Source organism: Strigops habroptila, chromosome Z, assembly GCF_004027225.2.
Source record: "Strigops habroptila isolate Jane chromosome Z, bStrHab1.2.pri, whole genome shotgun sequence".
In the NCBI taxonomy this organism is placed as follows: domain Eukaryota; kingdom Metazoa; phylum Chordata; class Aves; order Psittaciformes; family Psittacidae; genus Strigops; species Strigops habroptila.
The window spans coordinates 19,493,827-19,600,547 of record NC_044302.2 but is presented as its reverse complement, the minus strand read 5'-3'; the positions used below and the strand labels follow the sequence as shown (position 1 = coordinate 19,600,547).

At 38.2% G+C, this 106,721-nt stretch overlaps 4 protein-coding genes across 7 annotated transcripts; 3 read left to right on the top strand and 1 right to left on the bottom strand.

The window, feature by feature from the left end:
* The first annotated feature begins 23,994 nt into the window (after positions 1-23,994).
* LOC115619627 (receptor-interacting serine/threonine-protein kinase 2-like) lies at positions 23,995-40,236 on the top strand. 2 transcript variants are annotated; one of them, XM_030512212.1, is made up of 12 exons: positions 23,995-24,085; positions 26,534-26,699; positions 29,529-29,682; positions 29,881-30,036; positions 30,177-30,325; positions 32,163-32,212; positions 33,368-33,529; positions 34,262-34,347; positions 36,442-36,510; positions 37,270-37,438; positions 37,767-37,919; positions 39,223-40,236. In XM_030512212.1, the coding sequence occupies exons 2-12, from the start codon at positions 26,548-26,550 to the stop codon at positions 39,543-39,545; spliced, it is 1,623 nt and encodes a 540-aa protein (XP_030368072.1). In that variant the 5' UTR covers positions 23,995-24,085; positions 26,534-26,547; the 3' UTR covers positions 39,546-40,236. The 2 variants fall into 2 exon arrangements, with proteins under 2 accessions (XP_030368072.1, XP_030368070.1); XM_030512210.1 differs by having other exon boundaries at positions 37,270-37,462.
* Positions 40,237-50,514: 10,278 nt separating this feature from the next.
* On the top strand, positions 50,515-78,553 carry SLC7A6 (solute carrier family 7 member 6). The gene is made up of 10 exons (XM_030512207.1): positions 50,515-50,591; positions 56,820-57,392; positions 60,335-60,460; positions 62,281-62,425; positions 64,136-64,259; positions 74,158-74,261; positions 75,010-75,106; positions 75,347-75,496; positions 76,228-76,411; positions 77,680-78,553. The coding sequence occupies exons 2-10, from the start codon at positions 56,861-56,863 to the stop codon at positions 77,757-77,759; spliced, it is 1,542 nt and encodes a 513-aa protein (XP_030368067.1). The 5' UTR covers positions 50,515-50,591; positions 56,820-56,860; the 3' UTR covers positions 77,760-78,553.
* A 1,185-nt stretch (positions 78,554-79,738) lies between these two features.
* On the bottom strand, positions 79,739-85,881 carry SLC7A6OS (solute carrier family 7 member 6 opposite strand). Of its 2 annotated transcripts, none has more exons than XM_030512208.1 (5): positions 85,636-85,881; positions 84,169-84,546; positions 82,132-82,329; positions 81,155-81,284; positions 79,739-80,687 (listed from the first exon to the last, which is right to left on the bottom strand). In XM_030512208.1, exons 1-5 carry the CDS (start codon positions 85,870-85,872, stop codon positions 80,569-80,571), a joined length of 1,062 nt encoding a protein of 353 aa, XP_030368068.1. In that variant the 5' UTR covers positions 85,873-85,881; the 3' UTR covers positions 79,739-80,568. The 2 variants fall into 2 exon arrangements, with proteins under 2 accessions (XP_030368068.1, XP_030368069.1); XM_030512209.1 differs by having other exon boundaries at positions 82,132-82,326; positions 85,636-85,874.
* Positions 85,748-104,245, top strand: PRMT7 (protein arginine methyltransferase 7). Of its 2 annotated transcripts, none has more exons than XM_030512206.1 (18): positions 85,748-85,914; positions 86,724-86,897; positions 87,743-87,779; positions 88,468-88,617; positions 89,513-89,621; positions 89,981-90,093; positions 91,298-91,539; positions 91,681-91,858; positions 92,667-92,794; positions 93,566-93,707; positions 94,201-94,284; positions 95,520-95,567; positions 96,698-96,787; positions 97,438-97,599; positions 99,634-99,708; positions 100,498-100,658; positions 101,737-101,833; positions 102,384-104,245. In XM_030512206.1, exons 2-18 carry the CDS (start codon positions 86,803-86,805, stop codon positions 102,540-102,542), a joined length of 2,070 nt encoding a protein of 689 aa, XP_030368066.1. In that variant the 5' UTR covers positions 85,748-85,914; positions 86,724-86,802; the 3' UTR covers positions 102,543-104,245. The 2 variants fall into 2 exon arrangements, with proteins under 2 accessions (XP_030368066.1, XP_030368065.1); XM_030512205.1 differs by having other exon boundaries at positions 85,901-86,165.
* The last annotated feature ends 2,476 nt before the right edge of the window (positions 104,246-106,721 follow it).

The following is a 106,721-nucleotide window of genomic DNA, read 5'->3' as shown; positions in this document are numbered from 1 at the left end:
GTATTTAATAGAAAAATTTGTTTACAACAGTAACCATAAAGATCAGTTTATCCCATGTTCAAACCATGTCACTCAAACATCAATTTTCTTCTGCATGAAATAGGATCTCTATTTGGTTCTTTCTGCTCTCCTGACAGTGCTCTGACCAATGTAATCTTTGTTATTTTGAGTTTAAAAAACTTAAAACATAAACTTGACACTGGCAGTTCTGAAATCTGGATTATGGGGACAGGTAAGACAGTTACCTGAATCACAGGAGCAGGCTTTCATCCATTACCTCATCACATCACTCTCCTAACAGAAAATCAGAAAACTAATCTGTTTGGCCTGGCAGAACGTTTTACCATTCTCTGGGCAAGAGGAGACTGAATGTAGCTGTACAGCTTCCTCTAATAAAACAAAATTAAATTCCCATGAGTTTCTCACTGATATGTCCTCTAGGCAAAGCCGTTGCAGAGACCACATGACAAGGCTGTGAAAGCCTAAGAAGATCTCAATTATTCTCACAAGAGAGAAAATGCCTCAAGTCTCATGTGAGGATAAGCTGTTCCCTGTCACCTTGTCTGACCCTCTGTACCTCTTCTGGCACCATGAATTCTTAAGGCTGCTTCACCCCACTGGCACCTCTTATAATCCCCTTTCTTCCTGATGATAAATAAGCAAATAAAAATAGGTAAAAAAAACAGAGTGCAAAAATTAGGGGTGGCAGCTGCAGTGGATACTGCCCAGGTGCCACAGGAAGCAACCTGGACAGCAGCTTGCACAGCCTGGAATGCCAGGCAAGTCTAACAGGCATTGACTCTCAAAACCAAATGTTTCAAAATGCCCCAGATAAATTTCTGCTCCTTCTGGGAATTTTCTGCCCATTTAAACCATCTTTTGCTCTTCTGAAGCTTCAAATAGGCTACAAATCGTTACATGCTTCCTTCAGTTTGGTGTGAGGCTGTCTCCTTCCAAACTCATCATTTACTTCCATACCTAACAGCAAGGTGTATGCAATTACTTGTGGTATTATTTGCCTTTAATTTGATTAATTTGGAAAAATAAAGCAAAACCTTTCTATCTTCCTGAGCAAAAGACCTTTCAACATACATGAACTTTACCCAACCTTACCTAGCTTCTACTTCAGTAATTGGTTTAGATCCTGATTCTGTCAGCTGCCAGAGTGAAAACTTTGACTATTTGTGAAGACATGCTCTATAATACTGGTTCAAAATTCTCTGCTGTCAGCTGCGCAATGCACCCACAAGGAGAATACTCCACCAGGTCCACCAGAACATCCTCAGAGAACTAAAGTCTATGCCTACCTTCAAAAAGGAAATGGAAGACAGTAAGAAAGTCCATATTCCTAGAGACTCCAAAGACTTTATTAATAGATAGGTTTGATAGTCAGGATTTATACATCCACTTTCTCTCATTAGAGAGAAAAAAAAATTTCACACTATCATTTATACCCCAATGCCAGAGTTACAGGCAGAAAGGGGCTTCAAGTAGATAACTTCTTTCCATTGGATTTTTCATCCATGATTCACAGGACAGTACTGCTGCCAGACACATGTTTTAATAGAAATGGAAAACAAGTTAGCCTGGGAATGGCTGCATCTGTTCTGGGTTCGGATGAGTTTAAGTCACTTTTCTTCACAGATCAGTTTTAAAATTATGTCTACCTTTTGTTTTGGAGAAATTGGTAGCCAGTTTCTTTAACTTCTAGTCTACTAACTTGAGCACAGTAGTAATGGAGATGTATTTGTACTTTCCAGTAGTGGTGAAATAATGGATTTTCTATATAGAAGAATTTTTATATTAATTCTAAATGAGATAGGAGCTTGCAAAGATATTTTGAGAAATAAAATCCATTAGATGAAGGAGCTCTTTTCCCCTAGCACGCAAACAATTAAATAACTAACTGACATTCTCATCTGAGCTCAGATTGGATCCCTTCTCCTTCTCTATTCCCCTTGTTTCAAGGATTCATTTATTTAGGAATTTTATTTACTGTCTAATAAATATTTACCATACTGGAAGCTAAAATACACCCAGATTAGTGTGCTGTGCTGAATAATGGTCAATGCCCTTGTTTTCAAAGGCCAGTGTCCAAATAAAAAGTACTGCAGAGTTAAGTTGAAGACATACTTAAAACAATGTAGTTATGTGGAAGAAGGAAATGTAGAGAAAAAACCTTTCTGGGAAATTTAGACAGTGAAAAAGATAATTTAAGTCTGCCTACCCAAGACCAAGTTAGATAACTGCAGGCAAGGAAAAAAAATCCACCCAGAAAAATATCTTGGTTTTCTTGTTCCAAGGCATTCCAAAACTATGTGTCCTTGGAACAGTCTGAATACAAAAATCCCCCTTGTACAAAGCTTTTCTGGCACCCTGCTCTCTCGGTTAATGCTGCATTCACATTCTTCTAGCCCCTCACATTGCTAAATATATGACTTCCATTTACAAAAGGACAATCTTGTTTGTGCAAGTGTTTTCTACCTCCTGGAATGTGTCAGGGCCCTGAGAGCACCAGCAGATCCTAGTTGCCCTCATCAACATCATCTGGGACCTCCATCCATGCATGGTTGTCCTCCTGGCCCAGGAATTGCATTTAAGCTCCAGGCCTTGCTCTGAGCCCTTATGCAAGCTGTATACAGCTTGGTGCCTTATTGCTCCTGTTTTCCTCTCAGACCTATCTTACTACTTGGGACTCATGCAATGACAACCAGACCTGCCCTCCTCCTTGTTCAGGAGGAACTGGAGGACTGCAGCCTTTGCTGGGAAGGACACTGGTCGTGGCCACTCACCTTCCCTTGCACAGCATCCCTTTCTTGCTTCTCCCTGACAGCCTTTTTAGTGAGTAATGCATAAGAAAAGCAAATTGCTGTAAAGGGATCAAGCTGAAAAACAATAAAACCCTCCCAAAGGGGAAGGGAGCTGAAGAAATATGTAACCACAAATCTCTCCAGGTAACCTGAGCAGTCAGAGAATGAAGCATCTAGTCAGGGTTGCCAATTTGCTCATTGCTGGATCTAAAGTTACAGCTGGAATCCTTCAGAGGGCTCTGCTCTATGTAATGACATTTTCAGCTACCCAAGGTGCATGCCTGCTGATGGCTCACAAGACAAAGCCATTGCTTAATAAACAAGCTGGATCTAAACAGTAGATGGAATTTCTAAATCCCTTATTTTGCGAAGGGTCTATGTTGCTCACTTTGGCCCTTTTCCATTCATATACAATGTAAGTTTTAAGTGTTATTGCATTTACTTGTTTGTAATATGTACAGAACTAATAGTTGGTGTCACAAACCATGTATAAAATGTCACTTACAAATATGAAAGATGTGATCTTTCATTGCATACATTGTTCTTAACTCTCACCCTTGCAAGCATTCTAAAAAATTTCCAGCATTTGTAGGTTTATCAGAATTCAATTGCTTTCTTAAGTCAGAACATAAAGGATACAAAGGGATAGTGTTCTGTAATCCAAATAACTCCTAGATTCTGATCTTTGGCCCAGAAACAGATTAGGGATATATATTCTAGCTGCCATAGATCCATTTCCTGGGCTTAAAAAAAATCTTTCTAGTTGCATTTTAAGCATGTAGCACCTTGCAGGCAACAGGCAAACTAAAAGTAAACCTGTCCAAAGAAGCTTAAATAAGCCTGCCCACAGATGTACTTTGTTACTAGTGCTTATAGTTCATGCCATGAATTTAGTGTGTTAAATACACAAGTGATTATAGTCACATGGCAGTGCAGGCTTTTTCCATCCCTATGATACGCACAGGATACCACAAAGACTTAAGTATGTGCTGATTTCAAAGTAAAACACCACAAACTCCCAATAAGAATGAAAAAGTCCGTTCTGCTGTAGATAACATCAGTGGTAACTTAGGACAGTCACAGTATGCTTACTGCAGATTGAAAAATAATGTAATGCTGTATCAAGCTTCACCCCAAGAACTTCCGTAACATAATTTTTTATGGTTTCTGAAATTTGCCTTGAGACCATGTCAGAGTCTACCCAGAAACCAGAATAGGAATCAGTGAATCATCCCTAGTTCCAAGAACCAAGCCACATACGGTTTCTAGGTGATGAATATACAGAAAATATACTCCTTAGAACAGAGAAACTGAGAACACTGTGACATTCACAATAACTGAGTTAGGATTGCTTATTCCAGAGAGGAAGGGGCTGATGCATTGTCCTGCAATAAAGGGCTGCTGCAGAGCTCTGGGCATACCAGATGGGGCAGGAAGCAGTGCTGTAAAATTACAGCAAAGATCTAAGTGGGGCATTTGGGAAAACCTTCTCAGAAAGCAAACTGATTCATGTAATGGATGGCCTGGAACAAGCTGCCTGAGGAGGCCTTGGGGTCTCTATCACAAAGGATTTCTGACAACAGGTTGAATAAACATCTTCAGTGGAAGAGAGATCTATTCATCTTTCTTGGACTATGTGGATGAACCTTCAGATTGCTGCTCTAAAGCCTACTTTGAGGGGATGAAGAGAGCAGAAAATATGACGTACCAAGACCAAATAGTGAAGAACAAATATATTCTGATTTTGCTCTTTGACTGTAGTGCTACTTTTAACAGCAGATGTGCACCTCTGAACTTGTCAGACTTGCAGTCAAGGTACTGTCCTTTACACTGGTGACACTGGCATCAACATCCTGGTAGCTCTCTACGAAGTAGCCATCACCACATTTTGTGTGGACTAATAGCAGTGTCTTGGTAACCAAGTGACAGGAACTTTCAAAATTCCAGATAGGTACAGAAGTCTCACAGAGACTTCAGTAAACTTCCATGATTTTGCATTAATTGTGAATATTGGTTACAGAACACAAGAAAATCCTTTACCATCACTTTCAACTTCAGTTGCATTTGCTGAATCTCAGGCTATCAGATTTGAGCACTAACAGAATGAAGTCACATTGTTTTGTGTGCTTTTGGTGTTTAGTTTTTTTTTAGGTTAACAGTAAGGCACATTCCCAGTACACATACAATGTTTTAGAAGTCATTGTTCACAAGTGTGGAGTACAGCTTAAGAGAGAAATAAGAGTATTTGTTTAACGGCTTTCAAGAGTATCCAACAAGAGGTCATGCAGAGATGCGTCTGCAAATGTAGGAAAGCAGTTCTTCTGACATTCACATAGACAACGCTGGCTCAAGAAAATTGGGAAGGTGCCTTATTGGGGGCACCTCTATATCAGTCCAAGACAACTACAGTGGGAGAAACAGTACTGTCAGTATATGTCAGTCTACTAGAGCTTCTTGGTTTGGTTCTACTCCTGCTCTTTCCACTTCACTGAAGCACATGTTGATCTGACAGAAAAGAATAAGGAGCTAGGAGAGACAACCATAAAAAGTACAAACCATCAGCAGTGTGAGAGGACTTTCAAGGAAAGACACTTCCATAAAAGTTTGGATTGCCAAGACTACTGATATCAGAGAAAAGGAAGAAAATATCAGGCTGAGAATTCAATTGCAGGATGAGTCTTGGTAAAAGCTTAGCTATTGTATTTGTTCTGAAGCAAGAATAAATGAGAACCTAGAGAGAAATCAAAACCCAAGTGAGCTCTTTGACAAGTAGGACAATGATCTCCATAGGAACTTAGACAAAATGACTTGCAGAAGGAGGGAGTGTTCAGCCACCTGCTTTTACTGTACAGGTGGCTGAACACTGGAACAGGTTGTGCAGACAAGCTGTGGAGCCTCCATTCTTGGATATATTTAAATCCTAACTGGCCCTGGGCAACCTGCTCTAGTTGACCCTGCTTTCCGCAGGAGGGCTAGACTAGAAGGCTTCCAGAGGTCACTTTCACCCTCAACTATTCTGCTCAGCTACAATGAATTTAACACAATGTTAGATTATAAATTTTAGCCAAGGTTTTCTTCTTGATAGAAGACAGAAATAAAAAGGTAGATTTCTTAGTCATCAATAAGTGACAGTGGATAAATTTGTATATGGATCATAGCAAAAAATGTGGCCGAAAAGAGGCATTTTGGCCTCCCACATGCAGGAAACATACAGAGAGAATTTAGAAGATCTTCTGATGATACACCAAGGGGAATGATCAGAGGGAGGGTGGACAACTAGGAAATCACTGGAGTCAAGGGAGCAAGAGGTTTCAAAACTGTGTTTCAGTATGGTTGGGGATCATGAGGATGAAGTCCCATTCTTGACTGAGTGTTCATTGTAGACTTTGGCAAGAACAACTATCGACTCAGGAAATAGCTCACATTTTTTGCTTTACTTAAGTGCTAACTAAAATATTAAAGCAATGCTTTGTTTTGGTTTTGGCTTTACTTTTTTAAACCACTAATCATCTTTTATAGTTCAAGTTATTCCTAAACACAGAAGTTTCTGGGTAAAGTTTCTGAGAGCACGTAAGTGCCTTGGATGCTTTTAAAAAAGCTCATCTCTTGCTTTGCATTGTCAGTATTGCAGACAGCTGAATACTTAATTTGGTCCAGACATTCCTGGGTAACTGGAAGCATGATTGCAGCACATCTCTGGTGCAACTCTCTTGAAAACACCGATAGGATTTTGTACTCATTCCCATTCTTGACTAAATCTTACTCTGTTACTGCTGCTCTCTAGCCTGTGCTGCTAATGGTTTGCTGTCTTTCACAACTGAAGGACAGTTACATAAAGGTCTCCACAGCTCTTGCCTTGTAGTATCAGGTGGGAATTTATCCAAGGTGCTTAGTTTCTCAAATAATTAAGAACAGAGCAGACTATCATCGAACAATATAAAAGGACTTCTAATGCCAGGGACAAGTGCCAAAATAATTCTGGAAAACAGTGCTTATGTTAAGATTTCCTGAGACAGTTTGGTTTTATTTATTAACTGTAGGAATCTTTTCCCTCATGCCAACACTGATGTGTGATCATAATATGTAAAAATCTACTTTCTAAAATCTGGTGAAGTTCCAGGAAAGAGTTATACAAGCTCCATGTATAAACTTATGATGGAATCCATGTTCAGTCCTGCTTTAAGAATGTTCTGCTAGTGCTGAATTCAGTGGGATCCATAATAAGTGGAGGTTTACCCTCTTTATCCACTGCAGAAATGCAACTGGTGTGGGCAGATCCACATTTGTTAGAGGTCTATGTTTATACTTTTTGCTATTTGTGCTGATTGTTCATTTGATAAACAGCTTGGACTGGCTTTTCAGAGAGCCTGAGAACTTAAAATACCAAACAGAGCTGCAATCTGTTAGCTACGAAGAGAAAAAAGAGCTCGTGACTTCTCTTGAAAAGAAGAGCTAAGGATCCAATAATACAGAAGTTCCTGTTGAAAAATGTGGCCCAAAGATGTGAAGCGCTGGTTAATATAATCAGTCACATGAAAGAAGTCTTGCTTGGTGTACTGAGCATGGGGCGCAGAAAGGCCCAGAGTAGCTTTGGTCTTGACTAGTCTAGGGAGCTCAGCTCTTGATTTTACAAGGCACCTACTGACTTCTACAGCCCTCCATAGGCAGATTAGGGACACATTTAAATAATTTACTAGATTGGAGCCAGAATGTACAGTACTGTGTAATCAAGCCCAGAAATTTACTGTAATACTAACCTGGCTCAGTTGTGATTGGAAATAATCTCTGTGCAAATACTGCTCAGAAATGGTTTGGATACTGACCCTGCTAGCTGTTTGGCAGAAGTGAAGCCGTTTTTCCTACACAACCTCTTTCATTTCAGTGAGGCTTTGCCACTAATGTCTCCCATAACCCCAATTCTGGTTTTAAATCCTTTTTGCATTGCTCTCTGGGGACAAAGGAGGGTAACAAAACTCTTCTTCCTTGCACCTGCAATATGTTTTTGGCAGGCTTCTTCAGAACAGCTTGGTCTTGCACTGCCCCCTCCTCTCTGTCTTTCCTAGGTCTGCGCATCCTGACTGACCTCTATGAAGTCTTTAACACTTTGAAAATCATAATTGCTGGGTCCTTGTTCTTTTTCTTACCTTGTCCTTTGATCATTGTTCTTACCAGATTATGCCTGGGAACAGAGAGAGCTGGCGCTGTACTTATTTATTGTTCCATTTGGATGGAACAATATGAATGGACAAATGCCATTCACTACACTTTTCTACTGAGGAAGTTCACCACATTTCCAAACACTCTCTAAAACTCTCCAAATTGATACATAACCCCTGATAACACTCCAGAAATTACTGAAGTGCAGCAGGCTCACCTTTTTTTAGGATTGCATACAAATGCTGATTTACAGATTTGAATTTAAAGTTACTAATGAATTTTTCTCCTTAAATAAGGAAAACCAAAGTCCTGGTAGAATACCGCATTTCTCCATCTTTCTTCCAGGCTCAGTAGTCTGCACAGGGTAAAACATTAGGTGGAATTACTTCTCATCTACTTTCAGATGCCTGATGCTATTGAGTCAACATCACCAGATCTGTCACCACATCTTAGACTCTCCTATGTCGCTCCAGAATGGTGCTGAAATGTTGCAGGGATTTCTAAGGTGATCAATGGTGTGAAATGGGTAAGAACTCTTAAGTGAGTGAGTATTATTAAGGCATAAGGCATAATGACCAACTGAATTGCAAATTTATGCCACATGAGCTGTTTGTTATTAACACATTATTTGACACTTTATGTGTACATTGAGAAAGAGGTCTTTTTGTAGTATTTATAAGTAATTTTTCACATTCAGAATTGTTTGATTTGAAAGGCAAAATCTTGTGTGGACAGTTTTTCTTTAGTACTTTTTTACATTACTCAGTTTGTCCTGAACTGCTTTAATTGTCCTATTTTCTGCTGCTGTGCATTTATAAATAGGGTAGTATAAATAATTTGTATGTGGAAAGGACCTACTCATGACATTTGCTTGAAACACTGGAAAATAAGAATGAAGGTCTTCCAGGTTACATTTGCTATTTTGCACAACTACTTTAGGCCTAGTGTTTTTCTCTGCAGAAAATGTAGTTTTCTATGTAGCAGATGTAGTCTGGCTACATCTGAAAATGCTAATAGATTAAACTTAAAATGTTTTAAGCACCTGAAGTATGATGGATTTCCATCAAATCCAAGACAGGCCTACCTGAATTCCTGCCTACAGTCCTGGTCCAGTACTCTAGGATTGGGTCTCTTTCCCAGCCTTTCCCCTCCTAACTGTTCACCTCTGTGGTAGGCTTCTAGATGTGCTCCAAATCTTTGTCTCTAAAACAGACCTGCCAACTGGACTTGCCCCAACATTGTGACCTGAACTGCTCCACGATCAGGCACCGGGTACGTGCATGACTCACCTGGTTCCTTAGCAAGCCAAGCAGTCTAGATTTTGCCCTGTGCAGCATGGCCAGACCAGTCATGGACACACCACTAGCCCCACAGGACATGTGCCTGAGGATCTCCACTATGGAACTAAGAGCCCTGTTTCCAAGGAGACACAAATCTGGGCTGACTTGTCTGTAAAACTGATTCTTGTCCATTCTGTGGGTGTAAACACTAGAAGACATGACATGAAAATAGCTGTCTGTGTTATATCTGCCTGTGAGAGCTTCCTATCAGCCTGTGAAACTGTCAAGACCACGTTTTTAAGATAGCTGCAGAATCCCAGGAGTACAAGTTCTGTATATGAGGCTCATCAGGTGCTTCTTCTCTGTTTCTAAGAAACAAAAAATTCAGGTAAATACTTATTTCCGTGAAATACCAATATTGTGAATTAGAAATCCTTTGGGGCAGGCCTATCAACCACATAGCAACGTTTATCTAAATAATTCAGCAGTGACCTCTGCTGCACAGCTGATGCTATTTCATACTCGTTCTGCTAAATTAAGCCTACTGTTAATACTCTTTCAGACAAGTTAAAATATCCCAATTTTTTCAAAAACAAGTATACCTGCCATAAAGTAAGAGCATTTCTCTTTTTACTCATAAAGAGGAGGGCTTCAAACCACAGAAGATTATTTTACAAGTTACTGGCATAAAGATACCACAACTTATTTTGAATGCTTTCACTCTTTATCAAGAAAAGTATTAGCATTAAATGAACCTCGAACCCTCATAAAAATATTCCTGTTTACTGGAAGGAACCTAAGGCATAAGCCATGGGGTGATGTGCCCACAGTCATACCCAAAGTCAATGGCAGAAGCATCAATTTCAGGGGAAATAATGATTTCCAGCCCTACTCTTTAATCACAAGATGATCTTTCCCTGTTCTGCGCTGGATCAGAAGAATGTCAACAAACTGTAAATGGCATGTGTCATGCCTGTGCATTATGCTCCACATCATCCATGTGATAAAGAAAAGCAATATAAACTGGAAAAAATATAGGATGGTTGTTTTCAGCTCTTGACTCTACTTGATCACATGAGAACCCAAATGCCATAAAGCAATCATAAGCCTCTTCATTTGATCTTAACGAAGTACTGAGCAACACAAAGTCTGCTAGGTCAGCAGGAGCAACACTGCCTTTCCCCTTTCTTCCCATCACTAAATTTTCTCTTTCCACTCAGTCCTCCAAAGGGCCAGGACCTGTCCCTATATTGCTTGCATGAGGAATTTGAGCCTGGCCCCTGCAACAGTCCAATATTACTGCACACTGCCCAGTCCAAAAAAGTTAAGGCTGGCACAAAACAAAGCTGTGTGATTCCATGCTGCCCCTGTGTGGTGAAGCAGGGCTGGAGCAAGCAGCAAATTCTCAAACCCTCCAGCCATAAGCAGAAAGCTTTCTCGCAGTGTTGAGAAGTTATTACTCATTTACTGCTGCCAGTGACATCCAATTTAGGCTATAACAGGAGTAGCAAGAGTTTTCAAAACTTGAATTGCAGATGTGCAAAGGCAAAGGACAGTGAGCAAGTGCAGCTTGCTTGGGTGAAACACTGGTGCCACCTATGGATTAAGATTGCACCTATGGATTTCCTAAGGAGAGTACTGGAGGGTAGGATTTATGAAGTATGAGGGCTCTGACTTCTCGACTTAGACTACTGAGCATTCAGGACTGCCATAAAAATCCCTATTTATACATCAGTATCAGGGAATTATGGAAAAAATACAATGTTTTTAAAAAAAATAAAGTGAAAGCTAGTGCAATATACTGTACTGCTGACCAATGCAGCTGTTCTCAAAATACTTAATACAAATTCCAGAAGTTCTGCTGAGAAAAGCATGGCAAACTGTGCTGCCCTCAAATCAGGCTTTGCTGAAAGAAGAAAAACTGCAGACCTTTAACAGCATATAGCGAGTGACATGCTACAAGAGCCCAGTCTTCCTGCCCAGAGGCAAAAGGTATGTAGATGTGTTCAATCATATGGCCTCGATTATGGGCAACAGCCACAGTGATGACAATTTAAAAGCAGATGAGCCCTGATGTAGCCCAGTAACTTGGTTTTGAGTAATCTGGATATATTTTTGTTAGCACTATGCATACACACATCCACACTGTTTCAGGTTCTAAGATCTCTCTATGTCATTCAGCTTAATCCCCTAGTTCCTATATTGCAGGTAAAAACTTTACCCGAGTAACATACCTCTTCTGAAAGGTATCTAGTTATTGTCTGAGTAAATCAAATGGCAGACACTATACTCCTGTGCCTGCTAGGTTTTACTCCCCTGGTCGATCACACCCAGTGTTAGAAAGGGACGCCTCTATTTCACACTGCCTGTTTGTGTCTCCAGCAATTTGTTCATTACTGTGCCCTTCCTTTTTCTCTAAACGTTTATCTGTCCCATCTTGCTTCCTCATGGAAGAACTTAAAACCAGTAAACAAATAAATAAATTAAAGATACATCATTCTCTAGTGTCTTCCTGTGAGGTGTTTTTGTTGACCCTCAAGTTTTCTACAAATCATTCATTGCTCTTTCCAGTTTTTCAACATTCTTTTCAGAGACATGGCTGGAGTCATGTATGGATTTCCACCTTGCTGGTGCTCTCTATACAAACATCACCACCATGTTTCCATCACCCTTGCCCTCATTTCAGTTTTGGAGGTACTGCTTTCCAGGGTAAATCTTACTGTCTAGGCTAACTAGCTTTTTTTTGCTCGATGATATATTCGCTTCAGCCCTACCTTTATGAAAATTTCATTTTGCTGGAACAAACCCAGCAAGCAAACAATATAGTTATCTTCTGTTCCTTTTTAATATTCTATCATTTTAATGATATTTCACATTTAGTCTCAGATTAGATGACAAGGGTATTAGGTCCTCTACAAACCACTGTGAAGCCCAACTAGTGATAAATCTAATAAATGGCAGTTCCCTCCAACATCTACTGTGTTAGATTTTTCTGCAAATCAGCACATCATCGAATTCATGTCTGCCCAACATTTGCAAAATGCCTGTTTACTTTTGTAAAACTTATTTGAAACATCATGGCATACTAAAGCTTTTAACAAAACTGTTTGTTGTATCTATGCAGCTATCCTCTGAACTTGCAATCTCAAAGAATATAGTTTTCTCAGAAGTATTTCCTATCAAATATGTTAGCTGACATTCTATTCTGATTACTTCTCAGCTAAATCTTTTCCTTGCTTTCTGTGATTTTGCTCAAGACTTATATCAAGCAGATGTGTCTGGAGTTACTGTTTCCTCCCTGAATCCTGGAAACCGGGATTCATCTTTTATAATCCTGGCACCAACACTCTTCTGGTTTCACAAAATTCTGCAGGTTTTACAAAACATTTAATCCCTGCAACATATTTCATGTATGAGCCAAATAATAATCTGTATTTATACATTTAGAATGCTTTGTACTTCTGCCATATTGGCACTACATTTATAACATTTCTTGGAGCTAAGTGTAAAAATATCCCGGGAGGCTGGAATAAATAAATTATCTTAAGGATACTAAGCAAATACATTCTCTGTACCAGTAAGTACGTATATTCACTTAGCATTCCTGAATGTTGCCCTCTAAATGAGACTCATATGTGCCTGCAGAGCTTGCTAGATCCATAGAATGATCTATCATGACTCTCTATCATTTCATCTTATACCTATTTGTTCAGCACTGCTACAGCAACTCTCTGACCTATGATCAGAACTTTTTGCGGTAAGCACTATAAATGCACATCAGCCTTGCTTCAGCCATAGCTTACAATCCTCCCAAGCAATGAGGTAAAATAAGGAGAGAGAAAGCAAACTCGTGGAAAAGAAAATAACAGCTACACAATACAGCCCAGCAAGGGAAACAATATTCCAACATATGAACTGCCTGTTTCAGGGCCAGAAACAGACCAACAGTTTTCCACCCTATATTTTTGATACTGTAACATTTCTTATTTTTTGCCTTATGTATGCAACACTGCTAACTAAGCATCTTGAGACTAAAGTTGCAAGCAGAATATATAAAAAGGAAATGAGATTATGTTACTCTATGCTGAAAGGGACAGTTTTCCCTGTAAGGAGAATCTAAAAATAGCTCCCAGAGTCTCCCAGAATGAAAGTGGATGTTTTGCAAGTAAGGCTACAAAAATTTACCAGAAAACTCCTCTGATGAAATAGCAGGGGAAAAAAAAACCAACCCAAAAAACCCCCAAACAAACCAGAAAACAAAAAATATGTTTTTCCCAATACTAAAAGGGTAAGAGAGAGAGAGAAATTATGGTAATGTGGTAGCTGGAGAAAATTAAATTGTGTAAAGGTGCAAGAAAGTGAAATTAAAATAGAATTTCTTTAATAGCTTTTTATTCTTGTGGATATAGTGTTGTGAACTCAGTGTCTTTAAAAATAAGCTAAGTTTTTCAATTCTCATACTTGAATGCTCAAACTAGCACAAGTGACCTCATGAAACCAAAGCATTGTTGTCTTTGTGACTCAGCATATACACTGATTTTTTTAAGTATGACCAATATTGGAAGACAGAACAGCAACCTTTCAAATGGTATGTAATGTGTCACAAAATCAATCTAGCCTCTTCACATGACAAGGATGATTTAATTTTTAACATCTTTATTCACCTTTAAGTATGTCTTTAAGATTTTGTTTCATCATACCTTTGTTGTACATGGAGTTCTTAACTTCTACCGCCACGAGACTGCCACAAGACCAGTGATAGCCAGAAGACATTTGTGTACAGTCACTATATGACTGCATAGAAAGCTTTATAAACAACGTAATCCCTTTCTGTCGGCCAACCAGCACTGGGGCCTGAAGACAGCTTTTATCACATGCAGTGTTTTCTGAACACCATTCTCAGTCAAACCTGATTCTTAGTCATGACCTTCGTGATTTTACATACTAATCAGACCTACTACCATGCACCAGAAAAAAGTCTTCATCTTCTGAAATCTTTATCAGATTGCAATGCATTAACTCCTAGTTTAGAGAGAAGCTAGCTCATACGAAGCCTATTAGAAACTATTTAGAGAAACTTACTATCTTTAAGGTCCCTTCCAACCCAAACCACACTGTGACACTTCCTTCATGGCTTTCCAGCTTCTGATGAAGTTCCTCTAAATAAACCATGACTGTTTTCTCTAGAAAGATACATGAAACTTGCAATGCTTGTGAAAGAGTCCCTGTGCTAAAGGAAACAGAATGTATTAACCGGTCTGTCAAATCACGCTTTTTGGGGAGTATCACTAGAAAGAGAAGGGAGAAGAGACTTGAGCTCTAAAATTAGAGACTTTTTCAGAAGAGATAACAATATTAAATTCTGTAGCTTTGGCCAATAGCTAATCGCAACTGCATGAAAGTAGCATTATAGCATACAATACTAGTAAAATTATTCTTTTTAAGATTAGTGTTAACATTCAGAAACAGATTCTAACAAAGCCTACTGAACTATCATAATTTAAAAATCCATTATGGCCTTTAAATTCACCATTAAAGCCTTTAATACAAACTCAATGCTTTCAAAGGGCTTACCTATAAGGGAAAATAGGCAATGACTACAGGAATTTATTTTCTGTCAAGGGCCCTGACATCACTAACAGCCCTTAATTGCCCTTCCTCATCAGCAATATCTGGGACCTCCACTGGCTGCCCATTGGTCCAGGAACTACACTTAAGTTCTGGCCATCACTAGTATTTCTTCTCCAAACTGCTTTGTTGGTGTGGTTGGATTTAGCCTGGTGTTTTGCAGACTGGGAGTAGGCCTTGGTTCTGCCTCTTTGCTTGGAACTTGTATGTTGGCTACCAGGTCTTCTCTGTTCTGTGCCGCTTGCTTGGGTATTTGTGGTCCTTGCTGGGAAGGACATGGTCTCTGCTTATACTCTGTCTGCTGTGGCTCCGGCTCACCTTCCCTTGCAGAGCAGCACACTCTTGCAGCACTCTGATGGCAATAATCATGAACATTGACTAAAAGGACCAACATAGTAACTTTCTTTTGATTAAACAAACATTGTAATGGATATAGAATAATCTCAATATAGCATAAATCATGATGGTGGCCTTTCTTTTACAGTTTGTTTTTGTTTCCCTGTGAACAAAAGTAGCAGAATCAAGCCCACATGAAGCTAGGTGAGACAAAGAACAGCTGGAATGGAGAGAATTAAAAACTTATTTGAATTGTAAGCAGATGCATTGATGTAGAAACTAATATACATTGAAACTAATATAGTATGTAATAATAACTAATACAGTAACTACTCTATATGTATAGAAACTAATATAAATATATGTTGAAACTAATATAGCATTTTTTTTGAAGACTTGCATCTTGTGGTTAGTAACTTTTTTAATCCAGGTATATTAGAGCTGTGGTATGAACCTACGACAAGTAGAGTCTTTACAGTCTCATAAGAATTTACCTTTTGCTGTAGCACTGCTGATTCATCTTCATGCTTGTTCTCTCTTTCTCTCTTTTACCAACCTCCTTATTTTCGAACAACTTTGAGAAGGCAGTATCTTTGGGAATCTTCTTCCTGCATAAAACGTAGATTAGACTTTTTCAATTATTACAACACTGAAGAAAGGGTACAGATTGAGATGTGCTATAATGGCTTTAATGTTGTGTTCCTTGTAGACCAAGCTTTAGGAAGCTCATAAACTCTTACTTGTGATTTCTGAGAATTCAAATCTACTTAGAATTGCTATTAATAAGCTGTGACATATAATAGTAGGACTTAATATTTCTGTCTGTCATTGTTGTTAACCTCTGATTGCTTTATTCACTTTTAATTCCACCTATGGTATGCTTATAACACATGTATTACAACATGACACTGCAGAGAGACTCTACTGCACTTTTTGAAAGTACCAGGAACTGAACTTTTACAGTTACAGGAGCAGTGAAGTTGCTTGTTGTGCCTATACCTGATCTGACTTAACAATGCAGCTTGAATGACTTTTTACTCTATTAAAGGTGCAGGACAGGAAAGTTAAGCAACTGCTCTCTGCAGACAAGTAAGAAAAAGCAGTGATGAAACTCACATGGGCCCCTGACTGTGACATCTCATGATGTTGCAGGGAGGGAAAAAACCTATGGGGAAAACCTTTAGATAACTTTAATTTTAGTTATCAGATGAAGCCACGTGTTACAACTCAACTCAAACTGGGTTGACACGCCCAGCGGAGATTTTTCCTAATCTTTCAACAGTTCAAAGCTAGTAACAATGTCAAGCAGTGGAAAATGTTTTATATCACATCCTTTCTTACAACTACATTTCACAGTTATTTTACAACAAGGTTTGGTTGGGTTTGGTTGGGGTTTTGGTTTTTTGTTGGTTTTTTTGGGGTTTTTTTTTTTCAGAAAGACAGAAGACCTGTAATCAAACTGTGCTTATAAGACCATGTCCAGCTAGGTTTTACACATCTGTAAGGATGGACACTTCAGCCTCTGTGGGAAAGCCGTTCCAGTGTTCAATCACCTTTACAGTGTTTTTCTATGTTTAAACAGTTTCCTGTATCTTAATTTCAGCCCATCACCTTTTGCCTGCTCACTGGACAACATTAAAGAGTTACTCCATCTTCTTTAATCCCTCCCATCAGGTGTTTATATACACACATGACATCCCTCTGAGCCTTATCTTAAAGCTAAGCAATCTTCATTCTCCCAGCCTCTCCTCCTATGTCAGATACTTTAACTGCTTAATTATCTGATCATCTTTCTGACCTTTTGCTAGACTCACTCCAGTATGTCCATGTCTGTCTTGTACTGGGAAGCCCAGAACTGTGGATGCAACTCCAGATGTGGTTTCACCAGTGCTAAGCAAGATCTCTTTTGACCTACTGTCAACATTCTTCCTAATGTTGAATGGTGCTTGTTGTCTTCCTTTGCCACAAAGGCACATGCTGGCTGGCATTCAGCTGCTTATCTGCTACGGACTCCAAAGTTCTCTTCTGCAGAGCTGCTTTACAGCTGATTGGCCCAGCATGTACTGGTGCCTGGGGTCATTCCTCCTGGGTGTGTAATCTGGCATTTCCCTTTGACTTCACGGGACTCTTGTTTTCTCATTCCTTCACCCTACTGAGTTGCTTCTGAGTGGCAGCACAACCATTGCCTGTTAATCAGAGAGTCACTAAATTTGGTGTACACACTGTCAAATGTCTGCTGTTGTATTTTGCTTTAAAGGGGAAAACATATTCTGAAGGCGTGCATGCCATTGAGCAAATATATAAAAAATATGTGAGCTGCTCCTCACAATCATGAACCTGAGCCTACATCTGACATCCACCTAAGCTGGAAAGACCACAGCTTTCCCCTAACCCTGCCAGTGTTAGTGGTCATCAGCTTCTCTTGCGCAATTTCTGAATGTTTCCTTTTCAGTATTTTCCATACAGCTGTCTGTTTTGCTACCTGCTTTCCTGTACTACAGAAACTAAGCAGAAGTGGGTGTATTTATCACCTCAGGACATAGATAAGCCTTGGTGGGTTTTCTTCTCTCTCACAGTACAATGGGGGAATTTGCAAAAGGTCATTTATTTCTGTTGCTACTTCCTGGAAAGAACATAATAGAACAAAGTCCATCCCACACAGCCTGTTTTCACTCATGCCACACTGCTATTTTCAGCTTTAATAACCAAAAAGCAAAAAAGTACTTAAGGTGATATTATTAGAACAGTTTACTTTTCAGTGAAGTTCAGTTGCCTGTATTAAAATGGATAGTTAGGTAATTGAGAAGCGAAGAAGTCAAAATATCAGTCCCAAGAGAACATTATGGTGCACTATTGCAACATTTTCTTAAACCGTGTGACTATTAAGTATTCTATTTTTGGCTCAAGTGTCTTTGCTACAGATGAAATGCTGGCTTCCAAAGAAAGCTAGCAAGATAGCAAAACAGGCAACACGCTACAGAGGACAGACAGCACTTGGGTTCCTTAGGCTGTTTGGGTGCTGCCAACGTGTCCCTCTCGCTGCCTGTCCCTGTTCTCTCACCACTTTCACAGGAGAAATGATAGAGATTTCAATCACTAAGCTAATTAAAAATTTACTGAAAGAAAGGGCTAAGCAAAAGCTAAAGACTGCAATGCTTAGCCTCCTTTGAGGCATTTGTATGCAATGTTGCTGTCTCAAGCATTCAAAAATTCAGCCTCTCAAACTACTATGTTTTTGATGAAACTATGTGTAATAAAAAACAATGTCTTGTGTTCTTTTTAGTTGTCTTCCAAACTTTTGGGTCTGTAATGAATAGAGTGTCAAAGGGTTTTGATTTGGCAGCCTCCAAATGAAAGCTAAAGCTTGTACTTAGCCCCTTGACAACTGCAGTATCTCTTAAAACTATTTTATTAATAAATTTGTAGTAGGGCTGAAGTTCCATTTTTTTTTTTTTTTTTTTTTTTGTATAAAAAGACCTGCTTTCTTGTTTTTTTAAGGTGTTATCACTTTGCATCATTCATTGAGTTAATGCATTCTAGCCCAGCTAAAATTTCTCAGGTTGACAAAGCCTTCTTTGATCTGCAAAGGGTAATGATCCTTGTGGTTTGAAAGACTATTGTGAAACCAAGGTAAATTCTCCTTTTTTCACACCCTCTGTGTTAGTTGGCTGCATTCCACACAAAAGAAGGAAGTACTCATCTCTAGCAGTGGTGGACTTCATTCCAGTTTAATGCGTTAATGATCAAATTCAAAGAATACAAAAGCAATAGAAGTCAATTTTAGTTGAGCACAGTTTCACCATAAGCAGAATGTTTCCCTAGATAACTGAAAGTCCACTGATGTTTACTGCAACAATTCACAATTCTTTCTCCATGTCACTAAATGCAAGTGGCCTACAAGCAGAATTGATTATACTGACACTAAAAAGGAAGTTGGTAGCAATCTGTTTATTTCAGATGCCTTTAATATACATACTGTTGCAACTTTGGAAAAAAAAAAAAACAAACCAAAAAAATCCCAAACCAAACCAACCCAAACTGCCCCACAATGGAAAAACCACATTTAGTTTAGATTTGATTAATAAAAATAATAATTTCTTGTTGATCATTTGTGCTCAGTTGCATACTTTCTTATTTCAGAACTGTCACATTCAGAAAACTGGACACTTAAGATCAAACCAATTAAAAATTTGCCCACTTTCCAGTGGAAAATTCAGGAGGCAAGCATGGTGGTGTTAGAGATGTTAGTGCTGTGCTCCTCTATAGGATAGGCTTCTTTTTTGGGGTTTAATGAATATGGCTGTACTTCCTTTCTCCTGAGAACAGGTATCCTCAGGAAGGAAGGAAGTGCTTACTGTGTTCCTTTGCCTAGAAGACCTTGAGTTTTGCTTGGTATGTGTAAAGGCTTTGAAAGCCTGCTTATATTCTCCTACATATCTATGCTATATGTTCACAGCAAGGTCATACAATCTAGGCCTCTGTTATTTCACCATTAGTTTACTGGAACTACTTATCTGCAGGTACATAATTGATGGACCTGGAGGTTTAGCATTTCTCCACCCTATCTTACTACTGTTTAGTACATCTTGTTCCAAAACTCTTGGGATTTTGGACTAGGGCACTTTTACACACCATTTAACAAGCTGAGGTATAATAAGCTAAGGTCTCTGCAGTGTAGGAGTTCTTCATCTTGTTTTTCACATTTACATGAATTACGAACTGTGATACTTGTTTAAGATTCCACTATTTAAAACAGTTGGGTAAAGAATCAATGAATTTCCGTGGTACCATTTTATTAGCAGAGGTGCTTGACACTGCTCATTTTAGAGAAACTGCCCAAGGGCAACAGCTGTGATACTCTTGTTTAGTCATCTCATTAATGATAAGGTGAATGTTAAAATTATTTTCCAAAATAGTGAGGCATGAGTGTTTGAGGAACCAATTCTCTTCAACAAAAAAGAAGCCTTAGTTTAACTGCAAATCCATGAAATGAACACCATAACTTTGTATCTTGAAGTATTCCACTCCAGTAGGCAAGTATTGTGCCTGTCCGAAATCCTATCTTCTAAAGCAGCATGATTATACCACTGGCTGTACTCAAGCACTCTAGCTTAGGTCTTATAAAGGTGAGGTAGAGAGCATTTGAATCCCACAAATTTGAATCCTAACAGCATTTTAATATTCATATCCTGAAAAACACAAGGTGCCAAAGAAACTGCACCTTAGAACCTACCTACCTCTTTGCCAAAAGTTATCCTGCACAGAAGCTGAACTGGAATAACCAGATTGAGAAATGATGATGGGAACTCTTCTGAAATTATCACAGTGTAGTATTTACTGAACATGCATCAGAGGCTTTGGTATTTGGGTCATCTTAATTCTTCAATCTTCTGGTACTGCATCATTCTTTTATTGTGCATACTTGTTCTATTAATGCTTTATTTTATGCTGTGGTCCTTTAATGCTGCTTTTTGTAAAGCTCCCGTTTTGTTTTAAATTTCATTGTAACTGGGTTCAGTCTCTGTGACTATTATGAGGGAGAGATTTATAAACTACTCATGTCTTAAACCATGTTATCCTTCAGGCATCACTATTATTCCTACTTTCAGGATGTTAAGATATTAAGAACATGTTTGTGTTCCCTCTATGCTCTCTTAGCTTTTGAGTGAGCCACAAAACCAAGGTTGAATTAAAAATGCATATGTTTTAGTTCTTGCATTGTTACGGTTAGGTTTTAAAAGACCTTCTTCGGACACTTTGAGATGTTTAAATGTGGTGGGGTTTTACTGTTCGTTCTTTGTCATATCAGAAGCTCAGAGTTTTGTCTTCTGAATGAAATAAAAAATTGTCTTTGGGGTTTTTGAGATCAGTGGCTCTTCTGTGAAAGACTTGGGCTCTCATTTAGTATGAACAAATGTACACATGAGAAATAACATACTGCCTCTGAGTTCTTCCTGCAGTTATAGTCGGAGGCTGTCTGCTATGTGCAATTCCGATCCTGCTGTGATGTCTGGATTCACTCCCTAAATAAGGAACACTCATACAATGGTCATCTTAAGTGGTCTTCAGATTACCTTCCTATTCATTTTTGCTTCCCCTTGCATATGGTCACAAGTGCACTTAGTAGTGTTTCTGTTAAGACCTCAGTCTATCCCTGTGTGTGATGACAGAACACAGTCTATAGGCATCAAGCAGCTACTGGTTTTGGCAAGACCTGTCTTGCCAAAACCTGTCTTCTCCAGTATCTGCGTATTTAGGTATCTGTGTGGCAATGAATGAATCCTATGCTTAGGATATTAGAAAGATTCAATGTCTGTCTTTCTTACCCATTATTCCTGCTGGAAGATTGTAGTCCAAGAATTTTCTATAACAAAACAAAACAAACAAAAATAAAACCAAAGAAAAAAAACCACCAAACAAAAAAACCAACAACTTTCTGACAGTCAAACTAAACTTTAGTTTTCTTAGTTTTGACTAATTACTGCACAAGAGAGCCCCTGTGTGAGCTTACAGCATTTTTTTCCTTGTCCATTATCTATAAGCTTTCATATTATTTGAGAGGCTTTAAATTTCTCTGGATAAATTATGTGTAGGTAAAATACTAACTGATTCTTTTCAATTAATATGTTCAGTAATAATGACGTTTAATTAGTCCAGACCTGCACTGCAAATTGGCCTGTATGTTTCTGGTTTCTCCAAATTTGGATTAAAATCAAGCTTTATAGTTTATACTGAGATATTTTTTTAAGCTGAAAATAAAAGTCAAAGCGAGTAAACAAATGCAGGATTGTTCTAGTACTCTGCTTCCTCAGCAAGTGATATCTAAAAATACAGAAGTACCTAAGAGTACTTTAAGTGACAAAGAATTTCTGCAAAATTAAGTCCTTCAAACCGTCTACAAAGCTCCCCCTAAGAAGTTTCTTTAATTAGTTGTAAGGATCTTGAACAGCTGTGATTCTACTGCAGTGCAATCTAAGCCTGACAGGCTAATACCTTAAGCAGAACAAAACGTTTTTAATGTACTTTTTACAGAAGTGTACACTATGGACACAAATGAACGAGCTGCTGACAAATCAAAGCTGAAGGGAGGAGGATCCTGTGGCCACAGCAACTTAACATGCCTTTACCCTTCTCCAGGACTGTTACAGCCCACTTGTTTTACCTTTGCTACTTTAGCTCCCTCATGCTAATTTCACTTTTGGAGGGGTGCGTTGGTCAGGGAAAGCTGATGCTGGTCACACAGCTACAGCTGCCAGGACGCAACACATTGTATAGGAAGGCATACTCCACACTTCCTACGTGTGATGTGCTTCCCCTCAGGCCACAGAGCCGTAGCCACATGACTTCTAGATATAAGGGACTTTCCCATGATCATAGGAAGATTAGGTAACTGCCCTACTGCTTGTTCCCTCCCTGTTGGGGGGTTAGGACTTGATCCAAAACTAACAGAGTTCTGCCGACAATCTCACTGACTTACATGGGCTTTTGAAGTCAGACTCTATAAATAAAGAGAGTCTTCATGGAGTGGAAAGTTTGAATAAATGTGATTGACTGAAATGACTGCTTTCTCTTAAAGTCTCCAACCTGCATCCAGCAGCCCCATCAAGCTTCAGTGTGAATGTATATGTTGGAGGCCCAGCAGGAACACATTTAAGCCTTGCAGAGCTTTCACAAAATTAAAGATATCCTGGACTTTTGGTATTTTCTAGCCCAGCCTCCTGGCAGGACTACCAGCAGCGCTGGATTGGGTAAGCCATGGCTTTGCCTTGCTGAGTCTACAAAACCTTAAATGATAGACTCTGCAACCAGTACTGCATTACTCACCTGGTAAATTTTTTTCCAAGTATATGGCTGGAACCTCTGAAATAGAGTCATCTGCCTATGCCACTGGTTGTTATCTGCCACTATTTAGAAGTTGGCTTTTTATAACTGACCTTCAAGTAGCTATAGGCTTCTAGCAGACACCCCCACAGCCTCCTTTTCCTGACTAACCAAGACTGGCTCCCTCAACCTCTCCTTGTAAGGTATATGCTCTAGGGCCCCATCTTGGTAGCTGTCTACTCCATCCTCTCCAGTTTCTCAACATTTTCTTTGAACTGAGGGCCCCAAACTTGACTACAGTATTTCAGATGAAGCCACACCATTTCTGAGTACTCATGCATAACGGCTTCTCTCACTCTGCTGTCTGCATTTCTAATGTAGCCCAGTACACAGTTTTCCCCACTTGTGATGAGAGCACACTGTTGGCTCATGATCAACTTCCACCATAATCCCTACATCCTTTGCAGCAGGGCTACTTGACAGCCAACTGATACTTACTTCTTCGCAGCCTTATATTACCCCTGTGCTTACTATCCTCTAACAAGAAAAACAGCCTTTTTTTTTTTTTTTCCCTGTTCTAAGATCAACTTGCCTTAAAAACTTGTGCCGTTGGCTTGATCTACTGCAGAGATAAGCATCAGCTGCACAATCTGCTTGCAGCTCTCCACACTTCCGTGTTCAGGCTGTATCCAATGTGGTGGTTTTCACTGTTGCATAGCTTTCCCCCTTGGCATTCCTCATTGTGGAAAAAGTAGCTATCCAACATATTTTTCTGTAATCTCATCCATTCATTACAGGCAGCTAACAAATCAGCTTTAATTTGTTAGCTGAGAAAACTCATCTGCAGTCACGAAAGAGTTACAGTTTCTATGTCCGACCAGGAAATTTTAGATGTGCGCAGGCAGCCAATAAAAGGAGAGATCAACAGTGCAGCTGACTCACGGATAGGAAAGCTCCAGTTGTGTTTGAATGCAGTTCACAGCCAACTCAAACTTGGTATCTCCAACAGTTTCACCCTATTGTTCCATAGTTTTTATGCCCATGTTTCCAGAGGTAAGTTGATTTTTGTTTCCGATTTCTTTTCCTGAGACATCTGTATATTAACATAATGTAGAGTTTCTCTTAAGGGAAACATCTTTGCTATGAATTACTTTTTAAAAAATTACTTTTAAAATTAGAAACTTGAAATAAATAGCATTATAGCAGTCTCCCTCCTGCCCCCGCCTGCCCACCTACGGCAGAAGGACAAAGCTGTCTTGAGACTTTTAGTGTCTTACTAAAAAATAATACAAACCCCTTCATTGCAAAGGTCACCTAAGAAGTACTGGGGTTGTGGTTTGACAGGGACTTTCTAAAAGGGTCTAGGAGAAAAAACATTTGGAAGAGTAGGACTACTGGAAAAAATGGCTTTGGTACCAAACTTTCACTTTGGGAGGTAGAGACAGACTTTGTTAACTGTAATTCCATGATAGTCCCATATTCCATGATTACTCCTTCCTACTGTTTCAGGTAGCACCCCGGATAAACAAAAGATTTCTCATTTTAGGGTTAAACTTTTTTGGAGATTATCAGAAAAGTTGAGGTGTGGAAACAGATGTACAAACTCAGACACAGAGACAGTGGTACTTGGCATGTCATGATTTGTAACAGAGAAAGATCGAAATGGTTTTCCTTTTGTTTTTAGAAAATCTCTAGTTAAATTAGGTTTTTCAAATCCAAACCAGCAGCTGATGGCTAGCTCTTTTATCTAAGTAGCCACTTAGCAAGAATTTAAAAAACTGTTATAGCTTTACTTGATTCAGTTTTAATTAAAACCAGATATTTCAGGAATGGTTTAGATCCTAAATTTATTTCTTGATCTTCTTTGTACTATGTTTGGAGTTGAGTAAATTCTTTTGGCTATTTAAATGATTATTTATCATAGCATGTAATAAAAATGAGACATAATTCTGCTCCTGCCAGCTATTTGATTACTTCCTTTATATTTAGGATTAGTAGATCTGTGTGGTCTGTCTTTGAAACTTTGAAGGATAAATAGCTCATTTGGAAATTTATCTTCATTCAGAGAAATCTTTTAAATTTTATGAAACTCTTAACCTGTCCGTCATCCTTCTACCATATTGGATTTATTCTTTAAGGAATTCTTTAAGTGAAGCACCTAAAGCAGCTATTGCTTTCAAACTACAATAATCTAACAAAAAGCAAAAAGTTCAACTGTGCTTTCCTATCAGAATCAAATATTGCTAGAGCTGAACTGGTAAATCAGCTGGTGAATTTTTATCTGTATTTTGATTGTGGTTAGATGCAAAACTGAACTTAGTATCCCTCTGATTGTGAATATGCCTGCATGGCACAGCTGAGATACTGAGATTAACTGAAAATAAGTTGGTTGTGAGCTAGAAACAGTTCAGCCATGAGCACAGGCTAATTTATCTTCAGGTTTTTCTTTCTATTATACCCATGGAGAACAAGTGGTGTGCTCAAAGTCAGAAGACTTTCAGGCCCTCTGTATTGCAGGAGCTCTTTTTATAGAGTCCGTCTTTCAGAAGGACACAATTCACGCTCAACAGCCCTTACTGGTTACTTCAAATTTTTGGCCCTGTTACTTCAGTTCTCTCATATGTTTCCTTTTCTAGTTCTAGTCTACATGATCCTGAAGGGAGTATTCCAGTTCTTCTGACTCACTGACCACTGATCTTGCTGTAATCCTTACCAATGGTTTTATCTCATCTGTTTTCTTAGCTTGCTTGTTTTCCTCTTTCACCACTGACTTTTGGTTACCTCTTGTCCAATGAAGCTACACAGATGTAATAAAAAATGTTACTAAAAAATGTTACTCATGTAGTAACACAGTGGTGCTTTGCAGAGGTTATCTCTAATCCAGCAGTATTGACATGCAATGTATCTGAGACATTCAGATGGCCCTAGAGAGGTACTTTACAGAGAGAGTATGGGCCCAATTATCGGCTGCTATAAAGACAAAACTCCATTTAGTAGAAATCCACAAGCTTATAACAGCAGGAAATTTGCCTTTTACCTTGCTTTTGTGTTCATATATGATGTTGTAATAAAGAAGATATGCAAGAATGATGTAGAACACACTGACATGAGTTACTGAATAATTGCCTTTTTTATGAGAAGCAGGGAAACTATATTTGTCCACGTGTAACTAAGATACTAGTTTATTGTCTACATAATTCAGTATCACTTTAAAGTCACACTTTCTATTACAAATATCTCAAAGTCATCAGATGGAAACAATAATGAGCAATTAACTAGCACCTTGCAGCCTCAGATGGCAAGTTATGGTCCAGATACTCCTTTGCAATTAGTGTGTTTTTCCTGTCTTTACAAGGAAAGTCTGGCACAGATCACTCTGTTGGATTAGGGTGATAGTTATTTGGGAAGTAAGGGGTGGTGCAACTTCACTGTGCTGTGGTGATAGTGACAAAATGTAGTTCTTTTAAAACTTTTTTCTTCTCTGCCACTTTTTCCCTGAAGCCAGACATCAAGAAATGGCTAAATCATTACCTGTGGTAGCCCAGGAAGATTTGGATAGCTTTACCTTGACCAGGACAGACTCAGGCTTTGCACTCAAAGCTTTTCATATTTCTTGGAACACTCACATCTCTGTGAAGCTGCTGACCAGCCAGGACTCTACAGAGAGGTATGTGTCTTATTTGGCCAACTAACTACAGATGGGCAGCCCAGACCTGCAGTGATGGCACCAGAATGAACCATGGATGCCCAGGATCATCAATCCCTAAACACACCTCCATTCCTAGAAATCACAGAATCATAGAATGGTTTGGGTTGGAAAGGCCTTCAAGATCATTTAGTTCAAACCCCCCTGCCATCGGCAGGGACACCTCACACTAGACCATGTTGCCCAAGGCTCTGTCCAGCCTGGCCTTGAACACTGCTGGGGATGGAGCATTCACAACTTCCTTGGGCAACCTGTTCCAGGGCCTCATCACCCTCACTGTAAAGACCTTCTTCCTTATATCTAACCTAAACTTCCCCTGTTTAAGTTTAAACCCATTACCCCTTGTCCTATCACTATAGTCCCTGATGAAAAGTCCCTCTCTAGCATCCTTGTAGGCCCCCTTCAGGTACTGGAAGGCTGCTATGAGGTCTCCATGCAGCTTCTCTTTTCCACCTTTCTGAGCCTGTCTTCATATGGGAGGTGTTCCAGTCCCTTCTCATCCTCGTGGCCTCCTCTGGAGTTGCTCCAACAGCTCCATGTCCTTCGTATGTTGAGGACACCAGAACTGCACACAGTGCTCCAAGTGGGGTCCCACAAGAGCAAAAGTAGAGGGGCAGGATCACCTTCTTCACCATGCTAGTCATGCTCCTTTTGATGCAGCTCAGGACATAGCTGGCTCTCTGACCAAATCCTGACTAGCCAAGAGGCAGTTATAGTGAGAAACAAGCTCTTTGGTTTTTTACAAATATTTATAAAAGTAGACCTTAATCCTGAATTCATTAATTATCTTTACTATAATAATGTCTACAAACCTTGATAAGTAACACTCAGCATGCTATGGTATTACATCTTTCTGGTGGTTCTTGAAGAGATCTCAGTTGAAATTAATCTAAAACAGCATGTACAGGTGAGAGAGTAGAGAAATGGGAGGAGAGAGGGATAATGGTTGGGGTTAGAGGGCAGTGAGATGTGTACATGTCCTAATTATGAAAATAAGTGACGGGCATCAGCCTACTGAACACAAAATTCCAGTCTGCAGAAAGTTTCCAAGAATAACCACTAGCTACTTTTGATGAAGCAAGACCAAAGCATTTTAGGTAATGGGCTGACTGGACTGTTTATCAAAAAAGAAATGTCTGATGTGCATCTACGGACTAGTTACTGTTGTTAACCGAGAGCACTGCCATTCAGGTGGCTTTCGTTACAAGCAAAATACAAATGTGTCCTACTCAAATACATGGTTTTTCATTTTTTCTATTATAAAGGCAGGGGAAGAAAAAATGGTATTTCATATAAACATTTTTAAATTAACAGTTTATATTGTCAGTGAGACTTCAAAAACCAAATGCTGCCAGATTTTTGGGAATACAAATATTAAGGTGGTTTTTTTTGTGATTGGGGGGAGGATTGCTTTTTTTTTAGATGATAGATGTCCAGCAATTTTGTAATCTGAAACAAAAGTTATTTGTTTGGTAGCTTGTTTGAAGAAAAAAGTTTCCTCCATCCCCTATTCACATTTTCTTTAAATCAAACAAACAAACCCCAATATAAAATAGTTAAAATCACAGTTAAAATTTCCTTTGCTTTGAATTTCATATGCTATCCTGATTGGGCAACTTTTCACTCAGACTTGCTCCCTTAAACTAAAGCCACTGTTTTGCTTTTCTCTCACTTCCTATCATAATGATCTCTTGTTTAGACCACACAGTGTTTAGGAAAGCTGGGACAATAAATTATGTTTCAATTTGGCTGAAAAATGCTTAACTGTGTGCCCTTGATAAATATTTAGGTTTGTGGAAATAAGTGTCAAAACAGGTGGGGCTGTGAATTACTTCCAGTGATTAGTTTACAGGTTTGTGAATCAGCACAGTAAGTATGAGAAACTGAGCCTGAAGTCTCAATGTAAAGGCTGGTTAGAATAATGAGAATGAGCTCCAGGTCTGCTGAAATCAACTGTATTTTTAATTTATTTCAATGAATTTTTAGCTTACAAGTACCACCAAGTAGAGATAATCAGATCCTTAAAATCAAGCATACGATTAACAAAAATTGGACCTGTAGCAGAAGTTATTTCCATGAAAGTGCACAATTGAATTGATTGTTCAGCGTTTCCTGTGCATGCGGAAGTACCTGTTTGAGGTCTTTAGATAACAAAACTTTATTCTTCTCATGATGAGCAAAGCAAATCTTTGCTGTTCTCAAAGTAAATAAACTCTGTTTGAATTCAGGTCTACAATCCAACCACAGCTGAGCTTGAATCAAATTTGGCAAAGTCACTAGAGTGGTACTACTTACACCAGATCCGAATTGGCTTGCCTTTTACATCAAGCTATGACATGCTATATCATGTATCATTTATAGAACATGGTCCCATTACATAAGCATGGAAGATCATAATTTCCTTGTAAATGTGGATCTTGCTGATAGCAAAAGGATACAATTTCTTGGGAACAGTCAGGGGAAAAAAAACCTTGATTTTTCTTAATCTAGCATTTAATTTACTTCAGCTTTCTCCTGCCTTTGCTCTTCAATCCTGCTTTAAATGGCGCTCTGATGTTCATATTAAGCATCCAGAGGTCTTTCACATTATATTAGAAAATTTCACTACACAAGGGATTGCTTCATTTTCTTAGAATTGTTTGGAAGATGATATAATAATGTTTTATTGGTAGAATTTGTGTTCAACCATATGGTTGTCTCTCATTTCCATACCCTACACTCCCTCATTTGTAGCTGAAATTCCCTTCAGTCTAACCTGCCTCTACTCCTTCTTCTTTTGCTTTTTTACAGGGAGTGGAAGTTGCTACTTCAGGATATAGCAAGTGTCAGATGCTATGAGTCTGAACATCTTCTGCCTCCTCTTGGGATTTACCAGTACCATGGACTCGTGGGGATAGTGACTGAATGGATGAACAATGGATCCCTCCACTCGCTCATCAATGAGGTAATAAAAGAAGGCATCTTTTATGTGACAAAATTAATGACAAGCTCAGCCAACAGAGATCAATCAGCATGTAACTTATGGACAGTAGTCATAGCCAATCTGTCTTTACCTCATGTACTGTACTTTTGTTTATTGTCAAATGAATATGTGATTAGTAACAATTTCACACTACCAAACCCTGTATTTTGTGTTACTTAGCACCAACTGTACCCAGAACTTCCGTTACCCTTACTCATAAGGATCCTGTCGGATGTGGCTGAAGGGCTGCATCACCTTCACAGTCTTGGACCTGCTTTCTGCCACTGCAGCCTGAAACCTTCCAATGTGCTTTTGGATACACAGTACAGAGCCAAGGTAGGGGCTTCTACTTTTAGCCTATTCATGTCGAATCCAGGGATTGTCCTATTGTTGAATATATTTATCCCACTAGTCAACATTTAATACCAAGGCTTGAGGTATTGTTACTAAATTTACTTTTTCTTCCATCTCTCTAGATATCAGATTATGGTCTAATCAACTGGAGGAAACAGCAACTGAGGTCAGACCTGCAGAACTGCAATCAGAGAACCTGCCAGGATTTAGTGTACTTCCCTCCTGAAATCCTTGAAGGAGGCCTTCCTTCCCAGGAAGGTGATATTTACAGGTGAATGACATTTCTAGGTCATACCTAGTCCTTGCTATCCTACAATGTTGCTGAAATACTTATTTTCAAAGACACTACAGTAAGAATAACGCAACAGGATAGTATTCCACATTAGCCCAATTACAGCAGTGAATTAAATGTGAAATTCCCATACCTGGTGAATAATATACCAAGGTTAAGAACTGTGCCCAAAGTTCATCATGTACATATTTTTATAATGGACCTAAATGTTTAAAAACTGTAACATAGCTGCCAAAACTTTCACATACAGTTAGAGACCTACTAACTATTTCACAGAGTTTCTAAGCATGAACTATTGTTGGCTTGAGTTTTGGGAAGAACTGTTTACACCTAGATGAGGCCCAGGTAAAAGCAAGACCTTTCTCTCAATAGTGTCCAGTTAAGGCCCTATGGAATCTCTGCTGGAATAACTTAATGAGCCACTCAAGCATTCATTCTTTTTAACAAAGTGATTTATACAAAGGAGGATTACCTACTCCACATGTCCCTTTTGGATATGTTACATGCTTTGTGGTTGCCTCAATAAATGAGACAAGCTCAAATAGCAACTGCTGTCTGTATGGACATACATCTCTACCACCGGCACACAGAGTCTGTGGACTAATATTATAAACAACTTTTAAGCATGACCACATTGCTGCTTTTGGAGCTTTTATGGAAGCAACAAAGCTTACTTTGTTGTCACAGAGGCAGGCTCTAAGATGAGTCAAATAACGCATACACTTGAGGATACTTATAAATGATCTGACTAACCTGATGTTCATAAACGCAAGATTTGTGCGTAGGAAGAGTGGAGCCTTACTTTCAGGTAGCATAATCCATTTTCCAACATGTCATTCTTACATAATTTTAGATGTTCACATGTGACTCAATGCATGCAATAGGTGCATGTCTAGACAGTGGTGCAACAGAGAAAACACAAATATGTGTCATATATGAAGTACTAAGTACATGTCAGTTATGTGTATGTCCATATTACATTAATACTTTCCTAGAAGTTATTTAAGTAAAAGCACTTTTAGATTGTATGTGGAAAAAAGGCACAAGAGGGGGTTCTTTTAAACATTGTAATTCAGCACTATAGCAAGATACATGAGTAAGCAGATGTGTTTACCCTAGAACTGCTATTCCCCTGTTGATTGCTTTGCTTCTAACTCATCTGTAGCTTGCTTTCTCTCATCCAGCAGCCTCTGTGCTTCTGCCTCTGATTTTGCAGATTGGTCTTTTTTTATCAAAAAAACATATTTTATACCAACTGATTTGTGGGTTGTATATGTAGATCTATGGTATTACTGGAATACTTCCAAGGATGCTAGGAAAGGAAACTGGAGCCCCATCAAAATTTGCTGAAGAAAACAGACACACAGTGGGTTAGACTCAAGTTTTTGGTAGGTTAATTGATGTGTCTGTCAGTACCTGCTGAAAATCCAGCTCTTTCAGCTGCTATTTAACTTACTTTGAAACAAAATTGACAGAGAAAGGAAAACAGAAAATTCTGAAATTCACAAGAACAAATGGAGATAAGGTGGTAACCTGAAATGTAATTCTAATTAATCCTATGTTTAAAAAACAAATAAAAAATAAATAAAAAAAATCTGATTTACTATTTTATAAGAACAGCTCAGTTAAAAACTGAAACTTAATGCAGGAAAAAGGATCTCATCAGATTAGGAAAGACTTGGATAGACTTTGTCTTGAAAAACTCTCTCTTAAACCAATAAACTTGCTTTTGGCAATGAGAATATAAACACAGATTGCAAACTAACGAATGGCATTTCACTGTTCTTTTTTTGTTGTTTTGGGTTTTTTCCCCAAGTTTTGGAATACTGTGCTGGGAGAGCCTAAGCAGACGAAAACCTTTTGAAGGTATTTATCTTTACTGTTCATGTCAGACTTCATGTTGCCCTAATCTTTTCCATAATTCCCTCATTGTAGGGAAATTATGATTCAAACAGCACTGTCTTTTCAGATGTCCCTTTGCCTTCTTTTATTGTTACAGCACAAAGTTCCATGTTATGGGATGTAAAGATTAGAATCCCTCAACAAGCCCTCAGTGTTTCCAAAGCAGCTGATCTTTCTGAAGGGGAAAGGCATAGCTTCTCACCCCAGTTTTATCATATCTCTGTGCTTGCTGAAGCACTCTGTTACTGAGATGAGTTTTCCACTTACCTTTAGTAAGAAAGAAAAAGGAACATTTTAGTGACAAGCAGCTACCTGGACGAGCAGAATGTTCATTTGTAAGGCTGCCATAAGTTTCAAATCCTGATCAAGAAATGCCAGTTCATGCTGAATTCTCTCAAGTATGCAGGGAATCTTACTTTCTTAGATGAAAGTGTGAACCTTTTAAAGAACTTAGTTTGCCAAGCACCATGTAATAATTGTCACAGTCTAGGAATGATCCCTGTTTCACAGAGGTGGAGATCAATGAAAGTATTCTTTGCTATGTGCTCCATTCTGCGTGGCAAAACTGATGGAAGGACTCCTGTATTTTACAGACTGAGGACCTCCAAAAAATACTGCATAGAACAAAAGAATCTTTATGTTCATGCAGCTTGTGGATGCCATCTTGTGGCTACAAAAAGTAGATTTATTTTTTGTACAATAGGAGTTACTTTGTTGTAATTCAGGTGTAAGGCTTTATATAAAATTGTGCTGAGAACATACCATAATAACTACATGTATTCCTGACGTATCTGTGCAGGTAGTGTACAATGCATATTTACATGTCTATTTGTGACTTGGTATTTGGACAGTTCTTTATCCTGAAACATCCTGTTGCAATAAGTAGGTAAAGGTTACTACTATTATTTATTATTACTACTACTTGCAGTAGTTATTACTACCATAAGGTTATTTGCTCTTGTAAATAGCATATCTATTTACAAGAGTGTTAATACATTTTTGCTTATTAAAAAACTGTATTTGTTTTAAAATACACAAAATAATTTATACTGAATATAATCTTAAGAGGTTCTGAGTTTTTTAATATTTTTTGCAGTGACGTTTTTCTATAAATTGCAGGTCAAACAACCCTCCTGGAAGTTCCAACAGGAATCTGCAGTAGTTTACGGCCTGGCATTTCAGAGAAGTTTATACCAAGCAATTTGCCTGAGAGGAATAGACTGTTGCACCTTATTGCTCTGTGCTGGCATCAAGAACCAGATTATAGACCACGTACTGCCGGTAACATTCAGGATTTGCCTTCTTTGCAAGATGTGTAATGGAGACAGTCTTGCTGGGAACATTGCTTTAGCACTCTAAATCATTGACAGTGGAGTGGAAGTAGTCTTTTAGATCATCAGAGTACTACACATGTTTTTCCTAACTGAAGCTTCCTACCAGAAACGGCTTACTTTTCTCCAAAATTGTGTATAGTATAAAGTAAAAATGAGTACAAATAAAGGAAGGGATATTATTAGCAGTCTATATTAGTTTAACAAAGTGTCTTCAGCATTTCTTGATTCCAGTGCATATCCAGTTCCCTTTGAAGTGTGCTATCATTGTTTACTTTAGTAGATAATGTTTACTATGTTTCAAAAAGACAGCCAATAAATGCTAAAATTGTGATACTTGAGGACTTTTGAGTAACTTTGCAAAGCGGAAGTGCTGAGGAAGTGATTTGCACATAGCTTTCTTGTGATAGATTTGTACATTCATGTGTAAAACCATAGCAATTATGTTCACTACATCTGTATGAGCATTTAAGAAAATGTGATTTTAATGTGACTGTAACTATTCTTTAAGATCAGGTCAAAAAGAAAATTAAGAGGAGATATAAGATGGAAGTTATATTAAACTAATTTCGTCTAGTTCATCCAGCTACTCAATAATAGTTAGTTGCAATCTTCTGATGCCTCAATATATACACACTTTCATATACAATGTGGTATTTAAAGTGCTTTATTACCCTTGCAGAATGTGTAGACCTTCTAAATGGAATTTTGACCAGTATAAATAAGGAAGCAATTTCCACTGCAATCTACAATCTGATGGATGCAAAGGTTAGTGCAAAATTAAGTTCTGTTATCCTCCAAGGACATTATTTGATTCTTTCCATTGCAATCTTTGTAGTTCAAAACCAGAAAAGGCTTTGTCTTTACTGTTTTATTGGGCATGCCAGAGAGCTGGAAAGTGCCCTGTGGCACTTCATGTTCATTCAAGAGTTGTAGAAAATAGGTATTGTGAGGTTCTCTAGAAACTACATCAATTGCTACCTGGGATTATAAAAATATGCTAGCTTCTTTCCAGTCACCAGCTGTAGTCAGACTGGTAAGCTCATGTGAGTGAGAACAAATATCAGCCTTGGGTAGATCGGGTAAATCAGATTAGGGCTAGAACCAAGGACAATTTTTATTGTATATACTGGTTAGAAGACATTTAGTTCAAAACCTGGACAGTGTTTGTACCTGTTGTAGCAATACTAGTATCAGGTCTTTTCTGTATGCTTCACTGCTTCTAAACTGACATGCTTAGGCACAAGACACTGCTTGTCATAGGGTCTAAAAGGGTTGCCTGATATCACAGGAATGGTCAGGGAATGGTCAACAACATTGCCATGGGAAATCTGGCACAAATCTGACTGCCACAAATATAGCTATATCATATGTAGCTGACTTAGTCATAGTTGGGAAACTAGTGACACATGCTTCAGCCCTTGAACAAGTATTCTGACTCCATCTGGATTTACACAACCCATATTGTGTTGTTGATTTCATCACTGTCCTTATGCACAGTTGTTTATGTTAATGAACCCTGGACTATTTCTACATGTCGCAATCACACTCTGGGATATAGAACAGATGATCAATGTTTTAACAGGTGGCATAGTTATAGTCCAAGTAACTTTTGCTACTGTTGAAGTTTATTTAGGCTTTTACTGCCAAATATTCCATAATCTACTACTTCCATCTCCCTTGAGCAAGCTTTTATTTTTCTATTTGATAAATAAGCAAAGAGCATTATTTATTGTTCAAACAACTGAACATGCCCAAAATGACTGTGAAAATGCTATTGGGGATTCTTGAAAATGGATTTATTCCTAAGTGTTGAAGTATAGAAATATCATGGTTTAAACCCAGCCAGTAACAGTACCATACAGCTGCTCACTCTCACCTTTCCTCTCCCCGGGGGGATGGGCAGGAGAATTGAAAGAACATAAAACCCACGGGTCGAGATAAGAACAGTTTAATAACTAAACTACAAAATACTACTACTACTAAGGGAAATAACAAGGGGAGAGAATATAAACTAAAAGGGGAAAAGAAAAACACAATAAACCCAAGTGAGACACAATACAATTGCTCACCACCCACTGACAGTCGATACCCAGCCTGACCTGAGCAGCAATCAGTCCCTCTTGGGTGACTCCCCTCGGTTTATATGCTGGGCATGATGTGCTGTGGTACAGAATACCCCTTTGGCTAGTTTGGGTCAGACATCCTGTCTCTGCTTCTTCCTGGCTTCTTCTGCCCCTTGTCACTGGCAGAGCTTGAGAGACCTAAAAGTCCTTGATCAGGGTAAGTGCTACTGAGCAAGAGCTAACACATCAGTGTGTTATCAGTATTGTTCTCAGATTAAAGCCAAAACACAGCACTGCACCAGCTACTAGGAAGAAAATTAACTCTATCCAAGCTGAAACCAGAACAAGAAACTAAAAAGTAGTTTAACAAATCTGCTGCAGATGTACAAAATGGAAAAAAGTGACAACTATTGACACATCCTTATTGCAGACAGTTTGGCATACTTGCTGTTTGGATGCTTAAAGGAAAACGTGTTACAGCAAGTTCAATCTTTCTCTCTCTGTCTCTCAATATAGGGCTATTTTCTCCTTCCCCTGCATGATTCAAACCAGCGTTTTATAATAAATTTTAAACAGCAGAAACAGTAACAGGGTAGAGTTTTGGGCTCGCTTACATGTGTTAAAATGCAAAATTGCTCTGTGCAGTTCACCGTTACTATATATCCATGTACCTTAGAGTATAATGTATATTGTCAGTACAAATTATTAGTGTCAGTATAAATTCTTGCTCCTGGCAACTGTGAATTGGACAAACCACATGTATACTTACTGGAGTTACTGTGCTATTTTCTTCCAGGAGACAGCACTTAATGCATGCAAAGGTTCAGAAATATACACATTGCAGACAGGCATATGCAATTCAGAGGTAAGTATATGGCATGAGAGTCTTACAAGAGTACTTCATAAACTGCTTGCTCTTCCTGACAGCCCTCACAATGTGTAATACAAGCACTGCGGGGAAAAATGTCCCTAACCCTTTTTGTCTCTAACCAGGATAACGCCACCCAGTTAACAAACAAACCCCACTGTTTACCTTCTTCCAAGCAGCTGACTCTTGCAAAAATAACCTCCTCCACTTAAGAGTTCCTTTGAGCCTCTCCTTCTTGAAGAGGTCCTAATGAAATTGCAAAAATCTAACCTTTCTTGTAGCGTGTTCAAAATGATGTCTGGAAAAAATCTTAGCCTGAATTCTAGCATTTTCAACCAGTTTTCTTAGAGCAAGGCCAACTGTTTTGTGGTAACTCCGAAATACAGTTAAGTCCCATTTTTAACGCGATTTTGGCACTTGTGGCAGGCCTGCCGATACTGAAAGATGCAGAGAGAGAACTGATGCTCACATGCCTGGATCAGAGCTAGTTTTAAACAGGTCAAGTTCTAATGACACCACAGCTGCAGAAGCAATCTAGGGCTGCAGTAAACCCTAGGACTATGGATCTGTGCTGCCACAGTGACCCAAGGTAACTAGCCAAAATTGAATTAAGTACATCTGTAGGCTCAACAGCTGCATATCCACCCTCCCCTGCAATATGATACTCCTGCCTTATACTCCATGAGAAAACTGCTTAGAAAAGCTTTTGGAACAAAAGTTTCCAAGAATATAATTCTCCGTTTTGATCTTTTTCAGGTCATCTGTCCACATAAAAACCCCCACTTAATCAGCAAGAAAATTCCTTTTATAGTGCCAAGCTTGTCAACTATTCTACTTGATAGAAGTACAAACAATGCAAGAAGAGAAAATATTCTGGAGACGGGTCTGTTGAATACTATCCCACAGAATGCAACAACAAAGAAAGGTCTCTACCTTGAAACACATTCAGGTCCAGCTATTCTAAGAAAAGGATAAATATTACCAATTGTTCTATATACCAATATTATTTCCCATGTAAAATTGTCCCTTCTCATACTACAGCTGTGCCCTCTATCAGTACCATCTGAAGCATGAGTTCACTGCAGAAAACCAGAGATGCTATAATACCTTTTGATTAAGTGTATTTTAGTGTAAAAGCCTTTTTTGCTAATTTTCTTTTAGAGCCCTGACTCATAATATGCAGTGGCTGACACCTATAATGTTCTGTTGTTCAATTCAAGGGTCTTATCTTACTCATCTCAAACTTTTTCTAGATCACCCAGGCTCTGACAGTAGAAAATCAAATTCCTTTTGCACGATTCCCTTATCTGGTTCAACTGCAAGCAAAGAAAGCAGTGAGCATAATGACCCAGCAGTGGCTCTGAAGCACAGAGCACAACCTTTACATCTTGAACAAGCAGTGACAGGTAAGACACCACTTTCAGTTTGAGGTGGCAATATCCTCCTTGGGCAGATCTTAGTGATTAAATTGTTTAAAGTTTGGAGGACATGTATCTCTCTAAATTCTGTGCACATTTTCAGGTATTTACTCTAACAACTCCTCCAAACTTGATATAAATGTCTCATGGGTCAATTTGTGTATAGCTGCTCCTGTGTTCTCAGAAGTTCAAGCATTGGCCATCAAGAACACTGGCTTGTTTGGGTCATATTCACACTGGTTCTGAAAAGACAGCAATAAAAATACAAACAGTATAGCATACAGTGAATGTAAAACATCAGTTGCTTATGTCTGAAATTTATTTATTTATTTAATTTTAATCTGTGTATTTTATACCTCTACAAAAGTAGCCACTGACTACCTAAACAGGTAAGCAGCAGGAGAGGGGACCATTCACTTCCTTCCTTACATGGTCTCAGTTCTTCCTACTGAACAAACACAGCGAAGGCCGGCTTCTGATTTGTGAAACCTGCCTCTGCCTGTAGCTTTGTGAGGTTTTTTCTAACTTCTTGCAAGCTGGCCTATGATGGTTCTCACACGTAGCTGGCCATTCTTCTCCACTTCAACTTACTTCCAAAATTAATGCAATTTCTGGACAAATCAACAGATTAGGTCATGCAGGAGAAGTTCATCACAGATCTCTACTGGCAACAGTCAGAAATCAGAATGACTGAGGCGTGTTCTCCAAAACAACAATGGCTCTCAGTTATTAATTTTCTCTTGGTGTAAGGTATTGACTGTACACTAAACCCACTAATGTCAGTACTAAGTATTCTAATCGGTTTGTGAAGAGACAGAACCGAAAGCTCTTGGCTGCTTTGCAGTATTTACTTTTGTTACTAGTTTGGCTTTGACATATATTCAAGTTCCCAATTTCATGCTACGTTTCAAACAGTCCTGCTATCCTGAATAACCTATTATTTATTTTTCCACTTTCTACAGGACAAGGTTTCCTCACCTATGTCAAGCCAAGCTACTTTGCATAATGTTTCATACAGGTGTTTGATGTATAGTGCAAGACCTGAAAATCTCCTCCCCTTACACAATCTGAGCACTTAATAACCTTTAGAAACATTTATCTTCTGTAATCTGACCTTCATGAGTTTCAAACAAAAACACATTGGACTAGTTTTGAACAAAGAATGCAAATAAACTACCTTCTCCTTTCCTCTACTGAGTTTATATTTCTGGTGTTGATGCTATCACCTGCTAACAACTTCAGGAAGAAAAGAGCACTTAGTTTATCTCATTTTGTTTCCTTTTCACTCAAGGTCCTCGCCGCAAAGGAAACTGCTGTCAAATACTAGCCTGCCAGAGACAGACCATACTGAACTGCATGACAGAAGGACGCCTCAACCACATCCTTGATGTCCTTCGCTCACAGCAAATGTTGTCCCGAATGGATTATGAAACAATTACCTCTTACCCCACAGTGACTGGCCGTGCTCGGGCATTGTTGGACACTTGCCTTTGCCTTGGAGAGAGGGCAGCCCAGGTGGTAGTGACTGTACTTTCAGTGACCAAATGTAGTCCTCTGGGACAAGGCAGCCATTACTCAGACTGTCCTGCTAAGGGGAACAGGCTCACGTTGTGACTTTTTTTTTTTCCAGTTTGTTACTTGCATCAGAGCACTGGTAATTTGTAACAGCAATGATCCATGTTAATTCCTCATAACCTATTGACTGAAGTCACTCCTTCCTACGGCCCATGATTTTAGACCGCTAGTGGAAAATGCTAGCTGGATTAAAAGGTCAAGTCAACCACTGCCTGCAGAAATTAGCAAGAGTGGTGTAACAAATTCTAATTTGGACCTCAGAGGTGGGAGGAGTGCAATGTGTGCCTAAGCAAATACAGTGAGTCAGATGACACCTTATTTCCTTGATTTTTTTAGAATGGAAGAAAATGGATCATAACTTTTTGGAATTCATACTATGAAACAACAGCTGTTACTAAATCCTTCCAAATAAGGACAGCAAACAACAGGATACCGGATGAGGAGAAAAAAAGTTACTCCCTTTCACTGAGGTTGTATCTGAGCCAGCTGTTGAAGTGAAAGGCTTAAAAGAATCCAGAAATATTTATTTATTTAACAGGGTCTTAAATAAGACTTGGAAATTTTATATTATGCATATAAATGACTTTATTTTCACTCATAAATGGCTATATGCTCTGAAAACGGGGCAGTACTTGGAGAGGTGGGGCTTAGAGTGGAAAAACATTAATACCTTCCATTCATGATGTTGTCTGCAGTTCAAATGTGAGATTAAACCAGGATCATTTTGAAATGGTGGTTCTGCTGAACTGTTGTCATGGCTGTACTTGGATGGGAGACCACCTGGGAATACCAGGTGCTGTATGCATGGACTTATCCATGCCTACAGACTCCTTGGGGTGTCCTGCTTCCACATAGACTCATCCACAGGTCACAGTCCCTTCAACTTGAGTTCACACTGGAGTTACAGCCTATCCAGTACGGCAGAAGAGAAACAGCAGTGATGCCCTGGTCATCTGCCGGCTCAGGTCCATCTCCATTGCTGTTACCAAAATGCTCCCAGGCACAGTAGAGTGAGATGATAAGCAGTACAGCAAGCACAGAAAGCAAAGAGCAGCCACGAACAAGCACTAGACTGTAATATACAGTAAGGCAAGCAAGACCCTGGGCAAGCACAGAAGCCTGCCAATTAATAGCTAAACATCAATGACAGCTATAAATTTGATCTAGGTCATTCCAATCAAATCTTTCATTATCTCAACCCTTCAAGAACCATGTTGGGAGCCAAAAAGGACTGTCACAGTTTAACCCCATCCAGCAACTAGGCCACATACAGCTGCTCACTCACTCCCCGCCTTGTGGGATGTGGAAGAGAACCAGAAGGGTAACAGTGAAAAAAATTGTGGGTTGAGATAAAGACAATTTAATGGGTAAAGCAAAAGCCATGTGCACAAGCAAAGCAAAACAAGGAATTCATTCACCACTTCCCATTGTCAGGCAGGTGTTCAGCCATCTCTAGGAAAGCTCCATCACACACAACAGTTTATTAACTGGGTTATGCCATCACTCCAAACCTCCCCTCTTCCTCCTCCTTTCTCCAGCTTTATGGCCACATGATGTCACACGATCGTATGACATCATATGGTATGGAATACCATATACTTGGGTTAGTTGGGTTATACTTGTCCCAGCTGTTTCTTCTCCCAGCTTCTTGGGCACCTACTTGCTGGCAGGGTGAGGTGAGGAGAAAAATAAGTCTTGACTCAGTATAAGCACAGCTTAGCAGTAATGTAAACACACCTATATTAACAACACTGTTTCCAGCACAAATCTAAAACACAGCCCCATACTAGCTACTATGAAGGAGATTATCCCAGACAAAACCATAAAGGAAAATAGTAAGATTATTTTAATTATAATGCAAATGAGGTTATATAAGATTATAGTTTTTTGGAGGGCACAGTGGGATTCCTTCAAGCTTCACGGCACCAGATTAACTTGAGAACTTGTTACAGTATTTCAACTGCAAAACCACATTCCTCTGTTTCCCTGTGTTACATTTGTTCTCTCTACAGTTTCAAACTGCTTATTGAATTCAGTAGCTTAGCAGGCTGCAATTTTAAATAGAGTGATGATGGGTTTTCTAGGCACATTTAAGAGATAACAAATTCATTACATCATATAGTACAATGCTGCTAGAACCATAAACATAATTTTATGTAAATTCATTACATTTCAAGACTGTCTTAATATTTTTACAATCAAAAGCAAAGTCTATCAGAATGTGTCAACAATAATTTTGCCTATTAAAGGAGCTAAACATCTACTTGACTTGATTTTTTTTACTGTACACTTTAAATGGGAACTTTCAACAGTCTGCTAAAAAAGGATGCCTTCCTTGAGAGGAAGAGAACTGCTGATACGGTGTTTTGCCTGTTTAGAAGGCATAAAATAATCAGAGTAAAACAGATAATCATTCGCCTATGGGAAATATTTACAGACTCTTAAAGAGAGAAACTAGCAATATTGTTGAAACTTAATTATCAGCTTTCAAACGTTATTCCATTCAGTTGTTCTGCTGGACACTTCACACTCCTGTGAAATATGTGCCAGCTGGCAGGCTATGCTGATTTTTCTTTGTTATTATGTTTTTGACATAGAAACAGCTTTGGTTCTTTTCTTGAAACAGCTGCCTACTTGAGCATATCATCTGATGCCAGATCTAAGCCCAATCTTAACAGCTAATTGCAGAACTGGCATCAAGCCAGTGGGAGCACAAGTTATCTGTTTTTCCAGGCAAATTTTTCTTCTCGTTACTTCTATCTGCAGATTTCTGACACCTTTCTCAACTGAAATCAATGCATGAGTTTGAGAATTTTTTGTATTAATACTTTGGCTAGAAGCCTTGTGATAACTGTTTATGCTTCTGCCAAAGCCTTGCTATAAACATACTTAAGTCAATGTAGCCAAAAGCACAGACTTCCTCATAACTCTTCCTTGTGTAACATAAACATTTAAAATTTGGGGGTTGTTGACAATTGCAGCTGTTAGGAGTCTTTAAATGTGATATTTTGAATGGATGCTACTAGTTTATTAAAATAAAACTTTTGTTTACATAAAAAGTTTTGACACAAAACTAGAATACAGTGCCCTGAAACTAGCATAAATTCATTTTGTCTCACCAAAAATACATACTCTTATAAGGCCTATAATGTGTTGGCTTTGTAACAAAGACATTAATGTAATGTGAAATATCAAACTGCTTAAAGCTTATGGTATTGTGCTTGTACCCAAGCTAGTTCATTAGCTAAGATTTCTATTGTCATTGCCTCTATGTTCTGCAGTTCTCCTGATATCACAAAATAATACAGAATAAATTACACCAAGTAAGAGTAAAGGTAGAAGAATCAAACTGTTCTTTAGTATTTATGGGAATAAACAAGACTCAAATGTCAAGAAGGTCTTGAGTTGCAGTAGGGAAATAGAAAACATAGATAACTCCAGAAAACAGCAAAGGGAGTAATAAAAAGAAGTCTCTTCAGGACTGACCATACAAAGTTATTAGTAAAACTCCCTCTTGCAGTTACTCAGAAAAGACAAAACTAGAATTAATAGATGTTAAAAATAAGTCATATTCAAATCCTATGAAGCTACTCAGATTTATTAAAGGAACAGTAAGTGGAGTAGGCTGATGGTTATTTTTCTGACTTTATTATATTTCTCTTCTTGATGCTGTTTGCAGCTATCTTTTGCTGACTTGTAAAAAGATGGCTGTCTCTTGCTCTTTTTTGTATCTGGAGGTGATCAAAAAGACTTAAAGGCCGTTACGAATATCATCTCCTTTCCCACACCCAGAGCAATCAGCAATATTCGTGGAACTTTGTTTTACCTGAACAAGAGCTCTTGAGTTGATAAAATTAATATAAATAACAGTGATTTGCCTTTTCCCTCAGCCTGCTCAGTTTATTTATGAAAAAGACAAATTTTTAAAGTGATTTAAGGGAGAAGTTAATGTCTTTCTGCTGGGAGTTACATAAATATTTATAACTGCCTTGTAACTCAACCACAATTTATTTCACTAAAATCTACCTGTGAAGTCATGTGCCTGTTAGAAAGCCAGCTACCAGGAAGATGGAATGGAGAAAACCTGAATTAAAGAGCCACGGATATTATTTCCATCCTCTAGTGTTTCTGTAAATTCTAAAAACAAAAGGCAGTGCTTGTACATTTTTGCTTCCCTGCAGATCATGGTTGGTTATCTCTTAAATACAATTAAAACCTTTTCCATCTTTATTAATATGTCAATCTTTGTAACACAAGATTTCTGTCAATCCCTTAAATGTTTTCTGAGAGAAACACTAAAACACATAATCTTCTTTATTTAGAAAAATTTGTTAAAACTATTTAAGATTCTTTATTATCCTGAACCTTCTCTTGTCTATTTCTACAATGGGATATTGTAGAAATGTCTATTTCTACAATGGGATTTTCTCTGTGTTCATATATTTCCCTTCCTCTTTTTCATGAAACCACAGGAATATAAAGAAGAACTTACGACATACATACAATGTTGAAATGCAAACAAAATCACAGACAAGACCCAGAACATTACTTGTGCTGAACTGGTATGACCTCACATAGAAATTTGACTGTTTTTCTGATAGACTGCATGTCTCAGACAAGCTTTCCTAAAGCCTGTATCAGGCAAAAAGATTTACAGCCAAAGAAATATTTCAACATAGGGAAACTTTCTGCAAAACAAGCCAACGCTTTTTTCTCCTCCGTTCTGCTCTGACTCCTGCAGAACAGGTTCAAATGCAGTCTGGCATCTGTGGCTAAAACCTGTACTCTCCACTAAAATCAGTTGTATGCTGGTATGTAAAGCTGCAGATTTGTTTTACAGAAATCTCTCAAGTATAGAATTAATGCAATATTCAAGAGAAGCGAGATTTGGATGCTGTTTTATATCTTCGTGTTTTTCAAACCCCAAATTGCATAGTCTTTAATTTCATTTTCCAGATGAGATAGATAATAGGATTTGAACACTTCAGCTGTTGCATTTTAATGTGTTTTGTAGGAATGTTTTCTGCTATTCCATTACTAGTCTATCAATATAGCAATTTAATTCATTCTTAGAATCACAGAATCATTTTGATTAGAAAGAAACCTTTAAGATCACTGAGTACCTGCCAAGTCCACCATAATCTTAGCTGATATGAGACTTTTTTTTTTTAATCCATCAGCAACTCTCAGTTTCTCTGCCCAAACTAGCTCCCAGCAATGAAAGTTGTCATTTCTTATTCAGTGTTCCTTATGTTGATCTTCAGCAGCAAGAGAAGGTGCACACACTGTGGCCAGGCCTCTCCTGCTTATAACAGTGCCAGTTAACTGTACCAATTACTGTGCATAGTGACAACTGCAGAGGTAAAGGTTCACTATGGCTTTGATACCGTAAGGTACATGCTTGGGCGTGTAGAGAGGATTTTTCTCGTCTGTTTTTACAGCTGACTATTTAATCACAGACCTTTTTTTCTTGGACAAATGAAGCCCTTTTAAAGAACAAAATAAAACAGAATTATCGGAATTTCACAGGTGTAATTTTATGGTACAGTATATACTGGATTTAACTCCAAGAGCATGCAATGCAGCTGTCTTCTGATTGTTTCAGTACAACCACTGAATGTTCTTTGTTTTAATGGCAAAACGTTATGGGCAACTACAGTGTATGTTATTCCAGCACCGAATAATACAAAAAAATAATTTCTCCAGTGATACAACGCTTTAGTAATAAAATTTGTTCTTTGCAATAAGGACAAATACAGAGTTGTTCATGTGACACTGAGCAACCTACGTGACTGTCCGATATAAGTGTGAGGTGAGGACATTTACAGGACTCAAGCATGAAGTCTGTTGCATGAGATGACACTGATGACCCATTTTAACAATTAACCTGGCCATCTCCTCTAGTTTCAAAATAAGCTGAGTCTTTCCATACCAGCGACACAGAGGTAAAAATATCTCCCTGACCTCCACAAGCAGTAATGTGATACCCATAACCATGAGGTTTAGTTTTCTTCATCATACTGCCTGAGCTCTGACATAGAAGCCCAAGTGCTTGCCCTCACTTCAATTGGCCATTGAGATTCATGTAAAAAATAAAGACGTCACCAATGTTGCATAAGTGATCATGTCTTATTAAATCAATGTTACAGATACTCAAAATGCCCTTAGCTTGTGGGATTTGTACTAAGAAAAATAGTACTGAAAAAAACAGCAGTAAACTTTAACAAAAGTAACTACTTTCTTCTGGAACTAAAATGTACCTGTAAGTACCTGCAACACTGCTTTGAGTGTTTTGAAAGATTTGATTTACGGCACTTCACGGTATGTGACTGGAAGCTGAAAAGGCTTTTCATAGTTGTGGGGATCTTGCATAACTTGAGAAGCTCTTGGTAGTTCTTAATTAGTCCACCACAATTTGCTCTGTGGGACACTGTATGCACCAGGCAATCAAAAGCCAAGCGTGGAACAAAGGAGCAAAGTGCACAACACATAAATAGACTGCTGAGAAATCACTTCTGAAAAGTTAGCAAAGCCAACCATAATTTTAATTTTAGGGCTGAGTACCTTCTAATATTAGCAAAGAATGGATTAGAAATTGGAATAACTGTGCTGGCAGACAAAAAACTAAATCCACTAATAGGGCTATCCTACTTACTGCAAAGGCAAATGGACTGGCAATAAATCCTCATGTGCTTCCCTAATCTTCAAGGGAACTGTGTGGGAATCTATATGGAGAAGTCTTTGGGTTTCAGTTTTGGAAAACTTTACTTTCAAAGAGAGCCTAAATTTGGAGCAAATACAACTACAGAATCCTGCAGAAGTCTGAAAGGTTTGGGAATAAAAGCTGCCCTTACCTGTTCACCCAATAATTGTTCCCACCACTCTAAATTGTTCCCACCACTGTGCTATTAGAAGTTATTTGAGTAAAACTCATTTATAAAAGGTACAAATTTATTTGTATTGTAAAAATATTTCAGGGTAATTCAATAATTAGGAGAAAAGTAACAGGAGCACACTATAAGCAAAGATGCATCAGTGGGGTCAGCACTGACCGGGTGTACTGTAGCATGCTGGATTCAAAGTAGCTCTGCTAAGGAATATCTGGTTGAATTTAAATTTCAAAATTTGGACTCAGCATGATAAGACAAACACAATGATGACACTGGCTTCAGCCCCTAGTAACTAGCTGCTTGCAAATAGGGTATCAATGTAACTACTGCCGACTACTATCAGAATCATCCAAACTTTCATATTGCTGCTTTTAATCAAAGAGAGAGATGTACCACAAGTATATCAAAAAAGGACTGACAAAAATATAGCGGAATCTGTAACAGGAAGGAACTTTGCTGTTTTGAAGAAAGTCTGAGCAATCATATTAGAATGCCAAGAATTGTGTAACCTTAAAAAACCCCAACAGATGTCTTCAAACTGTTTCATCCAAAAGAAATTTTTCTAAATACTATGAAACTGAGTTACAAACATTACCACTAAGGACTTCATAATCTAAGCATACCCAAATATTAAGTTGGGACCTGAAACAAGGAAAAAATATTCTTAAGAAGCTATTTTTTACAGCTAGAAATCCTCCTTAGCTTGATTTTATACATAATCACTTTCATTAGCCTTCAAAACAGACACAGACAAAGAGCATTATCTTTAAAAATCCCTGCAGCCTTTTAAGTCTCGGTGAAACAATGATTTGAACTCCTATGCTGTTTTCCAAGAAAACTGAGCCAGTGATTCACCCAGTCTCATTAATAAATAGTCAGATCCTTACGAAGTTAATTCAGCATAGCTAAGACAATTTAAATCATCAAAGGGTAGGGTCTCAGAGCTGAATGATTTATTTGTCTAAAACATTGACTCGAACCATTCATTTAAAAATAATTATAACTACAAAGGATTATTTTTTCCAAATAAACCCCCAAAATTGACTGGAAAAAACATGATGTACTACACATTCTGCTTGTAATAAAGAAGATTACAGTAGCAAAACCAAAGTAAAATGAATATAGAAAGTTTGGGGCATTAATCAAAATAATGCTGAAAAAATATTGGAGTCTGTTGACATGTATCTTAAGATTTGGATTTTTGCTGTTGTTTCTTTGCTCTCCTAGCAAAGTTTTATTGATAACATTTGAAACCTTGTCCATACTTTAGACAATATCTATATCCACTTCTGCTTTGCAGCATGGATAGCACTGAATAAAAAAGAGCTTGTAATCATATACAGCAAAGATATGTATAAGCAAATAATAAACTTTTATGAGAGTGGATGAGGCAGTCAAAAGGAAAAGGTACCTGAAGGGCAACAGAACCAGATAGGAAAAATAAAATTAGAAGATGGGATGTTAATGCTGATTTAACAGTCTGGTTTTTTGAAAAAAACAACAACCCTGCAGTATACAGAAGACAAGTTTTCCATAAAAGAAGACTTAATGTTAATCTTCAGATTATTTAAATAAGAGTGCAGTTGGACAAGACAGAGCCACCCCACAGTTGTACATTTCAAAAGAAGCAGGAAAGTGATACCAAAACTCACTCTGTATAGAAAAATTACAAAAGGAACCAACATAGACCCTCAAACACATGGCTGGAAGCAACATCTCCTGCTAATTAATAGAGTAAATTCCATGTAGCAATCATAGCAATGAGTACTACTCACATATAAACAACACATGTTCAGTGCTGACCTTCAAGGAGCACAGTACATGCTCACTCTTCCATGAATTAAGTCCATGAGCAACACATTCTTAGGGGACTTATGCAGTAGGGATAGGCTTAAACTCACCCTGCACACCAGAAGGAACTTGCTAACAAGCACAAAGCTGATGACTGGACTTCAGATTCACTTAGATTTAACAGCAATTTTTAACCTTGGCTCTGTCATGTTCTAAGACCATTTAATGAATATCCTGTGGACTCGGTTTCCTTTAGTCTGGTGCAAGTTCAATTTTGGTTTGCTTAGAAGGATTTAATCCGTTTATTCTTCAAGTTTTTCGAGTTGAATTACATTTTCTATGATGAGTTTAAATGGAAATCTTAGACAAAAATGAAAAAAAAGAAAAAAGCAGAGAGGGCAAAACTCACAGACTTACCAAAACTCAGTTTGACTTTGAAGTAAAAGAGATGTGATCTTAACTGAATTAGCATCAGATAAAATCCTAGCGGAAAGAGTATTTTTTTAGGTTTTTCTCTACGACTGTTAAGAGAATGAACACTCCTGTATAAACACATAATTTACCAGTGGGAGTTTACGCAGGACCAGGGATGAGGCATGCAGTTTGTAGAGGTAATCTTTACCACGAAGAAAAGTGAAGTAGGGAGTCCAGACTTACATTTGGCTTCCACAGTGAAATTGCAGAAATAATTTATAAAGTTATGAACCTTGCCAAAATGGATAAAAAATATTTATTTGGATGATTATTCTGAAGTTTGCTTCTGGTCACTTGCAAACACTTTAGAAGCATCATCTAGGCTTACAACAGTGTCCTGACCTGTGTATCTCATAGCAACCTCTACAGTATTTTAAATTTTCAAAGGTTGAACTTTTTTTTTTCCCCCTCCAGATTTTTTTTTAATTTTTGGGGGCATTCTTTTCCAATAAATCTTTTTCAAGGTTCTAAAATAAAATGACATCCTCTGCACTTCCAGCATATGCTCAGTAATTTGTTTTTTGTGTCTTTTCAGCTCTCACCTATTTCTTATTCCTAAAAGCAATTTTATAATTAGCTCACTTTTATGAGTCCATTTATTTTTGAGGAATGAATGCTGTCTCCAGTAGATTCAACTCATGAGAGAACTTCAAAGACAGTCTAGCAACAACTGAAATCAGCTGCATCTTTTACATTTACATTCAATCCACTGTTTTATTAATGTGGAAGACTGTTGCAAGAATCCATCTACTTGAAAGATGCTGTGTTAGTATTACAGAAAATGGAGCACTACCAATATTTGTAACAATTACTAAACACTATTACCATCTAATTACTGCTTTCTGATTCGTATTATCTTTTAAATGACAAGCAATCAGTTTAATATTGTAGAAATTTGAGTTATATTCTGGAGATGTCTTCTACTTATGTTCTATCAGTTCTGTACAAGTGGCTTGAAAACAAAGAAGTCATGTATCAGGGGGGCTGTTAAGCTCCCAAAAGAAGGCAGACTGGTTTTGTTTGCTGCTTTGCAACACTGTCAGTAGTTTTAGGCGGTAATAGATTTAGCATAGTTACCTCTACCTGTACTTGCACAAGACCTAAACCCGACAAAAGCCAAACAGAGAGTTGAAACAAAGATAATTAAAGAGCTCAAATGATCAGGTTACTTCAGATTATGACCTGCAAATGGTGCTGTATAGTTCGGAGATTAAGTCTCATGTAGTTCTCTCCCATATATGCACCTAAGAAGTCAACTTCTAACAACAAAATACTACATAACAGAATTTCTACAAAAAACCAAAACCAAAACCCAGACAAAAAACAAACAAAAAAACAAAACAACCAACCAACCAACCAACCCCAAAAAACCCGAACAAACTTCATTCATTGTTGTCCAAACACAATGTAAGCAATATCTGGAGATGCAGAGGAGGGCAGCAGCCGCTTTGTATGCCGATTGTCTGTGACAGTGAAAGGAAAAAAAACCCTCCTTGACAAATCGAGCAAACTTTGAGAGAGGATGTGGTATGGAAATTAGAAATGTAAGCCTCGTGGCCATAGAACTAGACTCCACCATCTTATTTACTGGCACACTTACGGGTATTGCAGGTCATAATTTGCCTTTCCCTGCTCTTTTACAGCATCGTAAATCTTTCTTTGCCCCTGTTTTAGGAACAAGCTCACGTCCATACAGCGCACGGTGCAGCCGAGGTAAGCCGCCACGGCGCTGGTCTCTGCAGCAAACAGTCACAGCCCCCCTCTGGCAAACGAGGGGGGAGGCAACGTGCGCGCCTGCTCCTCCTCCTTCTCGCCTGCCGGGGAGGGGAGGCCGCGGGGCGGGGCGGGGCGGAGCGGCCGCCATGCCGTTTCGCTGTGGCAACGAGTGAGCATCCTCAGGACACCAGCGGCGCTGCCGGCAGGAACGGAGGTAACGTGGGCGGCCGCGCCGCCACAGCTGCCGGCCGCGCCGCTACAGCCGCCGGCGAGGTTCCGGAGACCGACACCGCGGCGAGGCGCGGTCTCTGTTCCACCTTGGGGAGGGTTGGCTTCTAGGGCGCGGCACGTCGCGCCCGGACGTTCCCGTCGCCTTCCTCTCCAGCATCCGGCCAGCCTCGGCTGCCGGTGCGGGGTGGCAGTGCGACAAATGCCGTATGTATTTGATTTAATTCTGAATTTTTAAGGGTGCTTCAGGGAAAGCACCTGTGGGTGCCTCAGCCTTGACAGCCCGGGGCTGTCCAGGAGGCGTAAAATGTGCCTAACCCTTGCTTATTTTATAAGGAAAACAGAGCAGCCGCCATCTGTGGAGGGAGGAGCAGCCACCTTGGGGTGAAATGACCCCAATTCCTCCCTCCCGCGACACGACCCTGAGGGCCGGTCTCCTCAAGCCGTTCCCGCCGGTGATGGCCCGTCATGTCGCGCACATGCCGGCTTGAGGGAGGCTTTCTGGAGCCACATGTTGTATTTAGTTTGGCAGCAGGCGGGTTATAAGTGTTGGTTCTCTGCTCGGCTCATAACAGGATGTTTTCTGGTGGTGGGTGTAATTATAACTGTTCTGTTGATTAGCTATTGCAGGGAGCTGAAGTGGGTTTAGCAGTACCCTCAGGCGAGCCTTCCTTTGCTTACTGGCATTTGGTAGTGATCTTGGTTGTTTGTGTGTTTTCTAAATGACACGTATTGAATGCAACATGATTAGGTATGACTCAAAGTTGTAGCTGAAGAGTACACATGAGTATAGATCTGTAGGTAAGCATGTGCATTCTGACATTGCTTTTCTCCTTTTGAGAGGTTTCCACTTCTGTGCCCCAGCATGAAAAAGTAATATGAAATATTTTAACAGTCTCTGTTATTGACCCTTTTGCCTTTACCTGGGTCTTACTGTATAAATTTCATCAGATGTACCTCTCATTGCAGCTGCTTCATGAACTCCCAACCTCACTTCTGTCTAAACCAAGACTTGTCTACCACAAAGTCCTCTGTTGTGAGCTTGCTTCTATTTTTTCCCTTGGAAATATAAATTACAAGTGTGAAGGATATAGTGGCATGTTATTTTCCACTGTAGCTAGCACAGTTCCCTAACTTTGAAGTGGCTTAGTTTAAAATCTAGGTTAATATTACTGAGGTGGATTTGTCTAGGATTGGTACTTTAGGAAATTTTGAAAGTTTTTGAGACATTGTAGCTGAATATCTGTTTGTGAGCTCATTATAGGTCTTTCCCTCATTGAATGTTCATAGCTTTATTTAGGATTTGTCCAAACATGTGGATAGTATGTGCATTTGCTGAACATCTCTTGTGTAGCTGTGTTGTGGGTATTCTCTTTCATACCTTTTTACATAAGAAACATACCTTGCCCTTTAAAAAAGAAAAAAATTGATGTTACAACCAATTCTATCAGTTTGTTTTTTATAGCTCTAAAGATAGCTGCGAGCACAAAAAACTTGGTTGAACAGATTAGATCTTTACATTGGGAATTGCTTTTGTTGCAAGGGCTTCCTGTCTGCTAACTGTATGTATAGTGGGGAAGTGATTCTTGTCTCACCAGAAACAAGAAAAACACAGACTAGACAAACTCTAACCCTTTTCCACTTCAGTGTTCAGATTGTTAGGTGCCTAAATATATACACTGCAAGGAATAGGCATGGGACTTACAACCTTTGCTCTGTTGGTGCTTAGCTTCGTGAAGACTTTCGTGCTGTTTGCCTGTGTAGGGCAATCTTGACTCTTACCCAAAGGGCCAATGTTTGTGTTCAAAAATAGAGTTTTACAGCTGGTATATGTGAATATGAGTCAGAGTATATATGTAGCGCTATGTTACAAGAAGTGTTTTATGCAAGATGACTGCCTAAGACATAGGCAAGAACACTGGAAATCTTTCCTAATGAGCAGATACTGTAAGAGTACAATGAAACATAGTAAGCTTTTAGCAGTTTGTATTTCTTATTGGTCATTAACCCACTTGCAGGTTCACCCCAAGTTGAACAAATGACAGGTCAGCTGCTGTCCTGCTCAGTGGGAGAGAGGAGATCTTGCTAGATGGTTCCTCTTTCTCCTCTCTTGGAGGAGAGCAACCCTGTAACCACGGTGTTAGTACTTTGCTAACTCCGCATTAATCTTTATTAGCTTGTTTGGTACATGGCCAAAGTGTGATCAGAATGCATTTTTTTGGTGAGACAATGAAGTGATCCTAGTTTCAGGTCACTGTCATGATTTCATATCAAAGCTTTCAATATCAACAGCAGTGTAATCTCAGTAAAAAAATCTTACACATACCAGCAAAAAGATTCCTCACAGCTGCAATGATCAGCAAAAAAAAAAAAGAGTTTAAGACTTGCATTGCACAACGGTGAACAATGAGGAAATCCATGTGTTAGGTTATGTGAAGGCATAAGCCTTCATTAGCCATAGCAGTCCTATGGCAAGGCTTTGACAACATTATAAATCCTTGTAAATTATAGTAGCTGCAGTATTACAGGATTGTTGTATGTTAGAAAATATATGCTATTTGTCTCTGGTTCTTCTCTTCCAAGCCTCTTTTATGTTTCCAAAAGACATTCTGTCTGAATTGTGTGTTTTAATATATGTGTTTTTTCTTTCTATATTGTCTATATTGCTAATCTTGACATAGCTTCAGTTTTCTCTGGTCTCATCTCTCTCTTTTCCTTTGTAGGTGGGGTTTTTGTTTTTCTTTTTTGTTTTTTGTTGGTTTTTTTTTTTTCCCTTGGTTGGTTTTTTTTGGGGGGGGTGTGGTTTTTTGGGATTTTTATTGTTTGGTTTTTTGTTTTTTCAGTTGGTCAAAGCTGCTGACTTTAGTTCCAGTTAAGATTAGATGAAGTGTTTATAGGAAAAAACCTGCCAATGGTTTTGTTTCTGTCATAGAGGTGGTGGAATAAGACACACAGCTTGGGCAAATAAGCAGTTCCTGCCCTGAAGGCTTTAACGATATAAAACAAACAAAGTTAGAGACAAGAATGAAATGCCAAATCTTGAGTGAGTTGTTGCACACACCTTCATGCAAATCCTAGTTATCAACAGATCCCTGGGATTTGGAAAAACAAAAGCAGACTTGGAGAGGAAGAAAGAATATTGGGAGACAAAACAATCTAGGTTGAGCAATACTGTGGTTGTTTTTTCATGGGTAGAGTAGGGCAAGAAGCATTCAAAGTCATCAGTAACAAAACTGTATAGAGCTGCAGTCACGTGCTGGTAATTGAGGTGGAGGCACTTGAACAGTGACAGGGTCTGTAGTTATAGGTGATTAAATGTACCTCTGAACTTCAGACCGTGAGGTAAATCATGTTGACTCTTAGTGCAGAACTGCCTGTGTGTGAACACATCAGATTTGATTCGATTTGAATGATCCAATTGATTTGAATCAAATCATCAAAATGAGTATTCAAAGTAATAATGTTTATGCTTCTGAACAAGTCATTCTTTGAAAAGTGTTGTAGGAAGAAATGCTGTTGTGGTTTGACGCCGACTGGCAAATAAGTATCACTCAGGAGAAAATTAACTCTATCTCTGCTTAAACCAGGACAAATGGGAATGATGATTAGGCTTTGTGGAGTAAGAAATCATAAAGCTGTATAGATATCACCAAAATGATGTTTTACATCCATGAGTCAATTCTAACATATTACTCAGTTTTATCCGTTAGCTGGAAGGGCTGAGAATGAACATGGCATATTTTCAAACTGTCAGTCAGGTGTCATAATAATAGCTGAAATATTCTTGGGTTTTTTTCTGCTGACATTTGTTCGGACTGATTTGCCTTTTGAAATACATGTGCAAATAATGTCCTGTCTGAGTCAAAATAGAAATGAAAAGACTCAATTTGGAGTTAAATTCATGGGTCACAAGTGTTCTTTACATCCACTTCTTTCAGACAAATTAGTCATGAAGACATCTGCTTTGATTAGTTGTCCTGCAGTTTTACACATCTATGCTTTCTCGTGACTGCATCATATTTTGCAATTGATTAGTATAATAATTTATATTCAGTTACACAGTAATAACTGAACTTTCTCTTGTAAAGCAAACCAAATAATCTTACATGCTCACAAACCACATGCCTTTTTGAAGACTTAGCTTTAATATACCAATAACAGGAAATCAACCAGTATGTTGTTGCAAATGAATTTGGCACAAGATAGATGTAAGAGTTAATAACAAGGAGAACCGGTAACAACTGGTGAGATGAATTTGCTTTTGTCTTCCATTGCAGTTTTGAGCACAGTTATCTGTAAAAACTATGGGGATCCCTCTTCCCTAATTAGTTTAACTTAAGAGGTGCTTCATAATGACACTAAAGTTTTTAAGTTCTGAAATAGCAGATTTTAATTTCCGGAAGTTTGAAAATTTTTAGTCTAATTAAAAGAGTGAAATTTGCTTGCTTTTATGTATGACACTAGATGAGATGTTGACTCATGTACAAGTGATAAAATATGTATTTAGCAATCAACCACCTTTAAACTGTTATTTTGAAATATTGAGGGAAAGAAAAGCATTCCATTAAACAGATTGAGGATCTCATTTTACATTATTTAATAGAACACAGCTTCCATTTTAATGTGGAGAAAGCTAGAAGATTCATGAGTTGGAAATGAATGATGTAATGTGTTTCAGTAAATGATGCATACTCCATTTTCGTGTAAGTTACTTTTTCATAGATCAAAAATAATCTTTATCATTTTCCTATCTTCAAAGGTTCAGGGATGTCAGGTCAGATTTTCTATACTGCACTATAAGGTGTTGCTTTATGGTAAAGGAGAAGTATCATTACTAAGATTTCCCTGCAGAAGGGAGTGCCTCTAACTGCATGTGCAAAACCTTGTATGTTTGTATATTACTAGATGCATCAATACATCTGTAGTTTGGGTGATTCCATACTGACCTTTCAAAGTCCCCATACTCAGGGTTGTTCACTTAGTTGATAAGTTCATTTGTGGAATAACAAAACCTTTTGTAAAATCAGTGCTACCCAAAAAAGCTGCAAAAACTTTTTTCTTTTTTTTTTTTCCCCTTCCCTTCCACTCCCCCTGCCCCCTAGATCAGCTGCTTTATTCTAACTGACCCAGACGTCTTACCTTTTCTGTCTATAGTAAATGGCTGAAGAGTACACCAAGGGTTTAGTGAGAGGCAGGGCAAATGACTGGTGCTGCATCCTGGTAATTATGTTGGACCTGTTATTTATGCAGCTCATGGTAAGCAAAGGTACATCTGCAATTTAAACTGCTTCCATACAAGACTGTTCCTTGAATTGATTATTTCTTATGTGAACTTACATAAAATGGGCCTTATACAGAATTGCAGCTGATTGTCAGTATATTTTTTGTGCTAATAAATGTCATTAAGCAGTTAACTTGCTTTTGGAAGGCATGGGAGAATTTCCTGTCTCTTTTCTAAATAGTCAATTCTGAAGCAGAAGAAAAAGTTTATTTAATTTCTGTGTTCTTAAATACTGTTAAATACAGTTGCTAATGGAGGAATTTGGATTTAAACTACTGTGGGTTCTTCTCACATGCAGCCTGTACTCTTAATGAGGCACTGGGAACTGGGAACAGTTTCGGGGAGGGAATGAACTATAGAACCAGTTAGAAATCAAGAGTAGAATCAAGGGGGTTCTGGTGTAAGTATCTCTTCACATTGCCCTTAGTGGGGGCCCACACTGCATTAATAACATGCACAACCCTGTTATTACATCACTCATAACTTACATGTGTAAGTACAATAATTTGATTCATCTTTTAGTACTACAGTAAATCTCTGTTCATGCTTAGAACTTCCAGCTTGGTTTTACAGTGCTTGCTTTTCTATATCACCTCTCTTTTCTTCCATCTATTCTTTCTTCCTTTTCAACATTGGAATCCCTTAATTCTGTGCTTCCTATGGTTTTGGTTGTCTGGGTGGTTTGTTTCATTTTGTTTTCTTCCTAAAGGTACAAGTTCCTTTCTGAGCTTAAGTTATGTTGGAATTTGTCTCTTGCTCTGTATGTGTTGGTTTTTCTGTTTAACTGTGCATGAATTTACCGTTGTGTAAGAACATACATGAAGCAACCTTTCTAAATTGTGGGGTAAAAAGGTGTAAAGAAGACTTGGCAAGAAAGTTCTGGGATTAAAAAAAAACAAAACAATTATTTCAGCTGTCTATGTTTTGTTTTAGATTGTGATTTGGAGTCGTGGAGAATTCACGGTTTTTCCAGAATGGGAGAAAGGACAGATTGTACGAAGTCGCATAGTTCACTGGCTGAATACAGCCCAGTAAATAAATCAGACAGGACAGATCCAAGTGATCGCTGTGAAATGCAGGATGGAAACCAAAATACAATGCAACTGAAGAAAGAAATATCTTTGATAAATGGGATAAGCCTTATAGTAGGCAACATGATTGGTTCAGGTATCTTTGTCTCTCCCAAAGGAGTTCTCATCTACAGCAAATCTTACGGATTGTCTCTAGTAATTTGGGCAATTGGAGGGATTTTTTCAGTCTTTGGAGCTCTCTGCTATGCTGAACTTGGAACCACTATTACGAAGTCAGGAGCCAGCTATGCATATATCTTGGAATCTTTTGGAAGCTTCATTGCTTTTATTCGTTTGTGGACCTCACTCCTAATTGTTGAACCAACTAGTCAGGCAGTTATTGCCATCACCTTTGCTAACTACATAGTCCAGCCTTTCTTCCCTTCTTGTGATCCTCCGTATTTGGCTTGCCGTCTCATAGCAGCTGCTTGTGAATGTAAGTATTTCCCGAAATTTACTATGATAACTTTTTTATCCAGGGTTAAGTTTTATTAAAGCAAATGCTACCTAGTCTGAGAGTTGCTGCATACTGAATCTGCAATGGTTTGAGTTACAGTGGGAAAAGAATTTCCAACACATGAATAACTTGCAGGTGTTCAGTCAGTGCATTATCATTTTCTCATTCAGACCAAGGTATTTAACTCCTCCAAGTTTACTTACATGGCAAAAATGGGGGGAAAAGTTTGTTTTCCCTCAGAGGTATATTAAACCAAACCTCAAGGTACTCTTGGTGTTGTCTAAGAGTAGAATAGCTCTTGTGCTATAAATTCTGGTGTAAAATATTTTACAATAGATTATCAATGTAGATGTGTAAATACTGTAGTAGGATTTCAAAAGATCATTTATTCAGGATTATTCTTTATGCTCATGATTAACTGTACCTGTTGTAAAGCTGTTTTGAAAAGCAGCATTTTGTGTGTACATAAAACATTGAAACGTTTCTAATCAGCCAGCTCTGTTAATCAATATAGAGGAAGAACTGTCCATCTGCTTCAAATCAGGACTGTTCTGCTGTATCAAAAGCATGAAACTGTGTGATTGTACTGTATCTTATTTAATTTTAGGTATTTCCTATTAAAAGTGTTTGTATGCATATTTTACATTTCCAGTGTAGATGTAGAAAGACAGTGTGATGTCCTCTACACTTGCTGCTCAGAGAGGGAATTTAGCACCTTTCTGTTTAGTGGAGACATGCGATGGCAAGATTACTCTCATATAGGTTCTGCCCTGCTGTAGGTGCCAGTGCTGAAACTCACCCCTGCTCTACAACTTCATTTAGCTGTTCTGTTAAAGCCTGTGCTTCTCCCTGGCCTGGCAGGATTTGTGTGTCAAGTCTTTACCTCTAGATACGATTAGTAATTTATTAATTAAGTTTCTGGGAGTGGAAGGGTAAACACTGGTTAGGTTACAGATTGTATGTGAGAACTGGTGTGGTGGTGTTGTCAGGTTTCTTGTTCTTTTTTTAAACTGTAGCAATAGCAATACTAGATCTAGTGTGAGATCAGGGTTAATGGTAAGTAATGCTGTATAACACTCATTTTGGCAATGGGGGTGGCATGTGGTGCTACTGAACTAAACTCGACAGTTTACTAAAGTTCTCAGGAATAAGTGGCTAAACAATAATTAAGTTAAGGAAAACATGAGAGAATAATTTTAATGAAAGAAAGAGGGAGGGGATGTGGCTTATTCAGTTTTTTAATTATCTTTTTTTCTTTCAAGATATCAGAGACAGAGTAGCATTTCATCAGAAGTAGAGACTGAGACCATGCCTAACTCAATAAGGAGTTAGTAGTGTTACTCCTAATGAAAGCTGCTTTAAAAAAAAAAAAAAAAAAAAAAGGCTGAAATAAACCCTGCGAGCAAATACTCCATAGATATTACTGATCATGAAAACTGAAGAGCAGAGACCAAGCAGAGTTGTTTTTTTTCCTGAGGGCTCTTTGGCAGCCGCAGCAGTCCTGACTTTTGAAATTTGATGCAACTGTTTTTTCCCCTCATCATGCCAAGCTCAGTGGAATCTCGTTCAGCTATTCCACTTGGCCAGACTGTCTGGTATAACAGTGCCATACTTTTGAGATCATTACCTTTGTTTTGTTATCTTTTATAAATTATTACTTTTCTATTTGGTGACTGTGCTAAGTACATTTTTATCTTAATAGTATCGCATTAATCTCGGATTATGGGAAAGGAAATGATTTATCACATCTTTTCATTTACTCTTGATTGCTACTTCCTTACTCCTTAAACAATCAAGTTTAGTTTTCATTTAGATGCATGTTTAAAATACATAGTACAAGAAAACTTTGGAGATAAAAAGTACAGCAGAATATAAACACTGTTTTACTAGCAAGAGAAAAACTTGAGATTTGGGGGTAATACTTAAACTTCCGGGTAAAAATGAATAATGTAATGATAATCTGGATAACAAAAACATGTATTTTGTTCAGTAAAGAAAACTGAAGATAGTGAATCATATTCAGTATTCAGCATTTGAGTTCAGGCAGAGGTTGGCTGGCTGTCCATTAGAGGAAAAAGTAATAAATGCAAAAGCAAAATGTCGAAAGCCATGAGAACAACATATTTAAACAATAGTTTGAAAAGCGTTTATTGGGGAAGTTGATCATGTGAGTAAGTTTAGTCAGCCACTGTTACTAAAATATTTGTGAAATCTGTTGAAATTACAGTCTTGTGAAATAGGTCTTGACACTAATTTATTTTGGGATAGAGGGAGAAATATACTCAGGATACTCATTACTTACTACCAGTTCTTAAAAATCCAGACTAATATCGCATTAGCTGTAATGTTATTTTGTTAGATCTGTTCTAACCTCACTTAGTAATGCAGTTTAATACAACTGGAAAAGATTATTGAATTGCTTGTGACCATATTCAGTATTGCAAAAACTCCATGGATGATGAACTCAGCCTAAAAAAGGAGGATAAAAAACCACCTTAAACGCTATTCTGATATGTCTGCCTAAAGGAATTTCTAGGTAATCTTTGATTCATCAGAACAATATTGATATATTGACATTAATTATTTCATTTAGTGGTTTCTTTAGCTTCAAGATAGTTGCAGAGTGCAGCTGATAAGGGGTAGCATTAAGAAAATGGGCATATAATCAGAGAAGGAGAAGTTCTTTTCTTCCATCTTCTGAAACATTAGGTTTAGAACATCTGTTTTGTGCTGTTTTGTTTTTAAAAAGTGTGTTTTCAGTGCCAGTTTTTGCTGAGTTTTAACCTAAGTGTTAGTATAACATGTAAGTGCATATTTAGATTACAATTTAAAATTTTTGTATAATGAATTAATCCAAATATTGTTTAAATAGTATTTTCATTTCTCTTTCTCCCCCCCCCCCCCCAACCCCTCCTTCCCAGGTCTTCTAACATTTGTAAATTGTGCCTACGTTAAATGGGGAACACGGGTACAGGATATCTTTACTTATGCTAAAGTTACTGCTCTTATTGTCATCATCATAACTGGACTTGTTAAAATATGCCAGGGTAAGCTTATAAAATTAAAGCAAAGGTTTGTATTTATCAGTTTAACTGGGTTACTAAAGACTGTAAAATACCTCTGTATGTGTTCTCAAATGCCTTGGTAGAGCATAATATAGCCACTTTGAAAACACCAGAAATACCAATGTTGGGCATTATCATGATATTATATCGTGAGAAGCTATCCTATCTCAGTTGACTTTGAACTGGGTAAAAGAAGGTAACTGATTGCTCAGCAGTGTTGTGGAATTTACAGCCTGCAGTATAGAATAATAAAGAAAATGAAAACAGCAAAATACAGAGCTAGCAAAATACAGTGGGAGCAGAGAAACCTGTAGATTTCTGTAAGGAACATAGTGTTTTACAATGAGATCAACTGATATTCAATTTTATTTTTTTTCCCCCCAAAATGAATTTTGTGCAAGTCTGAAAGTGACTAACTTAGAGCAAAAATAAATTTGTAAGAACACACAAGTAGGTCTGTGAAACCTCAGCTCTTTTTTGCTCATATCCTGAGTTCTGTTATAGCTGTTGACAATTAGAAAGTTGCTGGGGTTTTGGATTTTTTAAAATTACTTCATTTTTAATTTGTGTGCGTGTTGGCATTAAGCCTTCAAGTTAGAGGAGTTCTGAATTTAGGTTTGTTCTTAGCCCTTCCTTTGGGGAGAATTTATTGGTGTGTTAGCTTAAAAAAAATTACCCTGTTTTCAAAGCTGCCATAAAGGTCTTCCGTGGCAGTTTGTGTCCTTTGCTCTAACCGGTTATTGTGGAAAGTCCATGAGCAAGATAATTATTCTGAATGGAACAAGAACATGTGAGCACTGTGCTGGGGTGCTTAATCCTTAGCACATCTGCCCATCCCTTGTTTTGTAGATACTGAGCTTGTTTACTACTAATTTCCTAGACATTGTCTCCCTTCTCTGTTTTTAACTCACCAGTTACTCTGCCTATGTCTGTGCTAAGGGAATAGCAATGTCTGATGAGGATAAAAAGTGGTGAAGACAAATAAGTGAAGATATTTTAGAGGCCTGAAATACTGGCCTGGCTGGTTTTGATGGAGTCTAAATGTTTCAAGATGTACAGTACAGGGCACGTTTTGGAATTACATAGTAACTCACCTTTCTGTATTGCGTGGTTTTGTTCATGTGTGCCTGTATACGTAAATTAGTCTGAATATATAAAAAATGCCATTGATTATTTTGTCTTGACTCGTTTAAAGTCAAAAGATAGCACAAGTTCTCACAAATACTGGTGCAAGAGACCTATGCACTTTTTCTCTTAGCTTGGGAAAATTTTATCATGTAATAATAGTATTTTATATTCTGTTAATTGCTCTTGGTTTTCTATTTTTCATAGCTGAAACTTAGAATTCCATTTAGTTACTGGTTTGGTGGTTTTTTTGTTGTTGTTATCCAAAATTAACTGTAATGTTTGTTTTCTGAATAGGCTAAATGATTGAAAATTTAGAAGTATGCAGAAGGATAGAGCAGATTGTAAATATATATGTTATATAAAATACCCTTAGCCTGAGTCATTGCTGGTTGGTTGTAGCTTAGTCTGTAACTTAGTCTGTACTTAGTCTGAACTTTTTGTGCCATTGTGGACAAAGCATTTGATTATAGAACAGTATCATCCACAGTAGTTTAAATGCCATGCTTATTGTTGTGGCTGAAGCACAGAGTAGAACTGGAAAAAGAATTTAATAAGCAGCTTTGAAGGAATTAGTATTTCTAAGGTTTTTTGTATTTGTGTGCCAAAAGGAAGAAAAAAAAATTGCTTGCTGTATTTTATTATCTTGTACCTCACTGCATCTTTTCCACACACAGGACATTCATCGCACTTTGAGAACTCTTTTGAGGGGTCCTCTTTTGATATTGGAGACATTTCCCTTGCACTCTACTCTGCCTTGTTCTCTTACTCTGGCTGGGATACACTCAATTTTGTAACGGAGGAAATAAAAAACCCAGAAAGGTAAATGATTTGAGCTTTCTAAACCTGAATAGCTCCCAAGTGGTCTCATTTTGTGGCTGTTCTGAGCTTATACAGAAATGAGTAGAACTTCTCTATACTTAGTAAGGCTGTGAACAGCCACTAGCGAAGATTTATTAAACACTGTTAAAAAGAAGACAGGGGAGGGGGAAAGGTAAGAACATCTGCTATTTATAGGCATCAGTGCCTACATCGTTCTTGTAACAGTTGGAGCTGATAAAGTGAACTTCAAATTTCAGCTTTCTATATTATCAATTCTTGGGAATAATGAGATGTTCTAGACTTCTATAAAATTACTCCAAGAATTACATGTTTTTCATATTCACTTGATTCATAGTACCCTCATGCTTGTCCAGTCAAAAGTTACAACCCACAAATCAAATTTGAAAGATGCCCTTGGCTTTAATCTTGGGTGATGCAAAGTCCTTAAAATGCCATTTCAGCTTTTTGTTACATTATGTAACATTTCTGGGTGAATTTCTAAGTGCTTTTCTAATTCCATTTCTTCTCTTCACTGAGGTTCACAGGTCTCTTACTGTGAGCATACAACCTCAAAGCAGAGTCAGAACTCCCAGTTACTAATTTACTGATTTAAGTGGGGGGTTGTTGTGTGTGGTTTTTTTTCTGCTTCTGCAGCATCAGACAGACCCAGCTGGAGTTTTGGGCCTCTTGAAATTTTTGAGGAAACTTCCAAAGCGCATTTCATTTTTCTGGTTGGTTTGTTAGTTTTTTATTGTTACTGAAAACCATGTTCATGGCAAATGTTCATCCATGTCATCATCCCATGTTTGATTTCAAACTGGGCAAATGTGAGAGTAACACTCTCAGTTCTGCTTCCCCTTTTGAGACATTTGAATATCCCTGTGAGCTTTGGTGACAGAATAAGGCTGAGAAAAGCCAAAGCCTAAAATTGAAAGTTTGCTTCTGCTCTGCCGAGTCTATCCCTGTGTTGCTGCAGAGTTAGGGCTGTGAGTTTATCTCAGCTTTAAATTAAGTCTTATCTGTTTAGATCTAGAGGTTTGCAGTGTTTTCATGTTACTCTAGACTTCTTTTTTATTACTTTCTAGATGTGTTTCCTACTAAGGAACACTACATCCTGAGATTCACAGCTGGGTAGCAGTTTTGGATCTGCCCTCTGCATCTCTGTTTTCTGCAGTTGCACCACCCAGTTAGTTTGTTCTCTGCAGTGAGTGTAGATGAGAAGATTGGGGTTTTGGTTTGGTTTAGTCAATCTCCCTGTATCATTTGTAGAAGTAAATGCTAGAAGAACAGCAGCATTCCCTACGGAGAATGAATGCAGTGACTCGGAGCTCTGCCCTTCGGGTTCTAGTTGTGGTAATTAACATGGCCAGTAGAAAATAATTCAAAGCATGTAAATTTGAAGGCTATTATGGATCTGGAAACCCTGAGGTTAGGGTGCTTGAAGAGCAATTGCACAGAATCCCTTTTTAGACTTAATTTAGGTTTTAAATTATTGCAAAATGTTAGATTTATTTCCCAGTATTACATATTAGAATTTCTAGTTTTAAAAGAAACCAAACTCTGCCAGAGATACCTATTTTTAAATCTTAATTCCGTCTTCAAATTTTTTTTTTTAATCTCTAAGGTAAAGAATGCAAATAAATAAGTTTATTCTGTTATTAATGGATTTTTTCCCTGGGTTCTGGGTTTGGTTTTGTTTTTATCTTACAGGAACCTGCCACTGGCTATTGCAGTGTCTATGCCAATTGTGACTGTTATCTATATTATGACCAACATAGCTTACTATACAGTGCTGGATGTTGGAGCCGTTCTTTCTAGTGATGCTGTGGCAGTGGTAAGTAGATTGTGTGGTGTTTTGCTATATTACACACTTTTCGCATTTTATTTTGTAGAACAAACCAGGAAAAATCCCTAGTTTCCTGATTACAGGAGGACAAAACAATTAATCATGAATAATTTAATCTTTAATAGAAAAGCAGTTAATGAAATCACATATAACAATAATATATTAACAGATTTAGTAAAACAAGCACAGATGCATCTTGTTGGTGTATTTTGCAAAGATGCTAATTAAACTTGTGTATGTTCAGCTGATTGTAAGTTAGATTTCTTAGGACATAGTTGTCTTTGTTCATGCTGCAGTGTTTAGGAAGCTGGAGCAGTAAGCAGAACAGAGTTGCACTGAGCTGAATTCTATTGAGCTAATAATTGGTGCAGTGCATATCTGTATGTGGATGTGTTACAGCTCGGCTATGACAAGGTTTCGCTTTGTTATCTCCTTTTAACTTAAATTACTGTCTAGCTAACAATGTATTAATTCTAACAACTTTTAATATTAAGAGAGTCATTATTTTTTGTATGGATGGAAATCTGAATCCAATTAAAATATATAAGCTTCTTAAAGTAAAAGCTGGTCAAAACATGTTTTAAACTTAAAGCTAATCATTAAACAGAAGTGAAGGGTTTTATTGCCCTGTAGCTAGCAAATTAATTGGGTAGTTCTAATTATTATGTCTTTTAGAGTTGAGGCTTGGAAAATTTAATCTTCTTCTGGTTATTTAAATTGGAGGAAAAAAATAGCTTTTCTCCATTTTACATTCCTAACTGGCTTCTAAAATATAAGTAGTTAAACAATGGACAGAGAGTTTTAAATACATCAAAATGAAGGAAGTATTCACTCTGTTCGCACAGAGTATTATTATGATTAAAAACTGGCTTAACAATCAGCAAACTCTTGTTGCAGATTTTAGGCAGATGGTTCTGCAAAAGCATTTACTTGAATTTCTTTCAAACTTAACAAATATTTATATTTGATGTAAGATTTCAAAATAGCTTACGGTAAATATGGGCTATATCTTGTTATTTCAAATATAATTATGTAGATTTTATTTCAAAATGTATTGAAATCAACTTGAATTCTTTGCCTCTTTTTAGCTAGAATATGGAAATACAAAGTTGTCATAAAATATATTGTGAAAAACTTGATAAAACACTTCAGAAGAAAACAAAGCAAGACAAGGACAGAGAATATTTGATTTTGAATAAACATATGCTAAGGGGTAATAAAATCTCCAGGAATATTTATTTCTGTTGTTGGCTACAGTATCCCATATTAAATATCTTCCAGTGACTGATAATGGAAATTTTAATTCTTGTCTATAATTAATTAATCTAGACAAAACTAAAAGTCAATACAGAGTCCACTGTCCATCCTGACTTCTGTAAAGCAACATGCTATTGTTTTTTGCTAACAAAGGCTTGGAAAATACACTCCTTTGGCAGCAATGAAATTATTCTCCTAGCCAGCCTATCCCCTCAGAGTATTCTGTGCCTACTCTACTTACTGCTCCTGCCCTTTGTCTTCATAGAGGTTTATACAGCCATATGGCAAATAGGATCAGGAAAACTGATCCATCCTGTGAGATGGGGGGAATGATTCACTGTGGGCCTGTCCAGTCTGTGTTACCATACACAGCAAGTGGTAGCACTGCAGCAGCAATTGGTGGCCAGATGAAGGTTTCAGGCCAGAAGGTCGGATGCCTGAACCTTACTACGTGTGTGAAACCCAGACCTAAATGTTTACTATTTTGTGTACACTTCATTTAGTTGTTAGTTGACATTGATTTTGACCGAAAGTGAGTATATATTTATTTTTGTTTGAGTGCATACATTTATGTATAGACGCATGCTGTGAAATTTTTCATGAAATTGTAATACTCAGAACTGGACAGATCAGGTCTTCCTCTCTAGTACAGGATGCATCTAGATATTGAGGAGGAAAAAGGAAGACTTAAGAATGATATAAAGTCTTTAGTCAATCTAATTACATGCAGACGTATTGGGCCACCAGGATAAGAATGAGAAAATATGTTTGCAATTTCTAAAGTTATTAGAGGATTTGCTTCTTTTGCTAGTTTTAACGGAACTTAATCAAGTGAATGGCTTTGGAAGTCTAGAACTGTGCTTTTTGATTAGATCTCAGGATTGCCAAACACTTGCACTAATGTTCTATCTAAAGGCATTTTTGCTGAGACGTCTCATCAGCTGGCAAACAATGGTCTTCTGATTATCACTACTTATATTTCTTTTAGAATGATAAGGTGAAAGTGCAGCTTAAGTTTAATATTTAACACATGACACATTAAAGATTCCTTTTCATTGCTGATGTGAATTTAATTATCCAGTTTTATGAAGCCAACTTTAAGCTTGATCTACTAATACATTAGCAAGTAGTGTGGACTTCTGACAGGATGTCTGTAGAGCAGAGCAGTTGACGCTCAGGATCTGGCACGCGCACTGCCTCTAGTGGGGTTCTGTGCACTGAATGTTTATGTGTAGTTGGATTGCAGTAGAGGAGTGCCATAGGCATGCTCTTGAAGTTCATCTTCCAATTTAGCCTGTTCTAGAAGGGAAGGTGTTTTAGTTGGAAAACCTAAAAATGATTCCTGGTTGAAGCAAACAGTTGGTTGTCCTGCATAACTGGCTGTTATGTTTCTTGGAGCTGTACAGCTTTGTTGGGAGATTTGGGAAAAAGGTGACTACTTCAGTGCATTTTTGAGTACCACCTAATCAATCCAATTTACCCTGGTGTGCTCATATTCGAGAGCAGACTTGCTTTGCTTCAACATGCCCTCTTCCTCAATAAACCAGGAATGTTGGAGGCTGTGATTTAGCTGTTTTATTCTTCTTTGGCATATAGTTTAAGAGATGATGAGTGTCTTTCTTCTTACCGAATTCAGCCAGAGGTTCTGAAATTACTCTTAGACCTTTTGGGTATTACTTATCTTCCTTCATTTGGCCAATCACTGGTTTCTTTTCTGAAGAGGAAAATCTGCTTCTCTTTGGCTGCCAGCATCATGTCCCCCTTGTTTGCTCACACTGACACCTCCAAGTAAGGTTCCTTTGGATGCAATGCACATTCTAAACCTTATCATGGAAAAACTCTTCATTGGGCCAGGCAGCTGCATTTAGAAGATAGCTGGTCAGCAAGTCATTTGCTTGCTTTCTTGGAGCTAGCACTTCTGTTGCCACTTACATTGTTAAGTTCTCTGGCTTTGGAGGCCAAGCTGAAAACCTGAGCTAGAGCTCAAAAGAATGCTACGTAGTATCTTCATTATGAGAAAGGTAAGAGACTTTGGAAAACACTGACCTCTTGTTCTACAGCTAGCTATTGAAAATGCTACAAACAGCATGGACACCTGAAAAGGTTTAGATCTTCAGCACCTCCATGGAGACATAAAAGAAAATGTTTTACTGTTGGAGCTGGCATCTGTAATCTTAATGTGGGCCATGCAGAAGAGACATGTTACATGCAGCGGGCATGCAGTATATTAACGGAGTAAAGTAGTGCTGTTTTCAGTAAGAACCGTAAGATTTTGAGTGACCTCAAGATGAAGACAGAATTTCATACTGGACCTTGCACTGCACTGGTACCTTTTTCTTCAAGAAAAGGCATTGCCAATAATACAAGGAGGCAATTATGTCTGAGTAGAATCAATCAACAGAATGGTGCTTGAAACAATAATTTCAGGGAACCTGAACATTTAAATTGCTTTCTTTTGCACCTTTACAACCTTCTGACTCTGTTTCAGTTGATGTGCACTCTCTTTCCTTTCTTTAATATATATGATGTTAAATCTAATTTGGTCAAACTGAATGGATATCATACAGTATCTTGACAAATGTAATTATGGCAGCAGAAAGAAACTTCATCTACTCAGTGGCTTTTTTGCATGTGTGGCTTCCTGGTTGCCATAAATCAGAGCTTCTTTGTTTTCTTTAGGAAGTAGCTCCTTAAAGGCCTGAGAAGCTAAAAATTGAGAAAACAGATTGTAGTTTTTACTGCCAAATCGTACTGTTATGTGGGAATGTATTTATACTCTGCCTCAAGAGAAAAGTCAAAGCAGAATTCATTGCACTTCCAAGATACTAGTCACATTGCTTATAGATGTTCACTGCTCCGTACAGCTTTCAGGGTAAGAGTATGCTGGAGTCAACAGAAAGGACGCTTGACACCAACAAAAGAGTAGGCTTATTTTACTGTCTGTGTCAAGGTAATACAGAAATAAAGTAATGCATTTAGCTAAAACAATAAGCTTATTATACTCTAGTTTGAAGCATCAAAGCAAATAAGCAGGGTAACGCACCTAATCATTACTACACAATGTTAATTATAGTGATTAAGAAAGATGCATCACCAGTTGCCCTTACCATCATCCAGATCTGCAGTCACTGGGGAGCCCTGGTTGCAGTGAGAATTTGGAGAACCTGTCCGGGCAATTGGGAGGTCCTATGTAGTGCGTTTCCTTGTAGGTGAGGTCTCCAGAGTTGCTGCAAGAGGGTCCAGCTTTTATATAGTTGAATAAACACTGGCAAAACTTCAAGTGCGGAAACACCCTCCCTGTTGGATTCCACCCAACGCCTGGCTAGGACTTAATGAGGAGTCCAAGGGAGTATCTCCATCTATTTCAGCTTTGGCCACATATTTCTTAACAAGGTGGTATCTCTATCTATTTTCTCAACAAGGTCAGATACTTGATTTCACGGCCTTGCAATATGTCTCTAAATAAAGGATTATTCTGCTGGTTACTATTACACAATAAGCATTACAGCAAAGCTTTCATAGATTGGCATATTCATACTAAAATAAATAGATCATACATTCCATATACAATTAATACTGTGCATTTTAGATATATACATTGTTAGGGTGTGGGATTCACCTACAGGTCGACTTTAGTTCCGGGCCTATTGTTCAGGCCGTGGTACTTCATAGTATTACAGAACTGAGCCTGGAAAAGATCGCATGTGTGATAGGATCTTCAAATGAGCTACATAAAGAGGCTCTGTGGATGCCTTTTAAGGCTTTCTAATAGAAACATCTCATAATCTTTGGGTATAGTTTTCTGTAAGCTTCTTATTCATGTTAGACTACATTCTCTTTGCATTTATCCACCTGATCCATACTGTTTAGTGCTTTGCCAGCCTAGTGTGTGCTCGCAGCTCCATATCCTCTTAGTGTAGTCTGACAGTTTTTGTGTGCCTCTAAGAGCACTTTTTGTGTGCAGCTAAGTGTGATGAAATGGTTTTCATCTTGTGATTCATAACATAAATGTGGGTCTTTCTAATCGTCTCTGTGCCTGAATTGCTGGTGTGAGGCAGTATCCTGTGTATTTTGTTGTGGCAGCTCTTTATGCAGGGCAATTCCCACTGCTTTTAGTTTAACCTGTTTGTATAGAACACTTGTTTGGGCCTTTAAAAGGACAAAAAAGTGTTCTTGCAAACCAGTCACAAGTTACCAGCAGATGATCATGAGATCAAACTAACCCAAGATAAAAATAAAATGTCAAATCAGTCATTCGTGTCTTGAAACAAAGCTGTAATTCAGTTTTGACCATTCTTCTGGGAGTAATGTAACATTTTAGTCACGATGAAATAAGGGCAGTTCAGTGGAGAAGTGCACAGCTGGAAGCTTCTTTCTTCAGTATTGCCTGTTGATGGTTTGGGAAAAAAAACCCCAATCAGAACTAAGGGGAGCAATTCCTTAGTGCATGTCTTTCTACAGTGTGCATGTATATATGTATATCTTACATGTCCAATGGATGGGAGGGCATAGAAGGTCTTTTATCTGTAATTGCAGGTGCTGTATCAGCCACTGAATTCTCTGTTTCCTAGCTGTTAGAAGCAGTTATAGTTCAGGTCTGGACTACAGGGCTTGTCAGACTGTAGCAGAGATGACAATTTAATCTCTTAATCCTTCTTGCTCTTTAGACTTTCTCAGAAGAAACCTGAGAAGAAATCCATCCCCATAGTGGTGGCTTTCTCCTGTTATGGTGGACTAAATACTTCTGCTATAGCTGCCTCCAGGTAGGCTCCTCTGTCATCTTCCGCACACCCTTGCAAATGCTCCAGTCTTCCCCCTGTTGCCAGCTCATTTGTTTTTATAAATGCACTACTCCCAGAAGTAGTGGTAGTTAAAGTGGAATTGGTCAGGTGCTCCGTTCAGAGCCCAGGTCTACCTCATTTGTGGAGGATCCATGATTGTACCATTGCGGTTTTAGCAGAAAGCAGCCACTAACTCTTCTCCCTCCTCCTTTTTTTTGCTCTTGGTACAGTGCACGTGGTGTATGTGCTTGATAATTTGCTTTTTGTACTTCTCTCTGCCCTTCCTTCTTATTCAGAATAACCTTCTGACATACCCACACAGTTGAACGCTTATTGTGGCCAATTCTACTTGCGCTTCAGTAATGCTTCCTGCAAGAAACACTGTAGAGATCTTTGGTTTTGCCATTGTTCACAAGAGGGTATAGCTCAGCTTTGGAGAAAATATTTCTTGGCATCTGTTAAAATGGGATTGTTGAAGGATTTATGAATGTGTACTCTGAAGTACAAAAGTGTGTTTGTTGTCTGAGTAGTAATACATGAACTTGGCTGATTTTTATGTTAGATGTGAGGGTAAAACTGTGTCAGAAAACACCTGCATAAACGCAGGTGGGTCTATACTTGTCATGTTAGGTTAGTTAATATCACCAGAAAGTTTAGCTAAACTTAAGTACCTTTTGACTTTGTTTTGCTGAAAAATCATTTTGCAGGCAGATCTACTTGGCAAACCAAGCTGAACTTTTTAGAACATTCTCAACTAAGATACTCTTTTGCATTACCTAATTAGGGAAAAGTTAAGCTCTTGAAGTTAATGCTCCACCCCTTGCTCTCTCAGGTAGCCAAACCACAATGTTAGAAAGCACATTGGAAATGAGTGTTTGGTAAAGGCTGTCACTAGGTTATTCTGTCTTTTGAGACATCTGACTTGTGCAGATCTAGGGAAATTAATTATTTAGACTTTCAAGCTGGATTAACAGTTGTTATATATCATATAGCTTGCATTCACAATACACTGAATCTATAACATCTTGATCTGCATACAATTTCTGGCAGTGATACCATAGCTTTGTCTTAACTCTTTGTGGTTTTAACATCTCATATGAATGATTGCTGCTTTCTAGGATGTGTGTAACAGTATTAGTATATCAGAAAGATTAGGTATGCATTATAGCATGAAAGTGGCCTTTGAGTTAGTCCCACATCTGGCATTCCACAGTGGCCTGTTACTGAATGTTTCAGAAGGAGATGGGAAATGCTTGCAAAGAAAACAGCAACCTGCCTTTTAGGAGAAAAAATTTCTCCAAATGACATACTAGCTAATTTGTATCGTGCAGCATAAGATTACATTCATACATTTTCTCTCTCTTCTTTATCTGTTAATATTACTTATCTAAATGCTTATCCTTTAGAAAATCTTACTAACATCTTAATTCTCTAACATCTTGTTGAGCGAGTTCTGCATCTTAGCTTTGTATATTTAAAAAAAAAAAGCTCTGGAAGTTTGAAGTTTGGTGTCTAGTAATTTCACTTGCTATTTGACTTTGGAAATCAGCAGTCCAGGTTTAAATCATCCTTTAAAGTATTACAACAACTGCCTGTTAAAATTTTCATCTTGTCCTCATTCTTGTTCTGGAGAAGTTATCTTAATTCATTCACTGGATCATTATGAATTACATTCTGCTTTGGGAGACTGGGTTTCTCAGAGCTGTATTTAGATCCAGCAAGGATCTGAAAGAAGCACTGTGGGCTCTAGTAATTATTTATTCTGGAGCAGCAGAAATCTTTTGTATACAATATTGTAAATTTATGAGTTGCTTGTTCAGTTGCAATTGATTGAAAATGGGTAATTCATGGTATACAGAACACATTTCTTATGGCATTGTCTTGCTAAATTGATGTTCTGATGAACCTTTGGCGGGGTTTTATTGAAGTGGTTATATTCTTTTACATTGTCTTTTAGCAGCAGGAAATCCTATCAGCCTTTGCTGATCCACACAAAAAGATGGAACAAGTTTTGCTTTTTAGTGTAGATGATGGTATATAGCTAAGCAGAGTTGGATTCTGAACCTTAACCTGGATAATGTGCTGAACAAAGCACTTTGTCAACCCAGCTAAAGAACAGGAAACTCTAGCTGGCCAAGCTTTGTTTTATGTCAGTAAATTTTTCTGCATTTTATGGTTTAAAGATTGACATTATACAAAGGGTGTTGCCTCATGAAAATCAGTCACTCATTTCACAAAAAAAATCACCCCTCCTTATTAGTCGTTTTGTCTTTTTTGACCTACAGAAACATTCAGAAAACAGATCATAATGCACTGCTGTTGGTGATCTTGTTCCTGGAGTAATGAAATCAGAATCTGACCACTGTTAAATCCAGAAAACTTTATGTGATACAAACATAGGTCAGTTCTGGATGTTAATCCACTTTGACTGAACTCCTTAGTTCATAAATCTTATGATGAAGACCAGTAGTTTAAAGGGGAGGTCAAGGGGGAGGTGTTTTGAAATACTAAAATATTAAAAACTGAACAAAATTTTTGTAATAGAAAAGACAGGCCTGCAGAAGGCTGAACTAGAATATATACTTTTTATGTCTCAGGATCTTGAAATTGATAAATAAAGAAAAAGATAAGAAAGTGATTAGAGAAAGGTTCATAAAAAAGATTAGATTACTGCTACCTGCTGGGGTGTAAAATGTTCTCATACCCACAGAATCTTTGGGGTTTGTTTGAATATCGTTTATACATGAGTATATACGTTCCTGTTTCTATAAATAGTTATTTCATGCTGTCTAATGTAGATATAATCCTTTTGGTACCATGACTGTTACTTTGCTTCTGTAAAAGAAATCATGGAAGTAATTTAGCTATCAGTAGGTAGAATTGGGATAGGAAGGCTTCCACCCACGTCTTTTGGACACAGCATGAACAGATTTCTGCATAACTCCAAACATGCTAATGTTCAGATACGTACAATGCTCAGACGAGGATGGGTTTTGGAATAGCTGCCAGTCTTCATGTATTAAGTTTCTTGATTTTTCAAACATTTTATCTGATATTCTAAGTCTCTCTCCTTTTTTTCTCCACCCAGGAGGCTGAAAAAAATTGATCAGGACAATATGTTGCAAATTATTACCCATTTTCATTATAGGTCCCAGGTCACTGGCAATCGATGACTCCTACCGCTTGCTGTGAAGCTTTCATGCTCCTGGCTTCGTGGTTTCAGAGCTGTGTGTCGGAACGTCACTGCAGTTGGCCTGCAGTGTTCTCAAGCAACACTAACAAATGACTGCTACTCAGATACTTGCTCTGCCATTTGCCATGTTGTGGGACAGAGCCCAGAGGCTCTGCTGGTGGAGCTAAAGGAAAAGATGTTGCTTAGGAAATTGAGAAAGAAGGAAAATAAAATAGATTCCTAGAATCTAGGAATCTACAGTATAGAACCTACATCAGGAATAAACAGTAGGTGTGATGGTGGCTATGTTTATAATCTGCAATATGGCACAACCCTTTTTGGATATGTAATAATATTTTTGTCCTTTGTGTAGTCTCACTTGAGATGTGTAGTTCAGTTAGATAATAAAACATACTAGGTTTGGTGAGAAATTTCTAAAACCATTTTGTTTTCCTTTGTGAGCAGAAAATGTGAGTTCAAGTGGTTGGCTAAGGAAGTTTGTGCTTATTTAGGATCCATAAATAAGCTGTGTGCTTCTTTGTGCTGCACTATGGATTGTCCTTACAATAATACTATTTTTCCATACAAACTTATTACAAAAGCTCTGATGTCATTATTTTATGTATGCTTTGTTGCAGATATTTTCATGTTTCCTTTCTCTTTTCCCTTTCCTCAGACATTTGCCGACCAGGTATTTGGTATCTTCAGCTGGACAATTCCCATTGCTGTAGCCTTTTCTTGTTTTGGTGGACTTAATGCTTCAATTCTAGCATCATCAAGGTAGTTCATACCTCTTTCTGTTTGACAAATGTTCATAAGTATTTTTATATGTTACTGTTATGCTCATCTATTTATGAAAGCGGCAAAAATAGTTTTGTAACCAAAACTATAACGAATAGCCACAATAAAATAACAGACCTAAATAAACCTCTGTGCATGTGTACATACACCCATAACACTGCCTTACTTCCCCAAAGCACTCCTAGGTGTATGTAGAGTACAGTTAAAGATCAAATGAATGTTGTCTGTGTGGTGAGTCTTCAGGCCTTCTGATTCTTTGGATTGAGCTATCTTCCGTTTTACTTTATACAGTAATTCCTGCAAGTTCTTGTTTTCAAATGTATTTACTTAAAATTTACTTTTAAAATCAGTATCTTTAAGGTTTTTTCCAATTAAAAAGTTTTAAAAGTGCTGCTGCTATTAAGCTGCAGCCAAAAACTTATGATACAGTACAGAACCTTGCCTCTGAGCACTGGTTATGGATGTGACTAATGAGAGTTTTAAATAGATTAATTCAGGCATTTTAAGATCCTTCCTGTCCATTGAATCTATGTGCAATACCTCTGTCCTGAGAACAATATGAACATGGTCTGGTGAAGTAGTGAATACAGAACAATTTGCAGTTGATAATATTTATTATTATTTAATAAATTATTTTTACTGGTATTGTCCTTTGATTTTCTGCAATACATTGTCTCTCATCTGTGATGTCAACATCTGTTTTCTGTTTTGGGGTTTTTTTTTTCAGGCTTTTTTTTGTAGGATCTCGAGAAGGTCACCTTCCTGATCTGTTGTCTATGATCCACGTAGACAGGTTCACACCTGTGCCAGCACTGCTTTTCAATGTAAGTTACTGTTGCTTTTCTTTTCAGCTGTTAGATGTGACTACAGGAACTATTTAAAAGAAAACAAAAAAAAATCACGAGAGAACTACAAATGTACTGTCATCAAGGTGATTTCTGAGAGAGTGATTTTTGAGGCATAAAATTGTGCCAAACACCAAAGAGTGTAAGATGGCAAAAAGCAGCATAAACAGTAAGTTTCAAACTTCTGTTGTTCAGCTCACTCTTGTTCTTTTCTGACAGTGTGCTATGACCCTTATTTACCTGGCTGTGGAAGATGTCTTCAAGCTTATTAATTACTTCAGTTTCAGTTACTGGTTTTTTGTTGGTCTGTCTATTGCTGGGCAATTATATCTACGTTGGAAGGAACCAGATCGACCCAGGCCTCTTAAGGTAGTATTCATTTATTACAGAATTGTTTAAAATACCTGTCTTCCACATAATGTAAAAGTACGTCTAAAATCTGGACCATACATGTTATGTCTAAAGATTACCAATTGAACAGGACATAAAACATTACTTCTATTTTATATTATGCTGTGAAAGCTAGCTTGTCTGCTAGATAAGTGATTGTTGTAATAGTGTACTCTTTCATTAACCATTAGTTCAATCAGTAGCCCTTCTCTCTTGTCAACTGGAGAATGTCTCAAAAGGTTAACATAGTAGTTAGCCTTTTTTCTTGGATTAGTAATCTCTAATTAGAAATGCTAAAGTTAATTAATTCTGTCAATGTGGAACACATTTAGTTCTGATGGTGTTTCAGTTCAATATCTGATCCTCTTACCACCTTCTCATAGTTTAACTTGATACTCTGCATGAAAAAGTCATTCTTTTTTCCTGAGTTTTATTGGATTTATCTACCACCACTTCGTGCTGCTATACGGTTTCTGTCAACACAGCAGAGTTACCATACTTGATTACTTCTGCAATTTTTAGCAGCAATTCTGTTCAAGAATAATTCTGCAGTTCGCTTACGGTTCCAAATAGCCAGATATAAAAGAGTAAGAGCATGTAGTTTCATAAAGTAGGGTGGAGAGGGAAAAGTCTGTAACTGTCACCAAAATGTTTGTAACTGTAGACCACAAATATTTTAATAACATTCTGTTCTGTTTTTCTCTCTCCAGCTGAGTGTGGCTTTCCCAATAATATTCTGTATATGCACAGTATTTCTGGTGGTGGTGCCACTTTATAGCGATACTATAAATTCATTGATCGGAATTGCCATTGCTTTATCTGGAATTCCAGTCTTTTTCTTGGGAGTCTATTTACCTGCATCAAGGAGACCTCAGTTTATCAACAAGATTTTAGGTAAGTTTCTTTGTAGACGGAGGTGTTAGGAAAGAGGAAAATTAAATAAGTGAATCTCAGTTTGTTGATGAAAAAGGTTGTGGTCAGATGACCCCAACCAGCAGCTAAGGACCCAGAGAGCCACTTGCTCACCACCATCCCTCCTAGCAGAATGAGGGAAAGAATAGGAAGAACAAAGGTGAGAAGACTTGTTGGTCAAGATACTGACAGTTTAGTAAGTGAAGGAAAGAGAGGAAGAAAACCTGCTGCTGCAAAGGCAATCACTTACCACCTCCCACAAGCAGACCTATACGCAACCACATTCCAAGCAATGGTCACCTTGGAGGACACCCTCCCACTTCTTCCTCTACCTGTTTTTATATCTGAGCTAGACAATATATGGCCTGAAATACCTCTTTGCCTAGTTTGGGTCAGCTGTTCTGGCCATCTCCCTTTTGAACTTCCTGGCCATGCCCATCCCCATCCTGCTGATTGCAGGGAGGGCAGAGTGAAAGGGGAAAAAAATGAAAAGCCTTGGTACTGTCCAAGCATTGTTCAGCCATAGCCAAATCACTGGTGTGTTACAACCCTGTTGGAGCCACAGATAAAAGGGGTATACTGATTTTCTATCTATCTATCTATCTATCTATCTAATCTCATACCCAAACTACCCAAAGGGGTATTCCATACCACAGCACGTCATGCCCAGTATATAAACTGGGGGGAGTTACCCAGAAGGGATTGATCACTGGTTGGGTCAGGCTGGGTATCAAGTGGTGGGCGGTGAGCAACTGTATTGTGCGTCACTTGTGTTTATTTTTTTTTTCCCTTCCCTTTTTAGTTTATATTCTCTCCCCTTGTTATTTCTCTTACAGTTATTATTAGTAGTAGTAATTTTATATTATACGTTAGTTACTGGACTGTTCTTATCTCAACCTGTGGGGTTTACATTCTTCCAATTCTTCTCCCCATCCCACTGGGAGGGGAGCGGAAGGCGCGAGCGAGCGAGTGGCTGTGTGGTTCTAAGTTACCGGCTGGGCTTAAACCACAACAACTTGGCAGGGTGCTAAGAAGAAGAATACTCTAGGATATCAACAGAACAGTTCTAAACATTATCTGTTTAAAAAAAATTGAGTGGAAGACAATATTCTCTACTAACTTTTATCATGTATCTCCCTTCAGAGGTGAGGCAGCTTTCTTGACAACTAGTGTTCCTTAGTCAGATGCATATTGTATAGTTAGAGTTGAGATAGGTGGCGGTTCTGATTTATCTCCAATTTTCTATGCAGGTGCAGTCACACGAAACATGCAGCTGCTCTGTTATTGTGTTCTAACAGAGATGGACCCAAGTGAAGAAAAGAAGTTATAAATCAAATCCAACAAATATTTCAAAGCCATTACAAGAAACAGGAGGGAGGCTAAAGCAATTATAACAACAAAAGGGGAGAGGTGGAACTGGAAAAAACAAAACAAAACAGAAAAAGTGTTTCCAGTGGTCTTTCAGAAACACTGAAACTGTACTTACTTACAGTTGGATTCCCACACAGATCGCACCCTCGCCTCACCCTTCTAAGCTGTGGCATACTTTCAGGGCATGTTTTTTTTTTTCATTGGATATTGATTACCTGCTCAGTTCAGGCACACAAGCTATGCGTCAATACTGTTCCTTCTTCAGAATTGGTATTCAAATGGTAAGAGCTAATGGATCAAATTAGATTTCTGCAGAACCAGGCAGTGAAGTAATGCATTTGTAAGTTAGACTGAAAACCACTTTGACTCAGAAGACCAAAAGCCATTTTCAGCTTAATTCTGATGGATGCTTGCATGAAATGATTTGCTGTTCTATCTCGGTGCTCATCACAGAAGACCCCTGGTCACAACAAACTACCTTATTAGTCATTATTAGCAGAAAAATGAACTAAAGTTGTGCTGCGTTATTTAAAGACTGAACCAACTTTCTCCCTTAAAGATAAATATTTTATTCCGTACGCTATGTGGAAGTGTGCTGTCTGAGTGTGGCAAGGATTTAATCAAGAAAGCACCTTGGCGCTAAAGATTTGGTTAATGGCTGATGATTCTTTCCTGTTAGCTTGTTAGCACGTGGTCAACTTCTGTTAGGCTTTATGAAAATTTCAAAATTAAAATGGTGTTTGAAGCTTGTAAGCATTTGTTTCTGAACTTTTTCAATAAGCACACATCAGCAGTGTTGCCTCAGCAGTCACAAAGCTCCCCTTCTAAACTTCAGTCTGTTCACTATAAAATGGCCATCCAAAAACTCACAGAACAAACCACTTTCTTTCTTTTCTTCTATAGAAGAAGTAAAGTTCTGTGGCAGCTTGAAAGCAGTATCTTGAAAAATAAGTAGCAGGGAGAGAAAATAGTAGTAAAACCAGAAATAAGAAGTATTATTGCAATGCAGACTGATGCTGATTAGTAGTATTTGTAATTCCAAAGCTGTAAGTCTAATACCAGGACACTTTGATACTTAATTTTGGTGCAGCAAAAGAGAAGATGAAGCCAGCCTGTTTGGCTAGCAGAGTGAGGTACACTTCAACACTATGCCTAGAATTTTTACCTTAGTTCAGATTGTTTACCTCAGTTTACAAGAATTTGTCCAGATATGCAGTTTTTTCTGCATTTAAGTTGACCTAAATCTTATAATAGCAAGATTATGGTTGAAGCAATGCATGGTTCTAATACTGTACCACATTTGTATCAGCCACTTGAGTGAGGGTATTTGGATTCTTGCACAGACTCCGTGATCAAGTTTATCTTAAACAAAAAGCTAGAGATAATGGCAAATGGTAGTAGATGGTGAGGACTAACATAAAACGGGGTCTTGGGCAGTCTTCATGAAGCAGCATAGGGATTTAAGAGAAGTGAAAATTCTAGCAAGGAACTTTGTGCCCAGTTGGCATGTAAACATGTGGGGTCTTTCAGTATTTGATGTAAATTAGCATTTAGTTATTATAGCTTTTAATCTTGCATATGATTAGAATAAATTCAGTATCTTGAGACATCTGTCCAGTAAGCAAGCATAGCTTTAACAGGCTTAGGGCTGTGGCATAGGTTAACAGCAGTATTAAGCTTTCTGTAAAATCAAGGAAAAAATATTTTGCCTCCACTAGCTTGACATCACCAGCCAGACCTAATTTACCTAAAGTCCTTGCTGCAACCTCCAGGTCATGAACAGTGTTGATCTAACATCCTATTAGCTGTTTTTTACAGACTCGGGTAGGAGAGTGCTGAAATACTTAATGTGTCCAAACAGGTAAGATTAATTTAAAGATGTATGAATGTAAATTAAAATACTGACATGGCTTCAGCTTTATCAACTCGTAAAGAAAATTTAGTCAAAAATTCTTTATTTACAATTTAAATGCATATATATTGTTCTACTCCAATAGCAAAATTGCTGGAGATCAACAATGAAACGGACAGGTCAAGGCATTTCATATGCTCAAGCACTTGTAAGGAAGGTAATTTAGGAACAAATACAGTAGAAAGTACTAGGACAGAGCGCCCTTTTCCAGGACTTCCACTTGCCACCATGGCAGACACGCTGATCTTGTTGTGAAACCTGGTAGATTAGTCATGACCAGAAGGGCTGCTCCCAGTGGTACCTCCATATATAATGTGGATACTTGGGCATGCAGCTTTAAAACAAACAAACAAAAATGTTCCTTCAGAACCACAGCATCACAGAATGGGCAGAAAAATATTTTGAAGTATACATTATCTTTTGCTTGGAACAAAACTTTGTATTGTCAAGTGGCCATATTCACACATCTGTTTAATATCTACCAACTGAAGCTGGCTGCTCAGACAGTAAAAGGTTTTAGCATTTACTGGACTCCCAGTCTGGTATCTAATCTCAAGCCTAGTCAGTAAGTGTGACAGTCAACCATGCTAGTCACCAACAGTTCGTGAAGGTCAGACAGCTCATACATGTGAAGACTTGTTTCCTACTGTCCCAGTGAGCACAACTTCTATGGAAAAATGGGGTTCCAGGGTTTATTTTGTTTTGTTTATTTTTGGGGTTGGGTTTGGGTTTTTTTTATTCTAAGTTTAGTTCAGCATTCTTTCAAATAGTTATCAGAGGCTGTCTGGATTTTCAGTTCTACTGCAACAGTAGAATTTCATCTTCAGTGTGCATTTAATCTTCATAAAAAGGGCTGTTAGTCAGAGTCCAAATCCTGGATATCTTCATATCCAAATTCCTGTAGAATCTCTTGTCGGTATTTGTTCCATGTTCTTCTGTAACATTGGTCCTCATCACTGAAGCTGTCTTCAGAGTCTTAAAAAAAAAAAGCATCAACTTTCAGATAATTCCTTTTTTTTTAGTTAAGCAATTAGGTTAATCAGACTATTTTAAGCTTCTTGAGTAATTAACCAAGTCTGAACAACTTCTGTATTAGGTGAGGTTTGAACTGTGTGTGGCATGCACCTGAAGGGGAGTTAAGAAAGCAGAGGCACTGTTTCACAAGCATAGAGAACCAAGTCATAGATTTCTTCTCAAAACAAGCAATCCTTTGCAATTGCAGCAGCCTGCAGTGGAGTTCTCAATTTTGACTTTGCAAAAACACTCAGAGCCCTTGTAGTTCCAAGACAGATAATCCTTCTCTAAGCAGATTTAACCCATTACAAGAGCAGAACACTACCCCAGCAGTGCTTACTTATTTGCTTTTTTAGAGATGGCACATAAAAAGGATGAGATTTATACGTGCACAGTATGAAAGCAAACTGTGTTTGTGACAGGCATACCTTTTTCTCCATCACCATCTTCCTCAGGTAAGAATTCATCTTCATCAGGATAATCATTACGCCAGTTGTTTTCGTCGTTCTCATCATCTTCATCTTCATCTATTTCCCCTGGAATGTGATCATCGTTTACCTGCATGTCAACACAAAAGATAACTTTCACTATAAATACAGACACTTAGCATTACACTGTTTTTCATTTACCTATACCACCCTGTACAGATAATAAGAGCCAAGAGATACTTGTCTACTGCATGCATAAGTAATTCTGCAGTTGCACAAAGGGCACTGCAGAGACATTTGTGTTGTCATAACACTGCAATCTGCTTTAGGTGAAAAATCAGTTAAGTCATGCATTTACTAAGGTTAATGTCTAAATTAATCCTACACACTTCAGCAGTAGTGTAATACATCAAGGAAAAGAAAGTAGCTTCAGGTTCCTGACCTGCTAATCCATTCATCACAGTATCTATACAATGAAAGACTAAAGCTTACCTTAAACTTCCTAACTCCACAGCCACTGAGAGACAATTACATTACAAGAAAGTATCTCATATTAAGATTAAAGTCAAGTCCTCAAATACTGGAAAAAGTGTATGTTCCTTTGCTCTTTTTTTCACATAACCATATTTACAACTACATTTTAATTGCTGCCTCCTAATCACAAATGAGACATGTATTACTGAAGTTTTCATTTGTGTGCCTAAATTTATTTGGCAATTTGAAGCCAGACATGTTCTTCTGAGTACATGAGCAATATCCCTTTAGTTTTCATTGTCATAACACAATTTGCTTGAATCAACGGTAACCTGCAGGAACACAGGACTGGGCAGTTAGAAAAAGCCCAATACAGAAGTCCCTGAGCATACATGCAGTATCTCAAAGGATCTTTCTTGGCATGGCAACTTTTAATGATAGGACGTCAAGCATGTTTATTTGTGAGCTTTCTATTTAAGAAAACTGTTTTCCCACGACTTTACCAGTTCATATTCTTCTCTGTAGGGCTGTACAGAAAGAATATTTTGGATCCAACCAGGGGCTGATGATTCCATATAGTAGATGTCATAAACATACTCATCTTCTTTCTCACAGTGTTCTTTCTTACTATCTTCAGAAACATTTAAACGCTCACGGATCATCTCTACTGCATTGCAGAGGATCACATCTGGGTCAGTCTTCTGCCAAGAAAAAAATAAAAAATGGCTGTTTCCACTGAAGCCACGCAAAGTCTTAGTTACAACCAACAGTTTTCATTGTAGACAGCAGCCAACAAACAGCTAGCTAAGGATGACAGTCTGAAATCTTAGACCAAAACACGTCCACATTGTAATGCTTATATTTAGAACATTAGCAAGCTAAAATAGAAACACCAAAAAAATTTCCAATTACTGTAGTTCTGTGCAGCCGTGCCTTATTTCAGATAGTATCAGAAAACTTCTAGAACAAGTCTTTAGAAACTACTGAAGGGGATACGACTAATCCCATAGAATTGTTCATCTGTTTCTAATGACATGTTGGTTGAAAAGGCAAGTCTTAAACCAGCTTGTGCTTTGTACACCATTACACTTGCAACACTGCAGGAAAGATCTGCATTCAGCAGCATGGATAATATGCAAACAGATTACAGTGTACAAAGTGTGGGGAGACAACGAAAACGTGACATATTAACAGGAAAAAGCGAACCAGCCCTTCAGATAAGTTTTTTATTTCCTTTATTTCCTCACTTCAACATTAACAACAGAAGACATTTCTTCATGCTTTGTCCTTCCCAATAAATTATTTGCAATGTATTTGCTTTAGTGACCTGCACTTGAAGGTCTACAGTCAGGTTTTTGCTGCTTTTTCTCTGCTAAAGCTTTTCAGAATATTTTGTTCAAGCCACAGTCTTGTCTCCTGAACTACTTAAGTAATTCTGAGGAACAGCTACAGACCAGCCTTTCATTCACTCCTAAATACAAAATGAAAAGAAAGCTTACTTCTTGCTTTCAACACCTACGGCTAGGTCTAAGAGTACATGGAAAATTCTGATGCTACCTCATTTCATTTCTGTTTTTCTAATCAGCAGAGTGATTGATAACAGTTAAGTAATATCTCAAATATATGTTTGAACTACCTGCTTAATAGAAAGTGAGAGTTCACATTAAAGATTGACGGCAAAGCCCTGAAATAACCTGTAAGAAATGGTGAATGGTGACAGCTGGGTAGGTTCTTCCTCACCCAGGTTACCTTTTTTAACATCAAGCATTTAAGTTTTCCTCAGAGCTCTCGCGGGCTGCTTAAGTAAAGCATCCCTGTGTACTTACATATACTGAAGGTACTAGAGAAAGCATACATAGCCCTCCGACCTTTTACATACAAAATCTCAAGACTGTATACAGGGCAACCCTACACAGAACACAGAGCTTCTTCATACTTAAAGCTATGCTAGATATTAAGCAGATATTCTGCCAACTGAAAACATACTTAACTCCTAATACCAATGAAAACAGGATGTAGTGGCTTAAGTAAATGTCAAACATCCTAGAATTCTAAAATAAAACTATACGATAAAACCTTATATTGAAATTATGAGAAGAGGAAGCTCAAAAATATCTTTTCCTGGAGTGAATCTTGCCTACAAGTGACATTCCTAATCATCTGCATAGATGACACTGGATTAGATTTTTTTTTGTTCTCTAGGTAGAGAAGAAGTTAATAAAAAACCTCAGAAATCCACCCAGCACATGAACCTGAGAGTTTACACATCAGAATAGGGTACAGAAAAAACAGGGTAGTACAAGCCCTTCATGTAGCAGCCAGCTTCGGATGGCTCTCTGTCTCAACATTAGTGCACTTAAGGATCCTCGTGACAGTTCCTCCCTGCACAATATTCCAAGTTGCAAACACCTAGTTCAAGCTCCTAGTAAAGAGCGGAATACTTAAAATGTAAAAACCCTTCCACAGCAGTCACTCTGCCCACACATACCAATCAACAGTGATATCAAAGCACTTCAAGTACCCTAAGTTCGTTTGCTGACCTGAGAGTTTGCAGCAGTTATGCTGGAGTCTCCCACCACCTCCTCTTCTTGTACAATATCAAACAACTGGAATTGCCCACAGCAGTCCAAACTCTCATCAAGAGCACTGCTCTCCTTTTGTGAAGCATCTTCCCTTGCTTCAGAGGCTGACCTGTCGCCATCAATCGATGCCTCACCAGTTACGATAGGTGCAACGTTTTGACTACAATTAGGTCGATTGCTGGTTATTACACGGTAACGGTTTTCCTTCCTTGTCTCTTGCTTGGAAGAACGGAGTTCCTTAATGATTCGCTGAGTGCTTCCTAAAGAGGGTCGCAGGCTTAGAGCTGCTTTGTCTCGAGTGATCACTTCCTGAACGTATTTATGAACTGGTTCATTCTGAGTAGAGGAGCAAAACGGAGGAGAAATATAATGATACCATCAACACAGTAAGTATTTTAAGTTGTTTAATATGTTTTAGGTTGTTTAAGTTTTAAGGTGATTAATAACTATTACTAGTGCTTCCTATTTGAGCACTGCAGTGCGAGTGTTCCTAACAACATTCAAGTAACCTCTTCTACTGCTTTAAGCAACAAAAACTATCGTAATTATTGAAATTCTTCACTATGAGCATCATGAGACACTGGCACAGGTTGCCCAGAGAAGCTGTGGCTGCCCCATCCCTGGCAGTGTTCAAGGCCAGGTTGGACAGGGCTTGAAGCAACCTGGTCTAGTGGAAGGCGTCCCTACCCATGGCAGGGGTTTGGAACTGGATGAGCTTTAAGGTGCCATCCAACCCAAACAACTCTGTGATGCAATATTCTCTTGATATGAAGGGAAAAGTATAAGGTATCTATAAATTGTAAAACTGTTACAATTTGATTTTTAAGCAATCTATCTTGTGGTACGGGATAGCCCTCCAAACAAAACCACATGCCTCTCGAAGACTGGTGATGTCCAGTTTGTGATGGTCCTAAATTTAAGGCAGTCTCCTGTCAAGACCTGTTCCCACGGAAGACCAGTTTTATTCAAGATAAAAGGCCGTACAGCGGGTGGAAGTTGTCAGCCTTGCAGGGTTGAGCTTCAGCACCCCAAAGAGCAGAAATTTAGGCTTAATTTACTCCATACTCTGTGGTCTGTACGTGAAGAGCAATTCATAAGTATGGAAGAGACAGCGTTGAGCATAGCTTTTCATGGTGGTCACTCTGCGCTACGTTCTTTAACCAGCCAACAGCCCGTTTCGCAGGCAGGTACGGCCGGCCTGGCGGCAGGGAACAGAAGGCCGCCGGTTTATCAGGACAGGAGGGAACTGAGACGCGGCTACCCAGGCTACTAGCCAGAACTTCGCATCCACAATGGATCCTGAGCTTACTGCGCTCAAAGGTCCCTTTAGGAGCACAACGAAAAGCCCCTGCTGGACCAAGCCGCCCCCGGCCGCCTGAGGTGCGGCCTTGGCCTACATCTGCCCCGGCGGCAGGGCCGCGGTACCTTGGAGGACACGGTCGCCACCAGCTTGAAGAGGTTCCTCTCTACCGCCTGGGCGCTGCCGCCATCCTCCGTGCGCAGCCGCTTGCAGGCGAGGAGCAGCGCCTCGGCCGGCTCCGTCCCGCCGCGTTTCCGCTTGACGCGCAGCACTGCGGCCCCCTCCATGGCGCCCGGCGCGAAGGGGCGGACATGGGCCCGCAGCTCCCTGCTCTCCGCGGCCCTCCCCGCCGCGCGGTGCATGCCGGGCAGGTGACGGTTCGTCGTGGGGAGGCGGTCTGAGGGGTAGGTGATGGCGGCGGCTGGGAAGGATGTGGGGGTGCCGCCGCGCCGGCTTCGGGCCTGAGGGCGGATGAGAGCGCGGTCCCGTCGGCGCTGCCGCTGCCCCTGCCCGGAGTTTGTAGGTCCCTTCTCAGATGGGGTTGTGGACCGCCTTGTTTAGTCTGGAGCAGAGGAGGCGCAGGGGGGACCTTACCGCTCTCTACAACTACGTGACGGGAGGAAGGAGCCAGGAGGTCGCTGGTCTCTTCTCCCAGGTAACAAGTGGTAGGACAAGAGGGAGAAAGGCTGCACAAGGGGAGGTTTAGATGGATATTAGGAAACATTTCTTAACCAAAAGGGTGCTCAGGCATTGGAACAGGCTGCCCAGGGCAGTGGTGGAATCACCGTCCCTGGAACTGTTCAAAACCGTGTAGACGAGGCCCTCAGTGACATGGTTTAGTCGTGGCCTTTGCAGTGCTGGGGTAGAAGTTGGACTTGGTCTGAAAGGTCTTTTCCAACCTGGTCGATGATGATTCTAGAGCTTGGGTGCTTGGCCTCCCCCAGCCCCGTGTGCTTTGCCTCAGGGGGAGGCGTTTTTCTGGAGAATTTACCCATAACTTTTTTTTTCTTTTCTGGGCTGAATTCCTGCACAGGGCTAGGTGACAGATGTGAGCTTAAAACATCTGTATAGAAGTGTAAGGCAGTCCCAAGTGCTGCTGGCCAAGAACGGAATGTGTATATCTATGTATCCAGAGTAAAGTGGTGTCTGTTGTTTTCACTGCAAGTTTTTTGGTGGTTTGTTGGTTTTTTTCTTTTTTTTTTCTTCCCCACAGAGAGTATTTTGGGTATTCTACTGAAGCCAAAGTGGGAAAACTGCACGTAATACATAAATAATACGAATTGAGATTGATCATGAAGACCTTTTGTGGAAGAGCTAATCCAACCACTGGTGCAATGGAGTGGTTAGAAGAGGATGAGAACTATGACTACCATCAGGAAATTGCACGGTATGCTGGAAGAAAATATCCTGTTGTTTCACTAAAGCTACAAAAAAGAGCAAACCCAACTTGGTTCTGTAACAGTTTTTGGGTTTATCTCTATACAAGTAACAATGGCATAAGATGAACAGACTGTTGGGTAGTCTAAATGTTACAGTGCCCTGTGTTGTTCAGGAACAGATTTGTAGATGTAGAATTTTGTAAAGTAATCAAGTAGCTTCCTTCTAAATAATTTTAAACATTTTCTGAGGTGATCTTAATACTGACTTTGACTGAGTTGTGGAAAAATCCATTGGCTAAATTTCTTTTAAATCACCAGTGCAACAAATAATTGCCAGTTGTCTGTTCCTGTAGTAACTTTGTAAGAGCTTAATATAACAGTTAGAGACGTTGGAAAGATTAGATTTTGGGATATTTTTAAGTAGAGTGACCCATGAAGAAATGGGAACCAAATAAATTTACATCTTGGTAACAAATGGTAGACCATTAGTAGGCTGTCTTTCTTTGCTAGGTATTGCTTTGTATGAACCTTCATTTGTCCCAGCTGTTAACTTCACAGCCATTTGTCCATAGGTCAACTGGGACCATGTATTGGGTCCACTGCTAAAGAGAGGATATATGTCAGCAGATAATTAGTTCATTTATATGGTGGTGACAGATCACTGAAATGACATTATTCCTTAGATTTGAGAAACAGTTCAGATCCTCAAGGAACGTGTCAGTTATCTGCGCATTTATGGGCCATGTAGGACCAGTTGCCTTAGTAAGAGATACTAAGGCAGCTATATAAGATCTATCAGTTTTGTTGTGCTTTGCAGTATCTAGTATTTTGACTGGAATTATTTTTACTGTAGGTCACGCTATGCAGATATGCTTCATGATAAAGACAGAGTAAGTATAGAAGCAAAACACTTTTGAATGGTTAGAAATACCCACTTCCTTTCTCTTGAAGAGATGTCACTTCATGATTACACAGGTTTCTCTGGAAGATGAGATAATCAAATTTGTACCCTTTAAGATACCAGACCTGCTTTTAGGTCAACATATGTCTTATGTCCGACTCTAGTGCTCTGTTGTTTACTGCAGAACATAATATTTACATTCAGTAGCTATTTTTGCTGTTATTTGTTTCACATTTTTGACGAGCACTCATTAGATGAAATTTCAAAGGCTGTAAATGTGAATCTAGGCTTCTTAGTTAAAGTATTTTTATTCTTTCGTGGTATTTTTAGCCTTTACTTACTGCTTAGGATTGAGAAGAAAATTCAGATACCATCTCTATGGGCTTGATAAAGTCTGGAGTGAATGGTTTAAATGTTCTTTCTGCTCTGTAGAGATTTAGAGAGCAATCTAAACCCGAGATACTTTGGCTCCTGTGCTGGCACAGTCACTATTTGAGTGGTGCTGCAGGGAAAGAGTAATCAGAAAAACAGTATCTCACATGAATCTTATTATTATTTGCTCCAGAAAATATATTGCATTTGGGACTTAGCATATGCTGTAAATAGTTGAGTGAAAAGTATAAATGAATAAAACGTTGGTTATTTATTTATTTATTTATTTATTTTCTTCGCCACAGAATGAGAAATATTACCAAGGTATTCGTGCTGCAGTGAGCAGAGTAAAAGAAAGAGGTGAGAAAGCAATTGTTCTGGACATAGGGACTGGCACAGGACTCCTGTCTATGATGGCAGCTTCAGCAGGTGCAGATTTCTGCTACGCAGTTGAGGTGAGCATTTTTTGTGGCTTGCACATACTTCTGCAGGTGTGTTCATAGCCTCTTTGTAGACCTTCAGTGCAGTTGTTCTGTCTGCATGATCAGTGGAGTAGATGCACTTGCTGTTTTGTATTGTGGCTTCTGAAGTGCAAGTTTGATACTTCTATGTGTCAAAACAACTTAGGTCTTACAAGAATATAATTGAAAAGGTACAACACACTTTTAATTTTTGGGACAGTTTCTGTAAATGTACAGATTAAAATTACCAAGTGAAGTTTTATAGTATTCTGTCTTCTCTCCTTCTTATCAAAACTCAAGTGTAATACGGAAAACTTTAACCAAGCTTTTAAAAAATCTATTCTTTAACCATATTGCTGATCTTTATAAATTTCAAGTCTTGGAGATGGGTTCTCAGACCACTTAATCATACCATGGCCCACATCATAATAAAAAGACTGTCCCGTCAACTGACTTTCCATATCTTCATGATTAGATAGAGCATCTCCTTTTTTTATTGGCAGTTAAGAAACATCCTGATGGTCATTAGTAGTGATTACTTATATTAAGGATAATAACGGGAACATTTTGGCCATTTCAGCTTTTTTTTAACACATTTGAAGAAACAAAGAGGTTTTGAAGGAACAAAAGGTTCACTTGTCTGTAGGTCATAGTTGAAAGAGTGCTGTGTGATTTTTATCCAGGCAGAAATCTACTGGTTTTGGTTTGGTTTGGTTTTGGTTTTCTTTTAATTAGGATTGTTGCAGTCTTGTTCCATGGTAATGAACTTCAAACAGGGAAGGATATAGAAGATGTGAAGTTTTTGTGTTACTGCATTTTCTGTTTGTGTCCTTTCATTTCTGAAAGCTAATCACAGCTTACCAGTTTGTTATGCTCTTGCTATTTACAGGTTTTCAAGCCCATGGCTAATGCTGCTGTGAAGATAGTGGAGAAAAATGGTTTTCGTGATAAGATCAAGGTAATCAACAAGCACTCCACTGAAGTCACAGTTGGTCCAGGTGAGAAAAATAGGTTAGGGTTAAAAAAACTGGCAAGTATTTCAAAACCTTGAAGGAGTATGTCTTATTTTCTATGTGTTTTTAATGTGTTAAATTTTAATATGTTTAATTAAATTAAAATTTAATTAAAAACAATCAAATTCTTAACTCTCTAAAAAGTAACGTTGACAATTTACTTCGAAAGGGAGTATTGTATATCATTAGTCATTTGTATTTCATAGTAAACTTCTAAAGGAGAACAGATTGGAGGTCCTCTTACAGGAATACATTTTTTTAATTACTTGTGTTTTCAGGATAGCATCTCTTTGAAAGACTTTTATATAAGTCTTAATGTTAAAATATTAAATTTTGTCTTTTAGATGGAGATATGCAACATCGTGCAAACATCCTGGTAACAGAACTGTTTGATACAGAGCTGATAGGAGAAGGGGCTTTACCAACATATGAGCATGCACACAAGTATCTTGTGCAGGTAAGAAAATAGTCATTGATAGTATGTCCCATTTATCCCTAGAAAACCTCTTCGGTCTTTTTTGGAGTAGGGTAGAGATTGTGCTTGATTTAGGCTTCCTTTGTGAATACACCATCAGCTGTGTTAGTTATTTATTCAGTAAATAATTTACTGCATTCATTCCTAGCTGTTGGAGCTCATATTGTAAATCACAGGCTCTGAAATTACACTTAGTTGCTTTGTATTAAAACCATTAACTTTCTGGTTAACAAATGTCTTTCTGAAAGGCATCCAGTTCTGATTTGGAGCTTTCCTTAGTAGTTTGTTCCAAGATGTTTTAAAAATGAAATTCCCCTGCTACATTTGATGGCTTTCACCTCCCTGGCATTGGCTCATGTTTGGTTTGTTTTTTTTTTCTAAGGAGGTCTTGCTAATCCATGTGTTTTTTGCCTATGGAAATACTTTAAACACTGTAATCAAATTAATAGCCTTTTTTTTTTTTTTTTTGACATATAATCTATTGGTATAATTTTAGTGTTTCCTCTTTCACCCTTTCTAATTTTTTCCTTTAATTAAAATGGGGATGGCAAAACTTTATTTAGGTTTCTAGGTTTCATTTCACCAGTTTACTTGTGAAGACAAGAACATTCCATAACTTTTTGCTGGTCTGCATATATGCTTCTAAATAGTAATTAGTCTTTTTGTAAAAGCATTGTTCTTGGAGTCCGCTCTTAGCTCTTAGTTTTAGAACAACTTACATGTTTTCTACTCTTTAAACATGGATACAAAGTTGTCTTTGCATAAATATTTGAGCCATTGTTTTTGTTATTTCCTCGCCATGATCACAAATTCTGTTTTCATGTTGATAGCTTAGTGCTTTTCTGCCTCGAGAAGCTCAAGATAAATTTCTTGTTTCAGAATGAGAATGGACATGCAAGTTTAACTGAGGCTAGAAAAATGATGATGTTGCATGGTTAGTAAAGTAACCTGGCCTTGTTGAGTCATACTGAACAGGATAGATACGTGTATTGTACTTCACAGTCACAGAGACAAAAAGAAAATGCTCTGATGTTACAGAAGTCTCTGAAATCATTTGTGTGTAAGATTTCAAAGCTCCCAGGCCAGCTTTTCTTTAAATTGGTTCACATTTCAATTGATTTAAGTCTCATGCATGTTAATAAGTCAGACTTGTTGAATGCTTTTACCCTTTGTTTTAACCACTCAGGAAGGATGCGAGGCAGTGCCTCACAGGGCCACAGTGTATGTCCAATTAGTGGAATCCAAAAGAATGTGGGCCTGGAACAAACTGTTTCCTGTTCATGTCGAAGCAGAGGATGGTGAAAAAATTATTGTCTCCCCTTCAGAAATGGAGAACTGTCCAGGTGTTCCTTCTGTTTGTGATATCCAACTGAACCAGATGCCTTCAAGTGACTTCACTGTCCTTAGTGATGTGGTAACAATGTTCAGGTAAGGTAGGCATTGTTTTGTTCAAAATAGAATTTTCCCGTTAATGCCAAAAGGCATATAAGTTCTGTATTCAGCTTAATGAGAACTTCTGAAGAATGCTGAACTAGTATTTCTTTTTACAATTTTCCTGCTTCTTCACAGTGTGGATTTCAGTAAGCCAGTAAGGAGTGCTTCTACCTGCTATAGAGTGCAGCTGGAGCCTGTAAAATCTGGCAAGGCACAGATCGTACTTTCCTGGTGGGATATTGACATGGACCCGTCTGGGATGATAAATTGCACAATGGCTCCATACTGGGTAAAACCCACTTCCTCTTTCCAGGTAAAATACCAAGCCTTCGGATACTGTCATCAGATTACTGTCAGTAATTATTTTGAGTAAAGGCCATACTGGGTGTTTTATGCATCTGTCTCTTAAACTGTATAGGAACTTCGCTAATGTTTTATGTATTGAAATATGTTAAATAAGCAAATCATAGAAATGTTAACTATATTATATACCCATTTTAGGTTTCCTTTAATGTAAAACTTAAGCTTTACATTAAAGCTTACATTTAAAAACTGTAGTTTGTCCTCCAGGTATTTTTCTCTTATTTCTTTGACTTTCAAGAAATTAAATATTTCCACATACTTTTCTTTATCTAGTCTCTATCTCTGGTCAAAACATTAATCTATGGCTTGTTTCCATGTAGTTCTAGTACATTTCCAAGTAAGTCTTAAGTTCATGGTAATATACACCCATAAAAAAAGCTGGTGTGGGAAAATGCTGGGTTGATACTCGATAATTAGAGGAAGAGGAGGTCACTATTAAATCAGATTCCTGTGTTTTTGTATGAATGTATTTACTAGTAGGATGAACTTAGTCAAAAGCAAGCTACAAAATGATCGCTTGCACTTACTGTCTTTGAGAATAAAATTTGAAACTATCAAGCTTTGGGGCATTCAGTCAACTCTGGAATGACCAGTCACCTTGGAATATTTGCAGTGCAGAAAACAGCATTAATAAATGCCAAGTGTATTTTGGTTTTGTTTTTTGTTTGATTAAAATACAGGCTTAGCTAGTTCAGCAAGCCAGTGGTCTCACTTCTAAATGAAAAAGTTCTAAGGTTTTGTTTATCCATCCTTTTCAGTGGCGAGATCACTGGATGCAGTGTGTATATTTTCTTCCAAATGAGGATCCAGTTCTCCAGGGTGAGAAGTTGTGCCTGACTGCCAGTCGTGATGAGTACTCTTTGTGGTATAAGCTGCAGAAAGCCAGGTAACAATAGACGTATGTTAAAAAGGGTAGTACTCCAATATCAAGTATTTGCAGCTCTTAGAGCAGCTATTTTGTAGAAGAGCAAGAAAAGAACCTAAAGATGAGAAAATTACTAAAAGCTAATTTATGGGCAGTGCACAGCTGAAGAAAACATGTTATATATGAAATCACAGTTGAGGTTTGGACTGCAGGCTCCTGCTTTATACCTGGTAGCATTCTGTGACACAGAAACAACACTCATGGTTTGTTCCTGGATACCCTAAAATACAGATCAGCTGAGATGGCGTATGGTTAAATGAGCAAAATAATTGCCATTCTGTCTGTCTCCATTTTCTGTTTTCCTAGTCAGCGCTGCCTTTTTGAGATTAATGCATTTTGCTCAAAAAAGAGCTTAATCATGTTGGTTGTGGTGACAATAGCAGCTAACATTTTTAAAAATCAGTGACAGCTTTAAAAGTTAATGTCTGAATTTTATGTGCCTTTTTTATGTAGGACTCCAAATCAAAATCTAAAATACCTAACCATTAGAATTGATGGGAAAGTTTGGGTGGTTCTTGGTTTCATCTTTTAAAAAAGGTGTAAATTGGCCCTTTCTCTTCATTTGGAAAAGCAAAGCTACAAAAGTGTTCCTGGAGAACTAGTAAATTTGAACAAGTAACAGTGAAGTCCATATGCATTAATGTGCATACTAGACAAAATGCATAAATGTATCTGTTTGCAAAAACATGTTACTGATGCCGTAATTAATACTTCATTGAATTATTTTTCCAGAGGAGAAGAGGAGAACAAATCAGATGTTCGTGTTGAGAGTCCTGTTTGTAGATGCCAGGCTCATCTTCTTTGGAATAGACCACGCTTTGGGCAATTAAATGATAAGAGCCGAACACGCCAATATATCAAGTCTCTGATGAAGGTGAGTGCATGTTGCCTTTAGGTGTTTTGGCTTCTCTGATAGCTGCATATGTTGTTTATTTGCTGTAATTATTTATGGAATTTGTTTCTCCCTTGCTAAGGGACTTTACTCACAAAGTATATTTTATTTACATCAGCAGATGCAAGTTATATTTTGTCATAAAAATGATACTACTTTTTTTTAATTGTAAGCAGCCATTTTTGCACAGAAATCTGTAACAGCTCTGTGTATTTGTTAGAAGGAGTATTGGTAGTTGAATAAAGACACCCAGAACATTTTTGTGCAAACTTTTTCTGACCTAAAAAAAAGTGGATTACATGAACATTTCTTGCAGTATTCTTTTCTGCTTGAACTGGTTATATTAATCACTGATTCTCCCAGTCCTTATTTGATATGAAGTGCATAAAGTGAGAAGAAGCACCACCAAAATGTCCAGAATTTGAAAACTTTTTCATCTGGAGTAGGAATAACAATGACTGTTTATTTTCTGTAGGTTCTGAAAGCAGATAGTGTTTGCCTTTGTATTAGTGATGGCAGTCTGCTGCCTGTACTGGCTCACTATCTTGGAGCAAAGCAGGTACAGTACTTACTGTTTTTTTGATCTTTGCGTTTTCACTTCGTATTTTTAGTTCTCTCATAGGTCAGTATTTCTGGCCCATTATTTAATTATTTCTAGTGCTTTTTCAGTGACAAGGGAGAAAGAGGCATCTGTTGTGTTCAAGTGGAGGTTAAATTCATATCTGATCAAGCTGAAGTCCAGGGAGGAGATAATTACCAGTTCTGATGTTTACCATTGTGTAGCCTTGAATGCAAGTGGTGTTCCTCACTGCCCACTGATCCTGTTTGCTTGCCATCTTGTATCTCGGTGCTTTTGGAAATAATCTTTCTACTGACCTAGATGTTTGGCAGGTTTTTTTCTTCTTTTATGTTTACAATTCTATAATTATGTTTATTATCTAATCTGAAGTGGAAGGTCTGTAACAGCAAGATAGGAAGCAGTAAGAATACTGAGTCTGTGTACAGATGAGCGCTGAGAGCTGCCTGGCAGTCTTGCTTAGGTATATGCCTTACTTGATGTGCTCTCTCATGGGGCTCTTGAAAGTAAAATATATTACAGTTGCACAGAATGTCTGGGAATGTGTAATGTAATATCCTGGGGAAGATGCCAGGCAATTTGTAGAAATGAATAAACATGATGAGTTAAACCAGTAATCCATGGCTCCTTTATTTTTGCCATTAGTAGTGGCTAGTCACAGACAACTACTGAGGAGAGAGGAAACAAATAGGGCAGACAGAGTTACATAATACTCTCCTAGCCCTGTAGCAGCCTATTGCCTAACTATTCACCAGTTTTGAATAAAACCTAATTTTCTTCTTGCTTCAAAAGGCTCGTGTGCTGCATTGCACATCTGAGCTCTTCCTTGCTGATACAGTCAGATCATGTTAAACAGTGCTTACAAGGAGTAAGCACTACTGGAGGGTGGCTCGGCACAATGGCAATATGCTTGTGTTTGTTCAGGAGTAAATATATGCCTAGAGCAAGTGTTAATATACTACGTGCATCTTAAAAATGGAAAATGAATATCTGCATTCTGTTGGGGTTTTTCATGTATGGCTGTGAAACCAGCATTATTTAGCCTGTAGTTATTGGGGATGGTTTTGGTGTTAAAAAGGTCCATGACCGTGGATTAGATGCATGGTTCTTATGAACTGTGTTCACTAGGGCATCAAAATTGTTCCTTCATTGTTTATTTACGTATTCTTTTAATTAAAAATTATAAAGCTAGTTTGACTGTTGTGTATTTTCTTTAGGTATTTACATTAGAGAACTCTGCTGTGTCCTATTCTGTCATGGAGAAAGTGAGTCTTCAGTTTTCTGTTAAAGCAGTAAATGAACTCATGGCATTTCTAAGGCCAGAGTTGATGCCTTTGATTGTCCTTGCATCAATTGCTTGGAGGTTAAATCAGTTTAATGAATGTATTTGATCATACAGTTTGACAACACTGTGGGAGGTGGGATATGTTGGACAGGAGTAGTTCTTATTTTTTCCTGGTATTTGTACAGAGCTTTTTGCAGATACTTGGAGGAATACATCTTGTTGGAGATAAATCCAGTCTCACAGCTTTAGCCACAAGCTGAATAGGCCTCTGGGGAAGTTAAGCTGAGCAGAGGCAATTATGGTTGTCAGTGCTTGATCTCTCCTTGCAGATGCCTCTTGGTTTGTTTGCTTGAGCTGCTGCTCTGCTGCCCTCATTGCATTGGTGATAAAAGCCCAGGATTTCTGAGAATGGAGTGTGAGAACACCTGTTTTACCGGACAGGTGGCATCTAGCAGTACAGTCCTGCAGCTGAGACAAGTATGCTGTTTGGATATTAGGAGACACTAGGCAGTGGGTCTTAACCACAGGCAATCTTTCAGCTGCTTTCTTAGGGTAGACCACACAAGACCCTGCCAGTGGGGTGGAGGCTGCTCAGGAGAAGCAGCCAATGCCTAAGAAGTGACTGCAAGCAGTTTCCTGAAGCAGCCATTTGGCTGTGTCTCTTTTAGTTGGCACTGTATGTTTCAAAGAGGTCTATCCCAGCCTGTGGCTTAGGGGTACAAAACATGAACAATAGGCCAATTAGGATGCAAAACTGCTCTCAAACAGAAGCCAAACATGCAATGTATTCATAGGTGAAGTGATTTTTGTATCTCTTGACTGTCCTTCCCATGTGCTTCAAAGTACGAACGAATGAAGGTGAGGCAACTTTTGTGTTACTTGCCTTTTTATGTACTTAACTGAAGGAGTATGTAGGGCATGTGCTTTAATTCACTAGGTGTGACATGTTGGCTCTAAGTGCATGCACACTTCAAGAACAGACTTGTATCATCCTAATGAGTTATGGTAGGCAGTATTTTTAAGAATTTTATCTTTTTTTAATAAAGTATTTTGGTATGGGTTTGAGTCTCAACTGTAGCTTTTGATAAAGACAGTATGCTACTTCTTCAGTTTTTTAAAGCAAATCATCTTGAAGATAAAATTAAAATAATAGAAGCACGTCCTGAGTTGCTGGCATCTTCTCATTTGGAAGATAAAAAGGTATGTTACAGTTGTCCAATACTGAATTTCAGTGGGGAGGAGGAGGTGAAAATGAATCTTGCTTTCCTAATGTAACCACAATGAATCCCATTATATCCCAGTTCGTATAAAATATAATGAGTAATGGTTCAGACCATGTCACACTAAAGCTAAATGAGACTAAAAAACTATGCGAGGGCTCTTCCTTGGTTTTGAAAGGGTATTACTTTCCCTTACTGCATAATCTACACCAGTTGTTAAGGCAGTTAAACTGGTTTAACTGCATATGTGCTACTAGGCTGTAGCTCTCCTTTCTCAAGCCACTCGGAAGATTGCAGTCTATTTGGAAGTACTGACATCCTTAAATTAAAAATTTCAAAATTCTTTGGCTGTCATTACAAAGCCTGCTAACCTAAACCTGCGATATTTTCTCTCAAACTTTGTTTCAGGAAAATTCATCTTAGAATTTCTAACTAAACCCACAGAAAGATGTCCATTGTGCAGTATATGCAGTATGCAGTAATTAAATCCTTATGGAGCAGCAGAAGTTTTTACTTAGATTACTTCAGTGGCTATATTGCATTATTGGCTGTGGAAGATATAAACAGCCTGTGTTATTAAGCTGTTGTTCTTTATTATAATGCTTTTAATGTCCTTCTTTCTTTGCCAAGATTTCTGTTCTTGTGGGAGAGCCGTTTTTTACTACAAGTTTGTTGCCATGGCATAACCTGTACTTCTGGTATGCCAGAACAGCTGTGACCAGTCACCTTACCAGCGATGTCACTATTCTACCTCAGTCTGCTTCTTTGCACATGATGATTGTGGAGTTTCAGGTGAGCTTGTTTAGAACTATCTGCTTGATATTTATACAAATCCACTTAAAATTGAGTACGCTTCCAGGGTTTTTTAACAACAAATTTATCTCACCTTAATGCTGTTCACTTCCATATGTTTTGCACTTGTCACCTGAGAAAAGAATATTTGACATCTTGAAGATGAGTTTTGCTATTTCAGCCATCTCTTGTCTGAAAATTATCCCAAGTATTATTACCATTTTAAAGGAAAGGGGTGAATGTTTTAAAATAAGTACTTTCATAATTAATATGCAAACTTTTTTCCAGTATTTGAAGTGAGGGAACTCTTTAGTCTGAAATTGTGTAACTAAAATATACATATCTGCAAAAAAAAAATCCTATAATCTAATGAGTTTTCACATAAACATAACCTTCAGTTTATCTGTTAAAATTGCTAAGTCTTTTCTCTCTCTTTTCTTCCGTCTGGCTCACCAGCTGTGTAGTTTTGTGTCTGAGCCTTCTCTCCCCACCAGTTTCCTTATTTGAATGCTCTTTAACCTTGTTATTTTACTTCGGCCTTTGATTTGTGCATGTGAAAATATGTATGTTCTTTTTCCCTCTGAGACTAATCAACTACACTGCATATTTTTACACACCTTTCAGTTTTTTGCAAAGATATAGAGAGTTTAAATATATACTGAGTAAATAACGTAAATCTGAACCTGGTAATAGGAAGCAGATGTTTAATCAACAGTAATAAGATTGAAATAATATCTAGAAGTTTTACTTCCCTAGAACTCAAAGCATTTTCTAAGGAAGTAAGCAGCATTCTCTTCATGCTCTGGATGAGAACTGAAAGCATTCAGTGTGATGACTGAAAATTACTCAGCATCTAGCAGCAGAATGTAGAGTAACAGTCATGTCTCCTATTTTACACTTTTATGTACAGGGTTTGTGTTCAGAGGTGATTCCACATAGCTATTTTGGTAGAACATTTAACTTGTGTTATGTTCCATTAAGCTATTCCAAAAGCTGTTGGTTTAATTTTACATTTTCCTCTTTGTTCAGTGGTGAATCTGGACTTGAAGCCTAAAATCTGTGGGGTTTTTTAAATAACCTCTGCATTTAATAGTTTTTTGTTAGGCAGAAGGGACAGACATGGTGTTGTAAGGTATTCTGCAGAATTGGTTCTTCAGGCTGTTCTGTCTTGTCAGAATAGGGGTATGTCATTACAGTTAAGCAATTGGCAAAAGCTAGATTCAGGAGAAAGAATTTGACGAAATTGCTTCAGTTATAAACTTACTTAGTCCACAGTTGCATTTAGGGAGCGGGATGCTACCTATCTGATTTGATAGTTCTATCAGGTATACCAGTCAGAGATTCTTTATAGTCACTCTAGTTCATGCTGTATTTGGGCATAAATTAGAACAGTATTTACGTAAATTTATAGTAGTCCTGCTGCTGTCTTGTAACGCAGGAACATTTGTGGTTGCTAAGTGCAACAATGAACAGGGAATAAAATGTGTATGTCTACAACTAGTGAATGTTCTTGCGATCTAAGAAAAGGCAGTTGTTGAACTGAATCCTTGTTGGTCCAGTGGATTGGTAAAGTCAATGAGAGGCATGGCATGAAGTGCCTAAAATGACTTTACTAATTTTTGGAGTGCTAAAGGAAAGTATGGTAGTCCGATGGGCGGTAGGATGTTTCACGCAACTGGGAGCACTTAGCTGTGCTGGGTAGTAGAAAAGGGGAGAGGTGGCTGTAAAGGTTTAATCTTAGCAAATCCGTACCTACTTTAAAGCAAATTGTACATAGAGATGGTAGGAAATGTGGCAGATTCTTTAAAAGGGTTGAAAACAGTGGCTAAAAAATTATGTGACTTGCAAAGTATTTTCCCAGAATTATACTAGCTTCTGATTTTTGCAGTAGTCCTAATGGTTTAGGAATGTGTAAGATAGATAGTAAGAGTCTTTATCTGGCTTGTTATCAAATGTATTATCCGCAGCTAAAATTATCTTAAGATCTCCTATTTCCTTTAATAAAGCAAAACAAAATCCTGATTTTTTTTTTAGGACTTGTGGAGAATCCGGAGCCCATGTGGCACCTGTGAAGGTTTTGATGTCCAGATTATGGATGATATGATTAACGTAAGAAAACTGACAACAGTTTCAGCGCAAGTCTCAACAAAACAGAATAAAACTCAACTTACTTCAAAAAGTATTTAGTGACTGTTGAAAATCTTGTATGTTGGGCAGAACACCATTGGTTTAGTTTCTCATAAATATGGTGGCTATTTAGTTCTTGCAAAACAGTAACTTCTGTGGGCATGGGTTTTGAGGTAGAATATTTGTTCTCATTTGTCAAGCTCATCAGTACTTTGCACTGTTTTGAAAATACTTCATTCAAAAAGAAAAATACTGTTCTCAAAATTTTATTCTGAGCTTGAAATCAAATTACCTGGGAGTTGTTCATAGATGGATTGTGCTGCCCTTACTTGCTCTTGCAGGTACTTTTGAAAGAGAATAAGGCTTTTTGACTGTAGATTAATATATATGGAAAGTGAGATTTATTTGCATTAATTTCTAGAGCTGTATTGTAGATATCCATGTTTGAGTTAGCCATTTAGATGACTGTAAGCATTGTGGAGGAGTACAGGCAGTGCTGGAGTAGAATTCTTCCCAGTGGAGAAGAAAAGTTAAATGCTTTTTATTTTGAAAGCGTCTGTTTCTGTTTCACAACTGAAGACCATAGTCATAGCAATTAGTTCATGCATGTAGTACGTTTTCCCTTGCGACTAAGAAGTGCATTCCCGTCCTCTAGCAGCTTTATTGCTTAAATGCTCTGGGTTCAGGACACATAATTAACTTGATAACAAGGACTGTTTGCTTTTGGATTGGTTTTTGGTTTCAGATAGTTTTATTACTTTCTTTCTTCAGAATTCTCTGAATTTTAGGGAATCCAAGGAAGCAGAACCTCATCCTCTGTGGGAATATCCTTGCAAGTCACTCTCTGACCCCCAAGAAATTTTGACATTTGACTTCAGAAAGACCGTACCACAACACTGTCTCAGCACAGAGGGTTCTGTAAATCTTTTACGGTAAGTTTTCTCATTGCAATAATATTCTTGTCATCGTCTATTTTTTTACCTTGTATTCAAGCTCTTAGTGTATTACAGTTAACTAATGGGAACATACTTGACAGTATGACAATATTTTTAATAATGTGACCTACAGTTCTGGAAGTTACTCTGACACAAATTTCCTGCGGCTGTTCACAATAGGCTGTAACAATAAGGGTAATTTCTTAGATAATATGGTTGTATTTCAAAAATAACATCTTTTCTAGATGTTGCCATAATTTAAAACTTAAATAGATTAATTTATAGTTTAGAGAAAATAAACTATTTTCTGGATGATTTAATCTTTCCGTTTGTTCCCTGTTGCTGAGTTCTTGCTGAAAAAGCTCCCCTTTAGCTTTCAGATCATTCTGTTTAATAGCTTTAAAGTGTACACTGTTCTTTCTTTTAGCTATGATTCTGACAATCTTCATATTTGTCACATATCTTTTGAGATTTTTTTTGCTATATTCTGTTCAAACTTGAAGTGTTGTTAAGAATTAAAAACCAGGGGAAAGGTATTTTTAACTATCTATAGCTTATGTAACTCAAACACTGCTGTAATTATACATTTCTCTTTGTGAAGCAAAATTCAAGGTTTCACGAAATCTAGAACCATCTACAGATCTCTGTGCCTCTGCACCGATGGTTATAGGCAACGCACTAGCATGACCTCTGCTCCTTGTGGAGCAGACACGTGAAGTGAGATGGTGTGTGTGGTAAATACTTCCTCAGAATTCAGAAACCATAGATGCTGCAGTCTCTAAAGGAAGTATTCTCCAAATATGCCACATAATTTATGCCACATGATCAAATGCCTGTTAAATGAATGCGATTTTGAGCAGATTTAGTATTCTCCTCTTGTCTTTTTTAGATTTCATATCTGCAAACATTTTAAAAGTTGCTGCCCATTTACCAAATCATTCAGCTGTTGAACTTTTTTTTAAGGGAATAAATTAGTCATGCTTTTACAGCTCTCACCTAAACTATGTGAGGAATGGGTGCAGCATTTAAGCTGTCAGTATGAATTAATAGGTTTTGATCCTCCACCTTTCCCCAGGAAAGGAAAGAGCCATGGAGCAGTTCTGTGGATGGAATATCATCTTGCTGCTGATATCTCCATTAGTACAGGACTGGTGCAAATTTCAAATGAAAAGGTAATTCTTCAATCTAATTCATTATGCCAAAGTCTGTAGGATTACAGTACTGAAAAATGGGTCTCTGATGGCCGTCCTTGGTTTATGTAGTACTCTCTGTTATGCTGTTTGAATACTATGTAGACAGAACTAGCGGGACTACCTGATCATATATTTAGGGGGAGCAGATGTACCTTGGAATGGGAGAGTCTGGATTGAATCCATGTGCTCCCATAGTTTGGAACCACATTCAGAACTTAAGATGCTAGCTCAAAGTAGAATTTATTCATATTTGTTTCTCAGTTTAACAAAAGCAGAAATTTTGAGAGGAAAGAGTATTTTTAGTATTCTATCTAAATATTCTTTGACCAGATCCATTTTTTCCTCTACAACTTCACTGTGCATACGTTATTTTAAGTTATGTGTTCCTGTAATGGAATGGATGGCAATGGAAGTGATCACTATCTGATCATTATATAGTGGACTGGGAACAAGAATGCTTATTGCATATTACTATCTAGTAATAATATCACAGGTTTTGACTGTTTTCACTTGTATCTCTCTCCTGTAGGGAAACTGTGAGTGGAATCCCCACTGCAAGCAAGCTGTCTATTTCTTCAGTTCTGTTACTGAATCAGAAACTCTGTCAGACCTTCCTAGTGCTGTCACGTATGCTATAAATTTCGACACAAAGACAGGAGAGATTGCCATGGATTTTAAGCTATTGTAAAATAGCTTAAAATTTGAATTACTTTCCTTTTATTCATGTTCCCAAATTGTAATAAACTTGTGTTTTTGTTGTATGGCAGAGGGATTTTATTTGTTGTGCTCAGAGAGCAAACTGATTGTTCTGAAATACACTTTAAACCTTTTTGGGTTTGTTTGCAAGATAGATAGTTGGGGAAGTAGAAAGGAACTTTTTCGTAAGGACAAGTATTCCTGACAGGAATTCCTGTCAAGGTTTACATACATATATATATACATATACTTGTTATCATATGCTTCAGTGTGAAACTGGTATTTTGGGATTTTGAATAATGTTATGGAGCTACAAAAGAGTTGACTTCCTCGTTGCTGCATGGTATATCAGTGGATGAAAACACTGAACCTTACACTAACATTAAAGTGAGTTAAACACATCTATTTCTAGGCTTTGCTCTTGTCACTGTAAAATGGGAAATAATCTTCAGAGTGCACAAAAAGAAATGCCAGGTCAAGCTACATATCTGTATTAGTGCACTTAGTAGGGAGAAGGAAACAGTTTAGCTGCTCGCCATAACTTGTGTCAGTTATGGCTAGTATTAAACTGAAATGGTCAGTGAATTAAAGTATGATACACTGATGTTCTGTTGGAGTCTGAGATGCTGCATTTCTGAAGAGACATTTGCCAGACAGTGACTAAAGTCAGGAAAGGTGTAACTAGAAATTAAAAAATGTACATATTCAGGTTAATTGGAAGTGACAAATTGATGGTAGTCTGACCAGAAACAAAAGAAAAAGTCATAGTGTAAAAAAGCTTACCAATCTTTAGGAGGTACATAGTATGCGTTATCCGGTCAAAAATGTCGACTTTCACTCATTCCTCCAGAGGTCTAAATGATACCTGCCAGTTTAGCTGAGTTGTACTGTTGTTTGGCAGCAGCACATGTCTGCAGCTGAGGTTTACATAGTTGTATTCCAAATCATGTTGGGAGAAGTTGTGATGTGTGACAATGTGTGTGCGATTAATTCTGCTTTAGATGAACAATCAATTGGTGGGTCTGTTTTGTATGTGTGACCTATTAAGAGAAATAGAAAATCATTATATTGCCTGTCCTAAGTTATGTCAGCCAGCCAGAGGCATAGCTGTGCTTACCAAAGCTACTCCTGTTTCCTCTGAGCAGCAACTTCAGCAAAGTGAGAGGGATGCCATAAAGAAGCCATAAGGGAGTGGGAGCTTACTCTGCTTTGCTTTCCTGGTCACCATGAAACATAGTGCTGGTGAGTAGGAATTTTTCCTCTTTGTCTTCCTAAGCGTGTGATCACATTTATAGACCTGGAAGCCATCTGAAATACTCCTAAATTTCTTGGAACTATTTTCCTGATGAAGGTCTTCACACTTAATGGATGTAAGGAAGCAATGAAATACATGACTAATGGTTTTCACTAGAACAGGAACCCTGCAGCTCCTATGGAGATGTGTGGATTTCACTTTTCAAAACTGTACTCTTGTTTCTTACAAACTTTGCTGGAATATGTAGGCTACTGTTAATTAAACAATTGTTTCTAATTTTGCTACCCTGTGCCTAGTCCACAGAAAGTATGGTGGCAGATCTGTTCATTTTATTTTGGGAACGTAAGCCGTGCAATTGTAAAGGGAACGATAATATGGCCAAGTCTTTTTAAATGGTAGAGGCTTTTTAAATTTGTTTTATAAACTAAAAAAAAAAAAAAGGCACAGAGACAGCTGTGCAGGTGTGACTGTTGTAAGGCTTGCACTGTATAACTTCTCTTCTGGGGGGAGGTAACACAGCAAAAAAACCACAGGTGCTGCCTGTTTGCTTGTGGTCTGACACAGAAAGCATGAGCTGCTATTCTTGTTCTGCAGTAGGAATAGCTTCTGAAGGTGCTTTGCCTATGACTGCACAAATGATTCTGGATCTAACAGAAGCATACAGTGTTCCAAAGATAACACAGAACTAACAGACATCAATATATTAGAATTACTGTGTTTGAAAAATAAAAGAGCAAAACCACAACTAAATTTACAGTATTCTAATGTCTGCTGTTAACTTTCTTAAAGATTACTGTGTATGTATGGGCCTGAATTGTGCTTCCTAGTTAAAAATAAAACAGTTAATTTGCTAAAATGCCAAGGAGAAGAAATCCAAATTGATGGGAATTTGTATTTTGTTATCAGTGTTATGTATGTTGAAGATGTGTGGGCACTGCAGTAGAAACTAGGCATGGTGATGAAGAGGTATCCTTTTTAAACAATCTTGGTATTGTAAGATTTGAGACTGTTGAGATTCTCAGAGGGGGGTGTAGTGAAAATCAAGGGCATAAGCTAAATGTAGTAGCTAGCATAGCTGCAGAACTTCATGCATAGTGCTTCCAGAACTGAACTGTGGCAATTAATATGGATTATACTATCTGCATGTGAGGAAAAACATCTTAAATTTCAATATACCTAGAGTGGAAGTTGTATTGCTGTTGTCCAAAAAAAAAAAAAAAAAGGCTGAAAAGCTGTAACACTGAGTGTATTTTAGCACCCATGGGCTCCTCACAGGAACAAAATCTGATAGATGTGCTGAAGAAACCTTGTGTGTGTTTTAATTCACTGTGTGATCAACATTACTAATTCTTGCTGGTTATACTTAGGCATTTTAACAGGCACTGAAACTGCTTAGAGGATTTGGTTAAAACATGCTGGAAGCTGTTATGTTGGAAGAAATCTTTACTCGTGTATGGGTTGAATGTTTTCACAGAGGTCACACCACTCATTAAATTCTGGTACATACAAAAAAACTAGCTGTGTTGATACAAATCTGGGTGACTTGGGGAAAGGTTTGTTCATGTGTGATTAGGAGTATTTAGTGTATGTATCAAGTCTTACTTGGCTTCTGTAAATTCTTCACAGACTTAAAACCCTAGCGTGATCCATAAATTGTGTGGAAAACAGCTGCTTATAGGGAGATAGCAGCCATTCCGGATACATGTATGCAAAACCAAAACAAAACAAGTACTTCTATCTCTGTCCTCTTCCATAGGGCATTTTACTGCGAGCACACACATGGGGGGGGAAGGCCACTTGATCAGAAAAGCACATCTGCCCAGTAGCAGCATTCAGCCTCCTTTTTATTCCCAGACCTGACAGAAGCATTGCAATGATGTGCTGACTTGGAAGAGCTTCTGGCTACTGGGATCTTAATAAGCAGAGCCAGAATCCTATTTTCTCTTGGTAGGAACTTATTCCGTGTAGCTACCACAGGCAATTTTTTTTTTTTCTAAATGGCAACAGCTTTGATCTTGACTGGGCCTACAGGCATAGACACATGTTTTAATAGAAACAGGATCCCCTGTCACTGCTGAACCAACAGTATTATTACAGTTCATATATTGCCTGAGAGCTGATGTGCCACTGGCAGATTTTTTAATCTGGTACAAGAGATGCTTGCACTAAAGATGCAGGTTTTGTTCAGATATTAAAAATAATCATAAACTACCATGTTTTGCCATTCACATTTAATTCCCTATTGTAGTTTTGCTGCAAAAATAACTTTTCTGTAGCTCTGAATTGTAATGGAAGTTTTACTAATATTTGGTGGTTATCACAGCTGAAATCCACGAGAGGGTGCTGAGAATCCACTTCTACATTTCTAGCATGTTTTCAAATCGTGTTTACTTCCAATGAGGAGAAGTGCACAGATTGCAATGCAGCTGTCTCATGTGCAAATAAAATGATTGTGATGTTATCAGGTACACAGTACATCCATGCACTGAAGTGGAAAACTAGTACAAAAAGTGACAACCTCTAGTAAAGCTAATAGGGACTTGCACTGACCATAAAAAGCAGCCAGGCAACAAAGTGTCTCATGCTGTATACACAGAATGAATAATACTCTTGGGACAGTGACATTGTCATGGTCCTAATGAAGGACAAGTCTTGCATTTTAAAGGGTTTAAGTCGTAACAGCTCACTGTTATTTGCAGAACTGGTAGCTTTTGTTTGAAGGCTGGGCAATTCAAGGACTGAGATCCTGGAGCTTGCTTTTCTCCTTCATTAGTCCCTTTGAAAACTGCTTTGTGTTGGCTTCCTGCATTTAACAAGATAGAGGATGCAGTTCAAAACTAATTCATTTAGTCACTCATCTTTTGTATTCTGTTTGTAGTTACAGCTGGTTGTTAGGACAGGAAGAGACTATTACAG

What these genes read in the sequence shown, in the direction of transcription:
- SLC7A6 (XM_030512207.1), top strand. Translation starts at nt 56,861, where the DNA reads ATGGGAGAAAGGACAGATTGTACGAAGTCGCATAGTTCACTGGCTGAA. An exon ending in CATAGCAGCTGCTTGTGAAT is followed by an intron (nt 57,393 to 60,334) that starts GTAAGTATTTCC and finishes CCTCCTTCCCAG; the next exon opens with GTCTTCTAACATTTGTAAAT. An exon ending in ATCGACCCAGGCCTCTTAAG is followed by an intron (nt 75,497 to 76,227) that starts GTAGTATTCATT and finishes TTCTCTCTCCAG; the next exon opens with CTGAGTGTGGCTTTCCCAAT.
- LOC115619627 (XM_030512210.1), top strand. Translation starts at nt 26,548, where the DNA reads ATGGCTAAATCATTACCTGTGGTAGCCCAGGAAGATTTGGATAGCTTT. An exon ending in CAGGCATATGCAATTCAGAG is followed by an intron (nt 36,511 to 37,269) that starts GTAAGTATATGG and finishes GATCTTTTTCAG; the next exon opens with GTCATCTGTCCACATAAAAA. An exon ending in CTACCTTGAAACACATTCAG is followed by an intron (nt 37,463 to 37,766) that starts GTCCAGCTATTC and finishes AACTTTTTCTAG; the next exon opens with ATCACCCAGGCTCTGACAGT.
- PRMT7 (XM_030512206.1), top strand. Translation starts at nt 86,803, where the DNA reads ATGAAGACCTTTTGTGGAAGAGCTAATCCAACCACTGGTGCAATGGAG. An exon ending in CTCATTTGGAAGATAAAAAG is followed by an intron (nt 96,788 to 97,437) that starts GTATGTTACAGT and finishes TTCTTTGCCAAG; the next exon opens with ATTTCTGTTCTTGTGGGAGA. An exon ending in TTATGGATGATATGATTAAC is followed by an intron (nt 99,709 to 100,497) that starts GTAAGAAAACTG and finishes TTCTTTCTTCAG; the next exon opens with AATTCTCTGAATTTTAGGGA.
- SLC7A6OS (XM_030512208.1), bottom strand. Translation starts at nt 85,872, where the DNA reads ATGCACCGCGCGGCGGGGAGGGCCGCGGAGAGCAGGGAGCTGCGGGCC. An exon ending in TGGCGACCGTGTCCTCCAAG is followed by an intron (nt 84,547 to 85,635) that starts GTACCGCGGCCC and finishes TCCTCTACTCAG; the next exon opens with AATGAACCAGTTCATAAATA. An exon ending in ACAGAGAAGAATATGAACTG is followed by an intron (nt 81,285 to 82,131) that starts GTAAAGTCGTGG and finishes GTTGACATGCAG; the next exon opens with GTAAACGATGATCACATTCC.